General features: G+C 47.1%; 10 protein-coding genes across 12 annotated transcripts; 3 read left to right on the forward strand and 7 right to left on the reverse strand.

The window, feature by feature from the left end:
* Positions 1 to 12,196: 12,196 nt before the first annotated feature.
* Positions 12,197 to 20,464, reverse strand: wdr3 (WD repeat domain 3). The gene is made up of 27 exons (XM_078795169.1): positions 20,049 to 20,464; positions 19,167 to 19,362; positions 18,893 to 19,102; positions 18,691 to 18,809; positions 18,528 to 18,606; positions 18,190 to 18,299; positions 18,025 to 18,118; positions 17,850 to 17,951; positions 17,158 to 17,258; positions 16,499 to 16,594; positions 16,202 to 16,432; positions 15,995 to 16,088; positions 15,748 to 15,849; positions 15,560 to 15,642; positions 15,176 to 15,314; positions 15,040 to 15,096; positions 14,652 to 14,752; positions 14,478 to 14,589; positions 14,277 to 14,411; positions 14,146 to 14,196; positions 14,003 to 14,068; positions 13,827 to 13,919; positions 13,615 to 13,665; positions 13,494 to 13,537; positions 13,281 to 13,409; positions 13,040 to 13,133; positions 12,197 to 12,969 (listed from the first exon to the last, which is right to left on the reverse strand). Exons 2-27 carry the CDS (start codon positions 19,338 to 19,340, stop codon positions 12,814 to 12,816), a joined length of 2,823 nt encoding a protein of 940 aa, XP_078651295.1. The 5' UTR covers positions 19,341 to 19,362; positions 20,049 to 20,464; the 3' UTR covers positions 12,197 to 12,813.
* A 247-nt stretch (positions 20,465 to 20,711) lies between these two features.
* gdap2 (ganglioside induced differentiation associated protein 2) lies at positions 20,712 to 29,393 on the forward strand. Its single transcript, XM_058082567.2, has 14 exons — positions 20,712 to 20,920; positions 21,363 to 21,582; positions 23,361 to 23,500; positions 23,590 to 23,743; positions 23,836 to 23,924; positions 24,064 to 24,140; positions 24,207 to 24,366; positions 25,120 to 25,270; positions 25,375 to 25,451; positions 25,744 to 25,820; positions 25,941 to 26,080; positions 27,576 to 27,630; positions 27,731 to 27,874; positions 29,117 to 29,393. The coding sequence occupies exons 2-14, from the start codon at positions 21,401 to 21,403 to the stop codon at positions 29,147 to 29,149; spliced, it is 1,479 nt and encodes a 492-aa protein (XP_057938550.2). The 5' UTR covers positions 20,712 to 20,920; positions 21,363 to 21,400; the 3' UTR covers positions 29,150 to 29,393.
* A 5,304-nt stretch (positions 29,394 to 34,697) lies between these two features.
* On the reverse strand, positions 34,698 to 38,135 carry tent5c (terminal nucleotidyltransferase 5C). Of its 2 annotated transcripts, XM_078795119.1 has the most exons (3): positions 37,895 to 38,135; positions 37,273 to 37,412; positions 34,698 to 36,064 (listed from the first exon to the last, which is right to left on the reverse strand). In XM_078795119.1, the coding sequence occupies exon 3, from the start codon at positions 36,040 to 36,042 to the stop codon at positions 34,888 to 34,890; it is 1,155 nt and encodes a 384-aa protein (XP_078651245.1). In that variant the 5' UTR covers positions 36,043 to 36,064; positions 37,273 to 37,412; positions 37,895 to 38,135; the 3' UTR covers positions 34,698 to 34,887. The 2 variants fall into 2 exon arrangements, with proteins under 2 accessions (XP_078651245.1, XP_057938059.2); XM_058082076.2 differs by lacking the exon at positions 37,273 to 37,412 and having other exon boundaries at positions 37,895 to 38,128.
* Positions 38,136 to 42,112: 3,977 nt separating this feature from the next.
* On the reverse strand, positions 42,113 to 64,010 carry man1a2 (mannosidase, alpha, class 1A, member 2). The gene is made up of 14 exons (XM_058082545.2): positions 63,496 to 64,010; positions 60,738 to 61,251; positions 55,440 to 55,701; positions 52,136 to 52,232; positions 49,492 to 49,610; positions 49,177 to 49,257; positions 46,959 to 47,053; positions 46,760 to 46,883; positions 46,446 to 46,539; positions 45,671 to 45,786; positions 45,388 to 45,607; positions 44,590 to 44,762; positions 44,399 to 44,514; positions 42,113 to 43,179 (listed from the first exon to the last, which is right to left on the reverse strand). Exons 2-14 carry the CDS (start codon positions 61,049 to 61,051, stop codon positions 43,044 to 43,046), a joined length of 1,947 nt encoding a protein of 648 aa, XP_057938528.2. The 5' UTR covers positions 61,052 to 61,251; positions 63,496 to 64,010; the 3' UTR covers positions 42,113 to 43,043.
* A 2,286-nt stretch (positions 64,011 to 66,296) lies between these two features.
* Positions 66,297 to 70,978, reverse strand: trim45 (tripartite motif containing 45). Its single transcript, XM_058081767.2, has 8 exons — positions 70,299 to 70,978; positions 69,455 to 69,743; positions 69,232 to 69,377; positions 68,841 to 69,157; positions 68,635 to 68,764; positions 68,445 to 68,559; positions 68,250 to 68,376; positions 66,297 to 67,468 (listed from the first exon to the last, which is right to left on the reverse strand). The coding sequence occupies exons 1-8, from the start codon at positions 70,757 to 70,759 to the stop codon at positions 67,314 to 67,316; spliced, it is 1,740 nt and encodes a 579-aa protein (XP_057937750.2). The 5' UTR covers positions 70,760 to 70,978; the 3' UTR covers positions 66,297 to 67,313.
* Positions 70,979 to 71,134: 156 nt separating this feature from the next.
* Positions 71,135 to 75,579, reverse strand: vtcn1 (V-set domain containing T cell activation inhibitor 1). 2 transcript variants are annotated; one of them, XM_058081768.2, is made up of 5 exons: positions 74,400 to 75,579; positions 73,247 to 73,311; positions 72,746 to 73,105; positions 71,619 to 71,870; positions 71,135 to 71,339 (listed from the first exon to the last, which is right to left on the reverse strand). In XM_058081768.2, the coding sequence occupies exons 1-5, from the start codon at positions 74,528 to 74,530 to the stop codon at positions 71,236 to 71,238; spliced, it is 912 nt and encodes a 303-aa protein (XP_057937751.2). In that variant the 5' UTR covers positions 74,531 to 75,579; the 3' UTR covers positions 71,135 to 71,235. The 2 variants fall into 2 exon arrangements, with proteins under 2 accessions (XP_057937751.2, XP_078651441.1); XM_078795315.1 differs by lacking the exon at positions 73,247 to 73,311.
* Positions 75,580 to 75,589: 10 nt separating this feature from the next.
* On the reverse strand, positions 75,590 to 81,316 carry LOC131135634 (uncharacterized). Its single transcript, XM_058081765.2, has 2 exons — positions 76,241 to 81,316; positions 75,590 to 76,175 (listed from the first exon to the last, which is right to left on the reverse strand). Exons 1-2 carry the CDS (start codon positions 80,508 to 80,510, stop codon positions 75,652 to 75,654), a joined length of 4,794 nt encoding a protein of 1,597 aa, XP_057937748.2. The 5' UTR covers positions 80,511 to 81,316; the 3' UTR covers positions 75,590 to 75,651.
* A 1,270-nt stretch (positions 81,317 to 82,586) lies between these two features.
* Positions 82,587 to 83,646, forward strand: LOC144901547 (uncharacterized). The gene is made up of 4 exons (XM_078795328.1): positions 82,587 to 82,766; positions 82,911 to 83,030; positions 83,109 to 83,184; positions 83,260 to 83,646. The coding sequence occupies exons 1-4, from the start codon at positions 82,659 to 82,661 to the stop codon at positions 83,361 to 83,363; spliced, it is 408 nt and encodes a 135-aa protein (XP_078651454.1). The 5' UTR covers positions 82,587 to 82,658; the 3' UTR covers positions 83,364 to 83,646.
* Positions 83,647 to 85,640: 1,994 nt separating this feature from the next.
* parp4 (poly (ADP-ribose) polymerase family, member 4) lies at positions 85,641 to 110,723 on the reverse strand. Its single transcript, XM_078795316.1, has 36 exons — positions 110,680 to 110,723; positions 109,656 to 109,783; positions 109,085 to 109,301; positions 104,813 to 104,891; positions 104,355 to 104,433; positions 104,163 to 104,267; positions 103,948 to 104,106; positions 103,247 to 103,384; positions 101,824 to 101,991; positions 100,402 to 100,553; positions 100,114 to 100,245; positions 99,258 to 99,356; positions 98,968 to 99,151; positions 97,415 to 97,556; positions 96,722 to 96,864; positions 96,520 to 96,651; positions 95,413 to 95,499; positions 95,167 to 95,331; positions 95,057 to 95,103; positions 94,213 to 94,294; positions 93,667 to 93,804; positions 93,414 to 93,603; positions 92,946 to 93,016; positions 92,513 to 92,700; positions 92,077 to 92,176; positions 91,819 to 91,989; positions 91,062 to 91,142; positions 90,908 to 90,988; positions 90,745 to 90,840; positions 90,548 to 90,679; positions 90,409 to 90,468; positions 87,672 to 89,428; positions 86,820 to 86,877; positions 86,209 to 86,311; positions 86,014 to 86,143; positions 85,641 to 85,929 (listed from the first exon to the last, which is right to left on the reverse strand). Exons 2-36 carry the CDS (start codon positions 109,779 to 109,781, stop codon positions 85,704 to 85,706), a joined length of 6,018 nt encoding a protein of 2,005 aa, XP_078651442.1. The 5' UTR covers positions 109,782 to 109,783; positions 110,680 to 110,723; the 3' UTR covers positions 85,641 to 85,703.
* A 2,331-nt stretch (positions 110,724 to 113,054) lies between these two features.
* Positions 113,055 to 113,828, forward strand: LOC144901555 (glyoxylate/hydroxypyruvate reductase B-like). The gene is given in 5 exon segments (XM_078795369.1): positions 113,055 to 113,103; positions 113,106 to 113,190; positions 113,252 to 113,430; positions 113,492 to 113,576; positions 113,642 to 113,828. Coding segments are annotated over 5 exon segments (585 nt in total).
* Positions 113,829 to 125,000: the final 11,172 nt, after the last annotated feature.

The following is a 125,000-nucleotide window of genomic DNA, read 5'->3' on the forward strand; positions in this document are numbered from 1 at the left end:
GGGGTCTGGGACTCCATCTGTTTGGTCCATCAACATTACAGAGTGATTAACTCTTAAGGAAGTACTTTTTCTTCCATCCAGGGGAACCTTCAGCTGGGCCCTCCTTGCAAATCCTCCTCTAGTACTTCTTTCTTCCTGCTGTGGCCTTGAGGGTTACTAACCCTAGGATTGCTTGAAGAACGCTGAGATTATTGTCTATAAAATGCTGTGTTAACATTTGTGGGTGTCCGCAACAGATGTATTGGATTGGGTTATTTACAGTGGCATCATTTGCTTTGGTTAGAGTCCGTTTTGGTTTGAGGCAGACCTTCTGGAAAGGATTCATGATGTTAACCAAGGCACAACTGGATATTACTTTTCAAAAGTACACATCTTTTGTGGGACCAGTCCAGGGTGTACCTGCAGTTATGCTGGGATAGGCTCCAGCATAACTGCAACACTCTGAGGATAAGCGGCCTAGAAAATGGACGGATGGACTGACTTCTTTTCCTCCAAGTCAGTAAGTTCCCAAAGAAATGTATTTTCACGAAGCGAGCGGTGTCATGTCGGCACCAGCGGCTATCAGGTGACTGATAGCTGCTAGCTAGCACCTGATAGCCGCTGGTGCCGAGTTACTGACTCGCGTGGACGCCAGATTAGGCTCCAGCTGTCCCGCACAACTTTATCGGGCCTTCGTATTCTTGTTTCTCACCCCGCAGGATAACCTTTCCCAAGACCGAGGGCCTGGGACCACCTGACACCGGATCAGGCCCAGATGGAATTCGGGGAATGGCGCGGTCCCCCCCGGTGGGGAGGTGTCATCTTTGAATTGCGTTTATTTGTTGGCACCCGCTGGTGAAAACCTTCCCATCAGCTGCATGTTAATCTTGTCTCTTTTAATTGTTGTCGCTCTCTTTTTGCCGTCACGACCACATAAGTCATGGTTTTCCCTCCTGGCCGCCGCCCCTCGGCTTAAATACACACGCATAAACACGGGGCCTCGCGCGGCTTTGGTGACATGTCGACGGCGGCTGTGGAGACGCCACTAAAAAGGCTCCGATGATGAAAAACCCCCCCGCCTTCCTGGGAAGCTATCTTCTGTTTCACACCACGCCAAATTTACGAGCACCACGCTCGGCATCAACGCTCGCTCCGTCAACAAAGTCTGATTCCGGCTGCTGGAAGCATCGTGGAATGCGTGCAATGAAAAAAAATGTTTGCTCTTTCTGGGATTTGAAAGTCCCGTATGGATCATGAGATGACGATAAATAAAACGATATTCATACGCATCGTAGCGATGCACCGCTACATGCAGGGTTAAGACCATGTAAGGTACCGTGTACTCATGTCTCATCAATATGACCGTACTACTGCACATGACTCGCCTGTCAATCATCAACCGGCCATCATTTATGATTTTCATCATTTTTGAAAACCCCAATAGAGTGAGGGAGCGCTGGTATGAACTACCATGTAGCGAGGACGACTCCATTAGGCATTGGGCAGGTCACTGGGTGCCAGCAGTGACACATTGATGAGACAATAGCCACCACAGGAAGTACTGTGCAGAACAGGAAGTTCAAAAAGAACATATGTCTTATTTATATCTTATTTTTTTAAGATCTATGTCTACCCTATTGGGTAATCGGAGTGTAAATGTGACTCTAGGGGTGTTACTTCATGTCTAGAGGGCTCTAATCATGTGTATTTATAAGATTGTAAACAGGTAAGCCAAATATTCCATTTGAAAGGAGGAATTGTAAAACTTCTGTCTGTGCGTCCAAGATAGCCGTGCTAGCATAAAACCAACCAGCGCCCTCTTGAGGTGAGTCTAAACAGTGCATGGATATTGACGCACACGGCAGTGAATCCCGTCATGGTCGTTACTCTTTTCACCTTCACCCATCCAATCATGTCCTCACCCCCCCATTCACACCCCCCCACCCCCGCGTATCGCTTGCAAACTATTTGTGGTGCAGATGAAGAGATGAGCGCGTAACGCTGAGCCAACATGTCTGAAAAAGATGTCACGCTCAGGCGGGTTTTATTTTTACTCCGACTCAGACAACATGATCTCATGCAGCTTTCATATCTTCACCTTATTCAGGATAACACCCAATCTACAGCGTCTGTGGCGGTCCCAATTGATTGGTGGCAGGCCGACAGCAATATTCTATGGGAACCCTCAACATCTGGATTTATTCTCTTTTAGGAAAAATTTATTTTATTCTTATTCTGCTTGTTTTTTTGGTACCTTACCACTGCTTCATTTTTCAGTCGACTGCTCTAACTTTTCAACTATTCGGGTTAGAGAAGTGAATGACAGATGAAATTCAAGGTCAAGTCGTGCTATACCAGAGAGAATTAATCACAATTAATCACATGCACATGCGTACCAAAGCGTGCCCCTGAATGCAACAGTTATTTTAGGTTACAAACGGTTCCATTTCCATTCCAAAAGAGAGAATTAATCACAATTAATCACATGCATACCAAAGCGTGCCCCTGAATGCAACAGTTATTTTAGGTTACAAACAGTTCCATTCCCATTCCAAAAGAGAGAATTAATCACAATTAATCCCAATTAATCACATGCGTACCAAAGCGTGCCCCTGAATGCAACAGTTATTTTAGGTTACAAACAGTTCCATTCCCATTCCAAAAGAGAGAATTAATCACAATTAATCCCAATTAATCACATGCATACCAAAGCGTGCCCCTGAATGCAACAGTTATTTTAGGTTACAAACGGTTCCATTTCCATTCCAAAACAGAGAATTAATCTCAATTAATCCCAATTAATCACATGCGTACCAAAGCGTGCCCCTGAATGCAACAGTTATTTTAGCTAGCAAACGGTTCCGTTTCCATTCCCAAACACGTTCTGGCCTTGGCAATTTGCTTTGGAGATTTGAAGAAAAGAAACTCCCTCCGTTATTTTCCCAGACACGACTTTGGTCCGCGGGCTAAAACCCAAAGCTGGAACGTCGAGCTGGGTTTCTTCCATCAGAGACCAGAACGCAGCCGTGATGAAAAGTCAACAAAAGGAGCGCCGGCGTGCAGACCGAGGCCAGCGTCTTTTATTGAGTTAATCACATGACACGTTGGACATGGCCGCAGGCCGTCGGCGGGAAGGAGAAGCGAGGAACCCGGAGAGCCGAGGAACGAGGAACGTCACAGCAACTGAAAGACTTCACTGACTTGTTGGACTTTAGAAGCAGAGAAATATTTTAACTTCATTAAACGCTAATAGGAAGCAGTCGCCGCCGACTTCTTGCTTCTTCTATTTCCCTGGGGGGGGGGGGGGGGGGGGGGGCTGATGGAGACATTGAGAAAGTATTTGGACCTCCTTGCAGGTGTTAGTTATTGCATACGTGTTTCCATGAGCGGCAGCACGTGTGTACTTTAATGAGCAGCTTCATGCCAAACTTCAAATCAATGTTTTTAAAAAAAACACATACACAATATTTACTACAGCTGTTCCACCTTGAAATACTTTTTGTTGTAATATTATTGGTAGTATTTCTGAATCAACCACATGTTATTACGGAACTGCAGCGTTATACCACAGTAAAAAGAGTCAAGTCAAGTCAAGTCAAGTCTATAGTCCTTCATCACAGAAGGGCCTCGAAGGGCTTCACAAGAACAACAATGAACAATCCAAGACAACAACGTCCCCTAATCGGAGAAAAACTCTAAACCCCATTTGGGATTTTGGGAAAAAGAGAAACCTTGGGAAGGGACCACAGGGGGGGCGAGGGGGGGTCCCCTGTGGTCCTTCTATTCATTCAGCAGTACATTTCCGAGGTGTTTTAACATCCTTGTTAAAATTGTCACTTTGTTCTCATACTTTTACCTCCTTTTGCTTTCCTTTGAGTTTAACAGTGAAAAAAAAACACATCCAACGAGAGTTCATTGTGATTTATATGGACTGGGGGGTTCGGGGGCAGGGGGCAGGGGGGGTCTTAGAAATAAATCCAGCTGCCTGTCAAGTCATCCGTCCTTCCTCACGTTCACGCCGCAGGTTTCCCTCAGGTTCCCCTCAGGTTTCCCTCAGGTTCCAGGAGACTCATAAGGAACGTCGATGCTTTTTCACCTCCAGCGTTTAAATCAGCATCACGGCGATCACAGACGTTCGCGTTTAAAAGTTATTTTTAGAAATACTCATAAGCACTCCTGAGGACTTCCTGATCCGTACTGTAGGTACGCATGTACTGGGTGAAGGCAAGTGCAGCCCATATGAGGAAGTCTGGATCGCATTGATGTCAGTAGAACTTTGTTGGAGTCTCAGACCAAATGGCAACGACCCGTGGTGTTCCCCAGGGATCAATGATGAGACCCCTATGTTTCATCTGTACATGCGTCCTTCAGGCCAGCTAATTAGCAGCTGCTATGTGTCCGACCACAACAATGCAGACCGGCCATGCCTCCGTGCCGCTGACGGCAGGTGAGCTTGGTCCTTCACGTTTACTTTGTCCCTGCATCCGACACATCAAGGGTGGAAGCAAAACCACGTTCTCACGTTCTCCGGCTAAACTCATGCAAATCCCAAATCACCGCCACCCTCACTCTTTCTCTACAACCTCATCATCAGGTTAGAATTCCTGGGGAAACGATAGGATAACAAGGATTCTACCCAAGGATTCTACCCAAGGATCCACCCAAGGATTCTACCCAAGGATCCACCCAAGGATCCACCCAAGGATTCTACCCAAGGATTCTACCCAAGGATCCACCCAAGGATTCTACCCAAGGATCCACCCAAGGATTCTACCCAAGGATTCTACCGAAGGATCCACCCAAGGATTCTACCCAAGGATTCTACCCAAGGATTCACTCAAGGATTCTACCCAAGGATTCACTCAAGGATTCTACCCAAGGATTCTACCCAAGGATTCTACCCAAGGATTCTACCAAGGATTCTACCCAAGGATTCTACCCAAGGATTCTACCCAAGGATTCTACCCAAGGATTCTACCCAAGGATTCTACCCAAGGATTCTACCAAGGATTCTACCAAGGATTCTACCAAGGATTCTACCAAGGATTCTACCAAGGATCCTACCAAGGATTCTACCAAGGATTCTACCAAGGATTCTACCAAGGATCCTACCAAGGATTCTACCAAGGATTCTACCAAGGATTCTACCAAGGATCCTACCAAGGATTCTACCAAGGATCTTACCAAGGATCCTACCAAGGATTCTACCAAGGATTCTACCAAGGATTCTACCAAGGATCCTACCAAGGATTGTGTTGTAGAAATAAACTTGCCCTGCCTTTCATCTTTCACTATGTTGCCCTTGCTGGGACCCCCCCCCCAACCGGATTAGGCTGGGGGGGTTGAAGACATGGGTGAAAAAAATAGCCGCGAGGCTAACTTTGAAGCACAGAGACGGACCACCCAGAAGATGTGAGCTGTCAATCATGTCAGTCGGTCAATAAACATCGGCCTATTTATTTCTCAGTGAGACGTTACTGTTCACGTGTTCAATGCCGCACGTTGCTTTTCTTCACTTGGCTTTCACCCGTCAGCCGCCCTTTTAGCTCGGCTAACGACGTCACTGCCGTCATCAACACAAACCATGTCCTGCAACTCAAACGTTTTGGAGGACCAAAATGTCAAAATGTCCCCACCATGAAATCCACGATGGCGCTAATTCCTTTTCCCAATGAAGGCCACATGGCGACCAATGAAAGGATGCGGATTTGGACGTAAAGCGACACACGTACAGCAGACACGCTAAGACGTGACGATACGGTGAATCGACTTCAAGGTGAAAAAAACCATTCCTGGTTTTTTTAAATACATTTCAACTTTCTTTTTGAATAATTGCTGTAATAATCGGTATTTCAATACAACTTTTTCCACAACTTAATTTTCCAGACATGACAGCTTCCGTTTGTTTATCATATTGCAACTTTAAAAATACACTTTTGTATTAGGGATGGCATGCTGATATTTCCCACTCAATTCCAGCTGATCAGCTGATATTGCATTTTTATGTTGATATCAAACACCCCTAATTTTCTTCTTGTACATTTTCTTCTTGGAATTATGACTTTATTATCATGATTTTATTTTACAACCTTATTTTAAAAAAATACTATTTTATTCGTTTTTCATAATATTACGAAATAAAAACATCTTTCTTTACTATTTAAACTTCATGTTACTGAAGTGGCATTATTTTTACTAATTTTGTTAGAATACAATTTTTTTTACTTTATTTTCATTAAGTTGCAGCATTTTCTTTTCTCCCAACTTTTTCATCTTCTTGTTGAAATTGTTTTCTAGGAGTTATGACTTTATTTCCAAAATATTTTCATTTTATTCTCAAAACATTCTAATGTTTTTCCACAACCTTATACAAAAAATAAAATGTTCTTTGTTGTTCTTCATAATATAATGAAAGTAACATATCTTTAATATTTATGCTACTAAAATTATTTTTTTCTCTTGATATGTATTGTCGTAAAAATGTGACTTTTTTTGTTAGACTATGATGTTTTCTCTTAATATTTTCACTTCATTCTGTTTGGTTCCATTTCCATGAACGTATATTTACTATGTTTCATATTTTTTATATTTAATATTTAACCGCAAGTGGAAATGTAGAAATTTCTGGCCATGAAAGTTGAGTGAAAATTAGGTACATACCTTCAGGGGACTGACGGACACGTGTGGTGAAAACGTCAGCAAGGTGGGTTCAAAAAAACATGGCCGCCATGAAGCAAAACGTCCTTGACTTGGCAGCAAATAATCCATCAGCCATTGAGGGCGTGTCCTGGCTTCTGATGCATCCTTACCGCAACCCACAGGGGGCGCCACACACACACACACACACGTGCATAAACACCAAGGGGGGGGGGGGGGGGTGCAACTCTCCAGGGCAAGTTGTCCGTCAGCACTCAGGCTTCAACTCCAGACTTATTATCATCCTTCCGTCAATGCAAACACACACACACACGCACTGATACACACACACACACACTGCTACACACACACAGACCTGCAATGACCTGCTGACCTACTTCTGCCTGTCATGTGACTCATCTGAGATGTAGAACATAGTTTTTATTGTCCTACGAGGCGATGATGAGGATTGAGCTCTATGAAATCAACCCAGCAGACCACTCCCTTGTTACGTTACGTTGTGTTACGTTACGTTGTGTTACGTTACGTTGTGTTACGTTACGTTGTGTTACGTTACGTTGTGTTACGTTACGTTGTGTTACGTTACGTTGTGTTACGTTACGTTGTGTTACGTTACGTTGTGTTACGTTACGTTGTGTTACGTTACGTTGTGTTACGTTACGTTGTGTTACGTTACGTTGTGTTACGTTACGTTGTGTTACGTTACGTTGTGTTACGTTACGTTGTGTTACGTTATGTTACGTTACATTACGTTATGTTACGTTACGTTACGTTACGTTGTGTTACGTTGCGTTGTGTTGCGTTGTGTTGCGTTGGGTTGCGTTGTGTTGCGTTACGTTGTGTTACGTTACGTTGTGTTACGTTACGTTACGTTGTGTTACATTGTGTTACGTTGTGTTACGTTACGTTACGCTACGTTACGTTACGTTGACTTCCTGCTCCCGAGTCTTGCGCCAACTTTAACACGGCATCGACCTTGAAATGCGGCTAAGACCCTTGACAGACGTTAGCTGTGATGACCTCCGTGCCGCCTCCCGCACCTCGAGCCAGCACTTGACACCCAAAGCACGGAGCATGCCGCTGGTCCCGCGTGGGTCAACAAGGAGAAGGCCTGGAGGAAGTTTGGGTCAGGAGGTCCTTAGGGGACCAGTTGGCTCCCCGATGAGAACCAACAAGACTTCTTGTGTTTAAAAAAACAACAAAGAGTCAAGAAAGCGGACTAAAAGGTCAAGAAACTCCAGAAGGGAAAGTCTGGCTTGGGTTTGGACCCAAAAGGAGCAAACATGTGAAAAGAAATCTTACAGAAGTTGACATAATCTATACTTGACATAATCTAGACCCGAATCTATACTTTTATGATTGGACCCGTGGTCATTTTCCCTAAAATCCGCAGCCCAAAAACTTGAGACGATGATTGGGAGCTTCTGGTCATCGCTGAGGATTGTGGGAGATAACCCAGACAAACCCAAAGTCTTCCCGTCACGCAACAAATGACTTTTTTTGGTGAAATGGGGTGGAAATTTCTTTGGACGCCATTTTGGGTTCTGAATATTTTGATGAGGTTTTTGAAAGTTGAGGTTTTGCTACATGTGGACATGTAGACTAAGGACTAAGGTACAGACACTGGGGGTCCTTACTGGGGGGCTGATGAAGAACTGATGAGGAACTAATGGATGCTAGTTAGCTCCTGGGGGGGGGGGGGGGTAGGAAGATTATTGGATGGAGAACAAAGGTTGATAGTAAAAATCTGGTTTGTAAAATCTGCACTTGAACGGAAAGGTAGCATTGACGGTATCCGTGGTATCAGTCCTATCCGTGGTATCCGTCTTATCCGTGGTATCCGTCTTATCCGTGGTATCCGTGTTATCCGTGGTATCCATGTTATCCGTGTACACAAAGAAGGCAGCCATCCTTTTTCTCGAAAGTCCAACTGAGCTGTGAGGCCAAATGATTTGTTTTGTGGCGTGGGAAGGACACGTAGGAAGGACACATGGGAAGGACACATGGGAAGGAAGGACACATGAAGGAATCTCATAAAGCGGACTTGATGATCCAAAGCTAGCGAGGTCTTCAGGCTGCACTCCAAAGGCGTGTTCTCATGGCGTTCCTGCTGGACGTCGCTTGGACCGAAGCCGCGTCTGGCTCGGGTCGGGACGGGCCAGCATGTGTTTTCAAGTGTGTGTGGAATATTTATGAAGTGCAACTTCAGCCTGAAATAAATGGAGGCGGAGAGGCGGAGAGGCGGAGAGGCGGAGAGGCGGATGGCGGATGGTGGAGTCGCTGTTTATGGATTCTGACAGGAAGCAGCACCAATGTAAATACGACGGGGAAAACGGAGTTGAGACGGCGGCCTGACGTTTCCCGCCAGCGGGTTCCACCACGACGTTTTTTTTTTCCAAGCGTGTGGATTGAGTGAGTGTTTTCTCGCACAGGAAATTGCAAGTCTGTCGGGGGGGATTGTGGTTCAACGTCCTCCTCATAAATCTGAAGACTTACGCTAACGCGCAGATGCATTTCTGTTACTCTAGCTATTATTAGAATTTCACTTTAATAAAAATGAAATTAGTTTTTAGAAACTATTCTATTTACATTCATTTTGTTAGATTTTTTTTATTTTATTATTTTTATTTAGATTTATTTTATTTTATGCCTTATTTTCATTATTTTAGATATTTTTTTATTATTTCATATTGTTATTAAATTTAAATGTATTCAAAGTTTAAATATTGTCTTCTTTACAATCATATTTACATTTATTTTGGTATGTTTTTTCTTATTTATTTTTTTTATGTTTATTTATTGTTATTTAATGCATTATTCACATTATTCACATTATTCATTTTATTTGAATTATTTCCTATTGTTGTTGTTATTATTATTCTAGGTTATTATTAATATGGCCAGAATATTTAAAACCCGGAATTGAACATGGCCAGTTTTGACTACTAATAATAATCCAGCAAGAAAGGCTCTGGTTTGGGAAATGAGGTCTGAAAAGGTCGCGAGGGTCACGTGACTCGGCCAGACCTCATCCTTGAGAAGCGAGCGTGAGCACGCGTCCGCGTCCACGTCCGCGTCCAGCGTCCACGTCCTTCCGCCTCGGGGTCCAGCGCCACCCCGTAAATCCGCCGGCAGCAGAGAAGTCTCGTTAAAATGTGGAAAAGGTGTTTTTGGAGCCCATCGGGGGCCAGAAGGCCCCACTTGTGTTGCCGTGATTGTCCAAAGGCGAGCGGACCGACGGGCCGCCGGACCGACGGCAGCACAGTGGCTTCATTGTGGGGGAGAAGAAACACGAGCGGCTGCCAGAATAAACGGGCGGCTATCAAAGGCGGGTATTGAATGTCTGTTTACAAGCGCTAATATGAAGAGCGCGCCACTGAAATGGCTCCTTACGTCCGCCAGGTGGCGCTCTGGAGCAGAGAGCTAATATTTGGATCTAATTAACGCTTTTCTTCAAACGTCCCGGGAGGGGGGGGGGGGGGGGGGGCATCTCGGAGGACTGATGTGGCATTTTGTTATTGTTATTATTTCTAGTCGCCGGAGTGCCAAGAAGAGCGATGAGGTGCTCGGCCATCCCGAGGCCACCCTGAGGCCACCCTGAGGCCACCCCGAGGCCACCCCGAGGCCACCCCGAGGCCACCCCGAGGCCACCCCGAGGCCAACCTGAGGCCAGCCTGAGGCCAGCCCGAGGCCACCCTGAGGCCAGCCCGAGGCCACCCTGAGGCCACCCTGAGGCCACCCTGAGGCCACCCTGAGGCCACCCTGAGGCCACCCCGAGGCCACCCTGAGGCCACCCAGAGGCCACCCCGAGGCCAGCCCGAGGCCAGCCCGAGGCCACCCCGAGGCCACCTTCACCTGACTCGGCCCGTCCAGGCAAGCTTCGGCCCGCCCGGTCACCTCATCGGCCAGACTCCGCTGCTGCACCGCGTGGCGCCACCTAGTGGCTCGGCCCCATCTTTCCACCATGTAGTCGTCCTAAATCTTCCATCTCTTCCAGAGTAAGGAATGGAAAGTATTATATTAAGTATTAATTTTAAAGGAAAGATTAGATAGCGTACATATGTTTGGTTTATCGGATCAAATTGTGGTCATTTGATTTCTTTATTGATTTAAACCATCTAGGAATGCTAAAAGGCTCAACATTAAATGATATAACGTGGGTGATAATTCTAATTAATACACGATTAATGGCATTAAAATGTTTTTTTAAATTACATAAAATAATACAGTATTGATACCGATACTTAATTGTAATATATAAACATTTAGTTGGTTTATTGGATCAAATTTTATTTTTTGATTTAAACCATCGCTGCACCCGAAATGTTGGGGTGCTGAAAGGCTCAAAATCTAATAATAAATAACTAATAATAATTCAAATTATAAATTATTCGTTACATAAAACGCATAAAAGTGTACAATTGTTTTAAAATGACATTAATTCCACAAAATAGGGAATTTACAAAATTCTAATGATATATGATTTTTAATCATCAATTCCTCAAAATTTCAGACTAATAAAAGACTCAAATTGAAATACAATTAATATAAATTTAAACAATAAATTGATTGCCTAAAAATATCAACTAGTACATTATTAATTCCACAGAAAATGTACACGTTTATGAAATTTGAAAAAATATGGAATATGAATTGCATATTAACGAAGTGTTGAAGTCTGAGCAGGAAGTAACAATCCTTCTTAAGGCGTCATAAATAAAAATAAATGAAAAATACACGAGAGTGAAGATCGCATTCCCACCGGACATGACGGAATCTTCCGTTGTTGGAACCCCGTCCCATCAAAACATGGCGGCTGTGGAGTGTTTCAAGTTTGTTTCATGAAACCTTTCGGGCTGTTATGCTGCTCATCACAACCACCGACGGTTCTTTGGCACCAAGTCCTCCAACAATGACAGCAATGACAGCAAAAGCTTGACACCAACATGGAAAAGAAAAGCTCTTACCGGCACGGCGAGTCCTCGTTGCCATACTGGACTTTTGTCGCCCCCCAGTGGCCGTCCTACGTCATACGTCCTACGTCATACGTCCTACGTCATACGTCCAGTTGCATGGAGGGAGCTGTGAATGAATGCCGAAGCTCAAAGCAAAGTCAAGGCTGCCATCTAGAGAACATAAGTCCTTACTTCCTGGGCGGGACTTGGGTGCTTTTCAATTCCTTTTCCAGAAATTGAGTTGGGGAAAATTATATTATTGAAGTTTATTCATATTACTCATCTATTTCTTTCAAATCCAGCATAAATGGCGGAAAACAGCTGTAATTTCAGGAGAATAAAGTCCAAATATTAAGAGAATTATCACAAGAAAATAAGCAATATTATGATGGAAAATAACATCATTTTAGGATTTAGGAGATGTTGCAATAATACGAGGAAAACACCACACGGAATGTTTGGGAAAGTTATAATATGGCAATAAAGAACATTTATGATTGATGAAAAAAATTGCAATATTTGGAAAATGTTTAAAACTCAGCATAAACGGAAAAAAAAATGCTAATTTCACGAGAATAATGTGAAAATATGGAGAAAAAGTGGAGGCAGTTTTATGAGAATAAATTAGTATTATGATAATAATAATAATATCATAATGGTATTATGAGGGAAATCTATGTCATTTTAGCAGCAGAGTTCAAATAGTAAAGAAAGAAAAAATAGTTTGGTTTTTCTAAGTCGGAATATTTGGTGTTGGAATTTTTGGAAAAAGGGTGGGAAAAATGATATAAAATGGGAATAAAATGATAATATTACAAAAAGAACATTTTAAACCAATGAAGAAAGTTGATATGGAATATTTATTTAAAAACGTGGAAAATTGGGGGAAAAAGACGAGTGAAGTTGATTGTAAAACCTTACTTGTATACACGTAAGTATATATACACGTAAGTATATATACAAGTAAGTATATACTTATATATCAGTAAGTTCTTCCCGAGTATGAAGGTTTCCGTGGTTGGGGGGGAGGGGGGGGGGTCCTGTAACAAATGGTGGTGAAAAAGTTCCAAGCTTGTAAAGTCAAACCACATCTCCTCACTCTCGGTGTCAGGAGCCACTCGGGGTGGGGGGCGGGCGGAGGGAGGGGGCGCCCCGTGGGACAGCGTGGTCATGAGCTCACAGGAAGTCTTGCATTCCATCTGAGGGGAGAAGCTTCGTTCGTTCAAGCGATGGCGAGCACGGCTCTCTCTCGCTTCCTCCTCCTCTTCTTCTTCTCCTTCAGCCTCTCGGTGGCGTCCATGAAGAACATCACTTCTTCTTTACTCTCCATCTCCCGCTGGAGGAACTGCAGGGCGGCGCTGTTGAAGCCCATCAGGTCCTGCGTGCGGGAGAAGAAAGCGATGAGGGTGGGGCGGCGGGGGCGTCCGTCTCGCCCGGCGGAGACTTACTCGGATCTCCTGCACTTTGGAGAGCGTGTTGGTGCGAAGAGCATCCATGATGCCGAGCAGCTTCTGGCTGCTGGAGATCTTACCGAAATGAATCCTGGAAAAAAAGACAAGATATGAGGATATGATGTCATGATGATATGATGTCATGATGATATGATGTCATGATGATATGATGTCATGATGATATGAGGTTATGATGATATGATATGAGGATATGATGATATAAGGATATGGCCCTCACTTGAGCAGGAAGAAGAGGCATCGACACACCAGCTCCACGTCCAGGCCCTGCTGGATGAAGTCGTTGAAGAGGTCCAGCAGCTCGGGGACGTACGGGAAGGGCAAGACCATGAGGGACACCTCCAGCTCGCTAAAAACACACCACAGCATCAGAACCCAGTGTCTGGTTTTGGGAAGGTGGGGGCGGTCACGTGACCTTGGGGCGCCGTCTCACCTGGAGCGGACCTTCTTGATGACGTCCAGAACGTAGCGGGACGGCTAGAACGGCACCACAGATCTTATGAGTGGACTCAATGCTTCAGGAGGTGAACATTAGAATGCGGAGTGGGACTCACAGACACGTTGCCAGAGGCTGCCAGGATGGGGTTGGGCTTGGGGGGCGCCAGCTGCAGGACAAAGCCACCGTGGTTATAATTAGAATTATCTATACGCTCCACATCTGCCATACGCTCATTTCCCAAAAGTAGGATTCCTCATGGATGAATGTGACGTTGTGGTCACCTGGGGCGGTCACCTGGGGTGGTCAGAGACATAACGGGTTTCCCACCTCTTTTCCGGCGCTCTCACAAGCATATTTATGCTCCTCCATCTTCCTGGTCTCTTCCCTGAGGAGCTCCAGAGCCTCCATGATGCGTTCCGCCTGGCACACAAGCACAAACCATCAGCTGGCGTTCATTCCTCAGCTCGGAGTCAGCAAAGCTCGCCGCATGGAGGTCCACCTACAGCCTTCACCGTCTCCACGGTCTTCTTGGCGGCCGGCGCGGCCTCGCCTTGGGTCTCCCCGGGCACCTGGGGAATCACCGTGGAAACACACCATTGGCTAAGGAACACGGTGGGATGACGGGGCGAGGACGACTTCCACTCACCACCGGAGCATCTCCTTTGGCCAGGCTCTCCTCAAACTCGGCTTCTCGAACCTGTCATAAAAACACACACTTGAATAAAAGACGTGTTGCATGGTCCTCCTCCTCCTCCTCCTCCTCCTCCTCCCCCTCACCATCTCCCTCTCCTCCTCGAGGATGATGGGCTCCCTGGTCCTCTCCCACAGGCGCAGGGACTTGTCGTGTGACGACGAGACAAGATGGTCGCCGTTGGGGCTGATGCTCAGACACCACACCTCGCGATGGTGGCCCTTGACGGGGGAAGGAGAGCAACAGTCAGGGGCGGGGTCTGTGGTTCAGGTGGCATCGAGACTGACCTCCAGGGTCTGGATGTGCTCAAACTTGTCGGCGTCCCACTGTTTGATCTTCTTGTCCTTGCCCGCCGTGAAGAACAGATGCGTCTTGGGGACGAACTGGAGGAACATGACGCTGCAGGAAGACACGGGACGTTAGCCAGGACGTGAGAAGATGACCAACTGAGGCTTCCTGACCTGTCATCGTGAGCAAACATGGAGCGGTGACAGTCGCCAAAGTCCAAACCCCAGATCTTCACGTTGCGGTCCGCCGAGCCGGTGGCGATCAGCGTGCTGTCCTGAAATCACGGAGGAACTTTCAGCACACCTCGGGCCGCACGCGTTTCCCAGACGTCCATTTATTTATCTGGCTTGATCCACCATATCTTCTATCTCAACCCAAGCGGTGGAGGCAGACGGCCGCCCAATAATTGTGGTTATGTGTATGATGTTTGAGATGTTTTTAACTTCCAAAAGGCTAAAACCATCAAATGTGGCCTAGGGCGCCACTTCCACCCCTAAAAGTTGAAGCTCCAAACACGCCTCCCACATGAGCTAGATGTTCCTCCACCTGGCGAGTACTCACGTGTGAGATGTCCAGACAAAGCACGGGCAGCTTGTGTCCGTACAGCGACAGGAAGAACTGCGGCGGGACCAAGCAGAGAGGTTTGTTGGGCGAGTCGGGTCACGGGCGGTGAGTCCGTGTGAGCAGACGCACGTACCTTCAGCGTGTCCGTGTAGAAGACTTTGACGGTGCAGTCCAGCAAGGACACGGCGAGGAGCCTGTGGTCGGGAGAGAACTTCACACACAGGACGTCCTCCTCCAGCTGCAACGTGCGAGCGTGGCTCAACGTCAGCCTCCTGCAACACACACGGGTGTCATGGACGGGCGTGGAGACCACATGCAGGACGGGCGTGAGGACCACATGCAGGACGGGCGTGAGGACCACATGCAGGACGGGCGTGAGGACCACATGCAGGACGGGCGTGAGGACCACATGCAGGACGGGCGTGAGGACCACATGCGCGTGGCGCTGGAACCCGCCAAAGGAACGTCCACGCCGACGGGTCGGCTGCCCTTAAGACTATGGAGGAGGTTTACTTACGTCTGCCTGATCTCCTTATCCTTTATCAGCGCAAAGTCCCAAAACTTGACCGTCTTGTCTGCACCTCCGGTCATGATCCCCCTCTACAGGACGACAAACACCAAACCATCACATGACCTTGAGACGCACCTGCATTATTAAGCACTATTAAGTATGCAAATGAGATAAAAACCCTAGTTGTACTGTACCTGGTCTGGGGCCAGGCACAGGGACCACAGGGCTCCATCGTGGGCATCCACCGTCTCCAGGAGGCGTCCCGAGGCCAACTCAAAGATCTGCAGCTTCCCACTCTGACACAAAGCAACATGGTAAGAACATGATAAGAACATGATAAGAACATGATAAGAACATGATAAGAACATGATAAACGTGTGAAGAGAATCCAGTGCGTGTTTCCACAGATGGCGTGGAGGGGGGGGGGGGGGGGGGGGGTACCTTGGTGCCCAGGATGATCTGTCTGTCTCCGGGCACAAAGAGGGAGCAGAGGGCGTACTCGCAGGCCATGGTACGGATGACCTGCAGGGTGGACCTGCAACATCAAACACGGTTAGACTGCATGCAAAGCAACAACCCTGATATGTGGAACTATGAGTCCACCGCAGCCAATCAGAAGTCCTTCTGGAGGATTCAAGAGAGGCGTACCTGTTCCACACTTTGACCGTGTCGCCCGACGCCGACAGGATGGCCAGGTTGTCCGAGCTGAAGGCCAGCGTTCGGACGTCGGTGCGATGGCCGCTCAGAGTCAGACGCGCCACTTTGTCGGCCGCCGGCGTCTTATCCGACGTCTTCAGCCTGTAGGTCTCGATGGTGTTGTTCTGCAGCAGCAGTGCCACCTTCAGCTCGCCGCCGCCGCACATCAGGCAGTCCACCGAGCTGAGGACGTGAAACACGTGAGGACTTCTTCCTGCTGCTCGGACACACGGAGGACTTCGTGCGCACCTGATCTTGGCGGACGCCTTCACGTTGCACAGTCGGATGATCTCGTCCTTCAGCTTCTTCTCCACAACTGGCTCCTCGCCGTCAGCATTCGCTGTTCTGAAGCATAAGTACACGTCACCATCATCATCATCATCAGACACAATATGCTACTTCCTACAACTTCTTCCAGCCACTTGGTTATTCATCATGAGAGCAGCCGATACACCAGATTGGGTCTACGAGATCAAGACAAGACTTGAACGTTCATTTTAATAAAAGTACAATGACAACATATTTCTAACGTCTACTTGTTTCATTTCTACCAGGTTACCTTGCATGCTGACACTCGTCTGCACTCTGTGTGTGCATGCTAGCAGCCCCGCCTCCACCCACCGAGACAAAGACTGTATGACTGACACAAGGGCTCATTCCCACACCAGCATGTGATGCTAAACTAAGCTAACAACGCTAGCTAATTTATGCTCTGTACGAGGAGTTTCGACCAACTTTCACCGGTGTCTTGGGGAGGGGGGGGTATGACCTCACATGACCTCAATTTAACAGTGAATTCCCTTTTCATTAGAAATCATAGGGCCCCAAATCACACCTCCCGCCAGCGGGGGGAGCCCCGCAACAAGCACCTAATCCTACCATCCGCCCAAGGGTGCTTCATTCCTTACTTAGCTGCCTTCTTTTTAGCTTTCCTCAACTTCTTGGCCATCATCTTCTCCACTTCCTGCTCTGACAGCACAGTGAAGAGCTCCAGGACGGAGTCGTTGCCCTGATGGGTCAAAAACACATTTGATGAGAAGTTTGACATGAAGCAGAGCAGCGGTTCCCAAACTTTTGAAATATTGAACAGAATTATGTGATCGATGAAATTTATAATAATTCCTGGTGAAAATGTGAATTTTGCATGGTCACATTTTGATAAAGTTTGACATGAGCACTGATAAATAGATAAGGAGGGGGACCTATGACCTATTTCCACTTTCCTGACCTATAAATGTAGTTGGAATGTTGTATTCTCGGGTTGAACCATTCCAAAGTTTCACTGTCAGATTATGAGGTTTGTGCGTTTGGAAGTGAGCCCTCAGAGAAGGATGGCTCTGTACACTCGCTTTCAAACACTGGTTCTTTGTGACGTCACAGGAAGCCAGACGTCCTTATAAGGGCATGCCAGGTAAGCTTGCCCCCCCGCTCTGCAGCACTCTTTTGTAGAAGGTCTTTATCTTTATCTTACCTGCATGCATGCTAATAAATTGAGGCACAATCTCTGACTGGTTTATAAAAGATGTCCACATCAGTCGGGCCCTCGTCATGATGTCATCTGTGTGTGTGTGTGTGTGTGTGTGTGTGTGTGTATACTCACATGACAAGCGATGACTCTGGCCTTGCTGTCAAAGGTCAGAGACACCACCCTGTCTCTGGCCTCGCGGAGGATGGAGCCGGCTTTCTTACAAGTCAAAATCCGCTAAAAGACAAACATTAAAGTCACATGAAAAGTAAAAAAAAACCCAAACAAACCAAAAACACATTGTACTTACGTCTTCTGGACTGTCGTCCATATGGTCGCCATTCCCGTCGCTGTCGTCCTCCTCCAGAAGAGTTTTCCCCTTCTTCTCTTTAGGCTCGCCCTCAGTTTGTTCCTGCACACAGCACATGCAGACACTACTACTTCCTGTCTGGACGCCGTGCTCCCTAGCGCCTATCAGGGAGGCCTCACCTCCTGCAGGTAGCTGATGTCCCACGCTCTCAGCTCGCTGTCGGCGGAGCCCGTTAACAGACGCTTCTCGCCGTTAAGGAACGCCATGGCCCACACCTGAACACGACACAAAGAGCACAGCGTACATTCATTTATACTCTATATGGCGGCTCACGAACACATGATAATGGGACTGTCTGTGGAGCTGTCTGTTGTCCCGGCAAACAAGTCTGGTGCCAGGTCACGTATAGACAAACAACCATTCCCCCCCACATTCACACCTATGGACAATTTGGATTGGCTGATGAAGCTAGCATGTTTGTTAGCCTGTCTTCTTCGCCTCACCTCACTGCGGTGGCCCATCATGGTCTTGAAGCAGTGCTGCGTGTCCAGGTCCCACCACTTGACAAAACTGTCCTTGGAGCTGTGATGTTGACAGTCCAAGAAAAGCAGCGTGAATGACGCGTCCACGCCTTTATTGGTCAGTGTGTCATGTGATGACGCTCACCTGGTAACCAAGAGGTTCTTGTCCTGAAGGAAGAGCGCCTGAGTGATGACGTCTTTGTGGCCTTGTAGTCGGTACAGCCCGCACTCGTTGACAACGTCCCACACGATCACGTCTGTGTCCTGGATGGGAAATCATTTCATAAAAACGAGGACGTGCCATCGCTTGCAGTTTTAGGACAGCCAGCATTTGGTGTCTGACTTACGTTGGAGCCAGTGACGAGCCGCGCCCCCAGCGCGTCGTAGCGTATGACTGTAACGGCAGACTTGTGGCCATTGAAGGAGACGTTGCTCTCGCCATTGAGCAGGCTGAAGATCCTCACGGCGCCGTCCTCGTACCCCACAGCAATGTGGACACCATCAGGGGAGGGGCACAGAAAAGTCACATTGTGTTTCTGACCCTGAAGGATTAAGACCTGGACAAGCAGAGTGTCAAAAGTTAAATCATCGGTTGTAGAAGTTAATGTCACAACGACACACCTTTTCCGCTTTGCGGGTGTCCCAGATGAAGACGTGTTCGCACGCAGCCACGGCGACATAGCGTCCTCTCTCTCCACCACGGAGCGTCACGTAGGCGATGTTGGCTTTCTGGCTGCCAATCACTCCAAAGACGGCGCCGGAGACGTAGCGCAGGTACTGCTTGGTCAAACCCATGACGCGTGGCCTCAAGGTGGTGCTGTGGAAGCAAACCATTAAGGACACACAATAAGTCAAAGCAGAAACATAGTTATACTGTATACAGTAGTTTGAAAGAAAAAACAATAAAATAAAACATTATTAGCAACATACTTGCAGCATATATCGCTTGAAAACCTATAGTAACGACAAATGGTGACTAGTGGTAATTATTGCCATTATTAATCCGTTTTATGAAGTGTTAATGATAGTACTGTAACACTGCAGTGCTGTTGCTGCTATCTATTATAATATGGCGTGAGTCTGAAAACGACCATATTCAATGTATGTTTTGGGCACCATTCAAGCATCATGAAGTAACTCGTTTTTACATTGTCGTGGTATAAATGACTAGTCATTAATCAATACAAACTCAAATAGTTTCTAGTAGCAACATGCTAACCAACGTTTACATGTTTGTTTAGCTGTACTACACCTCCCGAAAGGGCGGATATCAACGTATTTGGCCAATGGAGCAACTCATTAGATTACTAACCCCGTCCGCCCGGCTATCTCCGTGCAACAAACCGAGACAGTCCTAGACCCCACGTGTTTACTGTTTCCGACTCACTGCGGCTTCTAAATTCGAGTGTACTTAACTATTAGATGTTCCCTACCTTAATGGGAGCGTTACAATGCAGAATGGCAACGAATACGGTTTAGATGTTACTTGACTGGACTTCTTACCCCTGAACGCCGATCGCTGAGCTCGTTTCGCCTTGTGTTGTCGCTCGTGAGTCGCTTCAGGCTCGATTAGTCAATCGCAGAGTCACACTGGCAGAGTTGTCATAGAGCACTCGTGTTTTTTCCAAAAAGGTACTCTACAGTTGCATTGCATTTTAATAACGTTTCTCGAGGGCCAGTCGAAATGAAGTAGCGACAGCAAACTGTTCTCATTGCTTCATCGCTTTCGTTCTATTGCTTTTGTCTGGTGTCGAAACACTGTCTTTCGATTGTGACTGCGGGTGGGTTTGAAAGGAAATAACTCATTGTAAACATGTTTAAACACGTTTTTGTGCCATAGATCCTCTTTTCTAATTTCTGCGAAAAGACGATAAAAGCAGTCACTTCCACAAACGTGACAAAGCGGATGTAATAGTCAGCTGACTGACAGTTGAGACGATGGGATGTGTCAAACCACATAACATAAGACACAGATGCTCGTAAAATTAAATGTATTTCAAACTGCCATACGAGCACATGATTATAGTTGGTTCGGGTGGGTTGGGGGGTTAAAGTCACAACTACAACTTAAATACAATAAGTACTTGTACCGTGTACGATTAGATAATTATGCACACGATATTTCACAGGTTATTCTAAAGCTAAGCATATTAATTTGAAATCCAAAACCGGATGTAGTAGGGGGTTTCCGAGTGCTTTGAAGTGACACCGACACGACTACTAGCGTGACTGCTAACTGTAAAAAAGCGGATCAAAAAGCACTTGAAATGTTCTTGTTCTTGTGTTACTTTGGGAAAACATAAAAGACCTCTGCTAATTTTGAGTGTCTAATGAGGATTGAGGTTTGTTTTTATTTTGACGTGGACAGCGTTAAGGTACGTGAATGTCAACTTTTACATTTCACACCGGATATTTTCCGTTTGATATTTTTAAAAAGCAGGTATGATTATTTATTCGAGGAAATATAAAATGATGCCTCGGCTGGTGTGCGTGTTATCTAAGAGTCAAAACAGTGATAAATAAATTTGCTAAAAATTCAATTTGATGATGATAATGTTGATCGATTTTCAACCGGTTATTTGGTTTAAACTGTTTAAAATGTTCAAGAATTTATTGGAATGAAATGGACATAAGACGTTTTGCATTTTTTTCCAAGATGTTAAGTCATACAGGAAACAAAATGATGTTTGAATAGGGTTGAACATAATGAGGCATTGTGCAGTATTCCTAAAAGTACTTTATGTGTAAACTCCATCTTCTAGAACTGACAGTTCTCACCTTCGCACCTGTCTTCCTTTCCCAAACGCTCATCCTTAGCACTCGCAGGGAGGCGTGAGCCTGGACTACCCGTAGGGATGGATCCTCTGGGCGCTCGCTCCCAGTTTGTGGACATCCAGACCCTCCCCACTTGGCAGGAGATGCTGGGTGAGGACGGCGTGCAGATGCCGCTGGACCCGAATGACAGCCTGCTTCACCAGCAGTCCTTCACCTCGCCCTTCCCCTTCAGGCCGGACATCAACCGCAAAATCGTCCTCTTGTGAGTCACTTTGGCACGACGGTTGCTTGGTCATCACTGATGAACGTACTTTTTTAGGCAAAACATAAACATCAGGTGAACATCCACTCCATGATTGGCCTAATCGGAAGTTTGAAAAATGAAAATAGACTGATTGATAGACGTAAGGAAGTACCCAAGTCCAAGTCCTGATAGTCCATAATGAGTGCCAGCTGTCAGATGCAACAACTTGTTTGGATGAGGTTGGCGCTGTAAAAGAAGTTAGGAATGGCTCTGAACGCTTGGTTTCAGAGAGGCTCCATTATCTGGGCATGCCCTGTACAAGCTGAGTGGGACCAATCACAGTAAAGTGGGCATGCCCGGAGGCGGGCCGTGCGTGGAATAAATTGAAACAGGCGTATTGGAAATCCAAGGAAATCCAGCGGGAATCCGGCTTTGTGTGCGGGTTATTGTGTGTAGCTGCTCTATAGGTGTCCACAACTCAATACAAAGGGCCCAAAATGAGCATAATAGGTCCCCATTGTCTGGAACAGGGCTGAGGTGTTGATCTAATTTAGTAATCTTTTCATTTTGCTGGAAAAGCTGGAATAGTTCCAACAGTCTAGCAAAATATTTACCATAGGATTCATCAGCCTTGCTTTAATATTATATGACATTGTTTGTAATCCTTTGCATTGTTTTGAAAGTGTAAGGTAAATTTGCAAAATGATGCTGGTCATGGTTAACTAGCTCGCAGCTCATTCGATAAAGACGGCGAGAATCCGGATTGAATTGCATCTCGGCGGGATGTATGGAAAGTGCATCAACATTATGATTCATCCATTTGCCATTTCTAATTATATCAGATTGTTTACATTTGTTTACATGTGAAAACGGATGATTTAGTTTTTTGTAGGACCTTTTGGAAGAAATGAATGACCAAAAAACTGAGGTTCCACCGCATTTTGAGGATTATTTGTTGAGTGTCTGGTAGAGTTGCCGACCTTTGACCTGATTGTTTGAGTCAAATTTGCAAGAACGTTCACAAATAATTGTCAGCAATCGACCTGGAGGTTAATCGTCAAGGTGGTGAAGATTCTGCTTCCATTTGCTGATTCCCAGACCGAATTCCTCATTGTGGAAGACCACATGATCCGTCTGGAGCTTCACTCTGAGTGCCTCTTTTGTTGCCGCCACTCTCCTGTTCCCGGGTTTAGCGCTCCCCCAGGAGCGCTGGCATTCCTACCGTGCTAACGTGACGGCCGTGTCACCCACCTCGAGGCCTTGTGACCTTTCAAATTGTGCTTATTGAATGAACGCCAACGGACCGACTTCCTGATTTCTTTTTTGGAATTTATTACATGTTTCTCACATACCCGCTGGAGTTTGCATGTTCTCCCTGTACATGCGTGGCTTTTCTCCGGGTACTCCGCTTTCCTCCCACATTCCAAAAACATGTTAGCTTTATTGGCCACTCCAAATTGTCCATAGGTATGAATGTGAGTGTGAATGGTTGTTTGTCTATATGTGCCCTGGGATTGGCTGGCCACCAGTCCAGGGTGGGATAGGCTCCAGCATGCCCACGACCCTAGTGAGGATAAGCGGTACAGAAACTGGATGGATGGATGTTTGTCACATTTAACCCTGCACTATATGTACATATACATATACATATACATATATATATATATATATATATATATATATATATATATATATATATATATATATATATATACTATAGCTGTACTGCTCACCGCCATTAGAGGGTATTCTTATGCTTGTGTTGCCATAATAATGTATCAACGATTATCGTGCAGCACCGGCGATGTGGCGCTGTTGAGCTGCACCGCCATCACCAACACCAGCAACGAGCTGCTGACTGACAAAAACGGCGTGTCGGAGCGCATCCATCAGCTGGCGGGGCCCGAGCTAAGAGACGAGCTTCTCAAACTGAAAGGTTTCTGTTCTCGGTCGTTGACGCTCAGATACGTGCAGGTGGTGTGACCGCCGGGGGGGTGGGGGCCTCTGCCGGGGTTTTGTGTGCAGGGTGCCGCACGGGCGAGGCCAAGCAGACCAAAGGCTTCAACCTGGCGGCGAGGTTCATCATCCACACGGTGGGGCCAAAGTACAAAGCCAAGTACAGGACGGCGGCGGAGAGCTCGCTGTTCAGCTGCTACAGGAACATCCTGCAGCTGGCCACGTAAGCTCCGCCGCAGCTTGTTGGGGCTGTTGGTCAGCTTCGGGAAATCAAATGATTAGAAAGCTCATGATGGGGTCTCTGGTGTCGCCAAGGGAGCAGTCCATGGCGTCCGTCGGCCTCTGCGTGGTCAGCACGGCCAAACGAGGGTACCCGCTGGAGGACGCCACACACATAGCCTTCAGTAAGACGCAAACGTGCATCACCTCATCATATCGGAACATTGCAAAAGAGCAGTGAGATGTCAGAGCTGGGCTTTCCAGAAGCATAAACACCACTTGTGGCCACAATGGGTATTACACCAGCTGCTTTGGTGTCCCCAGGAACAGTACGCAGGTTCCTGGAGAAGCACGGAAGCAGCATTGAGGCGGTGGTGTTCGCCGTTTCCGACTCAGAGGAGGTTTGACCATCTTCACTGTTCATCTGCAGACGTTGTAGAGAAGACGTGTACCGTGTCTTTCCCCAGCCTGTGTACAAGAAGTTGCTCCCGCTGTACTACCCTCGCTCTGACGAGGAGGAGAGGGCGTGTCTGCCCCTCATCCCGGCTGACATCGGCAACTCTGAAGGTGAACCCGTCGTACCGGAGAGGCAGATCCGCATCGCAGAGAAACCAGGAAGCCTGGAAGGTAGGCATCATTGGGAGCATCTGCGCTGTGCAGCATCCACATCCACATCCACTGAATGGGATGAAGGGCTGAATGGGAGCGTACCCCACCCTGCCGTTTGATGTCGTGTAAATGTGAAGCTCAACCAATTGGAGATGAGCAACAATACGTGACTAAAAGTCACGGTAGAGACGAAAAGTAATACATGCACCAATAAAAATGCATGTTTATGACACCCATACTGTGTGCTCTAAAGATATAAAAAGAGCTAAAAAGAGGCAGCTAATAACTACACGTAATGGGACGCACCTTTTTGCCAAGAAAGCCCCCTATTAGAACACCCCCAACAAGGTTTATATCCATGATGCATTCATGTTCACGTGGGTATTTTGAATTGATTTCAAATAGCAGCATCCATCTTCTCACAAAGTCTTGGCCAGCCAATCACAGGGCTCCCACACAGAAACGCCCGAGCAGGGAAGTTAGCGCTAACCACTCGGCCATGCGGCCCACATAGCCTCACAACATGGCCGTCGTCACAGCATTGACAAGGGTTGGCGCACAAACGAGAGCACGCTTGAAGCTGCAGCCAGTCAAGGAGCCAGTCAAGAGGGTGTTTTTGGGGGGGGGGAGTGCTAGGAGAACATCTGGACGCATACACACACGCACACGCAGTAATTGAGCCGTGACATGACTAATCTGAGAACACGCTATTTCCCCGAGAGCAGCATCTTTCCATCCCGCATAAACGCCACTTCTCTATTTTCCACGTAGACGATTCCGAGGAGGACAACCTGGAGTCGGACCTGGGGCAGGTGGGCAACCACGCCTTCGCCCGCATGGAGGGCGACGTGGACAAGCAACGCAAGCTGATCCTGCAGGGCCACATGTCGGAGGCGGCCGTGCAGAAGCAGCACCAGAGGAAGTAAGACCACCAAGAAGAACACGCAGCCAAAGCGTCCAAAGTTGGGGCGATGGGCCTCGTTTGTTGGATGGATTGGCTTTACTGGCTTTACTGGTTTTCTTCAGCTACAACCGATGGCTGTGTCGAGCCAGAGCGGAGGACCTGTCAGACGTCGCCGCACTGAAAGCGTTGTATCAGACAGGCGAGTGATGCTTCATGGTTTACTTTACTTTGATGGCCAGCAGGGGGCGCTGTTGCTACGCATTATGATCCCGTCCCTGCACCATTCATTCATTCACTTTCTACCGCTTATCCTCACGAGGGTTGCGGGGTGCTGGAGCCTATCCCAGCTGTCTTGTGGCGAGAGGCGGGGTCCACCCTGGACTGGTGGCCAGCCAATCCCAGGGCACATATAGACAAACAACCATTCACACTCACATTCATACCTATGGACAATTTGGAGTGGCCAATCAAGCTAGCTCGTGTGTCTCCAGGTGTGGATATGCGTGGACGGACAGTGATGGTCGTGGTGGGAAGAAACATTCCAGTGACCCTCATCGACCTTGAGAAGGTGGGACAATGCGTTTATGTTTTTATGATGTATTCGTCATTCCATATTTGTAAGGGACACTCGGCATGCAATCAGATTATTGCCAACAAAATATGCCAAAGGTATTTTGTTGGCGTGCAGGCCCTGCTGTACTTCATCCACGTGATGGACCACATCGCGGTGAAGGAGTACGTGATGGTGTACTTCCACACGCTGACGGGCGAACACAACCACCTGGACTCGGATTTCCTCAAGAACCTCTACGACATCGTGGACGCCAAGTGAGTCTGCTTTGGCTTCCCGTCGTCATCATCATCATCATCACATACTAGGATGAGGTGACGACTTCAGCAGAAGGCAAAAGTATTGGGTCACGTGGCATTCCACCCTACAGGAAGTTAAAAGTGAAGAAAACACGGAGTTGCTCCACGCTTTGAAGCTCTAACGGCTTCCACTGGGTCTGTTGGACGCACCTCAGACCTTCACTTGGCCCTCAGCTCCTTCTTCTTGAAGTGGAGTTCCACTTGTCAGTTCCAGGGGTCCATGCCGCTCATGATTCTGTCGAGGCTTTGGCAAAAGGAGAAGGAGCCGTAAAAGCTTTTCCTGAAAGCATCTTCATGGAGTATGACTACGCTTTGGACCAGAGAATGGTCCCCTTGAGAATAAGGAGAAGACAAAAAAAAGCTCGTTTTTTCTTGTTACTATAGAAAAAAGACGTGATAGTGAGATTTCACAATGGTTCCTTTGTTTGTGAAAACACTTACTAGCGCTCCTGTGCTATCCCGCTGTGCTCGATGCTAGGCTTATTCTTCACTTGGTGGTCCTTTTAAAGCACCTTGCAGGCCCAGCAGGCCCAGCAGGCCCAGCAGGCCCAGCAGGACGTCGTCATTATTCCGCTGTTAACTAGCAAGTCCGACCATTGTGTGTGTTTCACGTTACGTGCCAGGATCTCCTCTTCCGTGAATACACGAAAACCTAGCATGGACTTGCCTCGGCTCTCAGCGGCCGGCAGATCCACCTTCCTTTCACTTGGTTCCGGCCCAGTCGCCAGCAGACGCCGGCCGAACCCGGCCAAGTTCAAGCCGTTCCGCCCATATGGTCTACGGTTTAGCATGTGAGGCAGGGTTCTCCAAACTTTTTCCATTGAAGGGCCCAGACTGAAGCACTGGGAAAGCACTGGGAAAGCACTGGGAAAGCACTGGGAAAGCACTGGGAAAGCACTGGGAAAGCACTGGGAAAGCACTGGGAACGCACTGGGAAAGCGTAGACCTCCACCAAGCGCCATCGTTCCCCCATACTTTGATTCATAACAAAATAATAATAATCCTACACTTTTTTGGTCAGTCTTTGATGTTGGAAACTTGTCCAGGTTTTTTCCAAACGCTTTGGCCGTTTTTGTGGCGTTATATACACAAATGGTGAAAATGGTCCTATCTCCCAATGTTAAAAGATTCCTGGACCCAGACGGTGAACCGGATCAGCACCAAGATTTCATTCCTGAGAATATCATCCATATCCGTTGAGAACTTTTCCACGTATTTTGAAGACAACCAGACTAACAAACATAACCAAGCATTACCTCCACACTGTGCTTGGCGGAGGTAATGAAAGGAAGCTCATGAAGATATGCCGAGATGTTATTTATTTCAAGAAAAAAAATGCCTGAATGTCACATTATTTTATTATTATTATATGACTTTATTGTTATAATATTTAGACTTTATTGCCATGATATCTCAATCCTATTTACTAGAGCACGTCCTCGTTGTCTCGCAGGTTTAAGAAAAACCTGAAGGTCTTCTACTTTGTCCATCCAACATTTCGCTCCAAGGTAAGGCCCATTTGGCATTCTCACATGGGAATCGTGCCAAGTCGACCAATAGGAGCTGAAACAGGTCACATGACCCTCTGGCCTCCAAACCCCCCCCCAGGTGTCCACGTGGTTCTTCAGCACCTTCAGCGTGTCGGGCGTGAAGGAGAAGGTGCGCTACCTGGACAGCCTGCAGCAGCTCTTCACCTGCATCAGGCCCGAGCAGATCGACATCCCGCCTTTCGTCCTGGAGTACGACGCCCGGGTGAGAACGCAACACGGCAGGTGGCCACTAGGGGCGGTCAAGTCTATTTTGGAAAAATAGGGGTGTCAAATTATGAATTATGAATTGTGATTCATAGTTAACTCACAATTAATCGCAATCAATCGTAGGTAGAAATATGTTTTTATCTGGAATGAGTTGGGATTCTCCGATGGATGTCCACAGATGAGTACGGTCCCATTTCCGTAAAAATGACGGAATCAGCTTATGCCCATAAATGCCTCTCAAAGCCAGTGACAAAAGCCGAGCGTCGTGTGGCGGGAACATGACAACGCAAACGTGACATGACCGTGTACGCGTCACATGGGCGTGCCAACACGTACATTGAGCCGACATGTAACACGCCTATTTCCTGTATTGCCAAAAAAGCAATGTGGTTAGTTTGGAGCTTTTTTTTGTCCCCCGGGGATGTGAATATCAGGATTTCCTCCAGGATTTTTCTGAAGTGGCGTTGGGCGAAATAGGATGAGACGACAAAATGGCACATTTTTAACGACTTATTTATTCCCGTATTTACCCGTTTCAACGACTAGCAGAACATGACGGAGAACATTGTTCAAGTTGCACTTTATTGACAAAAACACATCATTTGTCCTTAAATACGGGCGTCATGTTTGACTAGAACACGTCTAAAAATACTCCTTGGTGAGGGTTAGGGTGAGCCACATGTTGGAGACCCCCATCTGAAGCGGTCACGCTGTGTCTTCATGTTCACGACGTCACCGGTCTCACCTGGTGAGACCATGGCACCAGGTTGTCGTCCAGCGTTTTGGTGCCCGCCACCAGCCGTCCTTCGTCGTTCGTCCCGCGATAAGCAGTGTGAGAGAGGAACAGCTGAGCTGGAAAAGCGGACTTGGTGGCTTCCTGGAATAGAAGTTTCCACAGATAAAGACGGACTGAATAAGCAGAGTCGGCAGCCAGTTCTCAAAGTGTTTGTAGACCCGTTCAGTCCTGGTTTGGGCTCCTTGTGAGAGTCGGTCTTACGTCCAATCTGGTCTGGTTCTCGCATGTATTGGAACAAGTGATTGACAGGTGTACTTTCATATTCATAAAGCTTCTGTCTCGGAGTCTTTGGGATCTTGCCAGATTAAAAAACGGTCTTGAAGGCAACAGGCCGATGACGATAATTGATGGTGATCCTCAACGCATCACCACGTGCATGCGTGTCTGTTCCAGTAGCGTCTGTTCTTGTTCTTCAACTGGTTCCTGTCCTCCCCATCACAGCTCAACGGACCCTACCAGTCTTCCGGTCTGTGACGCTTTCTCGTGGAGAGACTTGACCTTCAGTCCATTTGTAGCAGATCCGCTACAAGTGTGGATCCTGCATCCCGGAGACTCCAACATCCCATAATATGACACGGTCGTCACGCTGGAAGAAGACGACGATGCAACATGACCGTCCGTCCCGTGTTAGCATCTTAAAATGTTAGCCGTTAGGGGTACTCGCGTCTGGATCGTCACATGTATTTCTTGGCACGGGAAAATAAACATTCCAGCCTCCGTCCCGGAGTCATGGTTAGCAAACGTCGCCAAACACTTCCTTTGTTTTGCCGACTGATCGGATTCCAACCAGCTTTTCTCCAGCGACTGTAAGCATAGCTAGCATCTCGCCGCTTCGGCGTCATCCTGCCAGGTACGAGCGGGGCCGAGCGGGGCCGAGCGGCGCCTTCTCCCGCAAGGCTTCGGGATTCCTGGACCAGATTTATCCTTCTTCACGGAGGAGAGGAGATGCAAACCCAAATTCTTCTGTACTTTGTTTCCCACGTGGACTTGAAGACTTGACTTTGACACAAAAACACTTTGGCACATTCCTCGTGATGACGCAGGCGCCGCCGACAGGTGGTCGGTGCAAAAACAGGGCAGCCGGGTTCGCTAAACGACCACGTGACCACGACTCCGACTCGTCTTCAGTTTATACGCTTGAAAGCGGAGACAACTCAACTCACGGCGTCTGAGTTCCTCCAAGATGTGAAGGTTATTGGCTAAAAGGTTGGCGAGCATCCCCCCCCCCCCAAGGAGCCAAATAGATTTCCTGGAAAGTATCTGCTTTGGGTTTTTACGTTTTTAATTCTTGTTCCTTCTGAAATGTTTTTTATACTCTTGATTAAAATGATCTGCTGTAAAGATTGGCCTGTTTTGTTTTTCTGGTCGACTGACTTGAGTACCGTTACGTTTGTCTCAGGACTGCAATCTATTTGAATAGCTGAATATGCTGTTTAACATCATTAGAGCCCTCTAGACATGAAATAACACCCCTATAGTCACATTCACCCTCCTATTAACCAATACAGTAGATATAATAACACATTAAAAAACCTTCTAAATGCACATTTTGACATTATTAGAGCCCTCTGGACATGAAATAACACCCCTATAGTCACCTTTGCAGTCCCACTACCCACTATAGCAGACATAAGAGAAAATAAGACATTATAAATACCGTATTTGCTGGACTATAATTTGCTCTGGAGTATAAGTGGCATTTTTTGCGGGTTAACCCTAACCCTAAGTCTGGCAACCCAAAGTTTGAAATTGTAACCCAAAACATAAACGCCATCTTGAATCCCGAACTGAAAACCTGAAACCTATCAAACCCTAACCTGAGTTTGAAACCCCAAACCTGGCATGTCAAGCCAAAGCTTACCTTGAAGTCCTAACCTAAACCCTAAATGCTACCTTTTGTTAGCAACTGAAAGCATAACTCGAAAGCGAAACCATTCAGTGAAAACCATGATCCTAGTTTGAAACCCTGCCCTGGTCTTAAAATCCTAAACCCAGTTCAAAACCCTAAACTGGAAACTGTAAAACTGCAGTGAAACCGGAACTCAAGCTAGAAATCCTATCCCAAAACCTAAACCAGTCTGGCCCTGGTTGGAGACCTCCAACCAAGTCCGATGTAGGAACTCTAAAGCTCCACCAGAGGTTGAAAAGGTGACCCACGTTTGAAGAAAGAACGGGTTGTTTTGCTGTTGAGTGCTTGTGAGAAGTCCTTGATGCGTGTCGAGGTGCGGCGTCTCTGTTTCGGCCACGTGTCACCTGGTCCTCAGACGCTTGGTGCAGGTCTTTGCTCCCACCGAGGGCCACTCCATTAGGGACGCCGCCGAGTACGCAATGGCCACCGTTTTTAAGTGTTGAATTGAGTTTGGATCTTTTGTCAAGTCATTCATAGCACAACAAACGAGACGCCCCTTCTTCTTGGGAAAGGACGGGTAAATGACACCCTTGTGTTTCGGGACCCGGGGCGCCTCACCGGCCCAGGAAGGCCCCACCTTCCCCTGCGTCAACATGAGGACACGGTGCGGACAACCAATGTTGACGTTGCACAGGAACGCAACCACTGATCAATTAGGGATGACATCACCAACGCTATGGATGATAGTATTCATGTATTCAGTATTCAGTATTCATGTACATTCCAATACATGGAATATTCTGGCGATACGATTCACCTTCTTCATGATGCGATACGATAATCATTTAGTTCAAATCAATGCAATCCGATATGATGATATGATATGGTGCAATTCTTGTGATATGATGCAATTCAACATGATGCAAATAAGCAAAGGGAAAACTGGAATTCCATATGTTCCTACAAAAAGTATTTGGCTTTATTCCTTCTAGGCACTTGGCAGTAAATTCTACTAAAGTGCTGTTAGTATTTTTTACCATGCACCCCTTCTTCATCATTCTTTTTGCCATCTTAAAACAGCAACAACTTTTGAAAAGCAAACTTTCCTCCCACTTTCCCGTCTTGATGTATTCCCACTAGCAGTGGTTCAGTGGTGGAGTCAAACTGTTACAATAATTACTGCTGTAAAAAATACAGTACAGCAACAACGACAAAGTTAAAGTGACACTTTGAACAGCGGAATGAATGTTTGTTTATGTTCCTGTCTGCTAACCATACTGCTAATATGAAGGAGCTAGCAGCTAGGCTAATACCGTAGTGGGGGGCAGAAAGGAAAACAACTTCTACCCTCTTAAATTGGTTCCAAATTCAGGAAGAAGCCAACTTTGCTGTTCTAATAACACTCGTTCAGGGGGGGGGGGGGGCACTTGTTTGGAGGGGGGGTCAAATAGCTCCTGGACAATTAGCAAAGCAGGAAGATCCACTGACCTGATTTGTTTGGTTCTTCCCCGGTGTCCGACCAGGAAGTGGGGGGGGGGGTTGACTTGTCCGTGTTGGGGTGTCCCTTTGGGGGGGGGGGGGGTTAAATATAGAAAGTTCCTCGCTGCTGCTTGCTACGAAGGTCCATGCTGTTTTACTAGTAGTTGGATGTTCCTCACGGCTTCCGTCCGTATTCAATACAAAAGGCCAAATAATGATGGTGCATTCATGGCCCCTGGGGAACAGCATATGGGGTGAAGTTGAACATGAATAAAACGGCGCTTGCATCAGATTTTACCGATACCCACAAACGCATCGCGATGAATCTGAATCTAGATTTCATCCATAATGAGCCGACTCCAATCGCGCGCATGCGCATCGATGTATGGATTAATAGCGATTATTTTCCACACCTTTAGTGTGGACCCCGCCTCTCGCCCAAAGACAGCTGGGATAGGCTCCAGCACCCCCCACCACCCCAATGAGGATAAACGGCGTCATCTGATTATCATTTTGGCACGTGACTGCTTTTTAAAGGGGCGTGGCCTCCCATGCGAAGCAGTTGTCAGTCATGAAGGCAGGTCACGTGTCCATTGAAAACACGTTGGGGACGCGCGTGTGTGAAAGTGTTGTGTTTCCATGGTAACCCAAAGCGGCAAGCTCAGCAGCCGTAAAATGTTTTAGTGGCTCCGGGGGTGGTTCGATACCCCGCTGCACGGCGCCTCGCTGCTCGACACTTTACATGGCGTAATGATTCCCGGAAGACTGGAGGGTGGATCCACGGTTGGATGCCCCGTACGTAGTCCAACTGGATGGACAGTTTTAACCACCCTAGTCCTCTAAACCGAACCCAAACCCTTAACCTTTCCATACAACTTTCTTACTTGGATTCTGACTTTGTTCAGACGCTATGGTCTCATTTTTGGAACATTAAAACTTTATTTTTTATAAACTTATTTTTATGCTAAAATGCCATTTTTCCTGAGCTTATTCTGCTTTTTTCTTTTCATTTTTTGGACACCCCATGCTAAACCATTGAAGCTAAATGCAAGTTTCTCCATGTCCGACTGAAAAGTCAAGTTGGGTCAGAGGTCGTGTTTGCCAAGAGAGCAGTCACATGACCTCAGGAAGAGGAGAGCGATGGTGTTGCATTCAATGTCTTTATTCATCATTTCCTCTTCAGGCATATTTTCATCCACAAGGAAAAAGTCCAACGAGGTCAAGGTGCCGACAAATGAGGAAAGAAAAAAAATGTCATCATCACCGTCATCAATGCGACAAAAGATCTTTTTTTCTTGTCCTATTTTTACAAAATAATCTCAAGATTGATACATTTCATAATCTCACACACACGCACACGCACACACACGTTCATCAACACAAATCTGCTGCAAAGAAAAGAAAATGATTCTTGAGAAAGTCCTCTCGGCGTTAAGACTTGAACGTCACACACGTGTCGCCACGGACCATCCACCCACGCCACGGCGCCACCGACGCCAGTAGCGAAAAATGTAACTACGACGAGTTTACAGCAGAAAAATAAACAAAAGTCGCTGACATCCTCACTTTTTCTCCCAAAGGGCATTTAACCCTGACGACCGTCTGACAGGCACGCTGGACACAAGTGGAAGCTATCGCCATCCTCGGCGGCAAAAACACCCCAAAAAGCTCACCAAGGCAGTCTGGGGTGGGGGTGGGGGTTGCCATCCCAATCCTAAGGCGGCGCCATCGCACAGAAACCGCTGCCCAACCAGGAAGTGAGCCCCAGCAGGATGATATCGGCTAATCTGCGTACCCGACAGGACGCATGCCAAGGTCGCGCCAAGCTAGCCAAGAAGCTTTGACGAGCCACAGCGAGCGCTCGGGGGGCGCTCGGGGGCGCTATACAACGATTACGCCTCGCTAAAAAACACAACAGGTTCCGTCCCTGAGCAGTGAGCTATTTACATTCCTCTCAGGGTGGGGCCAACGCCACCAGGGGGCGCAGCAGGGGGGGGCAAAAAAAACAAAAACAAACTTCAAACCAAAAGAAAATAAAAATGCGAACTGAAACGGGGGGAGGTCAGAGTGTCCAAACTAAGCAACAAAAAAGGACTTCCTGGGCCGGGCGTCATATTTCATCATTTATAATTCATAATTCACATCATTCCAAAATGACGGTGCTGCCGGTTATCTGCCGCAAACACCGTTCCGAGAAACGGATGGACTGCGAGGGGCTCAGGCGGGGGCGGCAGGCGGGGGCGGCACACGGGGTTGGTGACCCTTGCGTAAGTTATTTCCCGACAGGCTCGGCCCCAACTGCCGCCCATCACTGCCAAGCGTGGCTAAAATGATGAGCTAATAATAACAATGGCGTGATGTCATCATGAGGGGGCGGGGCTTGAAGCCACGCGTCAGGCCAAAAGGGCCAACATGGCAGCCAAGTGGCGCACCGGCCGCCTGGCCCCATGACCACACATGGGTTCCAGAAGGCAGCACGGAGGGGGGGGTCTAATTATAGCGGCAGCAGGGGTCCAGTTTCAGGTGCGCCCACCCTGCGTGGCCCATCATCGCGTGGCCCCTGCAGAGATAGTTGAATACAAGACAGAGCGCCCACTCTGCACTGGAAAAGAAAAAAAAGAAACCAAAGTAAATTTTCCTTTTGGCCCAAAAGCAGCCCCCCCCCCCCCCCCAGCCCAAACTTGGCACTTGGAACTTTTTCAACTTTTTTGTCATGCATTGAAGGCGGCATCATCATCACCACCACCACCACCATCATCATCATCATCATTACATCAAAAGATGTAAAAATGACTTTTCCGGGCGGGAATGACAAAGAGGAAGTTCAGTGCGGTTCCTCCAGCAGCAGCATGGGCGGGGCAGGGCGGGGCGGGGCGGGGTCGCGTCAGTTGCAGGGCAGCCACGTGGGAATGTTCTGGTTGGCCACGTAGTAGTTGCTGAAGTTGTGGTCGCGCACGTACGGCGCCGGCTGGTAGTAGCATGTGACGCAGGAGGCGTCGGGGATGGCGTTCTGCTCGGCGAGCACGCGGAAGGCCATGAGGGAGATGAGGTGCAGCGTCTGGCGGCGCTCGTGGCCCATGAGGCACACGGTGCTCTCGTTGACCACGCGGCGCAGGATCATGAGGTAGTCGTACTTGCTGGCCTCCTCGCCCACAAAATGGCTGTGCAGGTACGCCTCCACCTTGCGCTGCTGCTCGCCGATGTCGGGGAAGTCGATGAAGAAGCGCGAGCACATGTAGCGCTCCAGCGCCTTCAGCTCGTCCTCGCTGGCGGGCCGGAAGTCCCGCACCAGCAGGTTGCAGTACTTGAGCAGGCCGCCGCCGCGGATCTCCTCGGGCCGCTTGGTGGCGATGAGCTTGTCGCGGAGGTGGCCCAGCGCCGCCTGGAAGTCGCCGTACATGCTCTCGCCGCTCACGGCCGGGTGGAGCGTGGGCGTCATGGCGGCGGCGGCGTCCTCGCCGCGGTAGAAGGCCAGCATGGAGTCCAGGACGATCTGGAAGGAGTCCACGCTGAACTCGAACTGGCGGCGGATGGAGTCCACAAACTTGAGCTCCACGTTGCGACCGTCGTTGTTGGAGAGCGAGATGAGGCTCCAGCGGTCCTGCTCCGTGTTGACCTTGACCAGTTTCTGCACGTAGGCCTCCTTCAAGGTCATGGGCGTGATCTTCTCCTTGTTGACGCCCTCGGGCAGGAAGTCCAGCAGGGTGGCCAGCACCACGTCGCGGATGAGGCGGAACTCGGCCTCGTGCGGCAGGTCCACCCTGAAGATGACGTCCAGGTCCTTGTAGCTCCAGCCGATGTCCTGCACCAGCACGTGGCTCGCCGTGGAGCCGTTCAGACGCACGTCCTTCACGCCCACGCCGCTCAGCGCCAGGCTGGAGCGCACCCGCGCCACAATGTCCTTCAGGCGCACCTCCAGCGTGGGGAAGTTGCCGCGGCCGTGGACGGGGACCACCTCGCTCAGGACCTCGTCCAGGCGACTCACTTGCTCCCACGACAGGACGCTGACGCCGCTGCTGGTTGTCTCCTTGGCGGCCATCTTCTTGCTGCGTTTATTTTACCTGGGGGGCAGAAGGACGTCCGTCAGTCACGTGACTTAAACCACCACTGCCCCAAGATACAGCGTGGTTGAGATGCACTTGTGCACATGCGTCAAGGCTCGTGTCACTCATGCACGCTTCTAGTAAACACTCGGGTCACTCATGCACTTTTCTGGTCATCACTCATTCACGCTTCGAGTAAAGACTCGGGTCACTCATGCACTTTTCCAATAAACACACGTCACTCATACGCCTACAATGAACCCTTATGTAGTTTTCCAGTGAAAGAGTCACTCATACATTTACAAGGAACACTTGTGTCACTCATGCACTTTTCCAATTCACTCACACCGATAATAAACATGTCACTCATGCACGCTTCTAGTAAACACTCGGGTCACTCATACGCCTACAATGAACACATGTCACTCATGCACTTTTCCAATAAACACACATCACTCATGCGCCTACAATGAACCCGCATGCAGTTTTCCAGTGAAAGAGTCACTCGTACGCTTACAATGAACACTTATGTCACTCATGCGCTTTTCCAATTCACTCATACACCTATAATAAACACTCATGTCACTCATGCACTTTACAGACGAACACTCGTGCACGCTTCTAGAACACTCATGCCAACTTCCAGTGAACATGAGTGTTACAATCATGCACATTTCTAGTGATTACTCGTGTCACTCGTGCACTTTACTGGTGAACACTCGGGCACGCTTCCGGTGTAACCTCATGTCACTCATACACACCTACAGAGAACAATCATGTCACTCATACATGCCTATAAGTAACACTCAAGTCACTCATGCACTTAAGAGTCGCAGGATGCTGAATATGCAGTACTGCAATGTTCATGTAACAGCAAATATTTCAAATGTGTTTATACATAAAAATGTATCACATGCAAGTATCACAAGAGTTCGTCTTCGGTGAACTGGACGCTATTTTGGACGCTAAACAAGCAGGCAAACGCAAGTCAGGGCAAAAATTTGGCAAAAAGTTTGGCTGTTAACCAAAAAAAACAGTGCCAACCGGGACAGTCGTTAACCGAGGTACCGCCGCACTCCACAGGACACAACATTAGGTACAGCGAGATATGTTCCTAATATTTTGGCACCCGTCTGGAGTCCAAATATTCGCTCCAAGCGTTCAGCTTGACGTGTACGTACTCCAAGCACAAAAATAAACACTGATGTTTGTAGAGGCAGGTGTACCTAATGAAGTGGCAGGTGGCGTGCAGTCACGCGAGCCGTCAATCAAAAGTACGAACACGAACGGCAGTCGGTGGATGGGCCGAAACATGAAACTGTGTCCGATATCCGCGTCGACACGATCTCATCTTTGGGTCGAACGACTGAAAAATAAAAAGGCCAAATCAAAAAGTGGGACGTGAAGAGTGGTGACGCGCGCACGCGCACACAGTTCTAGAAACCTCACGCGCTCTGTGCTTTTATTCTAGAAGTGCTGAGAGAGACACCAAGCGCTCGTTAAAAGTCTTTTTTTAAACACAAAACAATCCATACATCGTAAAATATCAACAGCTAATGTTGAGCGACCGAAGAAGAAACACGAAGCTACAGAGTAAAATAGAAAGAGCAGTGACGTCAGCTCGCTAGCTAGTTAGTTGAAGTGTGAAGTTAGCAAGTTTGCTAGGTAGTTAGTCAGCGGAGTATTTCCGTTCCATATGTCGACCAACGACGGCGAACGACCGCCACAGCTGTTCGCCATCTAGTCTGAAGAAGGGCGGAGTGGGAGCAATCTTTCAAACTCGGCTTTTTCATCACAAAACTTTTACGGTCGCCATTAGCAACCGGACAAGAGATGAAATATACGTACTTTTCCAAAAGAGCTCCCCGTGGGCTGTCAGAGTGTTTGCGGGGGGGTTGGAGGCGGACAGGCAGGCGCAGGATGTTACATGTCCTCGGTGTCCCCAGCCAGCATGAGTCCGCACGGGTCGCCTCTGACGCGGACACTGTGCTCCACCGCCGTTAGCTCGCTCTTTAATGCGTCCTCTTCGACGCCTCGGTGTCAGGTCTTATACGACCGCAGCACGACTCCGAGGTATGCCTCCGCGCCACGATGCAGTCCCCGCTTCTGGGCTCCTCTTTTCTTTTTCTTTGCCATTCTCGGTTGTCTAATAATACTAAAGGTTAACAACAAACGCTTGTAGTGCCTTATGAAGCCAAAGCGGATCACTGCCTAACAAGTTAGTTATATATAGTTATAGTTATAAGTTAGTTCGCGTCAAGGCGCCCTTTCGAGCCCTCTGATTGGTGGCTCGTGGTTTGGCGTTGCCAGGTGACCATAGAAGACTTCTATTAATAGTGTTATGAATTCAATTATTTTCATTACATTTCAACATAAACAATAGACACAAAAAATGTAACTGAATAAAAAATTTCAATATGAAATAAAAATTATTTAATAATAGAAATAATATAAATAGTAATAATGTAACTTATAAATTATATAATCGTACTTTTCAGAGAAAAAAAATGGTGATATGAGAATGAAGTTGTAAATTTACCTGAATGGAGTTGTCCATTTATGAGAAAAAAAGTTTTAAATTTACAAGAATAAAGGTGTATTTACAATTTTAAAAAAAAGTTGTGATATTATCCCCAAATTTCCAAGACTTAAGTCATACATGAAGTCACAAACTTACCAGTATAAAGTTGTACATCTATGAGAAAAGAATATGATATTCAGAGAATAGTCGTACATTTCCAAGAAAAAAAAGTTGTATATTGACAAGAATAAGGTCATAAACTTACAAGAATAAAACCATCCATGAATGAAATGTAGAAGAAGAAAGTGGTAAAAGTATGAGAATAAGATGTTAGTATGGAGGGGGGGGGTGTATTTAGATTAGCATGTCAAGTTAGCCCTTCCTGCTTCCACCTTCCTCACCCCGCCCTTTCCACGAACCCAAGGCCAAAGGTCACATATAGTCCTTTTTGTCTTTATTGTTGAAAATAATGTCCAAAACGGTGGAAGATGAGACTTGAATGAAAGGTTTGACCTATCAAAGTGTTTGGTGTTCTAGTGGGAGTCATGACGATGCCGTGGAAGCACGCCATGGGTCGTCACAGCAGTCCTCCTCCCACGATGACGACATCTCTGTGTGGGAATCCCCTTTCATCGTAGTAAACGTCCATCTTTCAAGGGAACTTCTACCCGACAGCAGAGAAGCAAAAAGGGACCCAAAAGCTGCAAAAGCTGGAATGTGCATGCCAGGCCACCGGTGGGCGCCGTCACTTTGGAATTACGCTTCAACGGCGGTTAAGAAGGTTCAAAAGTCACCCCGGAACAGACGCTGTTCCCCACAGCCACGGTGGGTGGGGGTGGGGCTAATGGAATGCGTGCGTGATTTCAATCCAAGGATGATCCATAAATACAAAACCAGCTGCAATTTTACTAACATAAATATTAAGACAAAAATAACATCATTTTAGTAGCATAAAAGTTGAAATATTACAGAAACAATCTCAGTTAAATTTAAAAAAGCAAAAAAGTCATTTTAAATATAATTAACAGAAAAGCTATCATGTTACAAGAATAAAGGCTAAATATTATTCTAAAAAAGGTCTCCATTTTAATAGAAGAAACTGATATCATCATGAGGAACGATAACCTCATTTTAGGAGCATGGAGTTGAAATACATATTATATATTATATTAAAATAATTGTTTATTTTGGGAAAATTTGGTTGAGGAAAAAGTTTGAATATTATGGGAATGAAGTCAAAATATGACAAAAATATTTTAAAAGAAAGGTCAAATGTATGGGAAAACTAAACTTGCAAGCATAAAGAACTTTTATGGACAGCATCAAGCGTGATGAACACACACACACACACACACACACACACACAGACACACAGATGGAAGCGTGCACGTGAGTCCCATGTGTGCAAACATAAAGTGATCCATTAATGGTTCCGCTGCTCTAAGCTGTGTTCTTATTTGCTCAGAGTGACTCAGCCAGGACGCTAAAAGCCTCTTTGCTTCCTGTCCCGTCACAGGAAGTGTTTGCACCCCCCCATGTACATGCTGCCATTGCTTTGATACTACTACTATTACTACTTCTACTACGACTACTACTACCATCACAAGGACTTTATTCCCATCATATTTGGACTTTTTCATATACATTTGAATGTTAGTACTTCCATAACACGCCGCAGGTCGTACTTTGGACTTTGTCTTTTTGTGTTTTGGAGATTTGTTATTATTTCTAAACGATTTTTAAACTTGTGCATTAATAATTTAATTCATGATTATCATTACAACCATTGTAATAATGACTACAAGTAACCTATTTGTTAATTGCTCATTTGTTTCAATTTCATGATTTTCCTTGAAAGTTGACAAATATTTGGGAACTAGAATATTTTTTCTTGCTGAAATAGCGTTTTAAAGGTGACAAAGTAAATACCGTCTAAGAGTGATTTACATTTCTTGTTTAAATATCTCATCTTAGAGGTCATATGACAAAAATTCCAATTTCCTTTTCGCAATGAAAACAAGTAGAATTTGACTTCATAATATTAATATCACAAGGAAAACTATGATTGTGCGTACTGCGTACACATGAGATGATATACTACTTCTTAAATTAGAAGTACATCTGATATTATCGCCAAAATGATATGGAGTATCATTTGGAGTATCTTTCATCATTTGGAGTATCTCCCGCAGTAAAAGTACTTGTAGGACAGCCTGCTGACACGTAAGCTGCTCGGGACTAGTTTGCGGTGTTGTGTAACGTCAGCGTGGGAAAGTCGGGCGCCAACACACCTGCACGTCATTCGGTGCCGATGGGCGGATGCGTGGACGGGGCGACGCCCCCACAAAAACCGCAAGCAGGACTTTTCCAGCAACCTTCTGGAAGCCCGTCCTCGCTGTGCTCCTTCCTCCCCCCCGCCTCGCCGGCTTCTGTGTGAGAAGCACAGGTGGTTAAGGGGCGGATCATGTGGTCCACAAACAAACCAAGGTCAGGCGTGAGGCGTCCCGCTCGCTTGTAGCAACATCTTTATTCAATCCTATTTACACTCACTTCGCTTTGTAGTCCGGTAAAAATACAAACACTGCCCACGCGGCTCCTGGATCGCTGGCACCTGGATGGGTGGGAACCCCCCCAGCATGAGGAGGGACGACGGGGGACCGGGAGGGGGGTAGGGGGTGTCACCAACTGAGCCTTTTGTGAAATGAGACCACTTTTCAGTGGAATTGAAAACAGTGGAACAACGTACTCCCCCCCCCCCCCCCCCGTGATCCCTGTCGTCACAGTCCAATGAAACGCAAGTATGTCCAACCAACCCCCCCTCCAAAAAAAAAAAAAAAAAAAAATTCCAGATGAAGTTTGGCGGCCAAGACCTAGCTAGCATCGGTCAGTTTCGCACAACATACCCGCCTAGCTTAGCATCCCGGCCGCCATTTTTCATCTGTCAAACTTCACAGCTTTCCAAAAGGCTCGATTACCAAATACCAAATACCAAATAATCCTGGCACAATTGTGGAGTTGTGGAATAATTTAGTGCAATTTCCTTCTCATCTGTTATTGTCAAACATCGGCAGAAACCAAGTACTCTTCGTAAAGATAATACTCATCCAACATGGAACACAGCCACCAAATCCAGGCTGGGACCAGTTTGATCCACCAACGACTTATCCGATCAGTCACTTAAGTAGTCCGACCAATGACTGATGATCAATGGTTTACGCGGGCGTAAATAATAATCCGACTGTTATCCGATCAATCACGTAAGTCGTCGTAAAAAAAAACTTGTCTGATGTTTATCCGATCAATTGAAGTAGTCGTAAGTAAATCCAATCTATTTAATTAGTCGTAAATGAAGACTGATCCGGCGTTTATCCGATCAATGACTTAAGTAGTCATCCAACTTTTATCACATCGATGATTTCAGGAGTCAAAAATGACAACCCGTTCATTTTTTATCGGATCAAAGATTTAAGTAGTCAGAAAAAAAGATTTGTCCGACTTTTATCCGGTTAATTGAAGTAGTCATACGTAACGACTTTTACGTCGGATTTGGGTGGCGGTAAGTGATGAAAGCTGACGTGTTCCCGAGGTAAAAAGGTAAAAAGGTGAGTGGGTAGGTTCCAGTTGCCACAAGAGGGTGATGAAATCTACCAGGGCGTTGGTGCCGACTTGAAGGCACCGCATGACCTCCTTCATGGGCTCAGCGGGACCTCGGCTTTTTGGAGACGTTGACAAAGCTGTTTGCTTTTTGCTGGGATGGGACAGCCCACCCCAAACAGGACCCGGGACCGGCCCCCAACTCCAGGTCGGGATATTTCAACGGAATACAACCATGGGGCAAAGGCGTCGGCTTATGTGACAACATTTTGGGTTCTTTCCGACAAAGTGGCGTTGGGGGAAAAAAGCCAACCAAAAGCAAAGCAGCCATGGCGGCGTCTACGAAGGCGCCAAAACAAGGACGCTGGGACTTTACACTCGTTACCCGTTCTTACCCACAATCCTTATGTGACGCTGGCCCGGGATGGAAAATAACGCTAGCCGTGTTGGCGCACGGTCCAGTGGCGGGAAGCCAAGCAGACCAAAAGCGTCTCCGTAGATTTACTTCATTTCAGAAACACGGAAAGTCCAAAGCTAAAAGCCCCAGGATGACAAAAAGCAGCATCCAACGAGCGTAGCAGCACAAAGCTCGGGGGGGTTGGAGGGGGGTCTTAAGAACTGGTCCACTTAGAATGATCCACGAGGGGACACGGCAGCAGCTTAGGCACCGCCCCTGGGTTTGTGGCGGGAGCAGGGAGTCAAAAATCCCACCGGAAGTTCCAACAAAAAGTACATGTTCCGCCCCCCCCTGGAGCAAAGGTCTCTCCAGGACGACGGGAAAGCGTTCCAGGGAGTTCTCGGCCACTCTGTGGTCCATGTCCGATGGTCCAGTGCTGATGAAGGGGTGAGGGGGAGGACGGGAGCGGGCCCCGCCCCGCCCTTTTACTGCTGGGCCGCCTCGCTGCCCGGCAAGGTGATGTTGCCCAGGTGCAGGACGGGAAGCGGGTGGGCCTCCGTGTTGAAGACCCAGCTTTCAAAAGACATCAGGTCGTCGTTGGAGAAGAGCAGGTACAGATACCTGGACACCAAGGAAGACCACACAACCGGGACACATTGGATCAGGTAGAACTGTTATTTTAAAACATGCAATGTAAGAAACTAATATTTTTAATATGTTATATTATAAAAATCTAATAATAATAATAATAATCTATAATCTAATATTATAATCATACTAACATATGCTTTCTCATCTCAGGAGATGAGATGATACGTGGGAGTCGATGAGAAGGAGATAAGACGAGATAATAGTTCATCTTATCTCATTGGACAAGATGACAATTTAGGGGAAATACTCAGACCTGCCAGCAGAGGGAGGCAGAGGACGCACTGCATGCCGGCAGTCAAACCACTGATATTTCTCCTCCTCTGAAGGTATTACCTTCATTCCGTTGCTATTTCAGTCACGTTCATTATTTGTTCTCTTTATTTAGCATTTCATACCGCTACGATGGAATTTACCAACGTTTATCTCGTCTTAGTTTATCTCATCAAGATGACATTTTTTAGGGAAAATGCTCAGACCTGCCAGCAGAGGGAGGCAGAGGACGCACTGCAAGGCAAGGCTCATCAACGTGACAGAAAATCCACGTACGTCCCTCATTGAAGTGCTTTATGTAAGCAGGTTCGAATATGTCAATAAAACGCCGACATCTTGGTTTTCTAAATGTAAAAAATATTTGAAAAGTGCTTCTGAAAGTGTAAAAAAAGCTAATTTTGTCTCCTTAATCATACCTTTTTGCTGTTTTTTGACCTTTCATTGGGTACATTTTATCTTGCAATATTTGGTCCTCAATGTCAAAAACCTGACTTTTATGTCATAATATTTTTGTACCATTTTTCTAAAATGTCATTTTTTTGATTCATGAATGAATACTCAATGATTATTGAAACCTTTTTAAAAATGACATATTTCAATGTTTCGTATTAACTTTACTTTTTCATAATTTTCTCGTATTATGACTTCATTCTCCTAATATTTTGTCCGAGTATGTAAGCTGTATGCATATAAGCGTAGTGTACGTATAGCTTATATAGTGTACGCTATCTTAGCATTGTATATAAGCATAGTGTAGACTATGTAAGCTGTATGTATACAAGCATAGTGTACGTATAGCTTATATAGTGTACGCTATCTTAGCATTGTATATAAGCATAGTGTAGACTATGTAAGCTGTATGTATATAAGCGTAGTGTACGTATAGCTTCCAAGGCGTGCTTGGATCACGCCGGCTTACTTGAGCGTCTCGGCCAGGAAGAAGCTCTGCTGCACGTCGTCGTACGTCGGGCTGGAGGAGTAGACGTCCTTGACCCCCGAGAAGCCACCGCTCACCCTGCAGTACTTATCTATGGCCTGCAGGGGCAGCAGAGAGGCGCTGTGGTACATGTGGGAAGCACGTCTTGGAGGCGTGTACGGGGCGGGGCGTACCTGTGCCGCTTCCCAGCCCCACTGCCGGTACTTTGGGTCATGGGTGAACCTCCACATGTACCAGTACGTCTCGATGACCTCCGGCCGCAGGATGTAGTACTTCTCGTTCTGACGCACGGCCACCGCCTCCAGGCCACTGTCGAACTTGAAGGCCTCGGGGCCCAGCTTCACCACTAGATGGGGGATGAAGGGGGGGGGGTACATTTACAGCAACACACAAGAGGACACGCCTTATTTTCTCATGTCTACTATATTGGGTAATATGAGTGTTGAGGTGACTATAGGGGTGTTATTCCATTTCTAGAGGGCTCTAATAATGTTAAAAAGTGGTTTGAACACATTTTCCATGGTTTATTGTCTCTTCTTATGTCTACTATATTGGGTAATATGAGTGTTGAGGTGACTATAGGGGTGTTATTTCATTTCTAGAGGGCTCTAATAATGTTAAAAAGTGGTTTGAACACGTTTTCCATGGTTTATTGTCTCTTCTTATGTCTACTATATTGGGTAATATGAGTGTTGAGGTGACTATAGGGGTGTTATTCCATTTCTAGAGGGATCTAATAATGTTAAAAATGTGGTAGACAGTTTTCCATGCTTCACATATTACGGCCAAGTCATCCTAACATGTTACTACAACACCTTTACAGGTAAAAATGATTTATTTCATCAACTAGGTAAACACGGTGACCATGTGGCGGCAGACGGACACTGACCGACGCTCTTTTAGAACTTTACCCTTTATTCTAAGTCGCCCAGGATGATTGCGCAGCCCCATATCTTTGCCCCCCCCCTCACCTGTCCTGTCGTAGGATTCGTGGCAGGTGTGGGCGATCTCGGCGCCCAGCTGTAGCCAGTGCCCCGCCTTGTCGTCGGGCGAGCCGTCGGCGCCCAGGGCGAACATGCCGCCAGCGAAGCACGCCAGGTGACCCATCTTCCTTTCCAGGTGGCCGTTCTTCCACTCGCCGATGAAAGTCAGGCCGCCGTTGGACTTGCGTATCAGGTGGCGCTCGATGGCCTGCGAGATGGCACCCGGTATGAGAAATGCGGCCTGGCAGCCACTGGTCAACAGGCGGCGTACCTCGATGGCGTCGTCGTACGTCTTGCGGGCTTCTGTGTCCGTTTTGTCCGACATGAGCCACGCCTTCAGCAGGTATTCGTAAAAACTGTCCCCCAGCCCTCCAACCGACGTGTGATCTGCGGGGAGGCCAAAAAGCTTTCATGATTTTTGATTATCAAACAAATTTGATTATAAGTCAGGAGAGCAGGTTAACAGGAGATTCGTTGAAATCTATCAGTGTGGAAAAGGACTCCAGCCAACCACAGTAAGAGCCATTATCCACAAATGGCAAAACATAGAACCTGCATGCTAACCACTAAATACTGCCATGGAAAAAACAACAAAAATGACATTTGACTGAAAAACGTATGAAAAGTAGAGAAGCATGGGGAGAGCGCAGACCTCCGCCAAGCACCATCAATGCCCTTCAGCTTCACGTCTCGTGTTGTTGGGCGTGCCCCACGAGGTGCGGTGTAATATATTTGTCAAAAGCGGCGTTAACGAGAGCCGACATTGAGGAGAGAGAAAACAGAGCGCCGGTGCGTGTCGGACGTGACGGCGTGAGACGTTAATGTCCTTGGGCGGGCTGCCAAATAGCGATCAATATGGTGAGAATCCTGTTTTGCTTCTCTTCCACGGCCCTACGCCTCCTTGCATTTGTTCTCATTGAGGACAATCAATCCTTTGGTAGAGATCTCCCCGGACCAGAACGTTCTGCCACGTGTGACGGTTTGGACGAGAGTATTTGAGCTAGTTAGCCGACCTTTACCAGCACTCTCAAAACAAATGTACTCACGTTGGCCCCAGCGGCCGGTGCGGGGGTTCAGGTAGTTTGGGTAGAGCCCGTTGGGACGGTCCATTTTGGCTAGCAGCTTTCGAATGTGCATCACCTGTAAAGTGGGGGGAAAATTGTGATTTATACCATAAATATGAGTCCTACATTTATTTGATCTAAAATAATGATACATTGTATTTGTATAGCGCTTTCCAAAATACTCAAAGACGCTTTACTATGACCAAAATAGAGTTGAGTAAAAAAAAATGAAAATACATTCATTCATAGCTAAAACCCCTGCTGGCAACTTGAAGTATTGCAGTTCCACGCCGTACCTTCTGGTAGTAGACGGGGTTTCCCGTCAGGTAGGTCAGGTGAACAAACTCCATGTGCAACGTTCCAAACTCGGCTAGGATGCTGCTGCCGGCAGACGCCCAGCCCCAATTCCGACCGACGCCGCTGGGGGTGAGGAAGAGAGGATGTTATGTCAATGTGGACCAGCTGAGTGATGATGACGATGATGGCACCACACACCTCTTCAGGTTGACCATGGCCCAGGGGATCCCCGTGGGGGTGTTGAAGGCAGGGAGGAGCTTCTCGGCCAGCTGGACCGCCTTCAGCTTGAACATCTGCGGAATGATGCAAACGTTCCAAGATGGTGAACAATCATCAGGCGACATTTCTTTTTCAGCGCGTCTTCTTTACAACGCCGTATTAATCATCATCATCAAAAACTGAAAATCTGAAGTGAAAATATGAAGAAAAAAACAGTCAGTTTTACAACAATAACGTAACATTATGAGCAAAAATAATGTCATTTTAGTAGCATAAAGTTGAAATATTTTAAAAAATATATAAAACATTTAATATATTAAGAGAAACAAACAATTTTTGCAAAACTACATTGTAAAAAAAGTCCTAATGTTGTGAAAATAAAGGCAAAATATTATAACAAAAGTCAGAACTTTGAGAAGAAAATGTCCAAGTTGAGAAAAACACCAGCAGCAGAAATGAAAAAAAAACAGTTGTCATTTTATGAGAATTAAGTCAAAATAATAAGAGTAAGAAAAGGACGATAAGTAATTTATTATAAGCGACAGCTAAGAATGCACGTAATGGGACCCACCCATAAAGGTGCCAACATGGCTCCATCCCCATCATGTGACCTGCATATTAACCATTATTAGTAACATTGTTACACCCAAAAACTATATTGCTGGCGTACTGACGCCACACCGGCTAGCTTCACAACGCCTCAGGCCGCTAGCAAAAGGTAAGGCTACATACATATTTTTGGTTTTGATGGCAGGTGTCGGGTTCCTTTCCATGTGCTGTGGGAATCAATGCACCAGGAAGGAGGGTTAGCAAAGTGTATTAAAGGATGCTAATGATGACAACTGACGCTATACTCCACTTTACGGGAGTTGAAAGGGAAATCGGGAACAAACGCTCCTCCAGACAATTCATTATTCCATGTTAGCAAAACGTCTCGCCCCCCCACAAGAGAACGGCTGAAAATAGAACAGCTGAGTTTCTTCTCGTCCAAATGTGGGGCATCCACGAGAGAGGACGTGGATGGTGAAGGACGGCGCCAGCAGCTCCTCCTGAACGTGTGGGCTAATTTATGGTGAGATTATGCCGCCTTCCTGACTGGCGCTACATCAGAAGGCTCGTCCTCCTCTTGTCCTCCTCCTCTGCTTGTCATTCATGTTTTATGGTGGAGTCCTCACCGTGCCTCTCGCTCTTATCTCCAACAGGCAGCCCCTAAACCTCCTCGCCTCCATTGCGTCATTTGCACTCTGGCCCACAAACATATTGTCATCAACCAAGTTGAACATCGTAGATGATTTTACTGTGCAACACTCACCGTTCCTAAGGACAGGAAGTGGCTTTTCATCTGTCCACCCATCTCTTCATCTACTCATCCATCCTTCTCTTTATTTATTCTTCCATCCTTTCCATCTCTTCAACTACTAATCCATCCCTTCATCTAACCATATAGCCACCCATCCATCCTCTACAATCATCTACAATACATCCATCCATCCGCTCATCTTACCATACATCCACCCATCTCTTCACCCTTCCATCCTGCCACACATCTGCCCATCCATCCATCCATCCATCCATCCATCCATCCATCCCTTTCCTGTCGGGATGTGGAGGCGTACAAGGGGCCTGACGGTTTGAGTGTTTGACAAAGAGGAGTAGGAGTTAAAGACTTTCCCGGCGAGCCAAAGGATAGCAGCGTGTTGTCACCAGTCCCTGGACGACAGACAGCTAAGCTCTGTATCAAAGTGACGGGGAGGCGGGGTGGGGGCGGGGGGGCTTACGGAGAGAGAATACGAGGACGACGCACGGCAGTCAGGAGAACAAAATGTGCTAAGTCTAGACGGGTACGCTTCACATCACAACTGGTGGCAGGGAGGAAATAAAAAGGGATGCTAACTCGGAGCTATTTCCTGGTCTCTTTCCATCCATCTTTCCTGAAGCTGCCATCCGTCCTCTCACGCAGAAAACATTCCCTTTTGTTTCTCCCTCATCTTCAGCATCCTGTTCCCTCCATCGCCATCATTATCTCTGCTGCTCTTCTCCACCATCACCTTGCCCTTCCAGCCATCCCTCCACGAGGTGATTGTGATGCGGCGTCCTCGCCTGGCCGCCACGACCCCCCCCCCCCCACATCCCTGGACCACGAGGGCGCCAACCATACAGCAACAGAAGTTTTCCTACTGCATTTGTGAGTACTGACCTCCTGCCCGGAGAGGTAGTAGGCTGCCAGAAGGCCTCCGATAAAGCGGATGTTGACCTCAAACACGGACACCTCGGCATTCTGGGAAAATAGAAAAACAGGAAGAATGTATATATAATACTACTTGACTTTTATAATATAATATAAATGAAATGTATAATATATGATATATAATAAAAAATGAATAAATATCAATACATATTTCTCTCTTATTTCAAATCTGCATGAAATGATCTGTAAGGGGGGGGGGGTAACCTTGTCACACCGCCCTCAGCAGAATAAACGTCCCGAGGGATTCCTGCCAGTCATACGCACCACGCTGAAGTCCAGGTTCTGCTCGATCCAGTCCTGTCCATCCTTGAACTCCTCGTGCAGGCCCATGATGTACAGGGTGTCCAAGGCGTCCACGATGGTCGCTCCGAGCTGGGAACTGCCTGCACGAGACGGACGGGGGGGGGGAGATTAGATTTGCTCCTCGGCTGCTTGTACACTTTGTCACCAATTAGTCTCACATAAACAAGCTGGCGCCTCGGAGACGAGCGGGTAGAAAAAGTGATAACAAGGTAACAAGGTTCCCCCGGACTCATTTGTGGGGGCTGCTGAGGTGTTTCCGAGAACTGCGATCCAAGCGATTGATCGGCCGGCCAATTATTACCATTATACGTGTATACCGTATACACTGTATGCATTATAGCCCACGCTAACGCTTCCCTTTCATTAACAAATGGAGGACGACTGTCTGAAAGAAGCATCAGGCCTTAATCATTCCAGCCATAAGAGCAGGGGTGTCCAAAGTGCAGCCCCGGGGGGCATTTGGTCCAGAGACATATAAATCTGTCCTTGGGATTGGGCGTTCAGGTTGAAAGAAGCCCTGGAACTACAAAACAACACCCCAAAAGTCACCCCAAAGTTTCTATTGTCCTTCTTTGCTTCAGGGTGGGGTCACAAACCAAGCTGGCAAGCTAACTCGTTAGCCTCTCTGATGTACTTAAATGCACTTAAGTCCATAAAGTTACTGATGCAGATATGGTCATAAGTCATAATAAGACATAATAGTCATAATAAGACATACTGTAGAATCCACTCCAAATAAGAGCATCTGGCTTCATGCAGGACCTGCAGCGTCATCATCCATAGAGACCTCTAGAACCTCTAAACCCCTCTAAAGATACAGGGGGGAGGACATGGCGGCTGCCGGAGCAGATTCTCTCTGCCGGAGCGGCTCGCTGCTCATTGCCCCCGTCTGTGGCTTTCATCGCCTGCACGTACGCTCCAGGCCATCATGGCGTCCATGGAGGCAAAGAGAGCATCGCTGGTCCCTTTGAGAGCAGACACCGACTGCAACGCAAGAGAAGGCAATGTGGGGGGCTTGCTTCTTTTCTACTTTTCTACTCCAACGAGGAAGCGCACGGGAGGGAAGGCGGCGACAAGCTGTCCCTGGACACACGCGTCGAGGGTGGAAAGAAGAAGTGCAGGCCAAAAAGCAGCAGGCGGATGGGGGGGGGGGGGGGGGGGGGGGGTGCTGATGAAGCCGTGGGAGGCGGCATGGAGGCGGTGGCGTGTGACCGCAGCCTTATGTCCCACTGAGGATGAGTGGGGGGGTCAGGCATGGCCACAACTTGGCAGTCATGAACTGAAGTTGGATCTACACACTTTGTGCTTCTAGTAGAGCAGCCATCATCACGGGAATGACGCACTGGCTTTGTCCGTTGTTGTCTTAAGCCATCCTCTTTTGGGTACCCATGATGAAAATACTAATTGATGTATCTGAAAAGGAGAAGTGAAGCAAAGAAGTGAAAACATGAACTACACCATTTTGTTTGGCTGTCCAATGGAATGGAATGGCATGGAATCCCAGGATGATTCCACATCCTCCTCCTCCTGACTTTATATCCGGCGTGACATTTTCAGGCTGATTTGCAACAGGGCCCGGTGGTGGCGATAAAGACGGCCAAGTGGAACGTCCCAGGACCATTCCTCCCAATCTGGCAGCAGATGGAAACATCTGTTTTTGGTTTGTCCTCAGAGGTTAAACGATGAACTGCCCCCCCCTTTTAAGGCCTTGAGCGGAGGGCTTGTCAGTGGCGTATCAATGGAAGGGGTGGATGCTACCAACCAGGGGTGGCATGTACTTGTGGGACGGCTTTTCTGTAAATAAGAAATATTCCATTTGGCGGCAGCATTATGCTCAATTGTCCTGCCTTCACTGCAGGCCAAGGTGGACCATAACAGCAAAGACGCCATCATCCTGTAGTTCCCTCTCCATCTCTGCATCACCAGCGACAGCCAAGCATGCAAAGACGCGACCTCGATGCTGAGAATAAAGCGAGCGGCGTGGCTGCGAGCCAGAGAGAGTGAGAACTACTCCACGGCGATCACAAGATCCACTTGAGCGCTGCAGAACCTCGGCTGTGAAGATGATACGCCGTCCACCCTCGGGAGGATTCAACTTCTGTCTATTGACTGAAACCAAAGCCTGTGTTTTTTCAGCGTGTTGTGGTTGAGGCCACTTCCCTCATCGGAAAGCGTAGTCGCTGGATCGCGGGGTTCAGGTTAAAGGTCGCCCTGCATGGATCCTTGACGCTGGAGATGCTCCACACTAAAAATCATTGTGCGGGTGTGGCTTTAATGTTGATCAGCTGTTTGTCTCCATAAAGTGTTATTGTGTACAGTATCCACGTTTGATTGCAATTCTTTTGTACTTCTTATCTCCACAATTAGGTCATTGGTTGGGGGAAAAGCCGTCTCTTCATGCAGTCAAGTCAGCTTGGTGCTTCCACACTTACTCACACATCCAACGTCGGGTCGGGGACAGTAAATTGCTCAAACACACGAGCACACGGACTTGTCGCCAGGTCATTCGTCCCAGCCGTGTGTCTAAAGACAAGCCCACGGCAGCGGCCATGTTGACTGATCTCTGTGTTGTGTTCTATTGTGGCTTTCTTCTTGTAGGGCTTACCAAAGATATTTGTAGAATGTCCTTTCTTGGCCAGGGGCTTCAGCTCGTTGTGACCCCAGCCGTACTGCCGGTAGCTGTCCCACGCGTGCTTGGTCATCTGCAAAGCGACAAAGCACATTATGGCGGCATCGTGAGACCCAGGACGAGTGTCCGCGTCTCCTCGGCAACTCCCTCCCTCCCTCCCTCCCTCCCTCCTCGGAGACGGCAGACAGCCAAGCTAATGAAGACAAAGGCCGGCGGACTCGTGGTGTTCTTGGCCTCCGTGATGGCCAGCCTTCACACACACACAGTTCACGTCATAAATCAAAGTAATAGAATCCGTGACGTGGACACATTATTACCTACCATCTATGTCGCCTGGATCTTTGATCAAATTTTAATTAGCCCGCATGCCAAGGACAAGGACGACAGCGCTGAACAACTTATTTAGGACCTTGGAATACTAATTGGGCCCTTGCCAGGGGAAGGAAAGGCTGACTCTCACGGTGACCTCTTACTATCAGTGCATAGTAAAAAGTCAGAATGAGCAAAAGAAAGTCGCCCCAGTCCAAAATGTGTCATGGAAAGGAAAAAAAAAGGAGTAGGCCTGTCAAGATAATCAATGAATCAATTAATCGTACAATAAGTCGATCATGGGGCTGCGCGGCGATCGGGTGGTTAGCGCACAGACCTCACAACTAGGAGATCCGATCAATCCCACCTTCGGCCATCTCTGTGTGGAGTTTGCATGTTCTCCCCGTGCATGCGTGGGTTTCCTCCCCCATTCCAAAAACATGCTAGGTTAATTGGGGACTCCAATGTGAGTGTGAATGGTTGTTTGTCTATATGTGCCCTGGGATTGGTTGACCAAACAGGCTGGATGACAAGAGAGTTCACTCTGAGCACCCGAGCACGTTGGTTCTATAGCAGAATGAACGCAGCGATTATGGGGCAAGGAGTGAACGCGCAGTCATTGGAATTCGGCGCTAACACCAAGGACGGCGCGTCGCCCTGTCGTTGATGAACAGCGAGTCAGCCGCCGTCGCCGCGCTTTAACGCGAGTTGCCAGCGAGACGTCTAACGGCGCCGTGACTTATCTTATCAGGCATACACGATTACAATGCACAGACACGGACCGGCGACAGGCGGTGAAATATTCATAAAGGAGCCGGCAGCTTAGAGCAAGGTCGTTACACCCCCCCCCCCCTTTGAGGAAAGCAAATAAATAAATAAATGAATGATTAGAGACCTCCTGACATGAAATAACACCCCATAGTCACCTTTACACTCCTATTACCCAATATGGCTGACATTGGAAAAATTGGGAATGACATTCGTTACTGTCTTGAAAATAACGGTTGGTATTTGTTGGGGGAATTACCGGCTAGCAATGAGACCATCGTCCCTACGGCGTCCCTCTGGCGGCCCTATAAGAAAGGCACATTGCCATCGACGTATCAGCCATGGATGCAGAGTGAAGAAAGGTTCTCCTCCCATTCTGTGTGGAAGTGGTAAGTTTGTGGCTTCTTACTTCTCAAGTTCAGAAGAAATACATTGGAGTTTTACTGGTTCGGCCACTAGCTAGCAAGTCACTGCACACATTTCGCAATCCAGAGTAAACAAGGACTGTAAAGGAAACTATAGGGGTGTTATTTCAAGTCTGTGGGACTCTAATAATGCTAAAAGCTATATTTAGAAAGTCATTGACTGGTTTTCTATCCTCTAACTGCAAAAATGGCGGCCGTGTGTGGAAGCGAATGTTTATATGGTTTATATGTTTATATGGTTCATGTTTTAAAAATCATGAAACCTATTCACACAGAAGCCACGCTGTTGTCATTCGTATTGGGTTTCCTTGGCGACCACGTGATTGTGCCGTAGCACCAATAATGTCACATGGTGTTGGATGCCCATTCTGGACTATGACAAAGTGCTCTCGGTTTTTATACGTCATGCTAGTGAGAATTGCCTCAGCTTTGAAATCCTTTGCCGTGGTGAGCGCGGGTATAAAATGAGCAATAAGTCTAAACTGCAGGAAAACCAAAAGACCATAAAGGTGAGTTATGAGCGGGAACGTCATCTGCAGATATTCCAGCGTGCGCCCGGAGAACGCCTCCATGTCTCCTTACGGTACCATACGTCTAGATAGCGGCACCATTTAGATCACACTTAAGGAGGCCCTGCTTCGGCCCATCGATTTATCCGCCCTTTACGGCCATGCTCCATTGATCTGCCAGGGAAACGCACGTCTTCACTCGCTCCGGCGGCAGCCGCAAATCTGCGGTCGTTTGCGCTTGGCTCGGCGGCCACGACCGTCAGCTCGAGCAGGAAGTCAAGCCAAACGGTTGTCTTCTCTCTTTTCCCCATCAGCGGCGAGCGCAGCCATCAATCCAAGGCAGCCTGCGTCATTCCTAGCATCAACGTTGTTACGGAAGTAATAATGATGGGAATTTAGAACGACTTAAAGATGGCTGGCATGCTGACACACGGGCCGATCCATACAAGCCTCCCTAGACCGCAAAGTCTCGTGTGCTTAACTGGCAGTGCAACGCTATGTGAACAGGAAGTAGCCTTCAGCGCTCTCTCAATGGTTATTACAAAAGGGACATTTGGAGGCGGAGGTAGGCCCCCGTGCGAGCCGCTCGTGTTCGAGAGACAATCGCATGATATGAGGGAATTATGCATGGAGTGAAGTTGGCTGCTGACACGAGATATCGCCATCTGTATTTTGCATCGTGGCCGTGGTCTTCAACAAAAGCTGGCAACAAGACGGAGGAGACGACTCCAATGTAGTCACACAGATGACCGCCGCGAATATTTCCAAAATTCCAATCAAATCCGATGACCTTCAATTGCCGTTGCAAACAGGAAGTCAAATTGCAACTCAAATTCACATTGAAGGAAGCAGTAAGTGACCATAGGGGTGTTAGTTCATGTCTGCGGGGCTCTAATAAGGTTCAAATTGCTATGCTCCAACTCGAATTTATTCTGTTTGTCAATAGTGGATCTGACATTGTCAAAACTGACTAATTATTTAATTAGCCATGATAAACAAGAGACCCTGTTAGGCATTGTTTTGCCAAAATTTAGCATCTCAACAGGAGGCTGCCCACAGCCACAGCTGTTAACGTCAATGTTTTTGGCCTGCCGATACAATTATAGTCGGGATAATCCGGGATGAAATGGGAGTGCCATGCGGTCTTGCGCCAACAGAAACCAGCACTAAAATATGGCTGACTACTAAGAAAGGGCTTCAGGGCAGACTAAATCTCTCACTCATTGAAGTAACGCAAGAGTTGCATCACGGACCAAGCAAGCGTCTCACCTCTCGAATCTTGTCGCGTTTCTCCTTGACGTCGGGCTCCAGGGGCTCGCCGTCTCCGACGCCCACCACCTTGGGCATGGGCACGGGCGGCAGAGGCTTCGGCCCCGGCTCCTTCTTCTTCAGGTCCTCCACCACCTTACTCTTCTCCGTCTGGATCTCGGCCTGGATCTCCTCGCGCGACTTCCGCAGCTTCTCCTTGGCCTCCTGCAGCGCTCGCTCGTGGTCCGCGCGGATCTTGTTCCGGAGGCTCTCCTCATCCTCCCTGTGCCGGGCAGAAGGAGACCGAGTTTAGACGATTCCGGCCCAATTAGCAGAGGCTAAAGCAACAAAAAGGTATGTTAGCATGAATTGGTGCTCTCAGTCCTCGGCTAATGTAAGCATGTGAGCATGAATGCTTGTCTATGGGACCTGCCATTGGCTGGCCACCAGTCCAGGGTGGAGCTAGGCATAATCAATAACAAATTTAGTTTATGTTAACAAACATGACCTCTGGTTTAGCCAACCGGAGTCTCTACTGTCGTCTGCAGAGACTTAGGACTGCACTGCATCGCGCCGGAAGCCATGTGGGAGGTTTTTATTTTGATCAAACAAACAGCGTTTTGCATGTGAAGCAGTACATTAGGCGCCGACAATAAAAGCGGGGCAAATTAAGCCCAAAAATGATTTTTAATCTGCCTGTGAATGGCCACGACTGCTCCGCGTTGCAGATACGCTGTACAGAGGAGCTTCACGGAAGCGACTTCGGCGTGGAAATTGCGTGCTGCGTAAATACGGATGCGCTTGAATCCCACACCTCCCCTACAGTATGTGTTCATGTTTGCGCTCAGGGGCTGTCATTAGGCTTCCCCCGGTGACCGCAATCTTGCAATTTGTGCGTCTGAATGGTTTGTGCATCTCTGCTTGCCACGCACTGCCCTCAGCAGCATGCATTTAAATGTGATATTTAGATGGCAGATGACTGCTAATGTGTGTGAGGGGGGGAGAGAGGGAAGGGAAGAGAAGAGAGAGAGAGAGAGAGACAGAATGAGAGACAGAGGGAGATGGAGGGAGATAGAGAGACAGAGAGAGAGAGACAGAGAGAGACAGACAAGGGGCGACAGAGCGAGGGAGAGAGATAGAGAGAGACAGAAGGAGAGAGACAGGGAGAGAGAGGGATAGAGAGAGAGAGAGACAGAGGGAGAGGGGGAGAGAGAGAGACACAGAGGAAGAGGGGGAGAGAGAGAAAGAGACAGAGAGAGAGAGAGAGAGAGAGGGGTGGAGAGAGAGAAGGGTGGAGAGAGAGAGACAGAGAGAGAGAGAGAGACGGGGAGACAGAGAGACAGACAGAGAAAGAGAGGGAGAGAGAGAGAGAGAGAGAGAGATAGAGCGAGAGAGAGATAGATCCAAGACAGCTTGCATGAAAACAACAATAAAGACTATGAGTCTTAATAGGTGCTGATTGTGATGCACATGATGCCCGGTCAGCAGGTTGTCATGGAAACAGCCCCACCATCATGCAAATGACACAAGAAGTGTCAAAGCACCACCAACTGGTAGAGTAGCACCTGTCCCACCCTTTCCAGGACATCTGCCATAACCTAGCATCACCTGGGCGGCCATCCAGATCATATCCATGTTCTCCCATCTTTGTTCTCCTGTCTTTGTTCCACATGATGTCAACAACGACGCCCACACGTAGTTAGGGATGGCTTTAGTAATGTCATACGTGATTAAAAGATGCCGGAGCGTGGGCCGGAGCTTTTTGTGCATCAATGTAAACATCCTCCTCCTCATCCCAACGCGTGGCGCCAACGAGGGATGGCAACGAGGGGCCGTGTCCTCCATCTAGGACTGAGGACCCCCCTAACATTTAACTTCATCTCCTGCACTGGATACCGAAAATCATGTCATGTCAGACTCCGGCTAAATATTCATTGTCCATCACTCCCGTGCCTTCCTCACAAGTGCTGAAATTGAAAACCCCTAGCAAGCCAGCACTAGCCACGTTGCCATGACAACACAGCTCGGACTGCCCAACAAAAAGAAAGGCAGGTGTGTGAATGGAATGGGAAATGATATGCTATAATCCTCATGATATTACAAGTTGACTCATGAAAATTGGACAATTTCTCTCATTAGAGTACGACGTCATCCTCGTAAAATTGCAGCTGTTTGTTTTCCATTTCTGCTGGGGGGGTGGGGGGGCAGCTATTTCAACTTTGGTCTTGTACATTTGCTTTTTGTTGTTATGAATGTATTACCCTAATATTTTGACATGTTTTCCGCAACCCAATATTCCGAAAATTACATAGTTTGGTTTGCTTCTTATAATATTACAGCTTTAAGAAAAAACTGCCCAACACCTTAGCTAGCTAGATAGCTTGCTAATGCAACAAGGAAAAAAACCATCCACCCTCAGCAAACGCTGTGCTCTGTTTTCATTGGCCAATTTGAGGATTCCATCCAGGAACGCTAGCTTCATTAGCTGCAGATGCTTGCGTTCATGTGCTTTATTTATATTGGCGATGAAGGTGCACTAAGGTGACGGATGTCCGACACGCGCGTTATTAACTTGTGGGTATATTTCCCCTGCAGGAAATGTCACCAGCTGCGGTAGATTTGTGCTAATACGGCGAGGCCTCCAGACGCAGACCTGGATCCAATCGCCACCTGCTGACGCGCGGACAAAGGCCTCCCACCGCGTTGAGGAAAACATCAAAGCATGTCGGGAGTCACCGCAAGGACGCTCAGTTTTCATTCCACCTACAATGCTTTGCTGTCGGAAGCAGAAGTCGCCTATAAATGAAAAGATGTGGCTTGTGTTCCGAAAGGACAAATCTTGCAGGGCTCACGTCCTTATCTCATGTCTTGTCCTTTTCTTCTCCAATGATATGTCAAATAAATAACGTCAACATCATTTCCATCCATTAGGCGTCTGCGGGCCGACTGGTTCATGAGCAAGCTGGACTGCCTGCTGATAAATTGTCCTTCCCTCAGTCCTGTGATCCATAATTGACACCACAAGCAGCAAGTAGCATCACTTTAATATGACACTACAGGAAGTGCTGCTAAAACTACACAAACAGCAGAGGTGCTGCTCCTTCATTAGCGCGGAGCCAAACGCAGCCTTGCCCAGACTGCTGTCTTGCAGGCGCTCCTGCGCGATGACTGCACTTGACGTTCGGCTCGTGTCAAAGAGCTTCCCTCGCACCGCTGACGACGGCGCGAGCTCGTCACGCTCCTCCGGCCACGCGTGACGCCATGCGGGAGCGAGCACGGCTAGCGGGAAACGTGCACCGCCCGAGATTTATGTCAGCTCGTTGCAGATGAAGCACAAAATGATAGCTAAGATCACGTTAAACGTGATAAGTACGAGCGTGTCGGGCCTTCAACTGGGAGCCTGGGGGGGGGGGGGGATTTATGGCCGCCCAGGCAGTTACAGCGACGCTAACAATAACTGGCAAAGCAGTAACGGCTGACACCGGGCTGTTTGGATCCACACTCGTGCTCGCTGTGGGAAAAGTGGGGAACGCTTACTTACTGAGGGATTACTTCACCCCAAGGAACCAAAAATGACAACCTCTATGAAAGCGACAGACGGGAACCTGACTAGCCTGCACAAAAGGGAAGTACAAAGCTCCTGAATGCTCCGTTTCACAAGCATTTGCATGACAGCGTGTCTTAGCAATACCCAAAGTCAGTCAGTCAGTGTACAGCTTGTATGACAACACAGCCACTATCGGTGCTCCCCATAGCTTCATTCATTTGTGGCGGCCCGTCACAAATAATAATAATAATAATACATCAACACATTATAACGGGACTATACTATATGTGAATAGAGCAGATGATGGCATCATCACTCTGCTTCTTAACACAACTGCTCTTCCAGAGAATAAGAAGACGTTGCAAGAGGGACCAATCTAGCAACTTTCCAGCGGCTATATTTTAGCCCAGCCCGTGAGACGATGCTGTTGTGACCAATGACCTTAAAGGCACCATCAGCTTTTACTATGAAAAGCGGTTTTCCGTACTACTAGAATGTATGAGCAGGCTGTAGGATGATACCCAGGCACAAGCGAGCGCCTGTGACGTGAGGACCGATGGCTTTTGGGCTGAATAATTGAAAGGTTGAGGCGAGGTGGGAATAGTCTACTCCGACTGTGCTCTCCTGTCCTCTCCTTCGGCATCATCATTAGATGTGCCACATCTTTCCCACACAAAGGCAAGAGATGGTTATTTCTTGCGAGCGTACGTAGAAAAGACGAGGAAATAGCCTGGGGTGGGACGGCGATGGAGATAGTGGGACCTCTCAGAGGTTTGTCTCTGCTTTCCCGGAGCCGTTTGAAATGTTGCTGAGGGAATTCTATCACCGGTAATTAAGTCAGCCGGTAAATGAAGACAGTCTTTGTCCAGCCAGTCCTCACACTAAGTGGCTGTTGCTCGCTAAATTAGAGCTGCTAAAAGCGTCCCCACATGTGAAGAAGGCTGCGGTACCGCCCCAGGACCAGGGGTCGGCAACCTTTACTGGCAAAACACACATTTGCCCCCCCCCCCTTCTTCTTGAGAAAAATAGTCTGGAAATTCAAAACGTTCCCTCCCTCGCTACCTGAAACGTGCAGCAGAGTGAATTGGCAGCCTGTTGCTTTTAGCTGGCTGGCTAACGCTGCCTGCCCGACTTATCAATCAATGGACTTCCGTGGGCGCCAGCGGGAGCCATGACTACTTTACAGTGCTTATATATATACAGTCATGGACAATTGATTAGACCGCTCTCGGTTCTTCAGCTTAGTCAACCGTTTGAAAGTTACCCTTATTTGGACGAATATACCACTTCCTGTTTTGGCAGTACAACGCTATAGCTATGGATGGAAGAACTGAAGTGATTTGGTTATTAGGAAAACCATGGAAGCTCGGCTCTTCAATTCTAGGAGCTATTTGTCCCAACAAATGTACCGTTAGAACATTTAATAAAGCCCTGGTCACCGTGGCGAGTTTTCACTTAATCACAAAACCATCATCAAACGTACTCATTTGCTCACATGACGCCACGCGCCGTCTCCTTTGTGACCTTTGTATTTTTTGCAGTAGGTTGTTAAAACAGCAAAGCGCTCTTGTCACGTCGGGGCCCTTTGACTAGAAGTATTGCAGGAATGGCCACATCCCAAAACGTGATGCAACACCTACACAGTGGAGCTGGCGGTACCAAGCGCCACAAAGGGGGGAGGTGTTGTCCTGCAGGACTGCTAGATAAACCAGGCCACACCCGTGTCAGCTTACGAGGTGTGTTGTGTTACGCCAAAAGGCCAGGGTGGTTACCTGTGTCTGTGCTCGTCGTGTCCCCCCTGCCCGTGTATGACCACCTGCCCCGAGGCGTGCTTGCCCTCCTTGGGCGAGTCGATGTGCGGGATGAGCACGTCCTCCAAGCCCAGGTCGAAGCGCTTGTGTTTGGAGTTGTCAGGCAGGAAGAAGAAGGCGCCGAAGCACAGCGTGATGAAGGCACTGAGGATGAGAAGGAGGATGAACTTCTCAGAGAGCCTCAAGGTGGCTCGGTGGTGCGGGAAGGAGGAGGCGCCCGGCGAAAGCGTGGGTATCCGGCGGCCCGACAGCGGCAGGAGCGCCGGCGTGGTCATGGCGAGGCTGCTGGGGGCGGGCTAGCGGTTGACGGCGGATGAGGGGGGCGGCGGAGCACCGCAGGTGTGGTTTGTGGCGGCGTGCTGCAGCTGGAGGGCTTTATTATCTCATGCTTGTGATGAGGACGCCGAAGAGCAACAGTGGCAGGGATCCCTCAGCGGAGGAGCGGCTGGTCAACCTGGGAGGAGTCATGGCCGTCCTGCAGGAACGACATAACACGGCCACGCGTTAGCTTGAACCGACACAATGAAACCATTGTGGCAAGAAAAAAAAAAACATTTTACACAGAATCCATGCTGAAACTAAAATGGGGAGTACAATTAAATTAAATCATAATTGTCATTTTCATCAGCTTCCGTGTATCGCCATGCCGCCCGCTCATGTTAGTAGAATTATTTTTCCCGGTGGCGGCCTTTCTCGTGTAAGCGGTAAAAGCCGATGCTGAATTACGGCGCAAACGTGGTGACAGCCTCACGCCATAGAGCATACGGCGTACATCAAGAGCAGCATACGCTTCCATGAGTGGCTTCTATCATCATGGGACATATCAGCCGTCACGACACAGACCATGCAACCTGAAGCTCAATGGTTATTAGGACCTTCTCAGCATTATTAGGGACCTCCATAAGTCATGTCATCAATTACATGTTTGGGGTCTACCACTTTTTAGGTCTAGAGAAGGACTTTCTTTCTTAGGTACATGTCAAAATTACATATTTTGAAGCTATTTTTGGATGACATAATAGACTTCTTGTTCTGAATGACATGGTTGTATTTCATTAGCTATTATTGGATGACATGATCATATTTTATTAGCTATACATGGATGGCATTATCAGGAGGCAAGGCTAGATGGAGTGGGACAGAGACAGTCGGACAGAGACAGAAGAAAAGTGACAGTCGGACAGAAGAAAAGTGACAGCCAGACAGAGACAATCGAAAAGTGACAGTCGGTCAGAGACAATCGAAAAGTGACAGTCAGACAGAGACAATCGAAAAGTGACAGTCAGACAGAGACGGTAGGACAGAGACAATCGAAAAGTGACAGTCAGACAGAGACGGTAGGACAGAGACAATCGAAAAGTGACAGTCAGACAGAGACGGTAGGACAGAGACAGAAGAAAAGTGACAGTCAGACAGACAGTCGAACAGAGACAGAAGAAAAGTGACAGTCAGACAGACAGTCGAACAGAGACAGAAGAAAAGTGACAGCCAGACAGAGACAGGACAGCGACAGTCGGTCAGAGACAATCGAAAAGTGACAGTCGGTCAGAGACAATCGAAAAGTGACAGTCGGTCAGAGACAATCGAAAAGTGACAGTCGGTCAGAGACAATCGAAAAGTGACAGTCAGACAGAGACAATCGAAAAGTGACAGTCAGACAGAGACGGTAGGACAGAGACAGAAGAAAAGTGACAGTCAGACAGACAGTCGAACAGAGACAGAAGAAAAGTGACAGTCAGACAGACAGTCGAACAGAGACAGAAGAAAAGTGACAGCCAGACAGAGACAGGACAGCGACAGTCGGTCAGAGACAATCGAAAAGTGACAGTCGGTCAGAGACAATCGAAAAGTGACAGTCGGTCAGAGACAATCGAAAAGTGACAGTCGGTCAGAGACAATCGAAAAGTGACAGTCAGACAGAGACAATCGAAAAGTGACAGTCAGACAGAGACGGTAGGACAGAGACAGAAGAAAAGTGACAGTCAGACAGACAGTCGAACAGAGACAGAAGAAAAGTGACAGTCAGACAGACAGTCGGTCAGAGACAGAAGAAAAGTGACATTCAGACAGAGACAATCGAAAAGTGACAGTCAGACAGAGACAATCGCATGGCAGACAAAACAAAGACCTTTGCAGTAGAGCCATGCCCCCCCCCAAAAAGACCCAAAGCCGTCTGCCTTTTATGACCTGTGACCTAGACTGTAGATTCCTTCAGTGTATGAAGTGTACCTAATGTTTGGTCTTAAAATGATGCCAATTTCCTGCATTGGCATCATTTAGGGCTCGCAGCAAACGTCCGTTAGGAAAATGTTATCCCAGAAACGCTGGAGGGGGGGTGCAAGGGTGCAAGGGTGCGAACATTAGCAGAATGTAGAAATCCGGAATCACTGAGGCGCAGCGAGGCAGCCCGGAAGCACCGTGACCGTGCATGCAAAGCTGGAGTCCGCTGGATGGGTGAAGGATGGCCGAAGGATGGCCGCGGCCACCATCATGCCACTTTTAACACGGCGTTGACAAGACACACACAAACACACACACGTCGTGCAGTGAAACGAAGAGGAATGTGGTGAAATAATTTCCATCCAGTGTTTGTGCTTGCCGACGTCTCCACACGACAAGTTCATTCTGCCATTCTGGTGTTTAGCGGATATCGAATGCTAGCTAGTTAGCCCGCTAGCAAGAGACAAGCAATGGCTGGCTGGAAAAAGAAAACACTTACTGGACGGATACTCGACGGGGAACATGGCGTGGGGAGGAAATGATATATCCACCGGGAGGTTTGTCTCTATGACATCTTCGTCGTGGGAGTAGAAGGCAAAGGCGGCGCCTCGTAGAGCCACCGTGGACCGATGGACTGGTTCCGTTAGCCGCTATCGCTAGGCTGCTAATACCAGCCTGCTAATGCTAGGCGGCTAACGCTCGTCTACCAATGATAGCGCTCCACCGACCGAGGCGGTCTTTAGGCGCTGCCGTGCCGCATCACCGTCGCTGTTCTTGGGGGCAAATCCACCTGTGTCCCGGCTCCCGAAGCAGTACCGAGTGGCCGCATCTTGCACGGTTTAGCCTCTTGATGAATACAAAAAAAGCCAACAATGGCTGACTCCCGTGCCTTTTAGAGCCCCGTCCGCGTCACTAGCTCCGAGAAGATGGGGCGAGGAAGTGGACAGCGTACGGCCGCTATTTGGGATCCCAGCGGCGGACTGATAAGACTGAAGCTCCCCAGCTGCTGCTCAACGTCAGCCGCTGGGTGGGCAGAGCCGAGCCGCGTCAGGGACACGGTGGCAATTCCAATACGGAAAATACACGAAATAAGGAAAAACATAATCAGATCATCATTCCACACCGCTGCGTCAAAACAGGCTTTTAAACATAAAACAGAAATTGTTTTCATGGTATAATATGTTAATGTAAATTCTACAGCTGAACAATTGATGCATACCTTTTTGGGTGTATTCTTACAATTGTACCTCGTTCCCTCCTTCCTAATTGGAACAGGCACATTTATTTTTAAAAAAATAACTTGTTGAAAATCAGAATTATCTTTGGGAAAAGGGTGGTATTACATAGCTAAAGATTTTTTTTATGAGAAAAACCAATAAAGAATGAATTAAAAAAGGGTTATGATAATCTATGAATAAAATAAAGACTCAAAATAGACTTAAAATATTTAAATAATAAAATTTATTATTGATGTTACTGAAGTCAGCTGGTGTAGGCTCCAGCATCCCTGCCACGCTGGTGAGGAAATGGTTGGGTTTACAAACCTTATTTTATCATAGTTACACTTCTTTATTACTGATGTTATTTCTGATTGGCAAAGGGCAGACGCTACGACACAAAAGTTATAAGCAGTAAGTGTCAAATGTGACACTTACTGCGAATGTGAGTTTTACTGTACTACAAAAGTCATTATTTTACTTCAAAATGTTTTTTTTATGTGATCCATTGTCTTTTTGAATAAAGAATACTGACAAAATACACACGCAAACATGACAACTCCACCAGAAATGTTGCCATTTTCCAAGCGGCGTTCAATGCAGCGTCGAGTGAGAGGAGCACACCATGCTCCTCCGTGTGTTCTTATCAGCATCTCCCGCCTTTATCAGACGCAACAGGAGGTGTGTTGGCAGGAAGGATACACTTCATCATATCAGCACACACGCCACAGAAAGCCTCCGGTATGATTTGCTCGCGTCTCGTCTCTCGACAGCTTTCCACGCCGGCCTCAACGTGGGCCGTCTGTGGGAGTGAAGGCTGGAATTTGTCTCAGACGTCAACAGTCGCGGCCACACGAGGACACCCACCACCACGTGCAGGATTGGATTCCGTCTAAGTCCACGTTATCGAGAATGTCGACTTATCAAAGGACACTTCCCAACACATTTGTGACTTCATCTGTTCCAGTGTCAAACTGTGGTCGTCATAGCAGCATTGAAGTCACATTTAAACATTCTTATCTGTCATGCAAGTGGAAAATTGCTTGAATACATGAGCTGCTAGTTCAACATTCTGCCATGTTGGGTGGGCAACAACCGCAATCAAGCATTTGTGATAACTTGCAATGAGTCTCTCATGTGGTTCCAGATATTACAGCAAGCCTTCCAGGTCTTAAAGCAGCAAAACTGCCCCAGACCATCACACTACCACCACCACGTTTGACTCTGCTTTTCATGAAATGCCAGATGTGATGGGACACACCTTCCAAGACGTTCAACTTTCGTCCAAACAGACCACAGAGTATTTTCCCTAAAGGTCACCAAAAGGTCATGAACACTGACCCCCACTGAGGGAGGCCTGCACCTTTAAGATGTTGTTGTGGGGTCTTGATGTGGAGGAGTGATGGAGGACACCTCATCCTTGTCATCAGTGTTTACCAAGCATGTAATTAGCTGCCAAATAGTGATCCATAAGGAAACAATGGAGCCAGGTATGTTTGCTGAGCGATTATGTGGTCTTTGCTCCCACTTTGTCTCCGTCTTCTAAGCGCATGCTAAGCTACTCATGGTGCAAACACATGACTTCCTACAGCGCCGACCTGCATCGGCGTCATTATACCCTTTGGTCAACTACTACAACTTTCTATCAGATTGAGAATGTGTTGTCATGACGACAGGATCAGACCCCTAGACCAGGTGTCCAACCTGCAGCGTCCTCATACATATGGTTAAAATGAGCCTGCGTTTGAGATCCTTACACAATATGGCTGCCACCATGGCCCACTGCATCCACGGCACGGGTGTATTTTATATCTGCCAGTATCCATGGTATTCCCAATGTGTCGAGAGCCCGGGGGCCCCTTATTGTGTCCTTCTTCCCCAAGCATCGCCTCATGTTGCAGTAGGTTCATGCACAGCCCCGCACGTTTGCAAGCGTTGCCACCTGGTGGTGTAAAAAGAAACTGCACGGCCTTCTTTGGCAAGTGTGGACTCTTACTTTGTAGGACTAGAGGTGGAGGTTTGATAGTGTTGTGTTCAAAGTGTAACTGTAACTATGAGCACTGATGCAGGCGGTCCTCCGTGAGTTCGGTAAACAATGAAGGCCGAAGATCAATGGAGTTTATTTTTGTGTACATATTACACCACGGAGCCGGAAATTACAAAAAGGATCAACAGGAACGAGCGGTTAGCATGTTGGCCACAAGGGTTCGATCTCTGTGTGGAATTTGCATGTCCATAGGTATGAATGTGAGTGTGAATGGTTGTTTGTGCCCTGTGATTGGCTGGCCACCAGTCCAGGGTGGACCCCGCCTCTCGCCCTAAGACAGCTGGGATAGGCTCCAGCACCCCCCACCCTAGCGAGCATAGCAATCAACAGGAACTGCATTTGTGAGCTTCCTAATCACGCCGGACTGCTGTAGCTAGCATGCTAACTGTGTGGGTTAACACCTGGCATGATCGCGCTGTGTGTCAATGTAAGATAATAACATGTCTGAAATGCTAACATGCTGCAAACAGTTAGCATGCTAACACAAAACCACTCTCTATGTAAGCCAACACTAGCAAAATTCAGCATTTTTGTGTATGTTAGCATACTGGCTGTTAGCCTGCTAACACTGCACATTAAAACGCTAAGTTTATACCTTTGAAAATAACAAACAAGCTAACATGATCATTTTCGTGTACCAACAAAGCATAACAATGCTTACTGTTTATGTAAGTTTACACATATAAAATAGCTTAAATGTTACCATAACTTAGTAAACTAGCAATGTTAACATGCTAACTGTTAGCATGTTAAGATTGAACATGATTGAACAACTCCATCGATGTAAGTTTATACCTTTTAAATAGCAAAAATGCTAACATGCTCATGTTAGCATGCTAACAGTTGTCAGTAATATAAAAACAATATCCATATTGTTTGTATTCTTGGCACCTGAGGACGTCAACTCTCATTTTTCAAGTATTGTCGGCACTTCCAAAGTAACATTTTACCCGACCGTGTGAAGGCTCACTGCCTCGTCTAACTTCCTGCTTCGGTCCCGCCATCGCCCACATCCCCCCCCCCCCAAAAAACCTCGCCCATCTATTCGTCCTCTCAGAGCTCGACGGTCCTCACGTGGCTTCCGGCAGGCACGGCCTTCAGGACGCTGGCGGGCAAACACTCGGACTTCTCGGCGGTGCTTCCGCAGCAGGACCAGTGCGGCTTCCCGGGATGACCCTTGTGACTGTGACCGCAGCCTTGAAATCCTCCTGGAGGCAACACAAACATTATTGGTGGCCGGGTAATCGGAATTTCCAGATGTTCCACAATCAACCAGGATTCCTTATTTAGAAATGGAATATTTTGCGAGATAGAGCATAGTAAAGCTGTTTAAGACCTTATAAATATGCTTTTTAACATGATCAGAGCCCTCCAGACATGACGTAACACCCCTATAGTCGCCAACTTCATAACTTAGTTGACATAAGACATAAATGAAATATAATGTAGACTCACATGTTCCCTGGAAACAAGGAACAGAAAATATTTATTTGAGGGCGGGACTACTGTACAGTGAATACGTTATAAAATGTCATAAAATAAGAGAAACGATAGTTTGTGATATATTTTGTCAAATTCTTATCTTATCTTCTCTTTATGAAATCTGTATTATTTATTTGTTTGTACGGTGTCTAATAAGATTAAAACTAAAAACAAAACTAAATAAAACTAAACTAAATAAAAACAAAAAACATAATAAATACAAAATAAATTAATATAACAATTTCAGAAACAAATCTATATAAATATGAACAAAGTCTATTTACAAATAAAACATATTTCAGCATATAATAAATATTCATATTTAAGAAATAACATTTTCTTTGTTGCCATTTTCCAATAAAATCCGTGCATTCCTACTTTAAATTCCCATCCCATTCCAAGATAGTATGGCAACAACATAAACTCCCAACTTGATTTGATGGAGCTACTGGGCGTTGAGGTTCTAGTGTGTGGATGCAGCAGCAGCATGAGGAGGCCTGAAGGTACCTGGCATGGTTCCTGGACAGCCACAGCGAGCCTCCTTGGCTCCTCCGCTGGAGCAGAAGGAGCAGCAGTGGAACGTGCCCGTGTGGCGCCTCGGCTTCTTGTGCACGCTCAACACGAACGGAGAACCCTGGAGAGACCAGACCGGTCTATGAACGGACGGACGCCACGCCCACGTCCTGTGGAGTCTTCACGAACCTTCACGTGCTGAGCTCTGACACAAACCCACACGGAGTACATCCCCGCCTCCTCGGGAGTGTAGGAAACCTCGTAGGAGCCATCGTTGTGGTCTTCCACCGTGGCCTCCACCGTGCTGGATGGAGATAAGCCAGATCATGGATAGAACTCCAGCCTCGGCTGATGGTCGTTTAGATGTTCACGCGCCCACCAGTTCTTCTTGTCCCTGTGAAGGATGCTGACCAGGACGTGATCGCCCCCCCGGGCCATCGGCTCCCCGGCAGAGTCGCGGCAGACGAGAGTGAAGTGACCCCGCTGGCCCTCGCTGGCCCGCCGCAGGCCTGAGGACACACGATGACGGGAGAACCAAGACCACAACGCCACCTGGCCACCCCCCCCCCACCGACGGGCGCTTACCTTCTCCTTCTGTGATGCACTTGCTGGGGTCCACCGCCTTGAAGTGAATGACACCCACCAGCGGGAAGCCCCCCGCCTCCCCCGCCGCCTCCCCGGCGTCAAAGCGGATGGCGCCGCCATCGTCGGGGAGGAGGGCGGCCAGGTGGGGGTCTCGGCTTCTCTCTGCCAAGCCGCTCAGCCTCCGCAGAGTCACGGCCTTGGCGCTGAGGATCTCCGCGTCCGAGCCGCAGCTCAGCAGCCTCTCGGCGAAGTCCACGGCGCCGCGCACGTCGCACGCGGCCTGCTGCAGCTGCGCCCTCTGCAGGTGGAGCTGGTTCCTGTCAGACGGCAACAAGGCATGGATGTCAGGGTGGAGACCGGCGTCCATCTTGTCACAAGCTCGCTACCACACCTGCGTTGTAGGCGGAGCTCCTCCAGGCGGCGTAACAGAGACAGGCAGTGTGCTTCCACCGCGCTGGCGTATCCTCGTGCAAACGCCCTCACCTCATCGGCCGTGGCCTCCACTCTTTGCTGCAAAGCCTGCTGGGAAAGCTCCACCTGGAGAACACGGCAACACAAAGAGAAAGAAGAACGAGGAGGCGTGTCAGCGAGGGCGGAGCCAGACCCAGGATCACCTTCTGCAGGGTCTGCTCCAGAAGCTCCAGGTGGGGTCGCAGGGTGACCGTCACCAACGCCCTGATGCGGTCTCCGTGGCGGTCGATGACCTCGAGAGTGGGGCAGCAGTGGTGGTCGACGTGCAGCGTGGCGGCGCATTCCAGGCACACGGGGAGGTCACATGGCTGGCAGAAGAGGCGGAGCTCCTGGCCGGGATGTTGGGAGCAGAGGACGGGACGACAGAGACGACCTCCGGATTTGAGGTCCTCCAAACGCTGAATGGGGTGAGACGCTGTGCGCCTCTGACGCCTGTGGACAAACACGGCAACGAATAACAATCCTCCTTTCACAAAGAGGCGGGTCCACCCTGGAGTGGACAGCCAATCACAGGGCACATATAGACAGACAAGCATTCCCACCCACATTCATACCTATGGACAGGTATTTTGGAGTGGCAAATTAGCCTAGCATGTTTTTGGAATGTGGGAGGAAACCGGAGTACCCGGAGAAAACCCACGCAAGCACGAGAGATGCCCAACGGAGATTCGAACCCACGTCTCCCCTGTGTGGCCAACATGCTAACCACTCGGCCTGTTCCGTGATATTATCCTGTTAATATAACTTATTTTCATAACAACTTCTACTCCCTATGTAGCGATGTGTTTTCAAAATATAACTATAAACGAGTACATACATTTTATAAAGGAGTTAAAAGTAGTTTGGGACGTGGAATACTGTTATTTATTTAGTTAAAAAAAATGAAAACACTGCAGAGGAATGCGGAAGTAAAAGGCGTACACGCGGAAACGCGGGAGCCGTAGAGGAAGTAGATGCGGAAGTACAAGAGCCGTAGAAGAAGAGTACCTGTGCGCTTGATAACAGAATTCGCACAAGTTGACGCAGCAGACTTCACAGCGGTTCTCGGCGCCCGTCTCGCCGCACAGGTCGCACCCCATCGGGCTGCCGCTCGCCAGCGTCTCCAGGAAGACCTCGTCCAGCGCCAGGTGGTCTGTGCTCAGACCGACCGCCCCCGACGGAGGAAGGTCCACCTCGGAGTCACAGTCGGGACAGAGCACCGTGGTCTTGGCTTTCTCTGCTCTCCCCGCCTGTCCGTCGTCAATCGGGCCGTCCCGGTGACAACCGCGAGCGCCCCTTGAGAACGGCTCCAGATGGTTGATGCAGTCCAGGCAGAAGGTGTGCAAACATGGCAGGATTCTGGGCTCCCGGTACAAACTTTGACACACCTTACAAACCGCCCTGGGATTCCCCGACGCTTTGTCGTGTTCCCTTATCGAAATTGAGGCCGGCTGTTTCTCGTCGGACATTGTTCGAGCCAACAAAAAACAACAAAAACGTGAGGTCCAACTCGGTCCAAAAAGCAGTCACCGTTGAGGGAAAACTTGTGTAATACCGCGAATCGCTAACACTCGGGTTTTTTAGAAGAAAAGAAATAGTTTTCTCAACTTTCCCTCATTAGCTAAATCCCATAGGAATGCCTTCTTCGGTGCGTTCACGGTCCCCATTGGGACATCGGATACCTCGGCACCGGCTGGCCAATGGAAGGCAGCCAGGCTCCGGCAGGGGCGGTGCTAACACTTTCGGGGGCCCTCACTGGCCCCCTCTAATGGCACAATTTAACAATGCAGCTATCAATGGTATATTTCTGCATGAAGCAATGAAAATCTTGCATAGTTGACATTTCCACACATTTATTTTTGTAGTAATTTACTGCTAGATACATGTTAGCTTCCTCTAATGACGAGCTAAGGTAATACTGGTTTCACCCCAAACTATTGTCCTCCTAAAGCAGGTAACGGAGGACGCACACAGCGACCATGCAGTGTGATGCTAGCAGGGCTGATGCGGCATCGTAGGTGAAGCGGGTTCTCTCTGAAACGTCAGAGCCTGGAATGTATGACACAGAAACAAATGTTCAACTTAGTTTTGGAAAATGTTGCCACAAAAGTTGGAGTGGCGTTTTTAAAAATGACAAATCTATTTAAAGAAAATATATGTTATATAGTATAAAGTATGCTTTTTTAACATTAATAGAGCCATTTAGACATGAAATAACACCCCTATAGTCACCTCTCTATAGTCACACTCCCATTACCCAATATAGCAGCCATAATAACTCTATTCATGTTTTAAGTATTACCAGTAGAGCATCTGGCAGTAACTGACCTGTCACGGTGGCATCAGCGTGGGCCGTCACCAGGCGGTTGTGGATCCTGCAGGTGTACGTGTCGCTGTCGTTGATGGGCTGCAGAGTGCTGACCACACGGAATATCCCGGAAGATATCTCCTGGAAGTCGGTGTTCCCCTGCAGGACGTTGCCGTCGGCGTCCAGCCACGTCACGTTGGGCCTGGGGAACCAGCGCCTTGCCTCGGCTGTCAGGGCGCCGTCTGAGAATGTGAACGTGGGTGCTGTGAAGGCTGGCGGGAGGAGCACATGATCAGGAAGTATTCACGACCGGCAGGGACATATTCAGGAATGTTTTGCAACAAAAAGTTGCGTGCAGAAACACCATGGCCCACTCCCATAGACATAACGGGACATAAGACATATTTGGTACAGTAATTGTGTTTACAACCTTTGTAAAGTATGCTTTTTAACATTATTAGAGCCCTCCAGATGTGAAATAACACCCCTATAGTCACCTTTACACTCCACATTACCCAATATAGCAGACATAACGGGACATAAGACATATTTGGTACAGTAATTGTGTTTACAACCTTTGTAAAGTATGCTTTTTTTTTAATTATTAGAGCCCTCCAGATGTGAAATAACACCCCTATAGTCACCTTTACACTCCACATTACCCAATATAGCAGACATAACGGGACATAAGACATATTTGGTACAGTAATTGTGTTTACAACCTTTGTAAAGTATGCTTTTTAACATTATTAGAGCCCTCCAGATGTGAAATAACACCCCTATAGTCACCTTTACACTCCATATTAGCCAATATATTAGACATAATAACAGGACATAAGACATATTTGGTATAGTAAATCAGTTTACAACCTTTGTAAAGTATGCTTTTTAACATTATTAGAGCCCTCCAGATGTGAAATAACACCCCTATAGTCACCTTTACACTCCACATTACCCAATATAGCAGACATAACGGGACATAAGACATATTTGGTATAGTAAATGTGTTTACAACCTTTGTAAAGTATGCTTTTCAACATTATTAGAGCCCTCTAGAAATGAAATAACACCCCTATAGTCACCTTTTCACTCCATATTAGCCAATACAGTAGACATGATAACAGGAAATAAGGGGGGGTCTGGGTACCTGCTGTCCTCAGGCGGACGCTGACCTCCCCGCTGCCGTCCGAGTAGCTGACGCCGCACTTGTACTCGCCCTCGTCGGCGCGCCTGACGCTCCTCAGCAGCAGGGAGGCGTTTCCTCTGACCAGGGAGTCCGTGAAGAGCTCCGCCCTGCCGCTGTACTGAGAGTCCTGGTCGGCGTTGCTCTCGGCGCCGTCCTCGTAGCGGAAGACGACCCCGGACAGGGAGGTCTTCTCCCACGTGACCGAGACCTGCTTGAAGGTGCTTTGCTCGTCGTCGGTCGGCAGGAAGCAGCTGAGGACTTGGTCTTGGCCCAGGTTGGCCACAGGAAGTCTGTTAAGGCTCTGGACCACTGACAAGGATCCTTGGGTGGGACACAGACACGCAGTTTGGTATATTTAGCACCCCCGTGTGGCTGAAAGGTGAACCGCAGCTAAGCTGTTTGACCTCCGGTCGTCAAAACACCTTCTCGTTCCGTAGCATGAGAAGGTGTTTCATGGCTTACCTGAGAAGGTCAAAGCCAAGATGAGGATGATGATTGAGGAAAAGATGATGATGAGCGTGATCATGCTGCACAAACACACACAAATACACACAAATACACACAAATACACACACCACTATAAACTTGGACAATGTTTTTTTTACAGCGATAAAACAGCAGGATGTGAGGCGTTTAAGGTCTGCTGGGGATCCAGATAACTGTTTTACTTTAGGAATACATTTTGATATACGCTATTTCTTTCATAATATTGTAAGACAGAATTATAGTTCCAATAATATAGATCATAAGATGGCATATATATAATAACTATTAACACAGTATGACAATATTAGCAATTATATGTTCACATATGCTCACAGTTTTCCATTTTGGATGCTGTTGTTTTTTACTTCAATTCCAGGTAACACTTTACAATACAGTACACGCAATGGTACTCGTTCAGAGGAACAAACCTAACCCTGACCACTACTTGTTAGTTCCTCAGTAACTACTCTACTCATTAGTTCCTCATTACTTCTTTAGTTCCTCAGTAACACCCAGTAACTCTATTAATTACTGTATAATTAGTTCATTGATTCCTCAGCAACTACTCCAAATCTATGTCCTTTAGTTCCTCAGTAACACCCAGTAACTCTATTAATTATTGTATAATTAGTTCATTGATTCCTCAGCAACTACTCCAAATCTATGTCCTTTAGTTCCTCAGTAACTACTCATTAGTTCCTCAGTAACAACTCTAAATGTATTTGCATTGGGCTCCCAGTAACTCCTCTTATCATTAGTTCCCTAGTAACTACTTTAAATGCATGCGCTTCAGTTCCACAGTCACTACTCACTAGTTCCTCAGTAACTACTCCATTCATTAGTGTGTAATTGGTTCTTCATTAGTTCCCAGTAACAACTGTAAATGTACGTGGCTTGGTTCCCCAGTAACTACTCTCCTCATTAGTTCTCCAGTAACTACTCCACTCATTAGATCCTCATTAGTTCCCCAGTAGCTACTCTCCTCATTAGCTCCCCAGTAACTACTCTAGTCATTAGTTCCCCAGTAGTACTACCCTTTGGTGTACTCTATTGAAAAGTGATAGCATTGTATTTTTAGAAGTGAATGAACGTAGAAGATGCAAAGCGTAGTAGAAGCCTGGACGCTCACGTGTAGAAGATGATCTGTCCCAGAGACGCCATGGCCGCTCCGACATTTCTTTCCCTACAAAGAAATCCTGGGTGGCGTTGAAGAAGACGTGCGGTAGAAAGACTCCACAAGTGTTTCCAGTCCGCCACCATCAGTCAATATTATCTTTAAGGCGTGGCTACTGACGTGATCCATCCTGTTTGTCTTCATCAAAATAAAGCTGCCTTCTACTGGCACCAGAAAACAGAAGCTTCCAGAATGTACGCCGACTACAGTGGACTACAGTGATGGTGCTGGTCATGGGGGGTCATGGGGTGGGAATGCTGTCACATTATTTCTCATATAAATTCATTCTATTCATATTTTGACTTTGTGTAAAATGGCAGCTTTTAACCCAACTTTCTTGTCATTAAAAATGTACAATATTTGCCATACTTTATTGCCATAATATGACTTTTACCCAAAGCCCATTTTCCAAAGATTACATTTAGTCTCTCGTAATAACGCTACATTTGTACTCAGTATCAAAAATCATTATTGTATATCGTTTTCTGTATGTACTTATAACCGTTTAGGAATACTGCCTTGCATTTTAGGTTGTCAAGTGTCTTTCTTCTGCAGCTGAGCTACTGTAACCAAGAAATGTACCTAATGGATCAATATGTCTGTCCAGGTCTCACCCACCGACTTTGACTGACAGGTGTCAGATCTGCTGCTGCGACTACGAGCGGGGTGGCAGGTTGAGGATGCCGCCTTGTTTCCACGACGACTACGATCTAAGTCAGAGAACACTGCAGACAGGAGACCACGGAAGACCCCTGGACATCAGCAGGTGCTGTTGACATCGGTTCCTGGGAGTTGAGCTCCATCCACGCTATGACTTTAGCAACAACAATGGAGGCTAATACTAGCAAGTATGTTTATTTTGGGTTCAACTGGTACCCAAAAGGTGCTGATCGGGAGCAAGTGGTGGTGAGGAGAGGAAGTATTTATAGAGTTTATTTTTGGGGGGGGCGTTTATTTTGCCAATATGGCCATCTCCAAGCGATACCAACAACTGACCTGATCTTCTCTCACTGTTTTCTTCCTGTTGTAGGACTTAAGTTATCCTCTCAACATGTTTTTGGTAAGACAGACCCAATCCAGAACTGATCTATACAGACCGTGGACCAATGCTCCTCAAAGTCCTGCTAACTCCCAAAGGAAGGTGGATCCTCACGGCCCCAGTGGTGTCCAGGAGTGAAGATATCAACTAAAGCGTCAACCAAGAGTCTCAGCCCGTCCAAAGTTTTCTCCAAAGTGTATTCAAAAATGATTTTTTAGTTTGATGTTTCTGCGGTCTGGCTGAAACGTCCATCTTGCCCCCCTTACATACTGCTGGACACACTCTGCACCTCTGCATCCTTCTGAAGAACTTCTTCACCTTTTGCATATATTCTCCCGACTCACTGTCCTGAAGGGAAACGTCTGAAGATTCTGGCTTGGAAATATGAAGGACTTTTTTCTTTTTTAAATGATGACAGTCTTTTGAAATCTTCACCTTGTGCGTCTTCTTGTTTCTTTCAGGAGCTTTGGATGAAATGCTTTGGAAATGCTTGGAGGTCTCAATATTTTCTTTGGTTTTTGTGTCCTCCAGAACCGCAAAGAGACTATGCGGACAAGGGTGCTTTGGGGCGTCTTCCTCCTCAGACCCAACGGGGTGGATTTTCTGCTTGTGTCGTTTCACGACGCCTTTCAAGTCTTCAGAGTTGTTGGGAGCGCTTGGGGAGGTTTCCGTGACGTTCTCAGGATGTTCTTCTGCAACAGATGACATTCTTACACATCCTGCATATGAATAAAGTCTCCAGCATGGAAGTACTCACCCAGGACGTCCACGGGAAATTGTTGATGTCCTGAGAGTGTTCCAGGAGAGTGCTTGGGCAAGAGAACATCCTCGGTCGCCGAAGCTCTTCCTTCATCGAGTCTAACATCTAAAACGTTGTCCCCAGTAGCCTCTGGACCGGAGGCTACCTTCAGGGTTCCGGCAAGTGATTCGGCTTGTGCAAAGTCTTTTTCAATGTCTTGAGCTCTTCTCACTTTTCGATGTCTTTTCTTGACTGGGATGAAGTCTTTGGAGGCCACGTCCTCGGCGTCGTAGTCCTCCACCTGACTCTTCAAAGCATGGAATAAGGTTCTGGAACACGTTTTAATTGCATCACTGAAGTACCGCTCCAGAAGATCTGGCACCATGACTTTTTCCTCTTGTGGCAAAGAGCTTAAAGACTTTGAAGCAACTTTGAACGTGTGTTTGATCTCCTGTGAAAACCCCGGAACTGAAACGAGGCCTTCAGCAAAGAAAGACTCTTCTCGTGGGAAAGTTTTCAAGGATTTTGATGCAAAGTCGGGGATGACTTTTGAATACTGGTTCTCTGACGGTGATGTTCTCCAGGGTTTGGATGCCATGTCTTCAACATGATGAACTATGCCCTCATAGATGGAAGTGGAGGCCGTTTGGATGGCTGCCCGGATGTCATCCTCCAAGCATACCAGGGCAGGAGCAAAGTCTGGTGAACCGGTTTCACCTTTGACGGGTTCTGGAGTTGATTCCTTGCAGGCTTTTTCGGAGACTTCTGTCTGGTCCTCATGTGGAGATGACTGTGTGGAGGTCTTGGAGTCCAAGGGTGGAGCTCCACCTGTAGTCTGCCCATCTCGTGGAGATGTGCTCAAGGATTTTGATGGTTTCTCCTTGTCCTTATGATCATCATTACCAGCCTCCACAGCTTCTGACTCCTGAGAAGAGCTGGTCTGGTGTGGCGTTCCCTGCACTTCCTGCCCCTGTAGTGGTACTGGACTTAAGGATTTTAAGGGTTGATCACTCGTAACCTGCGCAAAGCCTGACCCTTGAGAAGTAGAACCCAAGGGTGGACTAAGACCTGAAGTCTGTCCCTCTTGCAGTGATGGGTTTGAGGTTTCTAGGTTCAAAGATTTTGGGTGTGTCTCTTTATGTAAGTCAGTATCAACCTTTGCAGGACTGGAAGAACCCGTTATTGGGGATGGTCGCTCTTCTATCTGCTGCTCTTCTTGTGATGGCCTCAAGGACTTTGAGGGACTCAAGGATTTTGAGGGCGTCTCTTTGTTCACGTCAGTATCAACCTCTTCACAAGAACAGGTCAAGGGGGGCGTTCCATCACCTTTCTTCTCCTGTTGGGATGGACTCAAGGATTTTGAGGGTGTATCTTTGTTTACGCTAGTATCAACCTCCAGAGGATGGGACTCTTGACAAGAACAGGTCAAGGGGGGCGTTCCATCACCTTTCTTCTCCTCCCGTTGTGATGGACTCAAGGATTTTGAGGCAGTCTCTTTCTTAACGTCAGTATCAACCTCCACAGGATGGGACTCTTCGCAAGAACAGGTCAAGGGGGGCGTCCCATCACCTTTCTTCTCCTGTTGGGATGGGCTCAAGGATTTTGAGGGCCTCTCTTTGTTTACGTCAGTATCAACCTCCACAGGATGGGACTCTGGACAAGAACAGGTCAAAGGGGACGTTCCATCACTTTTCTTCTTCTCCTGTTGGGATGGGCTCAAGGATTTTGAGGGCGTCTCTTTGTTTACGTCAGTATCAACCTCCACAGGATGGGACTCTTCACAAGAACAGGTCAAAGGGGGTGTTCCATCACCTTTCTTCTCCTCCTGTTGTGATGGACTCAAGGATTTTGAGGGCGTCTCTTTCTTAACGTCAGTATCAACCTCCACAGGATGGGACTCTTCACAAGAACAGGCCAAGGGGGGCGTTCCATCACCTTTCTTCTCTTGCTGTGAGGGGCTCAAGGATTTTGAGGGCGTCTCTTTGTTTACTTCAGTATCAACCTCCACAGGATGGGACTTTTCACAGGAACAGGCCAAGGGGGGTGTTCCACCACCTTTCTTCTCCTCTTGCTGTGAGGGGCTCAAGGATTTTGAGGGTGTCTCTTTGTTTACGTGAGTATCAACCTCCACAGGATGGGACTCTTCACAAGAACAAGTCAAAGGGGACGTTCCATCACTTTTCTTCTTCTCCTGTTGGGATGGGCTCAAGGATGTTGAGGGCGTCTCTTTGTTTACGTCCGTATCAACCTCCACAGGATGGGACTCTTCACAAGAACAGGTTAGGGGTGGCGTCCCATCACCTTTCTTCTCCTGTTGTGATGGGCTCAAGGATTTTGAGGGCGTCTCTTTTTTTACGTCAGTATCAACCTCCACTGGATGGGACTCATCACAAGAACAGGCCAAGGGGGGCGTCCCATCACCTTTCTTCTCCTCTTGCTGTGAGGGGCTCAAGGATTCTGAGGGCGTCTCTTTGTTTACGTCAGTATCAACCTCCACAGGATGGGACTCTTCACAAGAACACGTCAAGGGAGGTGTTCCATCACTTTTCTTCTCCTGTTGGGATGGGCTCAAGGATTTTGAGGGCGTCTCTTTGTTTACGTGAGTATCAACCTCTTCACAAGAACAGGCCAAGGGGGGCGTTCCATCACCTTTCTTCTCCTCCCGTTGTGATGGGCTCAAGGATTTTGATAATTTCTCTTCATCTAATGGATGACAAGAACAGGTCAGGGGGGTCTCATGTGGTGATGGGCTCAAGGATTTTGAGGGCGTCTCTTTGTTTACGTCAGTATCAACCTCCACTGGATGGGACTCTTCACAAGAACAGGTCAAGGGGGGTGTTCCATCACCCTTCTTCTCTTCCCGTTGTGATGGGCTCAAGGATTTTGAGGGCGTCTCTTTGTTAACGTCAGTATCAACCTCTTCACAAGAACAGGTCAAGGGGGGTGTTCCATCACCTTTCTTCTCCTGTTGTGATGGACTCAAGGATTTTGAGGGCCTCTCTTTGTTTACATCAGTATCAACCTCCACAGGATGGGACTCTTGACAAGAACAGGTCAAGGGGGGTGTTCCATCACCTTTCTTCTCCTGTTGGGATGGACTCGATGATTTTGAGGGCATCTCTTTCTTAACGTCAGTATCAACCTCCACAGGATGGGACTCGTCACAAGAACAGGTCAAGGGGGGCGTTCCATTACCTTTCTTCTCCTGTTGTGATGGGCTCAAGGATTTTGAGGGCGTCTCTTTGTTTACGTGAGTATCAACCTCCACAGGATGGGACTCTTGACAAGAACAGGCCAAGGGGGGTGTTCCACCACCTTTCTTCTCCTCTTGCTGTGAGGGGCTCAAGGATTTTGAGGGCGTCTCTTTGTTTACGTCAGTATCAACCTCCACAGGATGGGACTCTTGACAAGAACAGGCCAAGGGGGGTGTTCCACCACCTTTCTTCTCCTCTTGCTGTGAGGGGCTCAAGGATTTTGAGGGCGTCTCTTTGTTTACTTCAGTATCAACCTCCACAGGATGGGACTCTTGACAAGAACAGGTCAGGGGGGGCGTTTTATCCCCTTTCTGCTCCTCACGTTGTAATGGGCTCAAGGATTTTGATGGCGTACGTTTTCCTACTTCACCAGAACCCTCCATATCCAATTTGTGGTCTTCTTGTGCTGATGGACTCGTGGCTTTTGGTGGCCTATCTTGGTCCCTATCAACCCCTGCAGGGTGAAACTCCAGACAAGTATCATCAGCACAATCCTCCTCTGACGCCATGTCTTCTGATGTGACGTTATCATAATCATCTTTCCTCATGCTCTGCCTGCCACTGGAATATCGAGAGGATTCCGGAGTCAAAAGCTTGTCGTTGGCAATGGACGACGGTTCTCCGTTCTGCTCCTCTTTGGACAACACGCTCTGGGATTTAGATGCCACCCCCTCATCACTATAAACCGCTGTGGGATCTACCACCGGACTAATGGCTTCACAGGTTTCCCCAAGTTGCCGTTCAGGAGATGACCGTGCCACAGCGGGGGGGTCCTTTCCTTCACCATCATGGCCTGCCTCCTGACTGGAGGGCGGTGTGACCACGCCTTGTGTGTCACGTCCCGTGAAATACTCAGAGGTGGTAGTACCTGCTTCGGGGCAGGTTCCATCAGCCCAATTGCTACACGGCACGTCTTCTTGAGCACCCGAAACATCTTCCTCCGCTTCTTCACTGTCCAGAGCACTGAGGTTCAGGGTCTCCACCAACTCTGAGTAAAGCCTATTGGAACTATCATTATTTTCAGAAGACTCCATGTCCTTGCCCAAGGGTATACTGCAAACATGGATTATCCCGCCTGAGGAAGGTCATCATCCTTTGCGTGTCACATCTCTGCGACCGCTTGTGAACGCAAGGCCTCAGTGACCAGGTGACATCTTTTTAAATGTCAACACACGCCGCCTTCGATGAACAGACACGCCGCCTTCGGTGACCAAACAACAAGCCTTTATGACCACCTGTATTGGGTGACATCATCAGGATTACATCATAGGGTTGCCAGGTGGTCACATGGGACTTATTTGGTCAACATCAGTGTAGGGCTTGTATGGCGGTATGGACTTCCTTTCAACACACAGCCATTATTTGGCCGATACCTGGCAACACCATGGAGATCTAGAACCATCCTAGATCTAGTCCTCTTGGACCTGGAATGGAGCAGAGCTGCAGTCCGTGATGACGTCACTGGTGGAACGGCCTGATGTTACAAACCTTTAAGGAAAAGTGCACTTTTTTTGGGGGGGGGGTTGCCCATCATCCACAATCTTTGAAATATATCGGGTTCCACTTTCTGTGTGTTCCAAAGAGAGAAAATGAGTTAGCATGAATCAGCTAACAAGGCATGTCATGGGACACACATATCTCCTCAAGAACTACTCCACTCATTAGTTCCTCAGTGAGTACGGGAGCTACGTCTGCAAGCGAGTCCGCATGACTTCCACGCCGCTTTAGATGATCGGCCCCGCTTCAGAGGGCGGGGCGCCTTGATTGACAGCAACGCGCCAAACACAAAGGCGTGGAGCGGCGTGGGGTGGCGTGGAGCAGCGTGGGGTGGTGTGGCATGGAGCAGCATGGTGTGGAGCGGCATGGGGTGGCATAGGGTGGCATACAGCGGCGTGGCGTGGTGCGGCGTGAGGTGGAGCGGGGTGGTGTGGAGCGGGGTGGTGTGGAGCGGCGTGGGGTAGCATGGAGTGGCGTGGGGTGGCATGGCGTGGAGCGGCGTGGGGTGGAGTGCTGTGGAATGAAGCGGCGTGGCGTGGAGCGGCGTGGGGTGGAGCAACGTGGCATGGTGTGGAGCGGCGTGGCATGGAGCTGCATGGGGTGGAGTGGCGTGGGGTGGAGCGGCGTGGCATGGTGTGGAGCGGCGTGGCATGGAGCGGCGTGGGGTGGCGTGTAGCAGCTGCAGTCTTGTGCTGTGACTTTTACGCAGCACAGATAATGGCGATTGGTCCCGTTTAATCCTGTGGGACCAATGTTGATTTATGATGTTATCTAAAAGTAGATGGTGCTCATGGGTTACATGTCAGGGAAGACTTTCATGACAGTACAGTACAGTACAATACGGTACAAATACAGACTATTACTATTAGAAGAAATATGACATATTTAAGCCATTTACTACCAACATGTATTTATACATGTTATTCATGAACGCTGGTTTTGCATGACAGGAAAAAAGGGGCCATGCCAAAAGTCTCCATCACTGCATTTGACTCCAGATCATAACAAAGACTGATCCAGAATTGTGTCTTATTTATGTTATTCTATACTACTACTACTATATTAGGCAACAGGATGTAAAGGTGATTATAGGGGTGTTAGTACATGCCTAGAGGGCTCTACTAGTAGCATCAATAGAAGGTCATAAAGAGGAGTACTACATGAATACTAAATACTTGGTGGTGGTGGTTACTTTATAAGCTCTTGTACCTTGGTCCTGTCAACCTGAAGGTTCCCCTTGGGGGACCAATGAGGCATCTTATCCTAATTAGCAAACCACTTCCACTTCCCTTGGCACTTGGCTTGGTTGCGTTTCCACGGTGACAGCGCCGATGTCACGGATCCCGTGTGGATCTGTGTGGATCCTGTCACGCTGGACCAAAGACAAGAGGAGGCGATGTCATGCTGACGCCTCCATCAGGTGGTCCAAGTGCAACCAGGCCTCGGAGGCGGGGCTTGCATACATGGGCTCCATATAGCCCAGAAGCCGGTCCCGCCCTCAAACAGACTCCAACCCAGGCCAACATGAACATGAACCCGACTCTGCTCGCCGTCCTCACCTTCCTGCTGCCGCTCGGTGCCGAGGCCCAGGAACCCGCCTGTCAAGTTGTCTGGTAGCACGCCCATGTCCGCCGTTCGCTGTGGTTCTCGGTCTTCACGCCTCCCGTTTCCCGTTTTCCCACAGGATGTTCAGGGTCAGCTGTGTGGAACCTTTCAACGCCCTGGTGGGCCAAGCGGCGGCGTGGAGGGGCCAGACCTGCAAGGACAGCCTGGCGGAGACGTGCAGGTACCAGGTAAATGCACCATGTTCTAGTCCAAGTTCTAGTCCAAGTTCTAGTCCAAGTTCTATCCAAAATGGATGAAAGTTGATGAAAGAGTTGTGAGCACGTGCAGGAAGGTCATGTCGTCACACCCGCTCGTGTTGCTGTGATGTTTAGTTCGTCAGGTACTCGCCGTCCGTCCTCCAGATGACACACACCTCGCCCGCCGCCAACACCACCGCCCAAATCACCTTCCAGTTCAGCCCCCCGTCCTCCCCCAAGTTCTGCAAAGTCAAGGTGTGTCTCGCCCTGAGGTACGCCGGCATGACGTCACATCTTGGTCACCTCCTGCGTCCTTGTCTCCTTCCCTATCAGGCGTCCAGCACCTCCTCCGTCCTCGGCCCCGCCAGCGCCCCCACCGACTACTGCCTCCTCTACAACCTGATGAACGGTGAGCCACGATGCGTTCAAGGACCCGAGCCATTCACTCCATGTGCGTTTCTGATGCTCCTTCCTCGCCAAACAGCCAGCGGGATGACCAAGGCGCCCGGCTTCAAGGAGATCTGCTTCGGACAAATGTGTCCCTCCAAGGAGACGGCGCCGTGCCTGCAAGGTGGACGCGCCCGCTGAGATGCTGACCACGCCTGCTGAGATGCCGACCACGCCGTCTGAGATGCCGACCACGCCGTCTGCTCCTTCCTGTTTATGCGCCATTGTCATTAATGCCGCCGGCAATACTCACTCTTTTGTTTGTGTCCATTTTGTTACACTTCCTGTTGGCTAACATGCCGCCATGTTGTCATCCATTCATGACTTAGCGTGACCTAGAACTGCAGTACCAATGTGGTATTCTGGTGGTAAACCATTCTGACCTAGAACTGTAGTACCAATGTAGTATCCTGGTGGTAAACCATTCTGACCTAGAACTGTATGTAGTACCAATGTAGTATTCTGGTGCTAAACCATTCTGACCTAGAACTGTAGTACCAATGTAGTATTCTGGTGCTAAACCATTCTGACCTATAACTGTAGTACCAATGTAGTATTCTGGTGGTAAACCATTCTGACCTATAACTGTAGTACCAACGTAGTATCCTGGTGGTAAACCATTCTGACCTAGAACTGTATGTAGTACCAATGTAGTATTCTGGTGGTAAACCATTCTGACCTATAACTGTAGTACCAATGTAGTATTCTGGTGGTAAACCATTCTGACCTATAACTGTAGTACCAACGTAGTATCCTGGTGGTAAACCATTCTGACCTAGAACTGTTGTACCAATGTAGTATTCTGGTGGTAAACCATTCTGACCTAGAACTGTAGTACCAATGTAGTATTCTGGCCATTTCTCCCCCCACAACTTTTAACTTTGGTCTCATAAATGTTCTTCTCATAATATTTAGTATTTATAATATTTATACTTTATTTTGGTCATATCAGAACTGTTCTGCAAACTAACCCCCCCCCCCCAAAAAAAAATAAAAAATAAAATAAAAATGTATTTGCTGTATTTGCTTTTTGGGTTTCTGATGTTAGAACTTGTGTCCTACTAAATGTTTTTATTCTTTATTATTTCAAGTTAAATTATATTCTTGTATTTTCTTGTATATTCTTGCTTTATTCTTGTACAATTACTGCTGATTTTTTTATTGTAAACATGAATACATAATAATGAGAAGATGACAGTGGAACTCCTTCATGGTGATCAATTGGTTCCAGACCCGACTTTATTTCCGCTAAGTAGGATTCCTTATTCCCGAATAGAATCATTTGGTAGCTACGACATAGAAAAGGAAGGCTAACAACCTTCTAAATACACTTTTTAACATGATTAGAGCTCTAGACGTAAATAACACCCCTATAGTCACCTTTACACTCCTATTACCCAATATAACAGACACAGTCAGAGAAAATAAGACATATTATAGGAGAGTTGTTTGCTCCGGTTCCTTTTCTACTTCCTGTTTCTGTTTCTGGTCAGTACTTCCTGCAGTGGCTGTGGTGCCGCCAATGTACCACTACTGACACCTAGTGATAGTTACAATAGTTACAATACTCAAATGCTATTTTGTGTTAAATATGAGTGGAGTACAAGTGTAATTGTTGTTGATTAAAGGTCCCAATGATTGTTAAGCAAAGCGTTGGTGTGGTTAAGAAGCAGAGAAAGGGCAGGGTAGAAACCCAAAGATCAGAGTCTAACCCTTCTTTTGGTTTCTACATTATCCATCAAGCCTTAGCACCTTAAGGAATCATCAGAAAGGTCGGTACGGTGAGGGACGGCTTTTGGGAAATGACTGGGATGGAATGAATGAATGAATGAATGAAGTTCATGATGTTCCACATCATGAACTTCATTCATTCATCAACTGGGCTCACCTGGGCAAAGTCATGATGAAGTTGGTAGCAGTTGGTAGCAGTAGCCCAGAGAGAAAGTGGAGATTAGCCGCAGCAAGACGCAGTATGAGGATGCTGAGGTTCACATCGGGAGTGACCAGGATGGACAGGATCAGGAGGGAGTACATCGCAGGAACATTACATGATAGAAGCCTTGGAGATAAAGTTGGGATGTCCAGAGGAGAGCTAGTGAATATATTGGTAGAAGGATGCTGCCAGGTAGGAGGCGTAGCGGAAGACCAAAGAGGAGGTTCATGGATGTGGTGAAGGAGGACAGGAGAGACAGATGCGGAAGCCAGGGTTGGATGGAGGAGGTTGGTTTGCTGCGGCGCCCCCTGGAGGAGTTAGCATAAAGATTTGTATGAGAGTGTATCTTTAGGTGTTTGAATGTGATCTGTGAATGCCTTGGATTTGAACGGTGTGTCATGTGGTCCAGTTTATGCCCGGAAATGCATCTTTTGGCCCCAAATACCTGCAATTTGCTTAAATAGCCATGAATTATCATGAACATGTAAAAAAAAAAGCCTTTTAATGTTGCAACCTGCGCTTCTTTCCCGCCACGCTGCCGGGGGTCCTCACTGGACGACCACAGGGGGGCACGCGGCGGCCATGTTGCTCCTCAGCTTGAGGCCAGCAAGAGGCGAGAAGGCGGGCGGGACGTCGTAGCCCAGCAGCTGGCGGGTGACGGACTCCCAGGTCAAGCCCATCTCAAGCCGGCTGCAGACGCACGGGTACTGGCGGTCGGCCCAGCAGACCCAGTCCACCGCCGTCCTGACGCGCTGCCAGCGGGGCGGCCTGCTTCTGCCACAAAAAACAAAAACCCTCTCCACGTGAGGGCTGTTGGCATTTCCAGAAGCGGGAGCCCGACGGTGTGAAGACCCTCACCTGATCGGCGGTTCCTCCAAAGCGAACAGCGTACGCAGCAGCCGGCCTTCCGGCAGCTTCTCCAACCTCATCATCTGCAGGACCACAAGAGTCGCCAGCAGCCTCAGGATGTCAGCGGCCGCCTTCACGCCTGCGCACGACAGGATGTGAGCTCGCCGCAAGGCTGCGGACTACGAGGATGGAACGTCATCTCACCCAGAGAGCGGATGCCTTTGCTCGTCAGGAAGTTGTCTGCAAGGACGTGGAGGTCGACGTTGACGCATTGGCCCAGCTCCGTGGTCAGCTCCCAGTAGCCGTCCTGCCGGAGCCAAATATCAGCACGGCTTTCATCCATGCTGGAGCTTTACCGGGCACCAGGCTACCACCAGGACGTGCCCGAGATCTGGACTAAGACTGGACTTCAGTTGTTCTCACATCACTTCCTGGTTGGGCTCTTTTGCTTTTCGCTTTCCAAAGGTTGGACCCCAAAGGTTGGCTGCGTACTTTTGTGAGCCTGGGAAAGTCGGCGTGCTCCGCCTCCTCTCCATGCTAACCTGATCCGTCCATGCTAACCAGGACGCAAACCTTCCTTCGCACATCCTGCTAAAGTCCACATGGCAGACATGTTTGTTCGTGTTTTTGATGGGCATAAGTACGATCACCGATACCGACCGATATTGTCCCTAGCAAACTGTAATATATAAGATATACTATAAATAGGTAATAAATAATTTATCATATAAAATAGTCATAATGTTGATAGCGCTAATATCAAACTTTGGGATCAGCGATATTTGTTAACAAAATGTGTGCAGGCGTCGTCTTACCGAAGTCTGCATCTCGAAGATCTTCGTCCATTTTGACAGATTCTGGCCTCCTGCCGACCTGCAAACACGTGATAGCAACACGTGATCAGCACACAGACACGCATCTTACATACGTGGGACATAGCGTTTGGTAACGGAAGCCTTTTCCACGCGGAGTTCCTGCCAAATTGTTGGAACTTTTGTAACATCATCCCATCATCACCCCGACATCATCATCCCGGCATCATCCCGACATCATCACCCCGACATCATCACCCCGACATCATCACCCCGACATCATCCGTCTCGCTTGATGTTTGTGACAATATGTAGACTTTGATGCTGATGGAACTAAATGATATTTATAAGCCCCATCTCCTATTTAGACGTCTTTTACGTGATGGATTAGCCTTGCTGTGGCGAGCCAACCGTCTGGATGGAAATGTTCCAACCGTACGAACGTCCACACGTGCAATAAGCCTCGTAAATATGACACGACGTGACATATGGGCCGTATTTGTCCATACGCTCCAGCACCGTGGAAAACAGCGTAGCGAAGCCAAGAGGGCCGCACACAAGGACGTATTGATGGAGACGGACGCGTGACTAGTCTTATTGTCGTCTGCGTTCATTGCCTTGTTTCCATGCCACACATCAATCATCGGTTCAGCGCCATGCGGCGTCGGTGTTTGTTGTCCAACGCACCTTGTGGCATCACAGACAAGGTAACACCATCATGTGACCTGAGGCAGGACGAGGGGAGCGCTGCTGCCGACATCGTTATCGGAACCTTCGTTATCTATGTATTCTTTCAACTGCTTCAAATCAATTTATGGACTGAACCGTTTGGACGGCGCTTGAGTTTTGACTCACCAGGATGTCTGCCTGAGGACACGCCCCACGGGTCTTGGCGCAGGGTCGGGTGGAGCAGAGCCGGCTGCTCTTCTTCCCAAAATGGGTGCAAGATTGGATGCAGTTTGGCTTCCTAAAGAAAAACCTGGTGCTGAAGTTTGGCTCGCCAAAGAAAAACCTGGTGCTCTAGTTTGGCTCCCAAAAGAAAAACCTGGTCCTCTAGTTTGGCTCGCCAAAGAAAAACCTGGTGTTGAAGTTTGGCTCCCAAAAGAAAAACCTGGTGCCGAAGTTTGGCTCGCCAAAGAAAAACCTGGTGCTCTAGTTTGGCTCGCCAAAGAAAAACCTGGTGTTGAAGTTTGGCTCCCAAAAGAAAAACCTGGTGCCGAAGTTTGGCTCGCCAAAGAAAAACTTGGTGTTGAAGTTTGGCTTGCCAAAGAAAAACCTGGTGCCAAAGTTTGGTTCGCCAAAGAAAAACCTGGTGCCAAAGTTTGGTTCGCCAAAGAAAAACCTGGTGCCATAGTTTGGCTCCCAAAAGAAAAACCTGGTGCCCTAGTTTTGCTCCCAAAAGAAAAACCTGTTGTTGAAGTTTGGCTTGCCAAAGAAAAACCTGGTGCTGAAGTTTGGCTCGCCAAAGAAAAATCTGGTGCCGAAGTTTGGCTCGCCAAAGAAAAACCTGGTGCCATAGTTTGGCTCCCAAAAGAAAAACCTGTTGTTGAAGTTTGGCTTGCCAAAGAAAAATCTGGTGCCGAAGTTTGGCTCGCCAAAGAAAAATCTGGTGCCGAAGTTTGGCTCGCCAAAGAAAAACCTGGTGCCGTAGACCGGACCTGAGACTGAAGCAGCTGAGAAAGTCCTGCTGGTGGACCACAGGTGATTGGTGCCATACCAGAATAGCCAGACCCTTGGCAAGGCCCTGAAGGTGCTTTGCTGCCAAACAGCGTTCCAACCACGGGAGGGGATGACATCCTGGTTGATGTTGGTCTGACAGGGAAGCCATCAAAGCGCTCAATGGTCTCAATGGCTCCTCCACCTGGTTGCTGCTGGAGCTTCACTTGAGCTTCCATCCCAGGAGGATCCCACTGATGCTGGACTCTGGATTCCTTTGCTTTTACATCACGGTTCGGGCGCACACGTCGCAGGGTTCGATGCTGAAGTGGCAGCAGAGGGGGCGGAACTGGTGAGCCGAGGTCTTCAAGTAAATTCTTTCCATTTGGATCTGTGTCTCCAGGGGGTGGAGGAGGAGGAGGTGGTGGAGGTGCATCACGGGACGGATGGGTGGGTCTGGATTTAGGGGTGATATCGAAATGAAGGCGGTTATCCCTTTGAGTTCCACGTAGACGTGGACGAGAGGCCTCCAATGAGCCGCCATGCTGGATACGTGGTACGTCCAGGCTTGGTGGAAATGGTTCTGCATCTGGATGTGTGGCTCCAGGAGGAGGAGGAGGAGGAGCAGCAGCAAATGATCCAGTCAAGAGACCCGGCTCGGTTCTTCCTCCGGAAAATAAGGCTTCAATAAAGGCTGGTTCGTCGTCAAACAATCCGAATCCCATTTCACATTCATCCTCCTCCTCCTCCATCTTGCTGGACTCCATGTCCTCCTCCACCTCCTCCATCTTGCTGGACTCCATGTCCTCCTCCACCTCCTCCATCTTGCTGGACTCCTTGGCCATCAGCTCATCAGAAGCTGCCGCTTTCTCTATCACAGCCTTCTTCACCCTCTTACGAGCCCCAAGTCCATCGACTGGCGACATTTCTGGAGACGACAGCGAGAAGGAGGGGCTCTACCAGAAGGAGAAGAGAGAAAGAACAAATATTAATATTCTCTTCTATTGTCATTCAGCGTACGTTCAACCACGGTGCGGACCTTCTCCTGCTCATGGGATAAATGGTAAACAAATAGTACTTTTTGGTGGACACTTTTTATGCTTTTCAAGCACGATGGTGGTTCTCTTCTTTTTACACTTGCGTGACTGATAAGAACGTTACTTAACACCGGCAGGGTTCATGAAGGTTTAAAGGTGTCTTGCTTCCTTGGACGCTTGGATGGCCTGATGTCCCGGGAATAGACGCCGGGAAAGCCAGCCAATCAAACTTAAGAACCCGACCAGAACTCAAGGAGAGGAAAAGCCATGCTGATGAGGACATCAGCCATCCCTTGAAGTTCACGTTTAAGGTCATTTGTCATGGCTGGAGGAGCAGCATGGACGGCCACTGGTTTATTGATCCATTTTATTCATCCTGGTACAACTACAGGTACAAAAATAGCTCATTGGAATTTTATTTAAGACATGATATCTACCAACTTGCATATTTTTGTAGGTAATAACAAGCATCACAAGTTCTTACATCAATATCTAGAGCATTGTGCTGCCAAAAATGAAAGTGGTAGGATCTATTTTTGTGATTTGTCACATTTAGTTGTGCCAGGCATTAAAAAAGAAGAAGCAACTGAAGAAACAAGGCTGGTCTAATCATTTCCTTCCATGACTGACGTCGTCACAAGCCTACGGTGCCCTCTGGTGGCTACCGACGGTAATGCTCACTGCTTGGTTCATGTCCATATAATAAACATTTAACAACAGTAATCCCTGGCATCACGATCCATGTCACCATAGTTATGGCTCCCCCATCATGTTTTTTCAGGTATGAAATAATTAATAATTATGGCTGATTTGTGGTTGACTTCAGCCCATCATTCATAAAAATATAAATATATATAATTCAGGAAACATATGTAAAAAAAAAAAAAGTGGAGACAAACCGTGGGCTGATACCAGGGAGACGGCTCGCCAAGGGAGGAATCTGATCCGGACCAGGAGTCCTGCAGGAAGTGGCAGACAAAAGCAGCTTAAAAAGAGACCCGTGATAGAAACGAACAACCGAGTTCGTGCGGCATTCACATCGTCGTCCGATTCTTCCTCTTCCGTGCTGCTCTCACGAGGCGTCCAGCTGATGTAGGGCAGGAAGTCCACATCTTCTTCGGCCAACAGCGCGGGGATGTCAGTGAAGGCCTCGTTTGCTTGGCCCGGCTCCTAGAAGGTGGAAACGACTTTGACTAACGGGTGGCGATGGCCGCTCAGGCAGAGTGAATACAAACCCTTTTTTCAACAGCCACAAAGCTGGTGAACTGAGACAGGATGGAGTACTCCTTGCTTAAACCAACGATGAACGCTTTCAGCTGGGCTTTCTTCCCCTGGGGAGACAGAGATCCACGTCATGTCCATTGATCAACCTGTGGAGCGACTGCCGAAGAGACGCACCTCATGTTGGGCGAGGTTGGAATCCAAGCTGCCGTCCTCGTAGTCTCTGATGACAGCCCTCGCTGTCAGCTTGTGGAGGAACTGAAAGATGCAGACACGCGTGTTGGAGTACAGACACCGACTTTTTGGAGCGGACTATTTTTGGGGGGGGTACCGTGCCGCTGGTCTTCTGCAGCTCGCTGGTGGACACCATGGTTCTCAGCTCCTGGCCGCCCAGCTCGCCCAGCAGGGTGGCCTGCGACAGGAAGTGAGCAGGCTGGCCATTAATGTGACCGCAGAACAGAAAACATGGCCCCTTCACCGGTCCTGTGGCATGCAGCCGGGTGCCAATGTATCAGCGTGCCCACTCTGTTCCCATTTTGACGGACTTCAAGAAGGCATCACCTGCGGCCTATTATTAGCCCTAAATCCAGCCTTTCAAGCACCAAATGAGCTAACATACAAATACAGTTAGATGGACTGTAGTCTCCACTGGCCACTAGGTGTCACTAGTGAGATACACCAGACTTTTATATCATCATTCTTTATCTTACTACAACTCAAGTCCGAATCCCCGACATCGCATTTATTGAAACACATGCGAGCACATGTCTTATTCATTTCTTACATGTCTTATTTTCTCTGCTTAAGTCTACCTGATTGGGTGTGGGTGTGGTTTTGGTGACATCTAGTGGCCATAATAATTCATTACATTACATTTGATACAGAGCATAATGGACGCTTTTTGTTTGTTTGTTTTCTAATTTGCTTCTGTCTTGGAGACCGTGTGTCTGGAGGTAGTGTCAAATATAATGAATAATAATAAATAATCCCGGGGTGGAGAAATGACCATTTGGACTGCAGCACATAGTAAAAATATACGCGTGACCCTAAAGGTTCCGGAAGCCGTGCCAGCCTAGCTAGCAGCCTACCTGAGTGCAGTGCGGCACGAAGCCGTAGACCAGCGTGTGGCAGTCGTTGAAGAGCGCGTGGAGCTGTTTGGGAGCTTGCACGGGAGTCGGAGCCGACGAGCCGAACTGATGCCACTTGACCGACACGGACCTGCAGCCAGGAGACGCCACGCGCCGCAACTGGCACGCCACCTGCCCCCGAGACGCCACAAAGACAGGAGGAGTGGTCATTTAACTTTGTCGGTCAGCATCTTGTATCGCAGCGACCTTTCACCTCACCTTCTCCGCCCACTTGTGCTTGTTTTTGGTGTCAAAATATTCATAGGCTCCGCCCCCGGCCTGAGCCAGGGCTCTCAGCATGTGCTGATTGGCTGTTGGGCTAAAATGACAAAAAAAACCCCAAAACTCATCATTTGAATTTCTCAAGTCTTTCACTCGTCGTCTTGAAAATAAAAAGCTGCTAAACTTAGTGGCGCCCCCTGTTGAAGGTAATATGCCACCATCAATCATAGAACCTTTGTTACCTGTACGTTCTTTAGCGTCCTACACATGGAAGCAAATGTCTCAAACAAAAGTTCCAAAATGGTGACCATTAAGTCGCACTACTTCTACGGTTATCATCACACTTTAGTTCTTCATGACACAAAATAAGCGTAACTATGAACCAAGTGTGTCTTTTGCTAGGCTTCAGTGTCTTCCTCAGACTCTTCCTCACCTGACGCCGCACGCAAAGAGGCGGCTGTGTTGCACGTTGTCCCTGAGCAGCCGCAAGGTGACGTCGGCGTCCTGGAGGAGGCCATCGGACAGCAGGATCAGGTTTCGGATGCCGCGCGACGGAGGCAGCAGGCCGAGCGCCCGCAGGGGCTGCCAGAGCTCGGTGCTGCCACCCACTGGCAGGACATCCTGTTGGGGAAAGACGGCGGGAAAAAGGTACACGCTGTTTTTCTATCCAACACTGGACAACGTCTGGCTTCGGCCGAGTCAGTTAGCATGGCGAGTTAGCCTACGGGACCGTATTTTCCAGACAGTGAGTGTACTTCATCACTGAGTCAAATGTTCACTTGAAAGATTCCTATTCGTTTTAGTCAGCCCTTCTGAACACCGACGGATGACATCACAGTTGGGCCAAACATGAACAGGATCATCACCTGGATGAACTTCTCTGCTTCCTGTCGAGCCTCATGGAGCGGCGATGCGGTCAGGAAAGCTTGTGTGTAATCTGACAAGACAACAGGATATAGCAAGTTGCGTGTGAATACCGTCATCTCGTTCCCTTTGGAATGGATTCATGGGTTTGCATCATTTCTTGGCACGCATGTGCACGCATGTGCACGCGTGCACACACACACGTGCACGCATGTGCACGCGTGCACACACACACGTGCACACACACACACACACACACACGTGCACACACACACACACGTGCACACACACAGTTCCGTTTCAAATGTTTATTCATTCATTTTCTACCGCTCATCCTCACTAGGGTCGCGGTATGGTGACGGTTTGACACTGGAACAGACTATTTCAATAATAGAGATTGACTTTGGGGATGTTGTGCCGTGTTTCCTTGACATGACAACCTGGTGACGCCAACAGGAAGTGCTACTGACCGCTGTTGAACAAGACGATGTTGACTTTGAAGCTCGGCTGAAGGGTTCTGATGATGTGCAGGGCAATCACCCGGGACCAGTGTAGGGGTTCCCCCCGCATGGACTCGGACGTGTCCAGCAAAATGACGACTTCATCAGATCTGGAGCTGGGTCGGACATCAAAGTTTGGGTAGAAAACCAGCATGCAAGCCTGCGGGGATGGAGCGGGAGATGGTTACGTGGGAACGCTGTCAGGAAGGCGGAGCTGTCAGACCTGGCTGTCCTTGTCAGGGTGCTTTTCCACCCACATCCTGGGCAGATGAACCTCCGACAGAGTGAGTGACAGCTGGAAGCCATCCGGACCCATGACTTGCCCCGGCAGCACGCTCACCACCGCCTTGCAGTCGGTCCTCTGCAGGAACAAAAACGTCAAGGTGAAGATGAATGACAGGTTGGCATCAAAATGAGCTTTTCAATCACTTTCAATGACGTACCAAGACATCATAAAAAATCATGAACACAGGCGGGGGGCGTGCTAGTAGGCAAACCAGGCATTTGGCTGACCCCCCCCCCCCCCCGGGTTTAGGGCCTCTGAGGGACCGGGTGCCCCAAGTGCTAATACACGTACTACACGGAAACCACAACAATGGGCATTTATCATGAAATTATGAAACGATGACGTAGCAAACCCCCGTGGGTGCACCCCACCTCCACCCCCCACGTGACCATATCTCCCTGTCTGCACCAATCAGCGCAAACCGCCATGAATTTCTTAGTTTGAGCCCCCCCCCCAATCATAAACAGTCAACGGATGAAGGACCTTCATCTTGACTCGGTGTGTGATGCACGACAGGCTGCTGATCTCGTTGGGCATCTCGATGGACATGTCCAGGCTGAAGTCCCTGGGAAGGACAAACAACTGTTGGCCTTCGCGTTCCTACAAACATTCCCACTTTTACATGAAAACATGAACAACTTTATGCGACTCAAACGACACAAACGATAGCTTCCAAGTGACGTAAAAGCACACCATTGTGGTGCGTTCACTGAAGGCCGAACATGGTGGGACAAAACAATGTCCAAAGCCAAACAACACAAAACATGTTAAGAAATAAGATGATTAAAATGAATAATCTTTATTTTCTTGTATGAATTTTCTTGTATTGGATCGGGACTCAGCATCAGCTGATATTCTAAATCAAATGACTCGATAATAATAATATAATATAATAATAAAAATAATAATAATAGACCTAGTGAGGAAAAGTGGTAGAAAATGAATGAATGAATAATATAATATAATATAATATAATATAATATAATATAATATAATATAATATAATATAATATAATATAATATAATATAATATAATATAATATAATATAGGTCTTATCCCTTAATATTTTGGCCTTACTGTCATACCATGATAACTTTTATATTATAACAATTTACAACGTTATTTAATTTTGTTAGGTTCTCTTAATACTCTGACATCAAAAATACTTAAACGTAAGGCTTTTATTGTGGATTTTATGTTCTGGTTAATAGCAGTTTGTTCCATTTCTACTGTTGATGATTGTTGATAGTTTACATTTCCAACAGCAGGGGGTGCTAAAACCCCGCGTTTGAATGGAGTTGATGACAAAAGGAGATTGAGGCGCACCTTGAACTTGCCGATTCATGGGTCACACAGACCTTGTCCACGGTCACCTGTGGAGAGCGGGAGAAGCCATGTGACGCTGAATTTGCCACTTCCCCTTTCCAAGCCTTTACCTGCGTGGTCTGGTTGAGCGCTGCGCTTCCCCGCCACGGCGCAACACTCCCGGGCAGGGAGAAGAGAACGGCGCCGTCCTTGACGATGAGCTCGGACACAAAGGTCACTTTAATGAGCACGGTGGCGCCCGGCGGCAGGTTTCCTACGCTGATGGTGAAGACGTCCTGCGAGGGATGGGTTAGGCAGGGTGAGGTGTGACTCGGCTGTTCGGTAGTTACCGCTGATATGTGGTGGCATGCGCCTACGGGAGCGTCCTGGTCCATGAGGTAGGCTCCGTGACCCTCCTGGACGGCCTGCCTGTACTCCCTGCGAGCCTGCTCTTTCTCCTTCACCTGGCAGCCAAGGACACGCAGCTTCAATGCTTGGATGGCCGAAAGCCCTTTAGGCTCCTTGTGATTAGGGGCTATAGCAACAGACTTGACAATAAGAATACTTTTTCTTGGGCTTTTCCCATCGCAGCCTCATTTGCTACAAATGTTTCTCATAACACTGGGACTTGAACATTTTCCCCTCCTAATATTATTAGTTTATTGCTTCATTGCTTTTTTTCCTCTTAACATTTTGACTTTATTCTCATTAAATTACATTTCTGCTATAATTTTTTAAAAAAAACTTTAATTTTTTGTTCTCATAATATTTCCACTTCCACGGTCATACCATTAACACTTTTTATTTTCTTTATTTTCATTTTTGTTGCTACTAAAATGAAACTCCTATTATTACAGGTCAAATTGTGAATTTTTCTCGATATAATATTTATTTTTTTCTCAAAATATTTGGACTTTATTCTCATGTAATTATGGCAATCTTTTCCATTTTTATTCTTGATTATTTTTTCTTATAATATTTCTTTCTCATAATATTTCCACTTCCATACCATTACGGCTTTTTATTTCTTTGATTTTCTGACTGAAAACGTAGAATATGATGTTTTTCTTCATTATCATCAAATCCCAGACTATTTTTTCTCATAATCAAGACTTCATCTGATATTTTGCCTTTACTTACATAGCATTGTGACTTTTTCCTCAACCTGATTTTCTAAAAATGCCAACTTTGTTTATTGTTTTATTTGTTTCTCACAAGATTCTGACACTTGTGTTTCATATTTCAACATGATTCTACTATAAATGCCGTTTGTTTTCCTAATAAATATGACAATATTCTTGTTGGATGACAACGTGTTCTTCATGTTGATATTCTTCCTGTATGATTAGTGCTGCATGTTGCTGTCTTTCCCCCCTTATTGGTTCTATTTTTACAATGTGCCTCGGGCCATTGTCACTAGGACACCCCCGGTCTACACTGATTCAATGCCCACGAGCCGCTACGGTGCCGGCCTGCATCCGTACCTGTGCCACCACATGCTTCCCATCGATGAAGGCCTCGAAAGCGCACACGGCTGCCGAGTCCTCCAACGGGAAGACGTACTTTGCCTCGATGGGCGCCGGGCTGTGATTGCTGTACTTTTGGAAGACGACGACCTGCAGGCGGATTGAGGCCACGCTAAACATCAGTTGAGGTTATTCCACGCTTACGCCGGACACGCCCCACCTGGGAGAGCAGATCCACCAATTTGCACTTGACGTGGACAGCCTGCAGGGGGAGCTGCTGCCCCGAGCTGCCCAGCAGTCCTGCAGTCAGGTCTCCCAGTGGGTTCCTCATGCTTTCTATCCCGACATTAGAAGCCAGCACCTCTTCACACACACACACACGGAATACATCATTACAGGTGTCATTAGCTCCAGGGAAGCAAATATTCAAATAGTGGCTCCGTTTTGTCTAAAAGATCCAATTTGTGGGCTTAAAAAGGAGCCGTGTGAATGCCTCGCACTCCTTTGTCATGACAAATACTTTCCACGCCGCTCGCTGACACCCGGCTGCCGTGGGGACAGCAGGACGGTCCATTAAGTCTTCTATTAGTTGCGGGAGTTGTTGCTAAAAGTTGTGCTCAGCTACTTTGCCAACTGATCCTGTGAGGAAACTCATTGCGAGGAACTTTAAGTGCCAATTAGGAGTGATGGTACAACAGCAGCCTTTGTGCACACAGCCCCCCGAGGTGATTCTCACTTTTTCATTTTTTCATTCATCTTCCACAGCGTCGAACCAGACGCAGGCAGATATTTAAAGGCAAGACGCTTAAAGCCGACCCGGCGCCGACACCACCAATGCAGGGGAACATCCAAAAAAACAGCATGAATAACAAACGCGGCTCTCTGACTCGCGGCACGTGAGAGCCGCGCTCACCTGAGACGCTCGGGAGGGGGCGGGTCTCAGCCGAGGTGTCCACAGTGGGGCGGAACTCCTCCAAGCGGTCTCGGTCCACGCTGAAGCGGACCACGTATCTCAGCTGGACCTGCTCGGGCCTGTACACCACGTACTCGTCATCCTGGAGCGTGGAAAGATGACAGACGATGAGCTGCAGCTGCAGCGTTTTCTCTGTTTAGGTCTACGGTATTGGGTGAAATGAGTGTACAAGTGACTATAGGGGTGCTACTTCATGTCTAGAGGGCTCTAATAACGTCAAGAAGCATATTTAGAATCACATATTTGCCGGTCTCGGTATATTGCATGTGCACCTTGGCGCATTTGTTCCATAGAACAACGGCATGGACGGAGTGAGCCCTTTTGTAAGTCATACAGTCTCTGCCTCGGCGGGTGGAGGCGGGGCCACGAGCAGAGTGCAGAGTGCGAGTGACTAGTGTAAGTTGTGGCAGACAGCAGCTCCTGTGTGAACGTTGACTGCATATCAAGCCATTGAAGTGCATCTTGAGTATCTTCTTACTCTACCCTGGTCACCAGGTGTCAGTAACGGGTAAGAGACCATACCCACGGCAGGAAGTATGCTGTCAAGGCGAACGTCTTATCTATGTCTAAGATGTTGAGATTTTCTGTTATTGTGTCTCCTATATTCCTATAAGGAATAAATACTCCTATAAAGGCTTGACGTAATTTCAATGTAATTAATAAGACAAATGAGTTTTTGACAGCTCTGGTGAATACTTGGATATTTTTTTATAGCTTTTTTCAAACATTTTGAGCACTTCAATATTGCCCGGAAGATAAGGTGAGGTGAGATAAGATGCGCTTCGCTGTTAATCCGTTTGCATTCACGAGGCTAAATCATTTTCCAGGATAACTGGAAGAAATTTGACTTTTGTTTTCCCATGTACAAGTTTTCCATGACCGGACAACTGGTCAATCATTTTCTAGGTTTTCCAGTACATGTGGGAACCCTGCGACTGCCTTAAATGTACACGTGATATGCCAGCATCCTCCAGCATCCTCCAGCATCCTCCAGCATCCTCCAGCATCCTCCAGCATCTTCCAGCATCTTCCAGCATCCTCCAGCATCCTCCAGCTCTGGCCTTTGGAACTACTTTGGATTGTGCATTATGTGTGACCCTGATGGCAAGGACCACGGTACACGATGTCGCCCCACAAAGTATATCAGCCACAACAAACATGACTGCAGGGTTCCTGAAAGACGCGGGGAGGGGAACGAGCCTGGCAAGCCTGTTAGTGTATTTATTCATGCTTCAACCATGTCACTGGCACAGCAACTCGTACTCGTACAGTCTTGGCGCTCGGCTAGAAATTTTGGCCCCATGGCGGGTCATGAAGTGGTCACTATCACTAAAAAATGCACGACCAGTGAGCGCGGGGTGCTTGGGTACTTCTTTCAAGAATCCATGATTATGAGTGATGGATGAATCCATCAATAGTGACTGATATTTCACGTCCAGCTGCAGCACGTATGCTAACTCAAGTCGTTTCGTCACCCTGACAAACTCGCCTACCTCAAACTCGGAGTGAACGGAGGAAGTACGGCGGACGGCACGCACACTGTCGTGTCCCTCGGGGGCCCGAGTCAGTGCGGGGTCTTTCCGGTGGAGCTCCAGGCAATCCCCCAGGGCCACGTCGCACACCACGAGCAGCCGAGAGCCGTCTGTGGCGCTGGGCTTGGAGTACTTGAGGCAAGTGCTGCAGGACGAAGGAGGACACAGCTTAGTGACGATGCGCCTCTTCAGGAAGGGGGGGGGGGGATAAAAGGTGTCGGATGCGTGAAGTGTATGGACGTTCTTCTGACCTCATGCTATCGCTGAAGTAGATACCACTTCCAAGGCTGCCGGCGTCTGTTCTGTCAATGCCGTGGTGCTCCACTCCAACACAAGGCAGCAGCAGACCCCTGAAACGATATCGTTGCTCTCAACGCAGGAATCCACTACGGTGCATTCATCAGCACACAAAGGGCCGACTACACACACATGCATTCATTCTCTGGGAGTAGTACATCCAATATGAGCATTCTTCATGTTATATCATGCATTTCCACAAACACACACACACACCCCCTAATGAGATGATTATTATTATTAGGGGTGCACAATAACTAGTACACCGAAGACATATTAATACACAGACACGCACAGATGCATCCATACCGTTATGACAATATGAAAATTGGAAAAACTCCATGCTATTATATTTGTAAATAATTAGTTATTTGGGGGCTGCACGGTGCTTAGCGCGCAGACCTCATGAAAGAATGGAGTCTTTATGGAAAAACCATAACAGAGACAAGCCAGGGAATTTGGAGTGCTTACCGCATTATTATTGTTAATATCAGTATCGTACCAGTATCGGTATCAGTATCGGTACTGGTATTGTGGTATTGTGGGACCCACAAGTTGTTGTCACCAGTATCAGTATCAGTACCAGGACCAGTACCAGTATCGGTACCAGTACCAGTACCAGTATTAGTCTTTCCTGGCTGTCTGGAAGAAGTCACACGGTTCCATTTCCTTACAGTGACCCTGATATCAACTCCAACTTAAGTTGGTCCCTTTCCCTGCCAGGAGCTCCAGAATGGATTTCAGCAGACACCGGATCCCCTGGGACCCACAAGTCGTCATCCGTATGTGTGCGTGTCGGTGTCAGCTCACCGTGACAGAATCCCGACGAAGTTGCTAGCGCTGGAGGAGTGGAGGAGGGACTTGACATTTCCGAGCTGGCCTTGAAAAGTCTGAAGCTCCACGGCTCTGCTGACTCGTAACACCTGATGGATCTGCACGGAGCTGGAAAAAAAGCAAAAAACGTAGCAAAATAATTCCGGTTCCCATGCCACGCCTCTCTTATGGATGAAAAGCATCATCCTGGGGACCATGGGGGTCGTGCGGATGAAACTGGGGTCGCCATCCAGGACACTCCCTACACGCAGGTGAAAGGCTTACCTGTCCCGCAGCAGAGACGCCACAGTGCGTGACTCCGGGCCGCCGGGGTCAACCGCCTCGATGCTGCACCGCAGGGCGCGGAACTTTCCCACGCTGGAAGGGGCGGGGCTTCTCATGGTCATCTCGCTCACGTTCAGGATGTCCCGGATTAGCTGGTCAGGGAGGAACAGTCAATCAGCTGCGTGTGTCAAACGTTTCCATGGCAACATACATGTTAGTTTGCGATATTAGGTGATGACTCAACTACACAATAAAAGAGCTCATGTTCGGTGTAGTATCAAGCCGTAAAAACGCCCACAGGCTTTTTCTGGTCTTTGCTTTCAGAGAGCTGCCCCACACAGCAGTCTAGTATCTGTGCAGCATGGGACAAAGTTGGATGGTGCGTTCAAGGACCGTCAAACAAAGTGGGACAAATCGTAGCTCACTTTGAATGTGCAAAAATTGTGGGATTTGCAAGTAGCGAAGATATTTATCGGCCTGCTTATAATATCGTCTTTCTATCTGCGATTTGTTTTGAGTTAACTATGGACAAGATGCGATTAATCAGGATGAAATAATTGAATTGAGCCTTAAAAAATACTATTAAAGAGGCAGAAAAAAGTACTATAAGTACAAAAATGTGAAGTGTTCAAGATTCAAGCCTTTATTGTGGTTGTATTTGCATAATATGAAATTAATTGTGCAGGAGATGTAACACTAAAAAAGGGAATAAAAACAATAAAAAATGCCATGAATAAGTAAAAATGGCCAATCTTTGCATATCGACGACGGTGGAGTGGTTTCAGCCCGCTAACAAAACCGCAACGGCCCCCGCATCCTCGGAGCTCTCAGTAAATGTTTGGACATGCCCGCCACACAGACAGGAGCATCCGTTGTTGCCATGGCAACTCCACATCACCTTCTTCGCCAGTCCGTAATGTCAGGGGGCCGGCCTCTCATGTTGCGCTAGCTTTAGCGCCGGGTCTAATTTGACACTTTAGCCTGTGGCTTTACGACGGAGGAGGGAGCAAACCAAAGCATCTTCCCTCCTGCTGTTTTGCTATTTTCAGGAGATGTCACGTGTTCCCTTTGCGCCTGGGAATTTGATGGCTAATAAGTGACAGTAAGTACGACGTAACAATTACACGTGGATCGCTGTGAAGGCAGCCGAATCAAAACATCTCAACTAGCGTAGTCTTTGCCGCGTGAAAGCTGTCAGCATTTGGACTGCTCAAAAGCAACAACACAGCCAAAATAAAAACAAGCTTCAGGGTATTTTAGCGAGTTCATCAAAGCCGTTCTTCCACGGGCTTCAAACGCGCCACAAAATCGAGGAGGCAAAACAAAAAGCCTCCTCGGGTGTGCTGTTTTGTGACACGGCGGCATTATTCATCACGATGGAGGCTGATCTGGGATCTGGTATCAGTTTGTGCACATGTGTACCTGACACAGGTCCAGCTTCTGAGAGAAAAGCCTGGTGTCGGCCGTCTTGGTGGGGACCCTGTGCGGCAGCAGGATGTAAAACTCAGCCAGGAGTTGGAGCGATTCGGAGCGCTTCCCCTCCTTCAGGTTTCTCTGAGCTTCAATCAACAAGCCCTCCGCTCGGCTCACCTGAACAAACGTGCACAACGCGGTGTCAGCCGTCATTCGGCCAGTCGGGTGAGACCTATACATCAGATGAAATATATACGCTACTGCAAATATCAGGGGTGTCCAGGGAGGGGCACTTATTGAAAAATAACATTATGCACTTGGAAGTTTGTAAACCAACCTATGGAGATGAACTACAAAATTAGTGTTGGAAAAAGTGGTTGCCCCCTTCCTGATTTTAGTTTTTACATGTTTGTCACACTTAAATGTTTCATATCATCTAATAAATGTAAATATTAGTCAATGACAACACAACATGTTAATATAAAAAGGGAGGAAAACAAATCTAAAGCTCCAAGTCCCTGTGTGGAAAAAGTGCTAATAAGTGCTTGGAAAAGGTTATGAAGCCATTTCTAAAGCTTTGGGACTCCAGCCGACCACAGTGAGAGCCATTATCCACAAACGGCCAAAACATAGAACCGAGGTTTGGGGTAACTTTTGATTTGGAGCCGGCGGTGGGGGGGGTCTGCAGACCTGTCGCAGCGGGGCTGAACCCAGGTCCTTGGCCTGGGGGGGGCATGTTGGTCCTCGGCTTCAGACCGGAAGCGGGCAGGGACTCTGTCAGCGTCCTGTAGACATTGTACTTGGGCCCCCCTTAGCAGCAACAAGATCACATTGCAATCACATTGGAGGCTTTTCCAGCGTGAAGCCTTTTGAAGGTCATGCCTTCAAAAGGTCAAGCATCTCAACAGGATTCAGCTCACTCCTGGGAAGGTTCACCTCAGTTCTATGTTTTGGCCGTTTGTGGATAATGGCTCTCACTGTGGTCGGCTGGAGTCCCAAAGCTTTAAAAATGGCTTCATAACCTTTTCCACACTAATAATTCTTTAAAAATAATAAAAAGCTTAATTTCAAAACTGCATTTTGTGTTCAGTTGGGTTGTTGTTAAATCGATTTGATGATCTGATGATCTTATATAGCACATATCTACTTTAATTCATTCCCATAATATTTTGACATTATTTCTATAACTTTCCCAACCAAATTTTTTAGGTAATTAACATTATGACTTTGTTTTCTTTTGTTTGTATTAATTACATTTTAATTAATTAAGTAAATACATTTAATTACATTTAATTTTTGTATTAATAAATAATTAAATTTAATTAGTTTCATACTAATTAAATATCAAGACATTTATTTTTTTCTTTAATATTTCAACTCTATGTTCTTATTTATCTTCACAACATTCCGCGAGTCCAAGCGGTAGCCTTACGTCATGGAGGCTGAGCGTGTTGACGGGGACGAGGAGGATGTTGCCAAGGCAACCCAAGGCCTCGGTCCACAGCAGCTCCACAAAGACGCCCACATCGTGCGACAAGACTCCTGCGCTCAGCTTCTCCTCCAGCAGCAGCTGCCATAGAAAAAGCCACACGTCAATCACGTCAAAAGTGGCGAGGCGGGCGAGGCGGCCGAGGCTCTTTGAGGGACTGAGTGTCAGAGCGTCCTTGGAATGCAACTTAAGCGCGCCATTAGCATTCATTCCTGTCAAGCCAAGTAGTACTTCATAGGAATGCATCTGTGGCGGTGCTGAGGAAAACCCAAAAATGGGAATCAGACAAATGACAGAAAATATGAGCGCTGCACGTTTCTATTTATCCCCGTTAAATGATGAAGCCACGGTGACGAGGCGCATCATTACAGCAACGAGGAGCCCTCGAAAGGTAAACGAGGGAAGTTTTTGTTTGGTGCAGCGTTAGTGTCCCCTCACAATAACTTTTATGTAGCCTCATAATGTTGCCAGTATTACCTCTGATCCACGGAGGAAGCTTGGGCTGGTTTATGGTATAATAATGTTTTATGTCTCACTTGCGCCCCCTGGGGGCCAATTCACTGCTACTGTTTTCATAATTACGTGCATGTTTGGGGTAACTTTTGATTTAGAGCCGGAGGTGAGGGGGGGGGGGGGGCGCAGACCTGTCGCAGCGGGGCTGAACCCAGGTCCTTGGCCTGGGGGGGCATGTCGGTCCTCGGCTTCAGACCGGAAGCGAGCAGGGACTCTGTCAGCGTCCTGTAGACCGCCACGGCCTCCTCCGAAGTGGGCGGGAACACCAACGCGTCCCTCTGCGCTGCTTCCTGTTAACACCGGCTACATGAGTCTGATGTTGCGGTTGATTTAAAAAATAACTTACGTCGGCCCCCACGTCTTCCTTCCGGTACCGCACCACCCGGTACTGCCGCCCTGTCCCGCCTTTGGCGCTCTGCAGCTCCAGCACACAGCAAGCGCTGCCGCCGTTCTGCAGAGACGAGAACATGACGTTGCGTCATCGCCGGCGACAATTACTACCCGGCAAAGCCAAGCCGAGCAGCTCGCTCTCAGTCACCTTTTGGAAGATGGAATATTTTGCCACGCTGAAGTCATCCGGATACGCGGCTAGGTCTTTGTCCCGCTCATCGTAAATCCTGGGAAATTCCACAGCAGAAATGACAAGATCCGTATTTCATTGGAGTTATTCAAGAGCCCATTTGGAGGCTTTACACAGATAAGCCTTGTCTGGAGCCGTCTATGGCAGATGGCGCGGGGAAGGGAGGGGGGTCTGCGATATTGCTCATATGATAGTCATGTCCAAACAATAAAGCTACCATGATGTTATTTCCTACTGGTAGAGTAAATGTGGGCCAGTATGGCTCTAATTAGTGTCATGAGTTGTAGAGGAAGGAGAGGAAATGCTGCCCTAAAAGGGTTAAACAGCGACGCCGATTGCAACGCCGCCGCTGCTCCCTACGACTAATCCCGTTGTGATAATGCAACACCTCGGCTGTGCGTGACGGCTATGCACACCTGAACCTGCCCAGGATGTCTCTCCTCTTCTCCGGGGGCGGGCTCTCATCCAGCGAGGGCTCAGCAAACGCTCTGCCGGCTGCAGAGGCAAAAGCAAAAGCAAAAAGCAGAAGACCTCATGTGACCTGCAGCGGGATGCAAGAAGATGCGGACAAATGCGGGATCCGCAGCCGTGACGGCGGCCTGGCGCACACCTGATGTACAAACACCACCTTTTGTGCGAGCGACCTCCACCTGACCTCCGGCCGCCATGTCAACAGCAGACTGCGCCCGGCACGGAGACTTTATCACGGGGCTCGTACATCAGCCAACAGGGAGCAGAACTCTTGACTTCCGTCGGCGCAGCCAGCAAATGAAGGCGGTGATAGACAGGAGCCAAGAGTCGCTCAGCTGGAACCGGGTGGGTGTTGGATCTGATTCAATCTGTCTGCACTGTGTAAACACTGGAGGAGTACACACTGCTGCGCTTTTTCCTTCTTTCCTTTTTTCATTAGCCCTCACGTCTGCACCACGTATTTATTGCACTCTGCACCACTTGTGGGCATATATCACGCTAGCTAGGGTTTGTGCGGGCAGAAAGCTAAATCTTCTGTGCTTCTCCCCTCTCCCCTTCTCCTCCTCTCCCCCTCTCCCCCCCTCTCCCCACCTCCACACATCTTTGCTCCTGCAGCTTCTTTTCCTCCAAATGGCAAATGTGAGGGATTCAAGTTCCTCTGCCGTGTTTGTTTACATGCACCTTGGCTGTCATGTACGACACTACTACATGAGGGCGGTGGTGTCCAAAGTGCGGCCCGAGAGCCATTTCCCATGTACTGTAGGGCGGTGGTGTCCAAAGTGCAGTCCGAGAGCCATTTCCCATGTACTGTTTAACGAGAAAACTAAAACACTGGCAACAATGGGAAGATCTACAGTAATTTTACGAGAACAACCCAAAATATTCGGAGAAAAAAGGTTGTAATCTAACAATAATGATTGTCCAAGAATAACGTCGTAAAGAGGAAGATGAAAGTCATTTTAGTGGCATTTACTCGCATATTACAAAACTAAACCAATACAATTTTATCTTTTGAAAAAAACAGGGTTGGGGAGAAAAGGTCATTTTACAATACGGTACACAAAAATAGTAGTCACTGAGGTACTAATGAAGAACCAATAGGAACTAACAACTAAGGCACACATATTTAGAGTAGTTACTGAGGAAGCACGTTACATACATTTGGAGTGGTTACTGAGGAACTAATGCATAGTGTAGTTACTGAGGAACTAATGAAGAACTAATGGAAACTAATGACTAAGGCATATACATTTAGAGTAGTTACTGCGGCACTAATGAAGAACTAATAGGAACTAACGACTAAGGCATATACACTTAGAGTAGTTACTGAGGAACTAATGAGTAGAATAGTTACTGAGGAAGTACGGCACATATATTTAGAGTAGTTACCAAGGAACTAATTAGTAGAGTGGTAAATGAGAAAGTATGCCACATATATTTAGAGTAGTTACTGAGGAACAAATGAGTAGAGTAGTTACTGAGGAAGTACGGCACATATACTTAGAGTAGTTACCAAGGAACTAATTAGTAGAGTAGTAAATGAGAAAGTATGCCACATACAGTGAAGAAAATAAGTATTTGAACACCCTGCTATTTTGCTATTTCTCCCACTTAGAAATCATGGAGGGGTCTGAAATTTTCATCGTAGGTGCATGTCCACTGTGAGAGAGATAAACTAAAAAGAAAAATCCAGAAATCACAATGCATGATTTTTTAACAATTTATTTGTGTGATACAGCTGCAAATAAGTATTTGAACACCTGAGAAAATGAATGTTAATATTTGGTACAGTAGCCTTTGTTTGCTATTACAGAGGTCAAACGTTTCCTGTAGTTTTTCACCAGGTTTGCACACACTGCAGGAGGGATCTTGGCCCACTCCTCCACACAGATCTTCTCTAGATCAGTCAGGTTTCTGGGCTGTCGCTGAGAAACACGGAGTTTGAGCTCCCTCCAAAGATTTTCGATTGGGTTCAGGTCTGGAGACTGGCTGGGCCATGCTAGAACCTTGATATGCTTCTTACGGAGCCACTCCTTGGTTTTCCTGGCTGTGTGCTTCGGGTCGTTGTCGTGTTGGAAGACCCAGCCACGACCCATCTTCAATGCTCTGACAGAGGGAAGGAGGTTGTTCCCCAAAATCTCACAATACACGGCCCCAGTCATCCTCTCTTTAATGCAGTGCACTCGTCCTGTCCCATGTGCAGAAAAACACCCCCAAAGCATGATGCTACCACCCCCATGCTTCACAGTAGGGATGGTGTTCTTCGGATTGTACTCTTCATTCTTCTTCCTCCAAACACGCTTATTGGAATTATGACCAAAAAGTTCTATTTTGGTCTCATCTGACCATAAAACTTTCTCCCATGACTCCTCTGTATCATCCAAATGGTCATATGCAAACTTAAGACGGGCCTTGACATGTGCTGGTTTAAGCAGGGGAACCTTTCGTGCCATGCATGATTTCACATCATGACGTCTTAGTGTATTACCTACAGTAACCTTGGAAACGGTGGTCCCAGCTCTTTTCAGGTCATTGACCAAGTCCTGTCGTGTAGTTCTGGGCTGATTCCTCACCTTTCTTAGAATCATTGAGACCCCACGAGGTGATATCTTGCATGGGGCTCCACTCCGATTGAGATTGACCGTCATGTTTAGCTTCTTCCATTTTCTAATGATAGCTCCAACAGTGGACCTTTTTTCACCAAGCTGCTTGGTAATTGCTCCGTAGCCCTTTCCAGCCTTGTGGAGGTGTACAATTTTGTCTCTGGTGTCTTTGGACAGCTCTTTGGTCTTCGCCATGTTACAAGTTAAAGTCTTACTGATTGTATGGGGTGGACAGGTGTCTTTATGCAGCTAACGACCTCAAACAGGTGCATCTGATTCAGGATGATACATGGAGTGCAGGTGGACTTCTAATGGGCAGACTAACAGGTCTTTCAGGGTCAGAATTCTAGATGATACACAGGTGTTCAAATACTTATTTGCAGCTGTATCACACAAATAAATTGTTAAAAAATCATGCATTGTGATTTCTGGATTTTTCTTTTTAGTTTATCTCTCTCACAGTGGACATGCACCTACGATGAAAATTTCAGACCCCTCCATGATTTCTAAGTGGGAGAAATAGCAAAATAGCAGGGTGTTCAAATACTTATTTTCTTCACTGTATATTTAGAGTAGTTACTGAGGAACAAATGAGTAGAGTAGTTACTGAGGAACTAATGAGTAGAGTAGTTACTGAGGCAGTACGGTACATATACTTAGAGTAGTTACCAAGGAACTAATTAGTAGAGTAGTAAATGAGAAAGTATGCCACATATATTTAGAGTAGTTACTGAGGAACAAATGAGTAGAGTAGTTACTGAGGAAGTATGCCATATATATTTAGAGTAGTTACTGAAGAACTAATAGGTATAGGAATAAAGTGTCATTTTTCCCTGCGTGGTGCTGCCGAGAGACCAGGTAGAACATACTTGCTGTCACCTAGACCTCTTAGTGAGACAGGTCCAACGCTTTGAGGGCGTCCTGCTGCCAAACACACCAAGCACACAACCAGACTTATTACCTCTGCTGGTGTTTTGACAGCATCTGTGCTTCTGTGCTGGTATCAACACAAACACCTTAACCAGCTGACGGTTCAACAGTGCAGCAAAAATCCCAGCCGGAGTTTGTGGCCCACAATACAGTAATACGCTATCCAAGCTGCTGGATGTGTTTTGGTGCAGAGCAGCAGAGCAGCAGAGCAGTAGGTGTGTGTGTGTGTGTGTGTGTGTGTGTGTGTGTGTGTGTGTTCCCCCCGGTCTCTTCTATTAAACAAGTGCATCTAACAACGGCCAAAGGTGAACGAGTCGAGCGAGCTAAAGACTTTGATGACTCGCCTCTCGCTAACAGCGTGCTGACTTTTGAGGTGTTTTTGGGGGGGAGGGGAATCAAAAGCCAGGGTCATATCACGCTAGATACCAATGGTGCTCACACTAAATATTTGGACAGGTGTTCACACAATAAATATTGCCTTTAACAGGAAATGTATACTGCTATACAAGCTGTGTACTGACTACTCTGATGTACATATATCTCCATTTCTTTGGCCTTGGTGGGGGTCTGGGCTCTACTGACCATCGTGGTCCAGCCTCAGTAAGGTATCATGTTTGGCACAGCACCCCGTGTCATGGCGGGTGGGCGTGTGCGAACATATCACAGTAAAAAGCAACAGGTTACCTTGATGGGTGAATGGTTGAACGGGCAAGGTTCGAGGAAGCGAGGGGGGCGAAGGCGAGGAAGCATCCAGCTTGTAGTCCTCGATAAGAAGGAGGACGCCACTCTTCACACAGGTGTGCACATAATCCACGCCCACCACTGGCGTTTGGTACTTCTGGATGCTCCGCAACCTGTTGGTGCTCAGGTGGGCCACGTCGCTGACGACCACGAAGGAGCACTGGAGGAAATACAAGGAGTTAGGAGTTAGAGGAGTTAGGACTGCTAGGTCCGGAGTCAGCAGCATTTTCCCTTTTGATGACTTAAGAGGTCTACGTGACTTAGGAAGGTCAACCTGACCTGATTGTTACACAAGATGGGTCCGGATTTTCCAAGACAAATTCCAACATGTCCTGCCAAAAACAATCTGGAACTTCCAAGCAAGGACTGAGTTCTTTGTGTTCTGTGAGGGTTAATAATGCTTGTATGTATTTAAGGGAGTAAAGTCAGCACTGTGGTTTCCACATAAGCAACCCAAACAGGAAGTGCCTACAAACAAATGTTGGTAGCAGGAAGGCGACGCTTGCAGCCTTACTTGCTTGTTCACCACAAAGCAAAGTTTTCCTCCGTTTTCGGTCACCAGCGACTTCACACTCCCCTTCTCCTTGTATGACAAGTTTTTCAGCTCAAAAAGCACAGTGCAGTTGTCAAACACAGCCATTCCTGAAAACATAGAACACTTGTCAGTCGGTACAAATACAGCCACATCACATTGTAAACTACAACTAATAGACATATAGACAAACAACCATTCCCAATTAACCTAGCATGTTTTTGGAATGGGGGAGGAAACCGGAGAAAACCCACGCATGCATTCTGTACTTCAACTACAAAATTATTCCATTTGTAAATAAGAAATCGTACTTATTTCACTTATCACAGTTGGGCCTAGAATCACCGAGAAATGAACACTGTAGCTTTAAGGTATATTGTGTGGGAGTCCCACAGATATGCACTTGGTGAGTCTTGTCCGCTGTCCTATCTATTTAAAACAACCAGTTTTATAAATCTACAACTTTTGTATCATACATACCTGTCTTAGGTACATTTTAACCTCTATTGGCGCAATTCATGACGTAAAGGTGTGCCGAATACATATTCCCAAACTAATGTTTCCGGATTCAGCTCACCATCATGGCGGCCAAACTACGGAAGTGGACGTCTATTTGACAGCCCGTACGGCTCACCATCATGGCGGCCAAACTACGGAAGTGGACTTCTATTTGACGTACGTTTAGATTTAGATTTAGAGTTGTTGCTCTAGAGTCCAACAAGGAAGTCCAAGAAGGTGCAGCAATCTAATTTCAAACAACGTTACAACAGCATAGAAACCACGCTATACAACTATATACGTATTTACTCAATTCGTACATCATTATAGCAGCACCTGCTCGCTACTCCCACAGTAAAAGTAGCAGACAACCAGGAAGTACCGCGTACAAGCATTCAGTTTGTGTTGATTTTAGTCGAAACATGAAGACAAAAGGCATACGACGATGTAGCTTGAAGTTTAAGTTGATAAAAGCTGTAAGGAAGAAAGTTGGAAGTTTAAACAGAACCTGTCACGTCTGCGTCGGCAACCTGGCTACCAACAGCCGGGAGCGGTTTCAGCTTCCGATGTAGTTGCAAAGTAAAAGCCCCGGCTTCAAAATAAAACCACCAAACGACGAATAAATCATGCTATTTTGTGGCATATTTGTACATTAATATACACATTCTATGAATGTCTCTTCTCCTCATAGATTGGATTCCACTTCCCGATATCTTTTCTCCATAGCTGCAAAGTCCTGGTGGAACCCTTCTCCGTGCTCATCACCTGTACTTGTCCACAGATCAGTGGAAAGAAACGTAGATGGGAATCTTCAGTGACATACAGTATTGCAGCCAAGGGCTTGGGACGACTTCAGGAGGTTTGCCACCAGCTGCTTATTATGATCTGCCTTGTACTTTCCGATTTTTAATTCCTGCTACCGTTCGTGATACTTCTCTTCATGCACGCATGTCCACTTCCTAGAGAGAGTTCTGTAAATAAAACAAAACATTTGATGTTGAAATGAATGTATTGGAATTTACAGACAGGCTTTCAGATAGATGTGCTTGCTCGTAGGGGGTCTCTACCTTACCACATGAAATAATTTTTACGAATAAAAAAATCAATAAAAAATATCAAATTATTTATTCCCTAAATAATTTGATATGAACTTGAGCACTGGTTTAGCAGTGTATATTGTGTGTACTTGTGTAAATGTATTGGATGTCCTAAAACAATTGAGTATCTTTACTAAATCTGTCCAAAAGTGGGAAAGTTATATTCCGGTGCTTGTTCAATATTTGTTTTTTGGATTTCCTAATGTCTACAACATTCATTCATATCCTGTGCATCTCCAGGGGGCTAAAAAAATGTCTATTTTCAGACAACTTTTTCTGCTAATTTGTGGGGTGGTGAATGCTGAATGGCGGATGCGTGGAGATATAATCAGATATCACTAATCAGATATTTGCTCTCCGTGAACAGATGGATGGACAGATTTGAGCGTAGCTGTGAGATCCTGCCGCAAAGGATGATTCAACAGAGAATTGCTTGCACTTGAGCAGCGGATCAGTAAACAAATAACGATGTTTATTGCCTCATTCATTTGCTTGCTGGAAATCTAAGACAGGGAAGTCCTAACCAACGTACTGTTTATCCCTCACGGGTGGAATATGTGGATAAGTCAGGCCCGACCTTCTCCCCACTCTTTCATGACTTGAACAGATGCGGATTGATACGTTCATGCATATGCATCGAGCCGCGGGCCGCCGTCATGGCGTCGCGGTCATTTGTCATGATAACGAACACGGAGAAGCCAACGCTGTGAAATAAATGATACTGTTTTAATTACTCTCCTTGTTAAAGTTGAACAATGGTTTCTTTTCTAAAAGCTGTTCTGTCATACATTTGGGACTATTCAACTTTTGTTACGTTTTCTCATGGAACACTCGGATGGAAAGTGTCCACCTATGAAAATGGCAAAAAATGCTACTATGCTAATGTCAACAGTCTAGCAATGCCAGCATGTTAACATGTAGCATAGCAGTGAAAAGTGTTTATATGTCTAACTATGAAAATGGCAAAAAATCCTATGATAATGTTAACAATGCTAACATTAGCATGCTAACACCAGCATGATAGTGCCAAGCTTTTATATACGGTCTACCTATGAAAATGGCAAAAAATGCTACTATGCTAATGTCAACAGTTTAGCAATGCCAGCATGCTAACATGTAGCATAGCAGTGCAAAGTGTTTATGTGTCTAACTATGAAAATGGCTAAAAATGCTGTGATGATGTTAACAATGCTAACATTAGCATGCTAGCACCAGCATGATAGTGCCAAGCTTTTATATACGGTCTACCTATGAAAATGGCAAAAAATGCTACTATGCTAATGTTAACAGTTTAGCAATGCCAGCATGCTAACATGTAGCATAGCAGTGCAAAGTGTTTATGTGTCTAACTATGAAAATGGCTAAAAATGCTGTGATGATGTTAACAATGCTAACATTAGCATGCTAACACCACCATGATAGTGCCAAGGTTTTAGGTGCTGTCTACCTATGAAAATGGCAAAAAATGCTACTATGCTAATGTTAACAGTCTAGCAATGCTAGCATGCTAACACCTGGCATGATAGTGTCAAGTGTTTTATGTACGTGTTTACCCATGAAAATAGCAAAAAATACAAGGTAATGGTAATGTTAGCATGCTAGCAATGCTAACCTGCTTGCATTAGCATGTTAACAGCAGAGCAAATCCGATTGAGAGTATATTTGGAGTACAGGAAGTGGAGAAATGTATCAAGCCACTACCGTGGCCATAAACCAGGAACGACTGGGGCGGTGTTTTACCCTCATTACAGGTCACCAAATTTCCATCAACAGGGGCCCTTTCCGCATGCCCCAAAGTCTCATGGGAGTTGAAGTGACAGGGTCGACTCTGGGACTCATGGAATGGGGGAGATCGGCTACGAGGTGGCTCTGCGGTGCCAAGGCTTTGAAATGGAGATCCTCCACCACAACAGAAGCCAAAGGTAAAAGGCCAAAAGGACTTTGACTCCTGCTGGGGAACAAACGCAGACGTTTTCGTCGCAGGAGCGCGGTGGATGAGCGGGCCGTCGGAGCCAATTACTGCCACAGCCTGAGCGACCTGCTGAGGCGGGCGGACTTCCTCTTGGTTGCCGTCAAGCTGACCTCCGACACCCGCGGCCTCATCAGCCACAAAGAGTTGTCGCTCATGAAGCCTTCCTCCACGCTGATCAACATCAGCCGAGGTGGGCGCCCCCCCGCTTCAAAGCCTCTTCTTCTTCTTCCTGCTGACGCTGCTCCTTGCAGGTCAAGTTGTGGACCAGGACGCTTTGGTCCAAGCCCTCCAGACGGGGAGCATCCGTGCAGCCGCGCTGGATGTGACTCACCCGAGGTCAGGCTCACCTCGCCGCATAAAAAGACCAAACGGTTTATTCTTTCTTTTCCCATCTCCTGCAGGGACCATGCTCTGCTGGGGCTTCCCAACGTGCTCATCACCCCCCACATCGGGATCAGCATCGTGGCCACAGCTAAGAGGATCGTGGGCTGCATGGTGCAGAATGCCTTGGCTGCAGTAAAAGGCTGGGGCAGACGAGCCATGGCTTGGTATGCTGTGCAAACTTCCAGGCCTGTGAAGGCCGAATGACAAACGTGTGTGTGTGGGGGGGGTGGGGGGTGGTAGTTGCACTATACTGCAAAGGGCACTTTTGATATGTAAAAAAAGTAATAAAAAAAGCATCTAAATCCCACTGAGGGTCTGAGGGACTCTGGCTAGTCTTGTCCTCTAAGACCCCCACGGCACCGCATCAGACCCCCACCCTGGAACTGAAAGGTGTCCTTGACTTGTTTCTATTTTGGTGTTTCCAAGAACACTTGGCTAAAAAATACAAAAGGCTCTTGAAGAACATCCAGGATGGGGATAATGGGGATACGCCGTTGACTGCACACCCGTAAGAAGGACATCGATAAGAATGAAAGGTGCCTTCATGCTCGTCCTTAGCTTCTACAACAGCGACTTTAGCATCGCCTTTAGCATCGCTCTGCTGAATATTCATATTTTTATTGGCTGAATAATTTCACCTAAGGACATCTTACTTCATATTTTGACTTCATTCACCCAAAATTCTAATTACAGCAGACTTCCTTCTGGTACTTTGGACTTTATTCCCATAATATTCCCAGTTATATTATATTACATTCTTTATTATATTCTTTACCGCCCAATATTATCACTTACAGTTTTTTTTCTATATTCCGATAATATTTCAACTGTAAGCTACTAAAATGATGTTATTTTCTCTCATAATATTACACTGTTATGCTAGTAAAACTTGAAATTATAATTTTTTTCATTTCTCACATTTTACAACTATTTCAATTTTCTTCTTGTTGATTCTTGTAATCTTTATTCTCATAATATTTGGACTTTATTCTTGTAACTCTTGTATTCTTTATTTTTTGTTATTTTTCTGCACATCATGCCGCTTTTCTCGTTTTTTTCCCTCATTAGATTTCAACTTTTTAGTTAAAATATGATGATTTTATTCTTGTAAAATGAACACCAGTTCGGCGTTAGAAAAAGCGTCCTTCAGTCCACATGGATGAATTGTCGGTGGCCGCTCGGCACGGCCTAATGAGCTCGTTTGCCAGTTTATTAGGTAAACAGATGAAGGGGATGCGGAATAATACGTCAGCCTGGTGACTAATCCTGCTTTCATGAGGATTATGCTGTTAGCTTTCCTAGCGACCGGCTTTGAGAGGGAGATGGCGATGTCGCTAATTATGATGTCAGAGGATGGCGTTTCTGGAGCTTTGGGCCCGATTAGCCGGGGAAGCCCGACGGAGCGCGTTGGACGATAAAGCATCAGCGCCGGCCGGGATAAGCCATCAAAATGACAGAATTAGCGATACGCCCGCCCCCGCGGGGGTTCCATACTCAGGGTGGGTGTCCAAACTGTAGCATGGGGGACATGCGTGGCCCACATTCTAAAAATATCATTTCCCCCCAAAAAAGAATGAAGTCAAACTGGGATGATAAAATACCAAAATGGAAACCCTGGTGGGCCCTGGTGGTACTGAGGGTGGGCCATGAGAGGTCATTAAAAATATGATTCATTTTTGCAAATATTATTTTTAAAATTATTTTTATAGTAAAATATTTATTAAAAATATTATTATCATTAATATTATTATTATTGTTATTATTATTAATATTGTTATTAGAGGGTCATGGAGTCCAACCACTACGTCGCTCACTGTGCCATCAACCCGACCAAGCTGGGTGTGCAGCCCATCAACATCGAGAAGAACACGTGTGAATGTGGCTGGTCTCAATAAAAAGGGGGTCGGGGGTGGCGCACTGTTTGCTGTGGTGGTTCTGGTGTTGGGGGAGGTTGTCAAGGCGGCGACCGAGGCGGCCGATATTACATTTGTTCCGCTAAAAAGTGTCCACAAGCAGCCAGTCGCCGGCCAAATCAATTTCACAATCTTCCATAATTTCCTCTGCTTGTGTTCCTCGCTGTCGGCCTCCACAACGTCGGCCGAGTGAGGACGTCCTGGGAAAGTAGAGCGGGACGGGATGCTGGGGTGCTTTTTTATCTTGGCTGTTTCATCAAAGTCAGGGAAAGTGACTCTGGAGAAGAAGTCCAATAAAGCGGTCAAGTCGCCTGATTGAGAAGCCTCTTTGGACGGGACAAAGTATGAATTGATTTCCTCCCCACTCAAGGTCCTTCACAGGACTGAAGAAGGAGGCAGCCTCCCGCCCACCGCCCATGCTCCTGTTCACTCCAAATATGTCATTCCACAAGAAAAAAAATATCAAAAATGGATGCATTTATTTTTTTATTTATTTTTTTAAAATAAATTTAATTAAATAAAAAATACTGAATGTTTTGGAAAAAGGTCTAATATTCTGAGACTGACTTCAAAATATGATGGGAATAAAGTCATAACTATATAAAAAAGAAAGGACAACAGTAAATATGAAAAAACATCTGCTGTTATTAGTCCAAAAGTCCGAAAAATTCCAACAAAAAAGCTTAATGAGAAAAAGTACACATTTTACATCAATAAAATTTAAAATAAATACATAAAAAAAACTGCAAAAATGAGCTTAAATTAAATTTTACATAAGTTAAAAAAATAAATAAAAAAACAGCAAAATTATTTTACAAGTTGAAATCCTAAAAATTAAAACAAAAAAGGTTAATGAGAAAAAGTACAACATTTACATAAATAATGTAAAAAATAAATACATAAAAAACAGCAAAAAGGAGGTTAAATTAGGTTGGCCTGGTTAGGCCTGGTTGGGCCTGGTTAGGCCTGGCTCGGCCGTGCCTGGCTAGTACATTTCCCTCTCCTGCCTGCAAAAAGCACTTGAAAAGGCGGAAGAACAAATGGCATAGGTGTACCACAGGGCTCAACGTCGTGCCCATGTCACATACACACATGGACCCCGACTGAACGTATCGGTTCCGGTTTGAATAAAGTTCCAGGAAGGCGTCAAGCTCAGGCGAGCCGGCCAACAATGAAAAAACTGGACGGCGTGTCCCAGTCGTCACTCGTGTTGTTCAATTTCTCTCACCTGACGCCGACGGCCTTGACGCGTGCGTTTCAAGTGCGGCGTGATGGACAAGATGGCAGCCGAGTCCCGCGGGTATACACACGCATGCGGGACGCCGTTGTTCTTTGGCTTTTATTCCATCTGGTGACTCGTCAGTCACAACAGGTACGCGCTGGAAAAAAGCAAAAAGCACAAAAGAAAAAGGTGAGACAAAAGCACCCGCTGTCACCGCTAATGTCGCCGCTTTTGTCGTGAAAGAAAGTGTTTACTCCACGGGCGGATGTCAGCCATCTCCATGGCAACCGCCATGTCTCAGTTTGCCAACAGAGGCTGGTGTGAAGGAACACAACTTAGCACTTTGAGCTAAAAGCCCGTCCAAGCACGCCGCCGTGTTAGCTCACCGAGCTTGTTTGCTTTTGGCCACACCTCTCTTAGGAACCGGGGGAAGGTCATGTGATACCTTCCACCCCCTTTGTGGATTCATACGCCCCCCCCCGTGACCTGGAGAAAAGCCATTGTTTACATTCATGACAGACATATTCATCACTTAATATCATCATTCATTATAATTACCAATCAATCATATTATGTCACGCATCATTACGCTGTTAATGCATGATCTGGTAATCATCGGTATGGTGAATAAAGTCAAAATTACACGACGAATGTTGAAAGTGTTTGAAAAAACAGTAAAAATTAAAAAGCAAAAATTTTACATAAAGTTAAAAAATAAATAAAAAAACAGCAAAATTATTTTACAAGATAAAGTCCTAAAAATAAAAAAAAAATGAATGAGAAAAAGTACAAATTTTACATAACATTAAAAAAATAAAAATGAAAAACAGCAAAAATGAAAAAAACTTCTGTTATTTTACAAGATAAAGTCCTAATTTACATATTCATCACTTAATGTCATCATTTATTATAATTACTAATCACATTATGTCACGCATCATTACGCTTTTAATACATGATTTGGTAATCATTGGGATGATGAATAAAATCAAAATTACATGACAGATGTGGAAATTGCTTGAAAAAAATACAATGTAACAAAAACAAAAAGTAAAAATGTAAAAATTAAAAAAAAACAAAAAACAGCAAAATAAAAAAACAACAACAGCAGAAATGAAAAAAGCTGTAATTTTGAAAAGTTGAAATATTGCATATTTATTATATTATTTATTATATTTATTACGATTCCGCACGTGGATTAACACGGGACCGCCGCGTGTAGGCTGCACACAGCGTAGCGGTAGTCGCCATTTTCAGCTTTGACTTCCTACTTCCTGTTTCCTGCTTCGACGTGCTTTCCCGACTCGTCCGACTTGATTGACGCTTTTGTGCTGTGACAAGTCCGCTGACGCCATTCCACCAGCGCTGGTTAGCACGCTGACCTCCCAAAGCGGCTTTAACAGACCAGTGCGGTGCAATACGAGTGAGCGAGGGAGCGAGCGAGCGAGCGAGCGAGGCGACCGCCAAGGCGACTTGAAGTCCACGGCTGTAGTCGACGCTCCAGGCTCCATCTTACTTACAATGTCACTTTTCAACTCCAATGAGCTTTCCCCCCAAATGGCCCTTTTTTGGGCCCAATTGAAGAAGCGTTCCCCAAAGTCGTGTATGAGAGTCACACACACACACACATGCACACACACACACACGCACACACACACACCTCATCACAGCATGGCCGCCAGCTCCAAATGTGCGAGATTGAAGAGCTGATTGCGTGGGAGCGTGTGATGGAGGTTTGAGAGGGTGCTTGGAAGAGAACACGTTCTCCAACGCAGCTCAAGTGGGGACCAGCAAGCGGGGCGGCCACCTCTGCGGCGGCGTTCCTCCGCTCCGGCAAATAAACACGTGAATCCCCGCAGCAACGCCTCCGCTGTCCAAATGTCACCTGACCACTCGGGCTGGCGGAAAGGCCGTGGCCCAAAACCACCAAGACCAGAGGGCACCAAAGGGCACCAGAGGGCACCAAAGGGCACCAGAGGGCACCAAAGGGCACCAAAGGGCACCAGAGGGCACCAAAGGGCACCAGAGGGCACCAGAGGGCAACAAAGGGCACCAGAGGGCACCAAAGGGCACCAAAGGGCACCAGTCATTACCAGTCTTTACCCTTCTTTACCAGGCTTTACCCTTATGTACCAGTCATAACCAGTCTTTGCCCTTCTTTACCAGGCTTTACCCTTATGTACCAGTCCTAACCAGTCTTTACCCTTCTTTACCAGTCTTTACCAGTCATTACCAGTCTTTACCCTTCTTTACCAGTCTTTACCCTTATGTACCAGTCTTTACCAGTCTTTACCCCATTGGGGACCCGTCACCTGCCTTAAAGGGGACACTCAGACACCAAAGAGTGAAGAAAGCCACAGAAGCCAAGATCAGCAACAATAACACGTCCTGCATCGTCTCGTGAATTTGGTTTGGGCTGACATCCTTCATAAAGCACATCATAAAACAAATACAATATGTATCATAAATCCAATAGGATATGTGTCCATATGCGGCCGTAAGATATAAGAATAATAAGACATAAGCATAAGCATAAGCATAAGCATAAGCATAAGCATGTTAGCCTCCATGATGTTTTGGAGAGAAACGTCCTCCACTGATAAGAAAGAAGACTTGAATGGAGGCCCCATGAATAGTAAGCAGTGTACTCATTTCCTCCATTACACCTGCTCCTTGGGGGGGGGGGGGCATTTGTGTGTGTGTGTGTGTGTGTGTGTGTGAGTGTGTGAACGCTCCTTCTCATTCCTCACAGAAAATAACCAATCACCGTATGAAAAATGATACGCTCATGATAATAATTTCCCAACAGGCTCACGGTTTCGATCAGGAATTCACGAAAAATGAAACCGGGCACGAGGATCGGCGGCGCCAACGGTTCTCCCGTGGGGGGCATTAAAACGTCTGCGTGTGTGGAAAGAAAAAAACAACAGAAAAACACACAAATTAGAGATGGATTAGTTGGGATTCAATTTAGATTCAAGCAAACGTTTGCGAGGATGAATCTTTGCTCTTCGCATCAGGACTTCCTGCTTTGTGGAGCTTTCAGGGTCTTAAAGAGGCGGCCCCGCCAAAGCTTTTCATTTGGTCTGTCAAACACCCCCCCCCCCCAAAACAAATGAACTCATTGACTGCCAGACATTTTCAGAGAAGAGAGTTTCAGGACCAACATGGCGACTATGTCAAGGAACCTCGGACATATGAACGCTACGTTGACTGACAGATGGAGAACATAAGACCAAATCATCAGCATGCGTTTCTTAGCTACGTTCTCCTGCTGGTGACCAGCTAACAACCAGGACCAGCTAGAAAGAACTGGAGTGGGATCTTCCTTTTGGTAGCTTCCATGTTTACATAACCATAGAACACAATCATCTGTGTGCCTTGAAAGATCTAAAATGGTGGCTACTGAAGGGGTTGTCGTTTGGGAAAAAAGCCAACAACGATAAAAAGTAGCCAAGACGCAAGCTAATAATAATATGTTCTTTCTTCTATGACCCAGGGTTCATATTTCCATAAATGCTCCATATGCCATATATTCTTAAATATTGGCCAAATGGAGCTGAGGATCCTGGTTCCGACTTTGGTGGCTGCTTCTCCACGCTGGACCTAAAAAGAGCGAGTCGTGCTCAAGTCCATGCGGCTCTGCAAGCTTCAAGCTTCAAGCGGCTGTCATGGCGGTGATTTATGGCCGCCACCCACATCCGCCATGCGAGGTAATATCGTCCTGCCGACAAAGATTGCCTTCGCCTGCCGTCTCACATCAAGTCCTGGAGGTTCCTTCAAGGTCACCAGGACGGGAAAAGTCCAGAAGAAAAGACTCCTGTTCCATCACTTCTCGTGTGGTCACGAATGGTCACTCTTTACCCATTTTTACCAGTCTTTACCCGCATGTACCAGTCTTTACCAGTCTTTACCAGTCTTTACCCGCATGTACCAGTCTTTACCAGTCTTTACCAGTCTTTACCCGCATGTACCAGTCTTTACCAGTCTTTACCAGTCTTTACCAGTCTTTACCAGTCTTTACCAGTCTTTACCAGTCTTTACCAGTCTTTACCTTTATGTACCAGTCTTTACCAGTCTTTACCAGTCTTTACCCTTATGTACCAGTCTTTACCAGTCTTTACCAGTCTTTACCTTTATGTACCAGTCTTTACCAGTCTTTACCTTTATGTACCAGTCTTTACCAGTCTTTACCTTTATGTACCAGTCTTTACCAGTCTTGACCCTTTACCAGTCTTTACCCTTATGTACCAGTCTCTACCAGTCTTTACCCTTCTTTACCAGTCTTTTCCAGTCTTTACTTTTCATGATCACTCTTTACCTTTCTTTGCCAGTGTTTACCCTTTATCAGTCTTTACCAGTCTTAATCCTTCTTTACCAGTCTTTACCCTTCTTTACCAGTCCTTACCTTTCATTACCACTCTTTACCTTTCTTTACCCTTCTCGACCAGTCTTTACCCTTCTTTACCAGTCAGTACCCTTCTGTACCAGTCTTTACCACTCTTTACTCTTCTGTACCAATCTTTACCCTTCTTTACCAGTCTTTACCCTTATGTACCAGTCTTTACCAGTCTTTACCCTTACGTACCAGTCTTTGGCATTAAATTTACAGCATAAAACCGTATTGAATGGTTGCATTTCTGTTGCAATGGAGCAAGTGATACCGTGTGTGAGCACCCACCATTTTGTTTCTATCTTTGTGGGGGGGGGGGGGGGGGGGGGGGATAATGACAGAAAATAATAATAACTGTAATGTAAACTATGTGTCATGAATGTTTAGTATTATTCCTGCCAGCTTGTGACCAGAACAGCAGATACCGTATGACTTGGATTTCACAATAAAAGACCCAAGATATGTTATTTTGGAATCCTCCGTGAAGCAGGAAGTGGTCTGCTAGCTAACACACACAGAAGTAAAAAGCCTTGCTAGCATTCACACGGCTTCATACCCCACCTCTGTCTTTTATTTTGGATTTTTAGGTTAGGATTGGGAGAAGCCGTGAAATGCCAATCGGGATAAAGATCGGGATGATTTTTCGCATCGCCGCCCTGGCAGGATTTGAGTCTTTATCGGATCCCTAGCAGAATTTAGGGGGGGGGGGGTGTTGTGCATTTGCCAGGTGCAGACATCTGTTGAGCTGTTTTTTGGTGTAATCCCGCTGACACATGCACGCACACACCAAAATACTAACATGCTGGTCTGCAATCTCATTGGTGGACGGTCCCCGCGACACAGAAGCTACTTTAAGAGGAATATTATTATTATTATGTTATTATGTTATTTATAACAACCAAATGGCATCAAAAATCTCTTTTAGCTCCGCGTTTCAGAGGAGAACCGCGTCACTGCACATCTTAAAACAACAGCTGACCCCCCCCCAGCTCAATGGGTACATCCCAGGCTTCGCTACACACCTTAAAACGCATTTGCATTTGTTTTATTTATATTTATGATTTGTTATTTTTCAGTGAACATGCTAACCGAGCATGATGCTAAAAGTGTAAGGTTAGCACTGTAGCATCACATCCTGTAGCTACGCTAGTGTTGCTAACATGTCATGTCGCTGTCCCATATCTGTGATATATCGGATATATTATGTTACACTTTTGACTTAAAAAAATAGACTAGAGTTTAAAATGATGACTTTTCACTTGCAAAAATACAACATTATGAAAATTGACATAATCATTCTTTCAAGAAGTCATACTTAACCAATTCAAATTGATAACGTTTTAAAAAACCAGAATGCCCGATCCCAACAATGTATTCATACAGAGGTGATGATGCAACTCTGCACTAATGCGTGTCACTTTCAGAGCAAATTTTAAGCCACAAAAAAGCTTTGCTACACATCTTAAACATGCTGTGTGTCCACGCACTGCCCCCACGTCTGGCTTCTGAGCTCCCTATTTTTAGTCGGGAACTGATATTTTCCTGAAACTCACCTACGTTCTACTGCTGATTACAAAAAAAAAACAGAAAAGGGAATCTAAGCTTTCCCTGTGTAGGTTCCATGATTACATAATCATGGAACACAACATTGATCAAAATCGTAGTGAAGGAATTGTCTGCTTGGGATGGAATGAAATGAATTGAAATATCAATATAAGAGTGTAATACCGTACATTGGTCACTAGGTGGCAGTGATTGTTGGGTGAGACAAGCACCAGAAGTATGGTGACATTTCGTCAAAGCAAGCGTGCAAACACAAAATGTGAGAAAAAAAATGTGGGTTGTTAACCGAAAAACATGCTAACCAGGGCGGATGTTAACCGAGACAGGATATTCCTGGCAGCGCCTCAATAAAAGGACACCTGCTCAGAAACAGCAGCAATAACACAGCAATTACAAGAGGATTCCACCCGAGAGTCCCCCCCCCCACCCCCCCCCCCCCCCCCCCCCCCCCGTGTTAAAATGCTAACACATTGTGTGCATCAAAGCTTTGTGAGCTATATGATATGAAATATGAGCTCAGCGGCACAATTGATTTGGGAGCCTTTTGGTGCTGGGAGGATCCAATATATTCTCATGGCATGCAGATTCACATTGGCCACAAAGAGCTGGGAAAAAAAAGCCTCTCGACTTGGGAGAAGTCGGCCTCCGTGTAGGCGCTTTGCAACTTTTTAATAACATTTCATGCTCTGCGGGATATGGATTGAGATTGGATAATATAGCGCTTTCTTCATCCATAAGCGGATGATTAAAAGCTGCTGCCAGCATGCTGATAGCATTAGCCAGTCACCGCCATGATAAATGACCTCCGCATCTATCACTTTCATCTGGGGGGGGGGGGGGCATGTCACAACACGCGTGTTTTGCAAAACACAAAGAAAAAAAAATCCCAAAATGTTGCAAAACAAGGTGACTGCAGGGAATACCTGAGACGCTGATGACTTGTGATGGCGACTTAGCTTGAGTGGAACAATCCAACATCTGGCAACATCTGGACGCTACCAAGCAGCACAGCCAAGAGCAGCAGTTAGCATGGACGCCATGAAGCCGCGTATTCAATAAATACCTTCACCGAGATAAACGCTAATCAATCAAGACAGCCACCTTAATGAGGACACGGTGTTATCAATCACCAGCACGATTATTTCCATAACAACCGCCACACTATCATGATTGGGATGACTTTTTTAGGAATACGGAGGAAACTGGAGCGCTGCTACAAGGTCATGTGACTTGGAATGACCTCAGGTTTCAGCCAAAAGACAACGCCTTCAGTGGCGGCCATTTTAGACCATTTGGACTATCTTTCAAGGCTCACAGAATCATGTCTTCTATGGTGATATGAATATGGACCGTACCAAAAGAAAGAAGAGACGCTTGTCTTTCATCAGGATCAAATGGTTTCTTCCTACCTTTTTATGATCTTTACAAATCACCAGCAGAACATTGGTAAGTTTCACAAAACTGATTGGAGCATAAATTGAAGCATCCGTCCATCCATCCATCTATCATCCATCCATCCATCCGTCCATCCATCCATCCATCCATCTACCATCCATCCATCCGTCCATCCATCCATCTATCATCCATCCATCCATCCATCCATCTACCATCCATCCGTCCGTCCATCCATCCATCTATCCATCTACCATCCATCCGTCCGTCCATCCATCCATCTATCATCCATCCATCCATCCATCCATCCGTCCATCCATCCATCCATCTATCATCCATCCATCCATCCGTCCATCCATCCATCCATCCATCCATCTATCATCCATCTATCATCCATCCATCTGTCCATCCGTCCATCCATCTACCATCCATCCATCCATCCATCCGTCCATCCATCTACCATCCATCCATCTATCCATCTGTCCATCCATCTGTCCATCCATCCATCCATCTGGGAAAACAGTTCCAGCCCATCCATCCATCCATCCATCCATCCACCATCCATCCATCATCCATCCATGCATCCACCATCCATCCATTCATCCATCTATGCATTCACCATCCATCCATCCATCCATCTATCATTCATCCATCATTCCATCCATCCATCCGTCCATCCATCATTCATCCATCATTCATCCATCCATTCATCCATCCATCCATCCATCTGTCCATCCATCTGTCCATCCATCCATCCATCTGGGAAAACAGTTCCATCCCATCCATCCATCCACCATCCATCATACATCTGTCCATCCGTCCATCCGTCCATCCGTCCATCCATCCATCCACCATCCATCCATCATCCATCCATCCATTCATCCACCATCCAT

The sequence above is a fragment of the Doryrhamphus excisus genome, linkage group LG12 (assembly GCF_037039965.1).
Source record: "Doryrhamphus excisus strain RoL-2023G ecotype Guam linkage group LG12, RoL_Dexc_Guam_v1.1, whole genome shotgun sequence".
In the NCBI taxonomy this organism is placed as follows: Eukaryota; Metazoa; Chordata; class Actinopteri; order Syngnathiformes; family Syngnathidae; genus Doryrhamphus; species Doryrhamphus excisus.

Excerpts from the sequence above, each read along its gene's own strand:
- trim45 (XM_058081767.2), bottom strand. The coding sequence starts at position 70,759 with ATGTCCGACGAGAAACAGCCGGCCTCAATTTCGATAAGGGAACACGAC. Across the intron at positions 69,158-69,231 it reads GAGCTCCGCCTACAACGCAG|GAACCAGCTCCACCTGCAGA; the intron begins GTGTGGTAGCGA and ends GCCGTCTGACAG. Across the intron at positions 68,377-68,444 it reads TCAGAGCTCAGCACGTGAAG|GGTTCTCCGTTCGTGTTGAG; the intron begins GTTCGTGAAGAC and ends TGGTCTCTCCAG.
- tent5c (XM_078795119.1), bottom strand. The coding sequence starts at position 36,042 with ATGGCCGCCAAGGAGACAACCAGCAGCGGCGTCAGCGTCCTGTCGTGG.
- vtcn1 (XM_058081768.2), bottom strand. The coding sequence starts at position 74,530 with ATGGTGGCGGACTGGAAACACTTGTGGAGTCTTTCTACCGCACGTCTT. Across the intron at positions 73,312-74,399 it reads GGACAGATCATCTTCTACAC|CATGATCACGCTCATCATCA; the intron begins GTGAGCGTCCAG and ends GTGTTTGTGCAG. Across the intron at positions 71,340-71,618 it reads CGCTGATGCCACCGTGACAG|GCTCTGACGTTTCAGAGAGA; the intron begins GTCAGTTACTGC and ends CATACATTCCAG.
- parp4 (XM_078795316.1), bottom strand. The coding sequence starts at position 109,781 with ATGGCTGTGTTTGACAACTGCACTGTGCTTTTTGAGCTGAAAAACTTG. Across the intron at positions 100,246-100,401 it reads GCGTCTCTGCTGCGGGACAG|CTCCGTGCAGATCCATCAGG; the intron begins GTAAGCCTTTCA and ends CTTTTTTTCCAG. Across the intron at positions 90,469-90,547 it reads AGGAAGAATCGGACGACGAT|GACTCCTGGTCCGGATCAGA; the intron begins GTGAATGCCGCA and ends CACTTCCTGCAG.
- man1a2 (XM_058082545.2), bottom strand. The coding sequence starts at position 61,051 with ATGACCACGCCGGCGCTCCTGCCGCTGTCGGGCCGCCGGATACCCACG. Across the intron at positions 49,258-49,491 it reads AGAACCTGGACTTCAGCGTG|AATGCCGAGGTGTCCGTGTT; the intron begins GTGCGTATGACT and ends CTATTTTCCCAG. Across the intron at positions 46,884-46,958 it reads GCCATGGTCAACCTGAAGAG|CGGCGTCGGTCGGAATTGGG; the intron begins GTGTGTGGTGCC and ends CCTCACCCCCAG.
- LOC144901547 (XM_078795328.1), top strand. The coding sequence starts at position 82,659 with ATGTTCAGGGTCAGCTGTGTGGAACCTTTCAACGCCCTGGTGGGCCAA. Across the intron at positions 82,767-82,910 it reads CGGAGACGTGCAGGTACCAG|TTCGTCAGGTACTCGCCGTC; the intron begins GTAAATGCACCA and ends TGTGATGTTTAG. Across the intron at positions 83,031-83,108 it reads CCAAGTTCTGCAAAGTCAAG|GCGTCCAGCACCTCCTCCGT; the intron begins GTGTGTCTCGCC and ends CTTCCCTATCAG.
- wdr3 (XM_078795169.1), bottom strand. The coding sequence starts at position 19,340 with ATGGGTTTGACCAAGCAGTACCTGCGCTACGTCTCCGGCGCCGTCTTT. Across the intron at positions 18,300-18,527 it reads TGATGGGCCACCGCAGTGAG|GTGTGGGCCATGGCGTTCCT; the intron begins GTGAGGCGAAGA and ends TGTCGTGTTCAG. Across the intron at positions 13,920-14,002 it reads CCGTGGAGACGGTGAAGGCT|GCGGAACGCATCATGGAGGC; the intron begins GTAGGTGGACCT and ends CTTGTGTGCCAG.
- gdap2 (XM_058082567.2), top strand. The coding sequence starts at position 21,401 with ATGGATCCTCTGGGCGCTCGCTCCCAGTTTGTGGACATCCAGACCCTC. Across the intron at positions 23,925-24,063 it reads CGCCACACACATAGCCTTCA|GAACAGTACGCAGGTTCCTG; the intron begins GTAAGACGCAAA and ends TGGTGTCCCCAG. Across the intron at positions 24,141-24,206 it reads CCGTTTCCGACTCAGAGGAG|CCTGTGTACAAGAAGTTGCT; the intron begins GTTTGACCATCT and ends GTCTTTCCCCAG.
- LOC131135634 (XM_058081765.2), bottom strand. The coding sequence starts at position 80,510 with ATGGAGTCTTCTGAAAATAATGATAGTTCCAATAGGCTTTACTCAGAG. Across the intron at positions 76,176-76,240 it reads ATTTCCCGTGGACGTCCTGG|AAGAACATCCTGAGAACGTC; the intron begins GTGAGTACTTCC and ends CATCTGTTGCAG.